General features: G+C 39.7%; 5 protein-coding genes across 6 annotated transcripts; all 5 read right to left on the bottom strand.

Annotated features, from left to right (window-relative positions):
• Window positions 1-7,688: 7,688 nt before the first annotated feature.
• On the bottom strand, window positions 7,689-24,850 carry LOC309687184 (uncharacterized protein). Its single transcript, XM_082501950.1, has 15 exons — window positions 24,783-24,850; window positions 24,640-24,660; window positions 24,314-24,359; window positions 21,823-21,965; window positions 20,879-21,013; window positions 20,536-20,730; window positions 20,140-20,153; window positions 20,013-20,035; window positions 18,774-18,874; window positions 17,106-17,197; window positions 16,288-16,514; window positions 13,241-13,400; window positions 9,527-9,689; window positions 9,349-9,399; window positions 7,689-9,258 (listed from the first exon to the last, which is right to left on the bottom strand). Exons 1-15 carry the CDS (start codon window positions 24,808-24,810, stop codon window positions 8,960-8,962), a joined length of 1,698 nt encoding a protein of 565 aa, XP_082358076.1. The 5' UTR covers window positions 24,811-24,850; the 3' UTR covers window positions 7,689-8,959.
• A 26,093-nt stretch (window positions 24,851-50,943) lies between these two features.
• On the bottom strand, window positions 50,944-56,403 carry mrpl28 (mitochondrial ribosomal protein L28). 2 transcript variants are annotated; one of them, XM_082503146.1, is made up of 6 exons: window positions 56,184-56,403; window positions 55,497-55,802; window positions 54,075-54,227; window positions 53,859-53,993; window positions 53,673-53,759; window positions 50,944-51,374 (listed from the first exon to the last, which is right to left on the bottom strand). In XM_082503146.1, the coding sequence occupies exons 2-6, from the start codon at window positions 55,779-55,781 to the stop codon at window positions 51,279-51,281; spliced, it is 756 nt and encodes a 251-aa protein (XP_082359272.1). In that variant the 5' UTR covers window positions 55,782-55,802; window positions 56,184-56,403; the 3' UTR covers window positions 50,944-51,278. The 2 variants fall into 2 exon arrangements, with proteins under 2 accessions (XP_082359272.1, XP_082359271.1); XM_082503145.1 differs by having other exon boundaries at window positions 56,247-56,399.
• Window positions 56,404-58,196: 1,793 nt separating this feature from the next.
• Window positions 58,197-64,179, bottom strand: LOC309687320 (uncharacterized protein). The gene is made up of 6 exons (XM_082502184.1): window positions 64,030-64,179; window positions 62,010-62,621; window positions 60,858-61,139; window positions 60,471-60,748; window positions 59,107-59,294; window positions 58,197-58,770 (listed from the first exon to the last, which is right to left on the bottom strand). The coding sequence occupies exons 2-6, from the start codon at window positions 62,617-62,619 to the stop codon at window positions 58,467-58,469; spliced, it is 1,662 nt and encodes a 553-aa protein (XP_082358310.1). The 5' UTR covers window positions 62,620-62,621; window positions 64,030-64,179; the 3' UTR covers window positions 58,197-58,466.
• Window positions 64,180-67,093: 2,914 nt separating this feature from the next.
• ppp1r37 (protein phosphatase 1, regulatory subunit 37) lies at window positions 67,094-115,856 on the bottom strand. Its single transcript, XM_082504163.1, has 13 exons — window positions 114,038-115,856; window positions 94,902-94,999; window positions 89,297-89,342; window positions 89,016-89,116; window positions 83,681-83,800; window positions 80,092-80,242; window positions 79,753-79,908; window positions 78,141-78,253; window positions 75,290-75,431; window positions 75,019-75,185; window positions 72,717-74,355; window positions 72,516-72,593; window positions 67,094-71,408 (listed from the first exon to the last, which is right to left on the bottom strand). The coding sequence occupies exons 1-12, from the start codon at window positions 114,771-114,773 to the stop codon at window positions 72,517-72,519; spliced, it is 3,546 nt and encodes a 1,181-aa protein (XP_082360289.1). The 5' UTR covers window positions 114,774-115,856; the 3' UTR covers window positions 67,094-71,408; window position 72,516.
• A 1,110-nt stretch (window positions 115,857-116,966) lies between these two features.
• On the bottom strand, window positions 116,967-117,786 carry LOC309687034 (histone H2A-like). Its single transcript, XM_082501701.1, has 2 exons — window positions 117,690-117,786; window positions 116,967-117,473 (listed from the first exon to the last, which is right to left on the bottom strand). The coding sequence occupies exon 2, from the start codon at window positions 117,441-117,443 to the stop codon at window positions 117,027-117,029; it is 417 nt and encodes a 138-aa protein (XP_082357827.1). The 5' UTR covers window positions 117,444-117,473; window positions 117,690-117,786; the 3' UTR covers window positions 116,967-117,026.
• Between the last annotated feature and the right edge of the window lie 16,547 nt (window positions 117,787-134,333).

The following is a 134,333-nucleotide window of genomic DNA, read 5'->3' as shown; positions in this document are numbered from 1 at the left end:
TAATTTTCATCCGTCAACATTAGTCCTGCAACTGCCTTTGCTGCTTGGCCAGTGAGATAGGTTTTCAAATAGGTAAACTTCTCTCTTTTGCATAGTGCATCATTGTGGTGAATAACAGCTTCATATTGACTCCAAAACTCCTGCCACAAACTGGCATCTCCATCATATTTGTGAATGATCAGCTTAGGAAGCTTTACCGATGCTCTCTGTGCCAATGAATGAGCAGAGTTAGCGTCACTCACCCTTTGATGTGCGGCTCGTTCGCGGCAATCCTCATTTCTCTTAATTATGCGCCGTGCACGGCTCTTGGACAGGATGATGCGCTCCTTATATTCCTCTGTGCTTTCGATCTCCATTTCCAGGTCATCCAGAGCTGTTTTACGTTCTATTTCACTATCTAAGGCATACAAGCTGAGCTCCTTTGCCGACAGCATTTCCAGTAATGCGCTCAGATGGTCAGTGTCCGGATCTGGTTTAGCCATTTCGGAGTCAATTTGATGTACAAGTCGTGTGGTAGCACCTCTTATCGTCCCACGTTTCCGTTTTGTTCTTTCCATTTCTCTCTGATGCTCATCATCTGCCAGTCCCGCAGCTTCGGCGGCCGCGGCTCCACGTAAGTCCTGTTCGCTCATTTCTCCCGGGTTTCGGCACCAAAAAATGTTGTGGCAAATCCACTAGCCCAAAAAAATGGATCGGACATCAATTGGAGAAACGATAGTCTTTATATAAGGCTTCAAAAAGGGGAATGTACAACAAATAAACTGCTCGACATCAGAGCAACATATAATGGCTTCCCAAACTTTCTTTGCTAGCTAAAACCCAGAGTAACTTTCATCTACCACAAAGGATTCTGGGAAACGCAGTTTCTAATGAAAATAACTTAAATGCTCCCTTTTAGCAGAAATTAAATCTATAATTAACAGCCCTCACTAAACATGTGACTAACACTTAAATCACTTACAAAATAATCAAAATGCTGTTATCAAACAAAAACTGCAATAAAGTTACAACATATGGCTATCTTTTGACTTTTAGTGGCACCTTTAATAGTTATCCTTTATAATGTCCTAACTTAATGAGTTTAATGAGTCATATGATATAGCCAATGTCTGGTCTTGGGAAAGGTTAACTTTATCTTCTGTGTCAACTAGTCAAAGTGTGGTTATATCATGAAGTGACTACAGTCAGTAACAAATATAGAAGATAGTGAACACGATAGGAAGTTAATTCATTTATTCTTTGAGCTGAAGCTGGTTTAATTTTCATTTTACAGATATAATTTTCATCTATAAATTCACACAATGAAAGATTGACTCCCCACTGAACTCTGTTGCATCAATATTGCTTCAAATATCTACTTTATGCACCACAGTTATTCTGTGGTGCATACATTAAAGGCTGCTTAAAAAGCAGAATATTAAAAAGAAAGTTCACTGTTTGATAGATTTACATTGAGAGCTTATTAAGGTTCAAAATTGAGGAAGGAGAGTACAAACCACCATGGTCCAGAAGATCTTGGTCAAACAATGATTTTAATGAACACACACGTGTGGGAAGACAACTCTGTACGCAGACAGCAATTGATCTTCGACTTAATCAAAGCATAAACAGATATTTTATAGCATCAGGGTTTGATTTACTGACGCCCCTTCATGCGTCACAGATACATTTTATACATAGATCAGATCAACACCACAATGACTTTTAACCCAGAAGATCATCTTCTATTTTCATGGCCGATTCCTCCGGTCAACCTTTCAATTCCTCTTTCTTGCCGAGAAGACAAGGACGGTTCCTCTTTTACCGAGACATGACTAATCTCTCTCTCCTCTAAATAAATCTAACTCATGTGTGTGTGTGTGTGTGTGTGTCACGACCTCACATGCTCTTTCTCAATTCACCTGTTGCACTTCTGACCTTTCACTAGACCAGAGGCTCACTGAGACTATGTGTATGTCTTCTACTAAATAAATGTTTTAACCAAGAACCTCTACTAAAACCTTAATATGAAATGACCTGATATATAAGTGTTTTGTAAGCATGTATTGCAATTCCTTCTATGTTCTAGTTTTCCCTCAGCATGTATCACCTGAACAGTCACGTCAGTGAAGCTTAAGACCTTTAAAGAACCTGAACATCAACTCAAATAAGCACAGATATGCAATGTGTACAAAATAGCCATAACTGCACCTGGAATACAAAGTTAACATCATCATAAACATCTTAAGGCCATCTTAAAGCTATCTGTTACATTGTTAAAGCAATGATCATACTGCAGATTATATTATTAATGCAATGGTAATAATGATGATTATTTAACAATAGCAGTAAAATAATTTCCCTGCTCCACATTCCCTCTCTCGACCTCTGGAACACCAGAGGTCGCAATACATTGTGTCCTCGCTCAGACAACCTCATGTCATCTAATTGGTCCAGTAATAAACACCCGCTCCCATTCGAGAACACTCCATGTGTAAGCTTAGGTTTTCTCGGTCCCTCTCTGGTGGTCTCGGACCTCCCTGTGGTCGTCGAGATCTTCTGCAAAGGAAACAAAACACCTTTTCCTGCACCTCCCTAACTTATCCTATTTGGGACTCTTTAATCAAAAGCATGATCCTAATTATGCTCTTAACTTATTGACTTGTATTTATATATATATATTCTTCAACGTTCGTCATCACTTTAAAATTCTTTAAGCGCTGGTTTCACGTCCGGTTGCTCGCTCTATTTTTCCCTTATCTGATCATCAACATCCTGTGCACAAATTGTCGCTGCTGCAAGTTCCTCTACTCTAATCTTAAGTCACCTTTTTAACAAGAAAATCATCGTAAGCGCCTATTCTACTAAAAGATCCAAAAGAAAACAACCACTTTAATCAATTAAGTTTAAGCATATAAGCAATTACTCCTGTATACATTTCATCATAGCTAAATGCTGCCTAAAAACAACTCCTATGTGTTAACTTCATTTTAACCTCACATTTCCTATGTTATAACCCGTTTTTGGTATAGCCTTTTTATTTCATTTGCTCCTTTTAATTTAACAATACCTTCTAATTCTAGTTTATCAGACTTAACCAAAATATATGCTTTCCTTCCTCTTTGGTCCTTCTTTAAGTTCAGTTAAAAGCTAAATGAATTTGAGGCCTTTTGCCTGGAATCAATACTGTCATGTGTGTTTCTGTGTAATATCTGTCTGTGTAAGCCTACATTATAACCACTACTTCTAGAAATCAAAAGAAATCAAACCTGTTCTCCTCCTTCAACCCTCACTAATTTTCCCCAAAGGATATCTTTTTGTCAACGTGTCCCACAATTTCCCTCTAAGATTTGTACACAGCTTTAAAACCCTGGTATTGTATCTTCTAAACAGGATTCAGTTCTTTAATCCTTTAACCTTAACATAAAAATAACAGTTTCAGTTTTACCATACCCAAATGACCAAAAACCCCAAAAAGTCCTGAAATAATCCTAAATTATTAAACCCTAAATTCCCCCTTTTATTTTTTGACACATTTCATGTGTCAAAAATACTATACATCCACAATACTATACAAAACTTAAAATGCTCAGTTTTCCCCACTCATGATCCAATCTATGTCATAAAAATAAACTTAACACAGAACAATTATCAGTCATGTGTTTCTACAATTAATGGTAACTGAGTTATATCAGAAAATGCCTCCCCCGTAACATTTGGCCTTCTCCCAACAATATACTATAATCCCATAATCTAACCCCAGTCAACAAAACAAAACAGAAATTTTCTCTGGTAAAAACAAATTGTTTGTCCACATTTATTCATCCTCACATTCACTCACACATTCACTCCATATTTTTGCTAATAGTGGAGCTTCCCGCGTCAGATTCTCCACCCTCAGCAAAATGAGCTCAGTCCTTTTTTATTTTCCATAGGAAAATATTTCTTTATGCTTTTGGACTGGATTGACTCGCATAAAATCCTTTTTACAGGGACTTACGACCTGAATAGTCCCCACAGGTAGCTTTCTCCTCAGCTAATTGTAATCTGGAAAGCCCCCTTATATTTGCTCTCCCCGAGAATTTGTCAGCGCTGTTGCAGGCCTGCTTAAAACAAAAATGAGAACAAATAGAGCTGATTATTAGCTCATGAGAACACAAAACAAAATCACCTGACAGGTTTTCTTTAAGTGCACTGTTACAAAATAATGGGCCCAATTCTAGACATGTCCATGTTTAATCAAACTCCCTTTATTAAAAACAAAAACAACAACAACCCGAACCTAACGGACAACATCAACCCATCACCACAACAACTTCAACAACCTTAAGCACACAAAAGTTTTGCCATCACATAATTTCACCTCCTCAATACACCGAAAGTCTCATTAAAACCACACAATTTGCACACAAAAATCACCCCCTTTAACATACTTAAATTCAGCATAAAACCCCCTTACGACAACATATAATCACTAAACTATAAATTTCCTACCCCAATCTGTACTTCTCTTGTCTGCCATGCTTCCTCTTCTGAAAGTCACTTCCTCAGTCACACACACACACACACACACACACACACAGGAAGTTCCTTCGTCACCACTCACTCCAACTAATTTGCATACTGAGTCATCTCTCAATGAGTTGCTGTAACAACAGAAACATATGTTTAAACATTACCAACTCATTAAATCATTTTATTTCTTTCTACAGTGATCACTACTTGATCACTCAGTACGAGAGAGCACTCCTAAGTCACTCTTTTTAAAACTACTTTAATCACCGTTTGTTTTCATAACTCACTCCCTTCGTCATATAACTTCTTTGAGTTATTCCTCAGCTTCAAACTCAAGTTTATTTCATTAACCATTCACACCATTCTACCACTCATAAAAGTAGCAAGCTGATCTTCATTGCGTATCTTTGTGTTCTAAGCCAGGTTTAATCAGTATCTATACAAATAATCATCATGAGCTTGTCTTGTCTTTATAAGGTTAATGCATTTTCTGTTTGTGTATGTTGCTTTTGCAGTGTGTCAGACTCCTTCATAATTCTCCACCAAATTTACTAACCCTCATTTTGATTTCCCCTTAAATAACAGCATTCCTTGTCCTCAGCCAGAAGTTAGGGCTCCACTTGCCACTTACCCCCTCCGCCTTAGCCCAGCGGCTTTACCCTTGAGGTCCCGTCTTCTTCACTTCATCTCACCAGTGAGTCTGAGCTCACAGGGACTGAGTGAGGCCGAGTAATCGTGACTGTGCCTGCCTTAGGTTGTCCCAGGGTTTCGAGGTGGGATCTTACCCGTCATGGGCTATCCAGCCTTCCATACTCGCCTGATACGGGGCCCAAGTGGGCAGGGGAGGGAACACACTGGCTCTGGAAATTAAAGGAGTGTAAGCTGCTTCCTTCATTGCATCTTATATTAAACTATCTCACTTCTGATTCCTTCCTAGAATAATTTCACATATGGCACTTTGTGTATGTGTGTTTTCTATTCATTAATGTAATTGTCAGTTATTTTCTCTCTTCATTTTACTTTTTTATCTGTTGGTTTGTAACGTTCTACTTTAGTTCTACTAAATCTTGATGTAAAAACAATACACCCTTATTTCACGCACACACACTCTGCAGACTTCCTCTGTTCACACACCGCCTTGCACTCACTCTACTATAATCTTTCATAGTGTTATTATTATTTATTATTTTGTACACATCACACAGAATCATTCAAATCGAGTACTCACAGCATTCACATCACAACCTTCAACGTGCTCACTTTCAATCCTGCAAGACGCAGAGATGGACATCTCCTTCACCTAACATAAACTAAATTACCATATCAACATACAATTACTGAAATTCAGACTCAAATACACCGTCTGTTTTAATAAAGTCAAAGAGTAAACGGGTGTACCAAGTGTATGTACTTATGTGTTTTTAAACTGAAAGAAAAGAAACTCAAACTCTTATAACATCACTCATGCCTCTCTCAAATTAAAAACACTTTCAAACTTTAAAACATCCTACTTTACATCACCAAAGAAATACCTCTCACACCTTTATTCATCATTCAAAACCTTCTAGTCACCGCATTCACACTTAAACTGTGACCAGAGTTGAGGAATATAACTCAAAACACACTTTCCTAAGAGTATTTTAGACATGCTTGTCATAATCAAAAAGAGCAAGTAAAAAACAAACAAACAAAAAATGGAAACCTCCATTACTTCTCACCGCACACACAAGAAATTGAAAAAATAAACCACACCAGCAACTAATGCTGGAGAAAAGTTACTACTGAAAGTAATATGTTAATCTTAAGTATATACAGTGCACTCAATATATTTATATATCTACATCCAAACTCAGTCAATTACTATACATCCACTACGGCAACTCAATACTTTATTTATAGTCCTCTAATAAACATAAATGGCATTTTAAACACACTCAACAATGTTTGCAGCAGTATTTGTAAAACCAACTGTGGTTTAAACAGTTCACTGCTTACTCATTTGCATTTTCACTCACACACACACCGTCTAAAAATAGCTCCAGCATTGCCTCAGACTCCTTTCACACAGAGATCTCTTATTTTATATTACAAAGACATCTTATATTTACAACCACTGTCAGATCTGTCAGCTTTAGCGCCTACACAATTTCGACAAATTTAAAATAACCGCCCAGCGGATAAACTCCCTGAGTTTTTTGCGACCAATTAACCAGTATCAGACTTTAACTGTTTCTGGCCTCATCTCTAAAATCCCTAACTCAATTTAAAAGCGTCAACCAACCCAAACTTTGCCTGAAGCTCTATTTTTGGCATTACACAGCCAAGGCTTACCCCGAAGTTTTAAGTTAAAGTTACACGCCCGAAGTCCAACTTCTTCTGACCAAAAAAGCGCAGGTACCGTTCGAAACGGTAAGGAGACTCTAACTCCTAGCTTAATTCCAGGATGCCCTGTACCCCACAGTTAAGCCAAACTGAACTAACCCTGTTCACCGACAGGTCAATGTCGCGCGTCCACGACAAGGAGGGAGCATAACCTCCGGGCTCTGCGCTTCCTACCAGTCCAACTGGCGTTCTTGAGTAATTTATAATACTTTGAAACAACAGTAAAACACCCAACAAAGTGTATGACTGAGGCAGATCGACCCTGATGGACAATGGGGACTCTAACCCACAAATTGACCAACAAAGGTCTGACCTAATGACCAACCGGGACTTTAACCCACAAAATGACCAAATTCCCTACCAAACTACTTGAGACTCTAACTCAATTTCTTTGGGACTTCAACCCAGTATTTAAACTTTTCCTGGCAGACTCTAACTGCTTTAGCAGACTTTAACTGCTTTCATTTCTTCTTTCTTCTTAGCAGAACTCTAACTGCTTCAACTCATGAGATTTTTCATCAAAATCAAAACAGACATCCACCAGTAATTTCAGTGAGTAGACTTAAATTTTATCATATCCAATTTGGCACACTTTGGAAATAATTCAACAGGTAGTGCCTTACCTTTGGATAAGCCGGCTTATGCCCACTCACTTTGACCACTGGAATTCATGTCTGCCCGTCAGACCACCTGAGACCACGAATTTCACCGTCTACACCTCCAATCCTCCCTCCTCAATTACCGGACGAAGCCCCCAAATATTAAGGTTCAAAATTGAGGAAGGAGAGTACAAACCACCATGGTCCAGAAGATCTTGGTCAAACAATGATTTTAATGAACACACACGTGTGGGAAGACAACTCTGTACGCAGACAGCAATTGATCTTCGACTTAATCAAAGCATAAACAGATATTTTATAGCATCAGGGTTTGATTTACTGACGCCCCTTCATGCGTCACAGATACATTTTATACATAGATCAGATCAACACCACAATGACTTTTAACCCAGAAGATCATCTTCTATTTTCATGGCCGATTCCTCCGGTCAACCTTTCAATTCCTCTTTCTTGCCGAGAAGACAAGGACGGTTCCTCTTTTACCGAGACATGACTAATCTCTCTCTCCTCTAAATAAATCTAACTCATGTGTGTGTGTGTGTGTCACGACCTCACATGCTCTTTCTCAATTCACCTGTTGCACTTCTGACCTTTCACTAGACCAGAGGCTCACTGAGACTATGTGTATGTCTTCTACTAAATAAATGTTTTAACCAAGAACCTCTACTAAAACCTTAATATGAAATGACCTGATATATAAGTGTTTTGTAAGCATGTATTGCAATTCCTTCTATGTTCTAGTTTTCCCTCAGCATGTATCACCTGAACAGTCACGTCAGTGAAGCTTAAGACCTTTAAAGAACCTGAACATCAACTCAAATAAGCACAGATATGCAATGTGTACATAATAGCCATAACTGCACCTGGAATACAAAGTTAACATCATCATAAACATCTTAAGGCCATCTTAAAGCTATCTGTTACATTGTTAAAGCAATGATCATACTGCAGATTATATTATTAATGCAATGGTAATAATGATGATTATTTAACAATAGCAGTAAAATAAGTTCCCTGCTCCACAAGCTCCACTGTAAATCTATCAAAGCCACATTCAACACATAGAATAAACTCAAGATCATTTATCTGCTTTGTTTGCAACAATGAGGAAACAGGCTTCATTTGGCCATAAAGCTGCATGCATATCAATTGTCCAATATACAAGTCCCAAAGAGTTCACACAGTCCTGAAAGGATTGACATTTTAAGGATTCCATAAAGTATTAAAAACAGTCCTTATATTGAAAATTAGATTTGAATCTTAAGCTACAGAGAGCAAAATTAAAAACCAGCTCAAAGACAAAGTAATCCCCACAATATATCTGTTTTAGAAACATGTACATTTAGAAGTGAAGGTTATAATGCTACCAGCCTATCTGTTCATTATTGCCTTTGTTACATTTTGAAGTTCAGGGTCTAGCTGCTGGGCTGGTGTCAGCATACACTCAGCTTTAGTGTGAGTGCTCAGTATGCAAAAGGAATATTGATTAATTTTCGGTGAGTGGTGATCCTAGGTGAACACTTGGAAATAATGAAATGGAGTGGCTGCAGAAAAGAATCATCGATGAAACCAGTGAAAATATTGTCTTTGTTAAAGAAGTAGGTCTTCCCAGGAATCAGTTTAGGATAGCTACAGCGATCATTTGTTTCCAGGACGTAGGGCAAAGGCAGAGCTTTCACTTTGGCCTGCATCCCATAGACCTTCAAAACATTCCTGAACACAACGCTCTGCAGAGAGACACTTTCCACAGCCCCAATGTACACTAAGGAGAAAGATACACAAATATATTACACTACTAATTCATATCAATTCATAAATATCATTTTTTTTTACCAATATGTTTTTATAATACCTCTGCAAAGATTAGCTTTATTCAAATTATTCACAGATAGAACTCTGGATTCTGAAAAACAAAGAACATTATAGACATATTATTGGTAAAGTGAGATCTCTAGGTTGTGCAATCAAGATAAATTGACATAAAATTAAGTCCTACTTTGTAAGAGAGAATGTGTAACATCTAAACAGACCTTTTATCATCTTTCTCTGATCCTGTCCTGCTTCATGGATTGATCTCAGCCTCCCAGCACAGCATGACCACAGGCTGGTGTTATAGTAGAGGTGACCACAGCAGCTAAACCCTGTCTTGGCAGAGTACAGCACCTCTTTGTCCTCACTTGAGCAGCAAATGTCCTGGATTTGAAGATATATCATCAATTATGGTTAATGAAAGCACAACAGTTTGCAGTCATTGTGCTAATTCAGGCAGTCCACAATCTCACATTCATGGTAAAAAAAACTTCCTTGACTTACTTGAGTTATAGTATATACCTGCTTAAAACCTAATAATAATAGTTATGGTGCAACATAAGCTGTATTTAAATTAGAGATCCTTCTTTTCTTTAAAAAAATCACCTGTGTATATCAACGAGCTCGTCAATAGCTTCAATGCTAAAATGTTAAATGTAATGGACACTATTGCTCCCATTAAGGTGAAGGTTATCTCTGGAAGGAAAAAGTCTCCATGGAGAAACTCCACACTGGTGAAAAATGAAAAAAGAGTGTAGGAAAGCTGAGCGCAGATGGAGAAAAACAAAGGTTCATTATGACATCTATAAAGAGAAACTTCACAATTATAATTTACAACTGAGGAGTGCAAGAAGGTCCTACTTCTCTGACATCATCACTAAAAACAGCCATAATGCTCGGGTCTTATTTTCTACAGTTGACAGGCTAACAAACCCTCCTGTGTCAGTGGCAGCTGAACTTCACTCGACCATGGCCTGCAATGACTTTGCCAAATCCTTCACAGAAAAAATCCAAAAGATTAGACAAGCAATTGGTACATCAAGAGCAGATCCAGGATATGTACTGTGTCCACCGAAAAACTGTTTAAACACCATCAAACGGTTTCACCCGATTAACAGCAAAGACCTGGAGGACATCTTAAGTTAACTGAACTCCTCCTCCTGCTGTTTAGATGTCCTGCCAACAAGTTTTTTCAAAAGGTCTCAAAGACTTTAGAGTCAGACCTGTTACAGATCGTCAACTTTTCTTTATTATCAGGTGTGTTTCCAGAACCACTAAAAACTGCTGTAATCAAACCTATACTGAAAAAGGACAATCTTGACAAGACACAAATGAACAACTACAGTCCGATCTCAAATCTCCCATTTTTAAGTAAGATCACTGAAAAAGCAGTTTCTCAACAGCTCAGTTACTTCTTAAAACAGAATAACTGCTATGATGCCTTCCAGTTAGGTTTTAGACAGAACCACAGCACTGAAACCGCTCTGACCAAAGTGTTTAATGACATATGTCTGAATACAGACATTATAAAGAACAACAAAATAAACTATCACAGCTATGCAGATGACACACAAATATATATCACAATGTCACCAGGAGACCAAGGCCCTGTACAGGCTCTTGGTAAATGCTTTGAGGAAATTAATGACTGGTTGTGCCACAATTTTCTCCAGGTAAACAAAAACAAAACTGAAGTAATAGTTTTTGGTGCCAAAGAAAAACGATTACAGGTCACCAGAGAACTCCAATCTATACACCTAAAAACCACAAACCAGGCGAGAAATTTGGGTGTAGTGATGGATGCAGACCTAAACTTAGAAAAACACATTAAGACAATAACAAAATCAGCTTACTATCACCTCAAGAATATTTCAAGGATAAAAGATCTGATGTCTCAACTAGAGATGGCACGATACCACTTTTTTTATGTCCGATACCGATATCATAAATTTGGATATCTGCCGATACCGATATGAATCCGATATAGTGTTTTTTAATCAACAAAACTGTTTTTTATATCTTGCTGCATTTTGTATAAGTTCATACTCAAGTTTAAAACAACAACTACACTAAAGCTATTCGGTTATACCTGTATGCAAAAAAAAAATATTTCATAGTTCAGCAATACTGATCAATCTAATAAACTCAAACCTACACCATCCTCCCTATTCTGGTATTTTAAAGAGTACTTAGCGTAAATATTAAGCAACCTAACTAATAGGGTTCCAACTCCCAGCAACAACAAAAATAAATAAATAAAAAATAGGGAACCACCCCTCACGCTCCACCTCATGATGCTTAATCGACGTAATCAACCTTAATTTGATGCAGTGTGAAAAAAATGCACAGAAATCAATTATTTTTCAAGAAATATTAAATAGATTCAACATCTTTCTTCAACAAAATTGCAGACTGCACAGATGGTACATTCCCAAAGGAAAAAGTACTATAGCTTACTAGAGTATATTAGACTTAATAGTTACTATATACAGTAATTGACTTCTATTCATTTTACATCAAATTAAAACTTTGGGTGTCAGATAATTATTTATTAAAAGCTAGACATTTTAAATGAGAATAAGAAAGAAAAGTATGTCTTTGTGCCCCCTTTTCCCTGTTAATGCCCTATCGGCCCCCCTGGCTAAACTTTGCTAGATCCGCCCCTGCACAGTTACCAGCCATCAGCTACGTAGAAAAAGATCCTGGTGTAGAAAGTAATATTAAATAAATTCTAACAACAGCTGATCAAGCTTAAACGTGCTGCTGTTGTTCAGCCGCTGGTTTCCTCTTTCTGGTACAAAGTGGGCCAAAAGCAAACAAGAGACACGGACTCGCGACAGAAAAGCCGATCAGCTGATCATTAAGCAGTTTCATGATTGAAGTAGCAGCAAGAAGAGGCAGTCGCTTGTTAAGCTTAACGCAGGAATGCTTTACAAACATTCAGAGATGGACTTACACACTTGCTTTACTTCTCTCGGGATAACTTTGTCCGAGATGAAATGCCGGGTTGCTAGCGAAGCTCCAAATGCTATCCAGACCACCGACAGGTCCCGCATGCCACAGCCGCTCTATCACGTGATGCATACTGCTCCGACGTGCTAACGTTCTGAGGTGAGTTACGGCGTGTTGCAAGTTTTGTGAGGTGCTTTCGTGATATTTAATGGATCGGATTACATTTTTTTATTTTTCTCCGATATTTCTGGAACAAACTCCCAGAAAGCCTCAGATCAGCTGAAACACTCAGTTTATTTAAATCCAGGTTGAAGACTCACCTATTCTCAGCTGCATTTGAATAAAGCACCAAATCCACACTTTTAAGCTTAAATTTCAAAACTTACATTTTAACTACTGATTTTATCTACTGTTCTGATTTTATCTACTGTTTTTTCTATCAATTTTAAATCATGCTTTTTATTTGTTTTTGTTTTTTAATGTCTCTGTAAAGCATCACCTTGTTGTTGAATTGTGCTATATAAATAAACTTACCTTGCCTTCCCTATGTCTTTAAGCTCTGCACAATACAGACAGTCGGAGACCAAATGCATTCTAACATGCTGTTAAACAAAGCTTCAAACAAAGCTTCTGTTCAGTAAATAATACTTCAATTGCATAGTGGTGTGGACCTGCTGGTTTCCTCAGGGTTTTTCTCCTGCCCTATCATTTTCTATCAGTTATAAGTTTCCTTTCTTTAAACATTATCCTTCATATTTTTTCACACAAAAAGGCATAAAAATCTGCCAAGGTTTACTAGTCACTGTGATAATCCCTTGTGAATAAGAGAGTAGCCAAAAGTAGCTTTTATAGTAGCTAAATCATGTTTTGTACAACATTTTTAAAATGACCACAAGAGCAAGATGAAGCCTGTCAGAATTGCGCATAACAATAGTAGAAAATACAAAATGATTTGTTGCTGTCATTTGTGTCACTGACTTTACCTGTGGCCTTTGCAGAATGGATCCACAGCATTGTGCATCCCCTCCATGCTTGTCTAACGATGTCAGATTGTACAGTGTTCCTGCACAGCACTTCATCTGTGGGTCTTTAATGTTGTAGGCTTTGACCCCACAGCAGTAAATGTTTTCTGATTTGAGATGCCTGGTTGGGAAACAGAGGGACAAATTAATATCAAATAAGAAGAGTGATAAATATGTTCATAAGAGGGCGAATTACATTAGTCTATATGTGTATTGCTAGATGTTAGCATAAAAGATAATGTCTTCATTTGTGCACTGAAAAAACAGAACATCGTCAGAGTTGCTGGATCTGCGTCTATATGGCTCTGTAGTTTAAGGTTTGTATTCTTAACTAGTGATTATATGATCATGGGTCTAATGCCACGTTAGAAAGTAATGCAAAATATTGATAAGATAATTTTCTCCAGGGATTAAAAAAGGAAAAACAATGCATTATGTTTTAAAAAGCAATGAGCAATGTTCATTAACTTGTTTTTTTTTTTTTGTTATAACATTCCTCTCATTGACATATGACACATAACAAATAAAGAAAGACATAAACATAAATATGATCTTCTTTTGGTATTTAGGTATCGCCACAACTGGCAGCAAAGTTCGTGAAAACAAGCTCTGATAGTTACTGCATCTTACGAGCCACCAAGATTCAGCAAGTTCAGCTGTTACAAAGCCTACCATAAAACAGCAACTGAGACCTGGATATGAATAGCTACTGAGTTGTGTGATAATTCATACATTAACACTGGTTCCAGCCCATATGGCAATACAAAACATTGAATGTTGCAATAAATGCAGTTACTGAATATGAATGTACATTCATTGAACACTGGAGTCATGACAAGCATGCACATGCACAGGTTTTAACAATAAACTTAAACTGAAAAAGCACCAAGCCCAGACAGAGACTCAGAGTGATGAGGCAGAGAAATTCTTTTAGTAACTCAATGCATTGAAAGGAAAAATAGGTGGGAAAGACCTTCGGTATGTCTGGAATTTCTGCCTGTCTCGTACAGTGGGGCAAAAAAGTATTTAGTCAGCCACCGATTGTGCAAGTTCCCCCACTTAAAATGATGACATAGGTCAGTAATTTGCACCAGAGGTACACTTCAACTGTGAGAGACAGAATGTGAAGAAAAAAAATCCATGAATTCACATGGTAGGATTTGTAAAGATTTTATTCGTAAATTAAGGTGGAAAATAAGTATTTGGTCACCTCAAACAAGGAAAATCTCTGGCTCTCACAGACCTGTAACGTCTTCTGTAAGAAGCTTTTCTGTCCCCCACTCGTTACCTGTATGAATGGCACCTGTTTGAACTCATCATCTGTATAAAAGACACCTGTCCACAGCCTCAAACAGTCAGACTCCAAACTCCGCCATGGCCAAGACCAAAGAGCTTTCGAAGGACACCAGGAAAAGTATTGTAGACCTGCACCAGACTGGGAAGAGTGAATCTACAATAGGCAAGCAGCCTGGTGTGAAAAAATCAACTGTGGGAGCAATCATCAGAAAATGGAAGACATACAAGACCACTGATAATCTCCCTCGATCTGGGGCTCCACGCAAGATCTCATCCCGTGGGGTCAAAATGATCATGAGAACGGTGAGCAAAGATCCCAGAACCACACGGGGGGACCTGGTGAATGACCTGCAGAGAGCTGGGACCAAAGTAACAAAGGTCACCATCAGTAACACACTACAACGGCAGGGAATCAAATCCCGCAGTGCCAGACGTGTTCCGCTGCTGAAGCCAGTGCATGTCCAGGCCCGTCTGAAGTTTGCCAGAGAGCACATGGATGATACAGCAGAGGATTGGGAGAATGTCATGTGGTCAGATGAAACCAAAGTAGAACTTTTTGGTATAAACTCAACTCGTCGTGTTTGGAGGAAGAAGAATACTGAGTTGCATCCCAAGAACACCATACCTACTGTGAAGCATGGGGGTGGAAACATCATGCTATGGGGCTGTTTTTCTGCCAAGGGGACAGGACGACTGATCCGTGTTAAGGACAGAATGAATGGGGCCATGTATCGTGAGATTTTGAGCCAAAACCTCCTTCCATCAGTGAGAACTTTGAAGATGAAACGAGGCTGGGTCTTCCAACATGACAATGATCCAAAACACACCGCCCGGGCAACAAAGGAGTGGCTCCGTAAGAAGCATTTGAAAGTCCTGGAGTGGCCTAGCCAGTCTCCAGACCTCAACCCCATAGAAAATCTGTGGCGGGAGTTGAAAGTCCGTGTTGCTCGGCGACAGCCCCAAAACATCACTGCTCTCGAGAAGATCTGCATGGAGGAATGGGCCAAAATACCAGCTACTGTGTGTGCAAACCTGGTAAAGACCTATAGTAAACGTTTGACCTCTGTTATTGCCAACAAAGGTTATGTTACAAAGTATTGAGTTGTATTTTTGTTAATGACCAAATACTTATTTTCCACCCTGATTTACGAATAAATTCTTTACAAATCCTACCATGAGGATTCATGGATTTTTTTTTCACATTCTGTCTCTCACAGTTGAAGTGTACCTCTGGTGCAAATTACTGACCTCTGTCATCATTTTAAGTGGGGGAACTTGCACAATCGGTGGCTGACTAAATACTTTTTTGCCCCACTGTAAATGATTTACTTTATTAATCTCAGAGGAGATTATGTGGGCACAGTTGTTCCATGACAGTAAGAACAGTAACTAACTAACTAAATCAAATAAAACAAAAAAGTGACAGAGTTACAAAAATATAACAAATAGCTCTAATTACAAATATCCCAGTACATTAAACAAAATGAAATATATACAGGTGACATTGAGGTGCTCCTCTTATCATAATGATGTTGTAATTTTGTCTGTAGAGGGTGCGATATTAAGAGTAAACAAAAAAAGCAAATATAATACCAGTGAATATGAATGTGATTTAAAAAAAAATTCAAGTGTTTAAAACCATTAAAAAGAACACACACACACACACACACACACACACACACACACACACACACACACACACACACACACACCTGTGTCCATTGCAGCAGATCTCAGCATGAGGCTGGTAAATTTCTGTCCCACAGCAGTGTTGTCCTGGGCTGCCATGAAAGTGAGAACAACACATGGTCCCTTTAGCCGGGTTGTAAGGAATACCCATCTCTGAACATTCCTCTCCATCGTCTCTGCCCTCGTACAAGCTCTTATTACAACACAGAACTCCACGTTGTGCCGAGCCATACGGCGTCTCTCCACAGCACTTGAAGAATCAGAGGCAATGAATTTAAGTGTGAAGCAATGCAGACAAAACCAGGCTTTTCCTCTACACATTCAAATGCACATAGGTGATATCCTACACACACACACACACACACACACACAATATCCCACACACACACACACAATATCCCACACACACACACAATATCCCACACACACACACAATATCCCACACACACACACACACACACACACACACACACACACACACACACACACACACACACACTTTTGCATTAGTTGTAACTGCTACCTATGCCTTTAGATGACCTTTAGACATCAGATCGTAAATACCCTTGGTTACTGTATAAAAGGAGCAGGGTGGAACTCAGAGCTCTCTGATCAAACTTGCATAGAAAAAGCTCTTTTTTTCTTCTGGGATCATTCTGTACCATTCCTGTCAGTGCTCCAGATTCAAGTGTTCTTTTAGTAGAATTTAATACTGAAATGAATGTGCATACATTAGCTAATTTAAAAAGATAAAAATTGTTAACCTTTGCATTAAAAAGTTAAAATTAAAACTCTTCCAGCTAAGCAGCCAGAATAACAAGTAAAGCAATTAGTCCATTACTTGATCTATCCAAGGCTTCCACGCAGATACACATCCATCACAACAGACTTGTGTGCGTGGGTTATACACAGTTGGTGTTGTCTTGCTTAGACCTAAATAGAGAGATGTGAGGGTCAGAAAGGTGGAAAGAAGAGAGAGGAGTTGCAATAAAAACTTATCAGACTGAACATGTTGAGATAAATGATATGTGGAAAAGATGACTTAGAGAGAGAAGAAAATACACGTTCCCTGTTTCGCACACTTACTACTCGAGTTTCAAATACAATACCCTCTTTAATAGACATAAGTTTATTGTCTCCATCTGCAAAGGGTAAGCGACGCACAGAGGAATTACCTGTCAGAAAAAAGAACCCTGATGGCATGTGAAGCCAAATGTGCAAAAATCAGAGTGAGGTAAAACTGTGGTAAAGTGGAGGGAATAAGTGAAAAAAGAGTTGGGTGACTTTCTGGTTCAACAACATGTCATAAAGATAACAAGTTATAGCGGTACAACAAAGTTAATGAACCCATTCAGATCTCCAGAAATGTTTTTAACAAACGAGCTGCAGTTTGCCATGTGTTGTTGGGCTAACATCCTTTTTGGAGTTTGCAGTTTATGGGAGCTAGTTTTATCCAAAAGATGTTGCTCATCTAATGAGTCATTTCCATAGTTAAGGAAAAAAAAAAAAACACACTTGCTTTTTGTCTCTCTCCCCTCCTGTCTTTTAATTTCACTTGCTCTTTATTCATTAAAAAGCTTTGAGTAGCCAGGCTTTCATGCGTCACCTGCTTTTCCCATGACGTTGATCCTCGCAAGACAGACTTCTTAACCGTCTCAAAGTATGATGACACATGCTTCATTGTCGGTAAGCATAAAGAAATTTAGTTCACTGTCTGGATTTATCTGAGGGCAACCTGAGAAGTAAGTCAGACAGAAACAACTCTTCCCAACATTCTGTTTTTTTAGTCAAATCGTTCAGTCATTTGTCTCTGTGGCTTTATTCACAGCCTTTACTGTCGCTTCCTCCCACATTTTTTTTGCCTTATTTTCAGCAGGGTTTGTTATTGGCTAATTGTCTGCCTATAACAACAAATATTTTACATTTAGTTGAACTCTGTTTGTGGCATGAAATACTGCTCTTTTTTGAGTTAAAGCATCAAACCATTTGTTAGGGTGTGGGGCTTGAGTAACTTGCATCATGAAAGCCTTCTTATTACTGAAAAATAAATCGAGGATTTGGAAGAACTTGCTGGCATGCAGATGTCTTTTTTTCATGTTAGACAATGCCCAGTTATTCTTTATAATAGATTACATGGTAGTAAAAGAGTACAAAGCTGGCTCGAGAACCATCACAGACGGAAAACACGTAGGGCACAGCAAAATCAAAAAAAGGAGTACAAAGGTATATGTGTTCCTGTCCCCGTCTTTTAGAACTGTTTAAGGTTTATGACTTCAAAATGAGCGAAAATTGCACCATTTCTTATTTTAATATCATTTTCGATTTACATTATTAGTTTAGTATTTTGTTGAAGTTCTTTGCTTTCACACTGATACACACAAGATACCAAAAAGCTCTAACTGCTATTGAAGCTGTATAGTTAAGATCACCCTGTGGTGCCAAGTCACATCAACTAGTAACTAACAGATAAAGTGGATAAATGTCAAAACAAACATGGAGACGGTGTTACCTGAGGCACAGAACCAGTGAGGCTTTTGATTTCTCTCACAGCACTGACTTTCCTTTGGATTGTAACATGATGACCCACAGAGGTGTGTGTTTGGTTCAGTGCTGTGGATGTACAAAGACGGGCAAAAATAAACACACAAGCTGTCCACATCACATGAACAAAACCACAAAGTCGAACACAATTAATAGTTTGTTTGTTTTTTTGTTCTTTTGTAAACAGCATAGACTAATGTATGGCACACAAGTGTAAAATATGTATAGAGATTTCATTTAATAAAGTCAAACCGGAATAAATGGAAAGTGGAATGGTCCCTTTACCTATCTTTAGAGGTATGTGATACATCTTATATACCTATATCTGAAACCTATCCCAGCTACCATAGAGGCAAGCTACACCCTGGACAGATCACCAGCCTGACGCAGGGCTAACGCAGAGAGACAGACAACCATTTGCATTTACTCGTACAGGCAATTTGGAATCACCAATCAACCTAACACCACTAACTGCATTTCTTTGGACTGTGGGAGGAAGCCAGAGTACCCGAAGAAAACCAACACAGGCAAGGGGAGAACATGACAGAGAGAGAGAGAACTATATAAACATATAGATATGGATGTAAATTACATGAATTAAAAATTCCCCTCTTCCCCCTGCTTACCCCTTCTTCAAGCTTGGGTCCTCTGCTTGTCTACCACTACTGTGTCCGGTTCATAGCCATCACCAGTTTGTCTGTCTGTATCTGGAAGTCCCACAGGCTCTTAGTTTGGTGATTCACAACCACCCATGTCCTGTTTAGACCTCAGGACTTCCAGGCCATACTCTGCACAGATGTTCCTGTATGCTATGCTGGTGACTTGGTTATGGCGTCCTATGTATGCCCTGCCTGCTAGCATCTTGCACCCTACTGTTATGTGGCGGATTGTCTCAGTGGCATCTTTACACAGCCTGCACCTGGGGTCTTGCTTGGTGTGGTAGACTCCAGCTTCTATGGATCTTTTGCTCAGGGCTTGTTCCTGTACTGCCATGATTAGTGCCTCTGTGTTGTCTTTGAGACTTCCAGATACAGATGGGCAAACTGGTGATAGCTTACCAACCAGACATAACAAAGGTGAAAAAGCAGAGAACAGTGCCGTGGTGATACAATTAGCTATAAGAAGCAAGATTAGAAAGAAGGACGCTTGAGAAATGCCAAGGGCTGACAAAGACCTAGAATAATTGCAAAAAGTTCCTTTAACCTACCAGTTGGGTTGAAGCTCTGTGATCTGTAAAATAAAATGGGATGTAAAATTATTGTTTAAGAAAGGACCAATACGTTTCTTTATTGACCAATCTAAGGCAATTAATACTTTTGTTACAGTGTGCTTACCTGTTTTTCCACACCTGTGGACAAAAAGCATCAAGATTTTTAAATAAGAAGGAAATATGCTTAATTTCAGCTTATATTTCAGTTTACTGAAAAAAACAAAAAACAAAACAATTTCCACTTGAAAGGCCTGTAGAGGGAAAGACAAAGTCAACATACAGGCTTCACTCACAGTAATTAGCATAAGCTTCCTTTAACCATCCAAAGGAAAATGGAAAAAGGGAAATTTGCTACAAGCAAACTAATCGAAAGCTGATTATTTTTTTAAGCAAATGTAACCATGCAGACGCCTCAGTTTGACATACCTAAAGACTGATATGTAAAGTTGGATTCAAACTACAAAAAATGTCATGAAATCCATTCAGCAAAGAATGACATGCTATTATGTACTGAGCTGACCTGGACTGAAATTCTTGACACAGCAGGGTGAATCCTTCGATTGTATCTCCAACTTCTCCTCATTTGAACAGCAGCACTGAGTCTCAGTGTCATACTGGCTGTGACCGCAGCACTCATGGTGACGGGAATTCCTCACCAGAATTGTCTTATTATCAGCTGGACCACAACACAACTGTTTGTCCTTATCAAAAACATCTGTGGAAAAGATCATTGTCTTTTTTTTTTTTTTGACTTCAAATATAACTCAACTGAGAAGCTGCTCCAATATCCTCAAAATGTTTGAATGGAGTACATTTCACAGAAATTTAATTTAGTCTTCTTTTCCAACTGTGTGTCTGCTCACCTTTACCACAGCATTCAGCCATTGGTCCACGTTTTGATATGATGGTTGATTGACAACATATTTCATTGATTGGGTTGTACACCTTTAGGTCACAGCACTTGGACACCTTTTCACTCAGACCCTGAGTAACACTGGCTGTTAAAACAAGACACAATCACTAGAACCACTGTCTAAAATCAGTACCAGAAAGTCCACAAGTTTAAAGAGAACAAAAAAGTTCAGTCTAGTGTGGTATTTTCATTTTTAGTTGAGCAGCACTGAGTCACTGGAAACCTAGAACAAAATATGAGCTGGATGAGCTTTGATGTCCACTCAAAAAAAAACTGGGAAAAATTATAAAAATGGATAGGCATATCCAATTTGACCTCAGGACTTCGAGGCCATAATCAGCACAAATGTTTCTGTATACTATGCCGGCCACTTGGTTATGGCATTCCACGTACGACCTGCCTGCTAGCATCTTGCACCCTGTTGTTATGTGCTGATGGCTCAGAGGCATCTTTGCATAGTCTGCAAGTCTGCACCTGGGGTCTTACCTGGTGTGGTAGATCCCAACCTACCAGGTTGGGGTTCCAAGATGCTAGCAGGAAGGGCTAGCATCTTGGAATGCCATAACCAGCTGACTAGCATAGTATACATATACAGGGACATGCAGAGATAAATGTAGCTATAACAAATGTTGACAACATCAGGAAGAAACATGAGAAACTTGAGAAACACCAAGTGCTGAAAGAGGAGAGAGGACATGGAACCAAAACCCAGTTTATATGTTCTCTGGAGAACATTAAAGTTCCACACAGAAAGGCCCTAGCCAGATGTTGGATGTTGGACCTTCTTACTCCTAGACAACAGTGCTAAACACTGTGCTATTGTGCTTCCTTTCAGTCTAAATCGGTACAATTCAACTCCAGTTTTAGTTATGTAGCTAGTTCATAAATTATTACCTGTGATGTTGTGTTTACAACAAGTGGCTGTTTCAGGATTGTAAGGCTCATTTCCACAACAAGACAAACTTCCACCTGGGTGAAGTCTGTTTCCACAGCAAGTAGCCTCTTGGATGTCATACACTGTTCCATCACAGTCTTTTCTGAAAAGCGAAGATAACCAAACCCAGGATATCAACACTGACAGTCATTTTCACAGACATAAAAGTACACATATATATTAACTATAATCATCACATCATCTGAACAGTCAAATCTGTACAGATTTCCTCATTTTTGCTTTATTATACTGCCCTCTGATGGAAAACATGTTAACGTCTACATACAACTAGACCATCGGTGTGCAAATAGATGCACTGCTTAGCTACAATATGACTGAAGGGATCACGTTTTAACATCTCCCTGTCTGTGATTGGCTGGTTTTGTGGCACAAATATAACGGTGTACAAAAAGAGTTGAAAGCGCACGGGCAGAAATGTTGAGAGCGCAAGCAGCACATTGCGAGCAAGCGCAAATGCAAAAACTCAGCGAGAGGGGCTGCTATTGTGTGTGTGTGTGTGTGTGTGTGTGTATGGATAATATCAGACAGTAAAATACATTTTTTGCACGCAGCAATGAATTTTGTTCACTCAAATTTAGCTTTTCTTGGCTCAAATAAAATTCTTTTTAATTTCTCCTCAAAATGCAAGCTTGCAGAATTTGCAGGTGCAAGTCTAGACTTGCTCTTTACATGCGCTCACTTTTTTTTTTTAACGTGAGCTCAGAATAGTGGCACAAAAATAACGCTAGACAATCTCTCCCTCTCTCTCTCTCTCACACACACACTCACACACACACACTCACACACACACACACACACACTCACTCACAAAGGTTTACCTAGCATTTCATCATGTGTCTGGTGTTTTCGTGTTTGTTGTTGTTTTTGGGTTTTTTTTTAAATTTTGTTTTATTTTGCGAGTTGGTTATCAGATGCTGCTCCAGCCAGCCAGAGAATCCACCGCTGCCCCGTCCTCTCCTCCCTGTGCCGCAAGCAGCGGGCGCACCTCGCCCTTACCCCCAGCAAATGAGCGTCAGAAAGCCGATCGGTGCCTGGCATGATGTCGGGGCAGCTAATTTATTTTATTTTATTTATTTTTTTTGCCGATGCCCGCCCACCCGGCATCGTGGTGGCAACCGCCCGTGTCAAAAACCGCTACTAATTAGACCAGGGGTCGGCAACCTGCGGCTCCGCGTGGTTTGGGAAAATAAATTAGAAGTATTTAGCTGAAGTGTATTTTATTTATATTAGTTCTTTTTTTTAACTTGTAGTTCTAAATTATAAGATTGTGATATTGAAATATAAAAATAAAATTACATTCTATTATTTTTTGATCGCTCAAAATAAGCGTCACACTCGCGGAAGCCGGTATACCCGCCGAAACGCCGTGCATTTATCGGGACTTTCAACCCCAAGTAGGCCAATTATGGGTCTTCGGATCCACATTATGTCAGCAGCTATTCTCCACCGTGAACTATGTTAAAATCAAACACCGCTCACCCCTCACATATAACAGCTTATAGTCCTGCGTAAAGATGAAAGTGACTTCGTACAGCCCCGATTTGCAGACGCTGTGTGCAAAGGTTCAGGAGCAGAAGTCCCATTATAAAGATATCACGGCAGACCAGACGATGTTTCTTTATAGGCCACTTTTCACACACGGTTGCTGTACGTATACAGCCGGCTGTCGCTTTTCTGCTCACAGCCCGACACATAACAACACAACAGCATAGATAGCACAGACTTTAAGGCGACGACGCGTGATTGCGGGTGCCGCTCAGGTGCGTTCGCCTCCCCTGCAGCGGCGCTGCAGACCACGCCCCGCCACACACATTAACCAGGTAAAATACATATTTAGGCAGAATTTTGCAAATATCTATTTTTCATTTTTTTTAGCAGCATAGTGCTTTTTTTCCCCAGTTATTTTTTTAAAAGTCAGGTCAAGGCTCCAAAAGCACAAAGGCGATATGTGTGTGGCGGCTCACAACAGTTTTTGTTTGCTACATGGATCATTTTTGTTCAGCTGGGTGTCTTTCCTTTTGTTATATTTTTTTTAAGAGTTCAAAATACGTTAATTACATAAAGCAACACACCTTAGTTGTTCACACAAAGCATAAAAGTAAAAAACAATATATACAGTGTTATCTTCATTTTAGATGTCAAAAAGTATTTGCGGCTCCCAGTGTTTTCTTTTCCGTGGAAACCGGGTCCAAATGGCTCTTTGGGTGTTAAAGGTTGCTGACCCCTGGACTAGACCATCGGTGTGCGTGTAGATGCACTGCTTAGCTACAATATGACTGAAGGGATCACGTTTTAACATCTCCCTGTACTCAAAAATATCACGATGTCAAGAGTTGACAAGTAGATTCTTAATAAATTATCTGCTTAGATTGGAAAGTGTCCTTTCACTTTGGAGGTCTTCGCACATAAGGTGAGGAAAGTCTGTCTCACCGGTAACAGTCGTTTCTAGAGGCTGCATCAGTATCTCCTGTGGGCTCTGTCAACAAGCACATATTTCAAGTAGTAGTTTAATCAATAAGAACTGAGTCCGTTTAGAAGAGAGAATCAGTCACACTGCCAGATTTTATTTTTCAACAACAAAATTGATGAGTGGACACGCAAGGCATGCAATAAATCTGGGGTCTAGCTGACGACAAAAGTGTTAAATTGTCCACTGAAAAAAATGAATTAATTTTCATCAAAAATAATAACAAATCTGGCAATGTGAAATGTAGCATGCACATCAGCTTTTAGAAGAAAAATTCAACCCTACTTACCGCAAGCGAAAACCACCAAAGCTGAAAAATGAGCGAAAAACATTATTATTCAATTTTCTAAAACTGTGATTTAAATTATTCGAAATATATCCCACAATTGTAATAAAAAAAAATATTTAAAAAAAACCAAAAAAAAACCATACCAAATTGTAGAACCCCAAATAGGAGCATTTTGGACCACTTTAATTGAATCTGATTGCCCTGAAAGTGAAGCAGTGCAGACGGATGAGCCTATATATATCAGCCACACCCACCTGTCCGGTGCCAAGAAGGTGGAGTGCACACACGACTAATGTGCTTGCCTAAAAGTGACAACAACATTGGTTAAGACTTACAAAAAACATTTGTCATGTGGAATGTAGACACCGATTTCCATTCAGATGCAACGTCATTCATTTCATTTTTTCATTTATTTATTCATTTTCAGGCACAACAAATACCTATATTGAACATAAAATACACAAAACAAAAAACAAAACTTGCCTGAAAAAGGAGTGGGACGAAGAAAACTTATTAAATCCCACCCCTATACTCACTCATCAACAAAAAAAAAACAATAAACTTCCCGCAGCTACGCCCATCATTGCATACAGACCCATCAACAGCCCCGGGCAGATACAAGCATCTAAGCGGCAGCTCGCAACCAACAATTAGAGCCTTCATAACTGAATACAGAATATATAAATTATAAATTGCATTACCACAGGTAACAGGCAGTAATAACTACAAGTAACAAACACACATACATATACATACATATATATCTACACACACAAGTACATATATGTACATACATACGCACACTTTATTTTTTATTTTTTATTTTGGAATCCATACCAGCAATGGTAAGAGGACAGACATTACAGAGCACACTAAAACCCATCATTGAGTATACTGTGACCAGACCAACTGTTTGTAGAGAAATTTAAATCTATGAATATTTTTGCATTGTTTCAATTGTAAACTCAGACTGTTCCAGATTTTCACACCACATACAGACACACAAAAGCCTTTACGGGTTGTTCGAGTTCTGGGTAATTTGAATTCTCCAAAGCCTCTCACATTATAAACCTTTTCTCGAATTTCAAATCTAGTTTGTAAATTTGCCGGTAAAAGTTTAGTAAAAGCTTTATACAAAATTATGGATGTATTGTAATTAACCAGATCCTGGAATTTAAGTAACTTTGCCTGAAGAAAGAATTTGTGAGTATGATCTAGATAACCAGCCTTGTGAATAATACGCAGTGCTCGTTTCTGTACTGTGACTAATGGATTAGTTGTATTTTTATATGTATTTCCCCACACTTCCACACAATATGTAAGATATGGAAGAACCAGGGTACAGTACAGAGTACGAAGTGCATCTTTATCAAGGAATTGTTTCACTTTGTTCAAAACTGCGAGGCTTCTGGAAATTTTGGTTTTTATGTGTCTGACGTGGGGTTTCCATGAAATTTTGTTATCAATTATAACTCCCAAAAATTTGTTTTCACTCACATTATCAATTGGTACACCTTCAATGATAATTGGTAATTCTATATTATATTTTAAATTACCAAAAAACATTGCTTTAGTTTTATTTATATTTAATGATAATTTATTTATGTCCATCCATTTTTTTTATTAATTTTAGCTCCCTGTTTACAGTCATTACAAGATCAGTATAATCATCGCTACTGAAAAATATGTTGGTGTCATCTGCGAACAGTATGAGTTTAAGTACTTGAGAAACATCAAAAATATCATTTATGTATACATTGAAAAGTTTTGGTCCCAACACTGACCCTTGGGGAACACCACATGTAATACCAAGTTTCTCTGAATGGTAATGCCCTATGCTAACATATTGTTCCCGACCTGTTAGGTAACTTTTTAACCAGTTACCAGCTTTCCCTCGAATACCATATCTTTCCAATTTATCCAGTAAAATTGAGTAATAGAACTCAAGCTGGATCCGTAAATTCCAGCACTATTTTCATGCCTTGAATCGTTAGCTCCTACCGAGATGAAGATTATGAACAAGATTATGAACCTCGTCTTTCTTTTGTTATTGTTGGATTCAAAAGTAATGTAATTCTTATTTTTGGCGGAACGCTTTTGTATTTGTGAAAAGATCGTTATTCATGCAAGTTGGTACATGTTTTGGTATACTGCAATATTTTTCTTTTTATATCTCAGGTGATACTTTATCTCCTGAGAACTACCCAAAGTCTTGACAAATGATGCAAGAATTGCACCTGACGCCTATACGCAACCGTCTCGACAGAGTTGCTCAAGATAGACATAGATCACATGACGAAGGAGAAATTTGTGTTCCAGTTGCAGTTATGCTGACACACTTGCCTAAGAAGGTGCGTCATACGTCTTTACTCTAATAATGCAATTCATCACGAAACGCATTTAAGACAAAATACATTCAACATCTGTTTGGAGCAGTGAATCGGCTAAAAATAATCAAAACAAAACACCGAAGCAAAAATGCAAATACCAGGTTTACACGTTTGTCCTAAAAACACATTCCTTATTCTTTATTCACCGTTTGCTGTATATCTGTGTGTTTCCGTGTTTAAAACACCCTGGCTGATTGGCGGTTGGTGAGAGAGAACACCTGGATGTGGAAAGAAAGTGAACGTCACAAGCTTCATCTACACTGCCATTATTCCGGGAAATCGCTAGACAAGTCCTGCAGCATTGGAGAACTCTAATTTCTTGTTTGTTTTTTTGTTTTTTTGGGGGGGATAAATAAACATATGACCCCTCTATGAGCAAGCACTTTTAAAGCATGTTGTCTGTGTGACACACTACTAAAAATATAGAAAAAGTACTTTGTTGAGACGTAATAGTTTAACAACAAAAATATAGATATTTTGTCATATGTCCATGTGCCCAAGGTACTAACTAGCTAGCTAACTGGATGCCCATTAACCTTATAACTCCTGGTGTGTGTGTGTGTGTGTGTGTGTGTGTGTGTGTGTGTGTGTGTGTGTGTATATAAGGAAGTATTTTTTTTAAAAAGGAGCCACATTCAGGTGAAAGTGTAAGATCAAATGATCCGTCAATCAAGAATAATGTTGGATCAGTGTTTCAATATTTATAGCTTTTATTAGATATACCTGTGGTTTGGTTACTTGCGTTTTGGTTGAAAGTACACTGAGAGAGGACTTTTTATTAGCGATCTTAATAATATTTTTTTCATATTAATGTAATTTTTTCATCTAATTGAATACAATCTATTTGTGTATGACTGTCAGTCCAAAAAGGGAGAGAGGAAAGAGGGGAACGTGAGAAAGTACAAGGTCAGGAAGAACCAGGTAAGAAAACAGGCAGGAATAGTGACAGGCAAAACAGAAACTAGTCTAAGGCACTTGGAAAGAAAAGCATACAATCTGGAAGTTGTGTTCTCCCTATGTTAAAGCTGCTATACAGAATCTGCAAAACAAACTGGATTGAAACATTTTTTTGACGCTCTTTAATAACATTCCAACATAACATTATCATTGGGGAGAATAAAATTAATGATATATTTTTTGGGGTTCAGCCACAACTCTACTAAAACCTCATTCAATAATAGGTAGGCCAAATTTTGGACCATCTAGTTGTCTGTATGTCTCCTGCAGTACATGCACCACATTTGTGCATTAGAAAGTGCCAAACAGTGCCCTGGTGGAGTGAGAGCTGTAAAGAGAAGCAGATGCTCTGTTTATATTCTACAAATGTTTTAAGCTAGCTTGTTTCAAAGATTCTGTTCCGCTTTAAATGTTTTCCAAAAGCACACATACCCTTACCTTTTCAATGTTTCTCAGAGATTTTACAGTGTGTACCACCTGGGAGAAAGCATGAAAAGTCATACATCTTGGGATACATCTTAGAACACTTACTCATACATCTTACAACACAAAATTCCAATCTGTTTCTAAAATGAAAAGTCACATAGGTTAAAATAAAAGAAAAAATCTGCAGAGCCATAGTAGTATCTGCAGTAAAGATCTTTTCATACATTGTATACACTGAACTATAGACAAAGTTGCCTCAATTTTTATAAAAAAAAAAAAATTATACACACACACACACACACACACACACACACACACACACACATATATATATATATATATATATATATATATATATATAGAAAGGAATTGGCAAGAATACCAGAGGCGCAAAACACCAGCTACTGGTAGACAGAACAATCAGCCGAGACTGCAAGACCAGACTGACCAACCTGTGCACTGCCTGGGTTGATTACAAGAAGGCCTATGACTCAATGCCCCACAGCTGGATACTGGAATGCCTAGAATTGTACAAGATCAATGGGACCCTAAGAGCCTTCATCAGGAACTCAATGAGGATGTGGCGTACAACACTAGAGGCCAACTCCAAGCCCATAGCACAAGTCACCATCAAGTGCGGGATCTACCAAGGAGATGCTCTGTCCCCACTGCTGTTCTGCATAGGCCTGAACCCCCTCAGTGAGATCATTAACAAGACTGGCTACGGATACCGACTACGGAACGGAGCAGTTGTCAGCCACCTCCTGTACATGGATGACATCAAGCTGTATGCCAAGAGTGAACGAGACATCGATTCACTGATCCACACTACCAGGCTATACAGCAATGACATTGGAATGTCATTCGGACTGGAGAAGTGTAGTCGGATGGTATCAAAGAGAGGGAAGGTAGTCAGAACTGACGGGATTGAACTACCAGAAGGCAACATTGCAGACATAGAGGACAGTTACAAGTACCTGGGGATCCCGCAGGCAAATGGGAACCATGAAGAGGCCGCTAGAAAGGCTGCAACCACCAAGTACCTGCAGAGGGTCAGGCAAGTCCTGAGGAGTCAGCTGAATGGTAAGAACAAGATCCGGGCCATCAACACATACGCCCTGCCCGTGTTCAGGTACCCTGCTGGGGTAATAGGCTGGCCAAAGGAGGAGATAGAAGCCACTGACATAAAGACAAGAAAGCTCCTTACCATGCATGGAGGGTTTCACCCCAAGTCCAGCACCCTGAGGCTGTACGCTAAGCGGAAGGAAGGGGGCCGGGGACTGGTGAGTGTCAGCACCACAGTCCAGGATGAGACAAGGAACATCCAAGAATACATTGGGAAGATGGCCCCAACTGACCGAGTGCTCAGTGAATACCTCAGGCAGCAGAAACCCAAGAAAGAGGAGGGAGACGTGGAACCATCATGGAAGGACAGGCCCCTGCACGGTATGTACCACCGGCAGATAGAGGAGGTGGCTGATATCCAGAAATCCTACCAGTGGCTGGACAAAGCTGGGCTGAAAGACAGCACAGAGGCACTAATCATGGCAGCACAAGAACAAGCTCTGAGTACAAGATCCATAGAGGCTGGGGTCTATCACACCAGGCAAGACCCCAGGTGCAGGCTGTGTAAAGATGCCCCAGAGACAATCCAGCACATAACAGCAGGGTGCAAGATGCTAGCAGGCAAGGCATACATGGAACGCCATAACCAAGTGACCGGCATAGTGTACAGGAACATCTGTGCCGAGTATAATCTGGAAGTCCCGAGGTCAAAATGGGAGATGCCCCCAAGGGTGGTGGAGAATGACCGAGCTAAGATCCTGTGGGACTTCCAGATAGAGACGGACAAAATGGTGGTGGCTAACCAACCGGACATAGTGGTGGTAGACAAACAGAAGCAGACGGCCGTAGTGATCGATGTAGCGGTTCCGAATGACAGCAATATCAGGAAGAAGGAACACGAGAAGCTGGAGAAATACCAAGGGCTCAGAGAAGAGCTCGAGAGGATGTGGAGGGTGAAGGTAACGGTGGTCCCCGTGGTAATCGGAGCACTAGGTGCGGTGACTCCCAAGCTAGGCGAGTGGCTCCAGCAGATCCCGGGAATAACATCGGAGATCTCTGTCCAGAAGAGCGCAGTCCTGGGAACAGCTAAGATACTGCGCAGGACCCTCAAGCTCCCAGGCCTCTGGTAGAGGACCCGAGCTTGAAGGATAAACCGCCCGCAGGGGCGTGCTGGGTGTTTTTATATATATATATTGTACATTTGTACCTTTCAAGGACTCTTCTGTTTTTGGAGTGTACTTTTTATGTATCTGTATTATATTATACTCTGGCCAAAAAATGCACTCAGTTTACTTTTTACTCACTATGAGCATCATTCATTATTCTCCGCCAGTAATCAAGGTTAGGATATGTATTTTTTTTATTCCAATCCATTCTTCTTTTGCAGCATTTAAATAACCTTTATCAGATTTGATGGTTTTGTTACAGACTTTTCAAAAAAGTGTTTTACTTTTCTTTCACAAATGTAGGGATTAAATTGTGTTAAAATGTACAAAACAGTGATGTCATGTTTTGTGATGAGAACCCAGGCACAGAGAGACTTGATGAATTTAAGAATCTTATGATTTAATAAAGAAATTTGCAGACTTGCACAGAGATGGTAAAATTATGATGACTGATAACGGAGACGAAGACAACAGACGACGAGGACAGGGAGGAACAGGGGTTTAAAGTCATGCCAAACTTTTACCAGCATGTCTCGTGTCCAACGAGAGGGGATCGGATTTTGGATCACTGCTACACGCCATACAAGCAGGGCTACAAAGCTGTCTCACACCCGGCTTTTGGGAAGTATGACCACAACGCCATCTTCCTCATTCCCCAGTATAAACAAAGCATACGGAGGGAAGACGTGACCAAGAGGGAAGTAAAACGGTGGACTGCCCAATCAGAAGCTACGCTACAGGACGCACTCAACGATGTAGACTGGGACATGTCCAGAGCATGCGCAGTCGACATCAACAGCATGACGTCCGAGCGGCACTGAGGAGAGTGAACACAAGGAAAGCGGCGGGGCCAGACGGCATGACCGGCCGTCTGCTGCGCTGCTGTGCTGACCAGCTAGCAGGTGTGTTCACTTACATCTTCAACGAGTCCCTGGCGAAGTCTGTGGTCCCCACATGCTTCAAAAGATCCACCATCATCCCTGTGCCCAAGAACAGCAAACCCTCATCCCTGAACGATTACCGGCCAGTTGCACTGACCTCGGTAGTAATGAAGGTGTTTGAGAGGCTGCTGAAGAACATCATCTCCTCCTCCATCCCAGACACCACAGATCCGCTGCAGTTCGCCTACAGATCCAACAGATCCACAGAGGATGCCATCGCCCACGTCCTACACACCACTCTCAGCCACGTGGACAAGAAACAGGGTAACTATGTGCGAATGCTGTTTGTTGATTACAGTTCAGCGTTTAACACAATAGTGCCCTGCAGACTGTTCACAAAGCTGAGGGATCTGGGACTTAACAGCCGTCTGTGTGCATGGGTGTTGGACTTCCTCACTGGCAGAACTCAGGTGGTGAGGGTGGGCAGGTGCTTCTCCAACAGCATCACCATCAACACAGGAGCACCTCAGGGATGTGTCCTCTCGCCACTGCTCTACTCCCTCTACACTTCAGACTGTGTGGCCACCCATGGCTCCAACACCATTGTGAAGTTTGCTGACGACACAGTGGTGTTGGGTGCCATCTCCAACAACGATGAGGCAGCCTACATGGACGAAGTGAAGAATCTGGCATCGTGGTGCCAGGACAACCACCTCCAGCTGAACGTCAGCAAGACCAAGGAGCTGGTGGTGGACTTCAGAAGGGGTCAGCACAGAGACTACAAGCCCATTATCATCAATGGAGCTCCAGTGGAGAGGGTGCAGTCCTTCAAGTATCTTGGTGTCCACATCTCCTCAGACCTGACATGGGCTGCCCACATTCAGGTCCAGACCAAAAAGGCTAGGCAGCGCCTGTATCACCTACGACAACTGAGGAAGTTCAGGGTCTCTCCAAAGATCCTCAGGATTTTCTATACAGGCGCTGTGGAGAGCATCCTCACACAGAACATGACATCGTGGTTTGGGAACAGCTGTGTGAAGGACCAAAAAGCTCTCCAGAGAGTGATCCGTACAGCAGAACGCTGCTGCAGGATTGCTCTCCCCCCGCTTCAGGACACCTACACCAGGAGATGCCGGACTAGAGCAGCGCAGATACTGAAGGACCCGTCCCATCCTGGCAACAAACTGTTCCAACTTCTGCAATCTGGTAGAAGGTTCCGCATCTTCCGGGCAAGGACAGAGAGACTCAAGAGGAGCTTCTATCCCCAAGCCATCCGTGCCCTAAACACACACACCCGCCCTCTCACATCATCTATAATTGACTGAGACAGGACTCTCTTCCAGACACTAAACCAAGGCACAATGTACATTTCAATTCCTTTAATTTTAAATATGTTTATATTGTCTATCCTGTAAAATAGTCAGATGTCTATTCATATTAATGTACAGAATTCACCTGCTTGCTGCTACTACTGCACATTCACCCAGTGTATATACTATATGTATCTATATATATATATATAATGTTCTTATATATAGAAAGCGGAACCGGCTGTTCAAACCCCCACAAGGCTGCCCGCTGGATTCGAAGCGACGGGACGAGGTGCGACCTCTCACAACGAACGTAATATGGTCAACACCTTGGAGACGCTTACAGCTGCTGTGAAGGCTCAAAACAACACCATTGAGCGTATGAGGGGAAACATCAGAGAGAGGCCTGCTCAAAATGAGACCCTTGAGCGACAGTTGGAAAACATCGCGGAACGGATCACTGCAGTTGTGAGGTCTCAGAATCAAAAGACTGACAACACCACGGAACAGAAGTTTGATACCATCATGGGGAGGCTCGCAGCTCTTCAATGGGAGATCGAGAGACCAGCCTCGGAGTGCTAGAATTCGAGCTGCTCACAAAGGAGAAATCAACAATATTCAACATTTGGACACCACGGCCCCAGCTGCAGGCCCAAGGCTGGAGCCCACCAAAACAACTCCCTGATAACGACTGTGTGATGACTATTCTTCCCGCCCCATGAAGGACACCTGGATTGGCTGGAGGACTGTTTACTTAGCCTGATAGGCCGAAGGACACTGTCTCAGCTAAACTATGGACACGCACACACACACACTTATACTGATAAGCACTCACTCATCCCCCTCCCTTTCCAACGCCTTCGATGCTTGTGCCCTACCGGGGATGATAGCAGTCAACTGGACCAGCACAGATGCTGCAGGACCGGATACGCTGTCTACGCCGGCTCTCTCTTACCCTTTACCCGCCCCTGTTGCTTGTCTCGTGTTTCTATGGTGTATTGATAGTCATGTGCTTTTGTGCTGAGGTGTTTTTTCTTTTATCAAACTGTTCTCCCACTAGGAGCTCAGTCTGAGTGGAGTTTTTTTTTCTCCTCCTCTTACCTCATGTAGTGTATTTTCGTTGTTTTTTTCCTATCAGCCTACCTTCTGACATGTCTGCCCAATGTGATGTTTGTGTAAAGTTGGTCAGAAGGTTCCTTTGTGAGTGTGCATGCGCCATTAGCGTGCTGCCTGCTGTAACCCCTAATTTCCCTCGGGATGAATAAAGTATTCTGATTCTGATTCTTCCTCTACACCCCCCCCCCCCCCCCCCCCCATTTTTGCACATGTCGAGGAGCGTGTCAGGCTACATTTCACTGTGTGTTACACTTGTATAACTATGCATGTGACAAATAAAGAACCTTGAACCTTGAACCTTAAATGTACCAAGGAGACAGTCAGAGGGAACTCGGGACAACTGGAGGCATTTAGGAATGCAGGGAGTGACAGAGACAGGGAAGAAGTCTCATCTTGACGAGTAAAGTTTCTTGCCTGGCTGGTCAGCTTTCTCGGTGGTCAGCACCCCCAAAGCTCTGATCCTAGAATCGCCCCTGATAACAGATATGATTCAATGCAGAGAGGTCTATTAACACATAGTGAGTCAGAAAGTTGACTGGAATGGAAAATATCAATGCATCATCGGAATCCCCAGCAACCTACGTCTACTGTAGCATAACTAAGAGAGGATTCGGGGTCACCTGGTCCAGTCCTAACTATATGCTTTAGCAAAAAGGAAAGTTTTAAGCCTAATCTTAAAAGTAGAGATAGTGTCTGTTTCCCGAATCCAAACTGGAAGCTGGTTCCACAGAAGAGGGGCCTGAAAACTGAAGGCTCTCCCTCCCATTCTACTTTTAAATACTCTAGGAACAACAAGTAAGCCTGCAGAGCGAGAGCAAAGTGCTCTAATAGGGTGATATGGTACTACAAGGTCATTAAGATAAGATGGGACCTGATTATTTAAGACCTTGTATGTGAGGAGCAGGATTTTGAATTCAATTCTGGATTTAACAGGAAGCCAGTGAAGGGAAGCCAAAACAGGAGAAATATGCTCTCTCTTTCTAGTCCCTGTCAGTCTTGCTGCAGCATTTTGGATTAACTGAAGGATTTTCAGGGGGTTGTTAGGACATCCTGATAATAATGAATTGCAGTTGTCCAGCCTGGAAGTAATAAATGCATGAACTAGTTTTTCAGCGTCACTCTGAGACAGGATATTTCTAATTTTAGAGATGTTGCGTAAATGGAAACAAAATCTATTCGGACCAGCATCTACCACCATCAAGTTGACAAGCTGGTGGAGGGGCTGAATAACACAAGTTCATTCAGGAATGGAATTGGGATCTTCGGTTAGACTGTCTGGGTTTCGCAGTGCAGGAGATGCCCCAGGCCTCCACTTGATTTTCTTCTCTTTGAGTTACTGTTCAACAGCCTTCAGTTTATCCAAAATGCTGCAGCAAGAGTACTGACAGGGACTAGAATGAGCATAACTCTCTTTTATTTTGTTCTCTTCATTAGCTTCCTATTAAATCCAGAATCAAATTTAAAATCCTTCTCATCACATTTTCTCATCAGATTTTTTTTTTTTTTTTTTTTTGTTTGTTTTTTTTTTTTTCTCATCAGATTTAAATAATAAGGCCCTATCTTATCTTGCTGACCTTATAGTATCTTATCATCCCATTAGAGCACTTTACTCTTAGACTGTGAGCTTACTTGTGGTTCCTACAGTATTTAAAAGTAGAATGTGAGGCAGAGCCTCACAGTGGTGTTATACAGTGCTATTGTCCCATCAGCCAGCCACCAAGAAGACCAAAATTACAACATTCAGGAGAAATTACGTAAAAAAAAAAACCCCAAAAAACATGTGTTAAAACAGCGAAGTGTTGAGTCACTGCAGCCCCTATCTGTACTTGAAATACTTTCTTTTTTAATCAGTTATGGTTTTGTTCCTTGTTTTTGTTTTTTTAATGTCCTATTTATGGTAAGTCCTGTTACCATAGGGATGAGAATGCTTTTGTTTGTTTGTTTTTCATTTCAATCATTGCAGTGATTGTGGAAATGTGTCTGTTGTCAGTTCTTTGGGTCTTGGGTTCAGCTTGTGTGAAATTTGTAGGAAGTTGTCAGACCAGTTCCTTTCCTATTATTTAAGCTGCTCAGTGAACTGACTGGATATTGCCATACTTCTGCTTTTTGTTTGTTTGTTTGTTTTTTCTATGGTTACATTTTTTTAAATTTCTATTTCCACTACTGGATGGAGCCACAGAATTCATGGGACAAAAATTGTTCCAGTCAAGACCCGACTTACTGTGAGTAGTCAAAACACGTACATGAACTATTACGTTGGTATTAGTGCTTGTAGAGTAGGTGCGCAATAACCATAACCATTTCGACCAAGAAATTATATTGATCTCTCAGTCCACAAGTGTGTCAGCCCACTGAACTTGTCCAGCCCCTGAATGTAACATTGTCCAACAGAGCTCAAGACACCACCGTGTCTAATTGCTTTGTATTCTTATAAAGATATACTTTTTAGCTTACAAAATACATTAGTCTTATTAATGCCGGACCCTATAATCTGAAAAAAAAGTTTTTCTAGATGATTAGTGATCATTTTTGGAGAAATGGACCGACTTTCTCATTTTATTTGCAGCACCACTGCTGTGTTATGCTGTTTTTTTTTGTATTAATTACATATATTTTATCCTCTGATAATGTCTTTAATACTGTCTCTTAGTGTAGGTGATGCTCAACTGATCCATTTTCTGCAAAAGAAGAGTCATTTGATGAATCAAGTAATCGTTTTGAACATACAAGGAGCCTATAGCAGAATTAACATTAACAAGGCAAGGCAAGTTTATTTATATAGCACAATTCAACAACAAGATGATTCAAAGTGCTTTACAGAGACATTAAAAAACAAAAACAAATAAAAAGCATGATTTAAAATTGATTAAAAAAAAACAAAAAACAAAAAAACAGTAGATAAAATCAGAACAGTAGATAAAATCAGTAGTTAAAATATAAGTTTTGAAATTTAAGCTTAAAAGTGGATTTGGTGCTTTATTCAAATGCAGCTGAGAATAGGTGAGTCTTCAACCTGGATTTAAATAAACTGAGTGTTTCAGCTAATCTGAGGCTTTCTGGGAGTTTGTTCCAGATATATGGACCATAAAAGCTGAATGCAGCTTCTCCGTGTCTGGTTCTGACTCTGGGAACTGATAAAAGACCGGATCCAGATGACCTGAGGGATCTGGAAGGTTCATACCGGGTCAGGAGGTCATTGATGTATTTTGGTCCTAAACCATTCAGAGCTTTATAGACCAGCATCAAAACTTTAAAGTCTATCCTCTGGCGGACAGGCAACCAGTGTAAAGACCTCAGAGCTGGACTGATGTGGTCCACTTTTTTGGTCTTAGTGAGGACTCGAGCAGCAGAGTTCTGAATGAGCTGTAGTTGTCTGACTGACTTTTTAGGTAGACCTGCAAAGATGCTGTTACAGTAATCAAGCCTACTAAAGATGAATGCATGGACTAGTTTTTCCAGGTCCTGTTGAGACATCAGATCTTTTATTCTTGAAATATTCTTGATGTGATAGTAAGCTGCACTGTTCCAAAAAATAGTCATGTCAAATTATTTTACTGTGTATTTTACAGTTGTGTACTCTTTTTCTAGAATATCATTACATTTACATAAGTAACACTGTGATCTGACACGTCAAATGTAAAATAACATAACATCAACTGTAAATGTAATAAAACACAATTTACTTGTTTTTTAAATATATTTTTTGTACATATGCATATTTAGATTGTAAAAATACATCCAGAAATGTCTCCCATCATGCCTTGGGACATGTGCTGCTGTTTAGATGTTCTTGTTCTATTGTTTATGGTTACGTTACTTTTAACTGTTATCTTGAATGTTGTGTTTACGCCGTGGTGCAGAGTCACTGACAGTTGTTGTTTTGTAGAGAGAGTGCTGTACCATGAGTGACTTCTATTGTGCTGTTGTTGAACCTTGAGGCACATTGTAGCACCCGCAAGTGTTTTAATAAAGTGCTCCCCCTACCAGCTTGGGGTTAAATAACAAGCTCAATCTCTCTCTGTGAGCTTCTTTGTTAAGATTTCTCTGCATGCCACAATGTAAGACATTGCACGGACACGCTGTGCTAATTATATATTTTGAAAAAGAAATGAAGAGGTAGGAATTGCAATTAATATAAATAACATGATGCTAAGCATCGGCCAATGAATGTGAACTAACAACAACAAGCTTGCGGGTATGGCTGCGACAGTAGGAAAAACCCTAATATGAAGGTATTTTACTGTGCATTTTACAGTAATGTTCTGTTCTTCTAGAATATCATTAAAGTTACGTAAATAGACTTTGACTTCACATTTTGAATGTAAATTAACGTTAAATCACTGTAATGTAATACAACATAATTTTCATGATTATTAAATGTATCTGTCTGTACATATGCATATTTAGATTGTTAAAATACATTCACAAATATATCATGATTTCACAAATATCTGTCCGTTATTTGAAAGATTGAACTGTTGAATTCAAATGTAATGCTATGGAAAAGTATATAACATGATCCCATTTAAGCTTGTGTTACATCACATAAGTATTATTATCATTGCTATTTAGGGCAATCGTGGCTCAAGAGTTGGCAGTTTGCCTTGTGATCAGAAGATTGCCGGTTCGCGCCCCGGCTCGGACACTCTCCGTCATTGTGTCCGTGGTCAAGACTCTTCACCTACCGCCTACTAGTGATGGCCGATGGTGCGATATGGAAGCCTTGCCTCTGTCAGTCTGTCCCAGGGCATGCAATCAATTATTATTTAAACCAACTGTTAACTGTATATTTCTGTACATTTACGTATTATGATTCATATTTCCACATTCAGTGACCTTGTTTATAGGTAATTTCATTGTTTGATCACGTAAAAATGTTCCTAATTTAATGTCTAAAAGCACTTGGAAAAGGCAGAATCCCATGTCAAATTAGCGCAACAAACTCTATTTTCATTACTGAAAATAACCGTATTTTTATGGGACAGTTATTTTCTGTTATTTTACGGTCGTATTTTGGCGCCCCAGCTGCCGGAATATTACCGTTTTTGTAAGATGTTTTTTTTCCTATTTATAGATGATTTCATTGTTTAATCACATTAACATGTTCCTAATTTAATGTTTAGCGGCACTTGAAAAAGGCGAGATCCCATGTCAAATTAGCCCAACTAATTGTATTTTCATTACTGGAAATAACCATATTTTTATGGGGAGTTATTTTCTGTTATTTTACAGTCGTATTTTGGCGCCCCAGCTGCCGGAATATTACCGTTGTTTTAGGATGTTTTTTTTAACAGTGTGATTTTGTTATTGTCTTAATGTGTTTTTCTAAGTTTAGGTCTGCATCCATCACTACACCCAAATTTCTCGCCTGGTTTGTGGTTTTTAGGTGTATAGATGGAAGTTCTCTGGTGACCTGTAATCGTTTTTCTTTGGCACCAAAGACTATTACTTCAGTTTTGTTTTTGTTTAGCTGGAGAAAATTGTGGCACAACCAGTCATTAATTTCCTCAATGCATTTACCCAGAGCCTGTACAGGGCCTCGGTCTCCTGGTGACATTGTGATATATATTGACGAGCTCATTGACTGAACCTCTGGACAGGTCAGGTGTTAATGGGAAGACCTGGTTAAAGCCTTAGATCATAGGAAACCCCCAGGGCCAGACTTAATAGAGCCCTATTTTCTGAAAATAGCAGCATTACATTGCACAACCTCTTACGATCCTTTTTAATCTTTCAATCCAAAATAAAGAAATACTTGTTTGGAAGTCTGCTTTTGTTACGCCAATATTAAAAGGAGGCGACCCGGCCATTCTGACTAATTACAGGCCAATATCAAACTTGTGTGTCTTGGCAAAAGTCCTTGAGTCTCTCGTCAGTGAGCAATTAAAAGAGTTCTTGTACTCTAATGAAGTTCTCTCAAAAATGCAATCTGGGTTTAGAAAACAGCATAGTGCTGTTACGGCTGCCACAAAAGTGATAAATGACATACTTGTCAAAAGCTTTCAACACTGTGGATCACGCCATTATGAAGCATAGGCTTCTTTCTTTGGGACTGTCTAGACATGCTATCTCCTGGTTCACTAACTATTTGAGTGACAGGACTCAATGCATTAAATGTGAAAAGCTGTGCTCAGAACTTTTGAATATTCACACTGGGGTGCCACAGGGTTCAATTTTAGGACCTCTGTTGTTCATCATGTATATAAATGATTTGGGACAAAATGTGTCAAATGCTAGTATGCATTTTTATGCTGATGACACAGTTATTTATTCCTTTGGCTCAAACCTTGAAAAGGCAATAGAATCTTTGCAGAAAGCTTTTGATGTGGTTCAGCACACACTTCTGGAGCTGAAATTGGTTCTTAATGCTGAAAAGACAAAGCTAATGTTGTTTTCAAACATGAAGAGATTTCCTCAAACTGTCCCTTTGGTGTCCACTCTTGAGGGAAACCTCATAGAAGTGGTGCATACGTATAAATATCTTGGCTTTTTAATTGATGATTCTCTGACCTTTAAATCTCACATAGACAATCTTGTGACAAAACTCAAACTAAAATTAGGATTTTTCTTTCGAAACAAATTTTTCTTTTCTTTTGAGACAAAAAAGCGTCTTGTAAATGCCACATTTTTATCTGTTTTAGATTATGGTGATCTGCTGTACATGAATGCTTCCGCCCAGTGTCTTCATAAGATTGACTCAGTATATCATGCCTCTTTACGGTTTATTACAAACTGTAGGGCTTTGACCCATTGTTGTGATCTGTATGCTCGAGTGGGATGGCCTTCGTTGTCCTCCAGGAGGTCTGATCACTGGTGCATCTTTATTTACAAGGCCCTGCTTGGACAAATGCCCACCTATATTTGCGATCTGCTCACATGGAGGAGTACTGTTTCTTATAGCCTGCGTTCAAGCGATCTTTTTCTGCTCAATGTTCCATTTGCCAGAACTGAACTGGGAAAGAGGGCTTTTACTTATGCTGCCCCTTTTACATGGAACATGATGCAAAAAGACTGGAAGATAGCAGATCTTATTTCATTAAATGCTTTTAAGTCCAAATTGAGAGAGCCAGAGAAAAATGTTTATAAAATGTAATTGTTACTTATAAAATGTATGTAACTTTGTAATTTTAACATGTTGTCGCCTCTTGGCCAGGACTCCCTTGAAAAAGAGGTTTTTAATCTCAATGGGACTTTTCCTGGTAAAATAAAGGTTAATAATAATAAATTTGTTAATTATGTACTTTTATAACAATATGAATTGACTGAAATTACTGACATGACAGAAGCCTGTGTATAAATGACGCCTGCGCTGAAAATGTTAAGCAAGAGGTGCATGGCTGAGAATATACTACATAGAAATAATTTGGAGCATAAAAATAACATAACAGGAGGGAATGTTAGAGTTAAATTGTTAAATGTTTGTCATTTTTATGTTTACCATTTGTACAGTGTTTTAACTCTGATGAAAGAAATTCCACTGTCCTTCCCCCCAGATTCTCGAGGTTCTGGTGGGGGGCTGTAATGTTTTATTGCAGATACATCCTATCTGGAAGATCTGCTTCTTTTGATGTAAGCTTCCTGCGTTTACGACCCTTTGGTCAGCAGGAGGTCTGACAAAATGTTACTAAAATGTGGGTCTATACTCTTAAGTCAACAAGTGCTTACTTGCTCTCGAAGGCATAAACAAGAAAGAGGATTGCAGCGGATAACTACAGGAACACTTCAGCACATGTGAATCTGCTTATCCCAACTAACATGACTGACTTCCTGTTCTGGGTCAAAGTGCATGTCATATTAACAACAATTTACAAGGCCCAGTAGGGGGCACTAAATTCAAGGCAGAACAATAGTTGTATGAAATTTGAAAACCCTGATGTTTAGTACTTATATAAGATTATAAATGGTGACCTTCAGAACATGACTGAGATGTTTTGATTGGTAATATGCCATTTTTGTTGCAGCAGAACTGAACTCCGTGGGAAAAGTAATAAAGACACTCGCTCTTAAATTTCAAAGAATGCAGTTCATTGGGATTATTAAGTTAGAGACTTTAGAGCACTCATTTTTGATTCTGTGCTCTTTAAAATTCCTTTTTATCTTAATTTAAAGTGACTTTGCACATCTGAGACTTATTGATACAAAAAGAAATACATCTGTCAAACAGTTTTTCATATTGTCCGAGTATAAAACTTGATAATTCTGTTAGCTGGGTAACTTTATGTCCCTGCTTGATTTTGCCTGCTGTAATGCATTTGTTAGTAGATTTCAAGAATAACAGCCATTTCTTGTAATGTGTAATGGTTGTTTTACAGGAAATGCCTTTTATCTGTTTATTGAATATTGTTTATTATGTATACTTCTATACATGTATAAAGTGTATTCATTTTCATCAAAACGGTTCCTTTTTCCTATCAGCTTTTTTAAATGTCCAGCTCCACCTACTTATGCCACAACCCTTGGTCTTGCTGATAACAGGTTTAACTTTAACATGTGAGTCACAGCATATTTCACTGAGTCGACTGTAGGCCTCCTTTCCACAGCAAGCCAGCACATGTTGTTATTGAGTAACCAAAGCAAAGGGACCCTTGAACACCTTGATATGAATGCTATTGCTTGTTACCTCAGAAACACAACACTGACAGAGACTGTATAAACACTGAAACACTGAGTAAAGAAATTTTAAGCAAGCCACATGACTCTCATTTGTGGTTTTAATATCTTAAGGAATTAGCAAACGATAGAGAAGCAACATGGAATATGGAAGCCTGTTTCAGCCACTAAAAAATAAATAGATAAATAAATAAATTATTAAACAAATAAATTATATATATACATACAGTACACAAATACATATATATACATATATATATATATATATATATATATATATACATATATATATACATATATACATATATATATATACATATATATATACATATATATACATATATATATATATATATATATATATATATATATATATATATATGTATATATATATATATATATATATATATATATACATATATATATATACACATATATATATACACATATATATACACATATATATATATACATATATATATATACACATATATATATACACATATATATATATATATATATATATACATATATATGTGTAAAGTTATTTTTACTTCCAGTAGTGTTAACATACTACACAGGTCATGAACAAGATAAATGTAAATGCTGTAATTTGATTATTTTGATTAACCATGTAACTTGGATGGATTCAGTGCTGGCGTGACCACAGTGCACACGTCTACTGTTGCTCACAGTGGTCCAAGGGTCCGCTCAGGGAGTTTGCGTGTTCGCTCAGACACATGAAACATTAGAGGGAACATTGATTGTACCATGCATAGGTGAATTGCAAGTTGTCAGAATTTGTGGACTGAACCTTGTCTGACAGATCCAATCATTGTGAACTCTGCAAGCTGTCAGATGGTTTTAAGTGCAAAATCAGTGGTCCAGTGGCTCTCGTTTCGCAGTGTATCATTTTAGTGCATTTTAATGGGACTCAGACTTAGTGGTTCTTTTACTACACGTTGGAGCCCTAATCTGAAAAAAAGAGTCAGTTCTCAGGTATTCTGAATACTACTGAATCGTAATATTTTGCTTTACAACAGTAAACAGTTGCACAAGCATATGAACTTGTCCTTCGAGCTGTAGTATCTCTACATACACCTGAGGCCCTTTGGAAACACCTCAGCACTTCTCACCTGCCTTGAGGGATTGTTACCCTGGCAACTACAACTGCTCCAAGCTGCATTACAACATCTCTTCCAGCGTTGTAACACTATGGACCAACTGTGAGAGTTCTTTAAGTTGTTAGATTTTAATCTGTTGGTTAATGTTTCTCCTATTCTCTCCCTCTTCCTCCCCCTCAGGGTGCCTCAGCTCTCTTTGACATGATAGAGTACTATGAGTCGGCCACACATCTCAACATCTCCTTCAACAAGCACATTGGCACACGAGGATGGCAGGCCGCAGCTCACATGATGCGAAAGGTGAGAGATCATCCTCCCATACACCAACAACTACAGTGTGCAAAGGTCATGGTGTTGAGCAGAGTTGAACTCTTAACCCTTGAAAGACCAGGAGGGTTGTTTCTGCCCATACAGCTACCCTTCAGGAAAAAGTGGTCATCAGGCTCTTAGTAATGCAAACTGCAATAGTAGGAGCTAACCTGGCACCAAGGCTGGACTGGGACAAAAAATCGGCCCGGGCATTTTGACTAGAGACCGGCCCACCAGGATAAAGATTGAAAATGTGACGTCATTCAGGGGTAAAACCGCAAAGGATTCTGGGAACTTGTGGCAAGAGGTACTAGCGCACGCAGGCTTTCAATTGAACTCAGTTACACAGCGATAAAAAGAAACACAAAAAATGGCAAGAAGCTGTTGTATTATTAACTGCAATGGCCGGTCGCATGACAGCCATGATAAGCCGGTAAAGAGATCGTTTTTTTGTTTTTTTTTATCAGATTACGTTGTTGAAGAGAAATTTTTTAAGCCATGTTTCCGAAGTAAGAGCCGACGGATGGTCTGGATATACCAAATATAACGTCTCAGAACACTCCAGCTCACAGGTTAGTCTGCTCCAAGCATTCCCACAAAGGTCAGAGTTTTGTAGTAGTTAATACGTCATTTTTCATAACATAATTGATGATATAGGTTACAAGCAAGTCTGGCGCTGAACAGAAATTGTCGTGCTATGCTCCTTTATTTATTGTGCATAAATAGTAAATTGTCCTGACACAATATTGCGTTTCGCTTCTGTTATTACCATGGTACATTGACAAAAACATATACTTTTATTCACAGGATAAAACAGTTGTTTTGTATCACTAATTGTCCAGTGCGATTACAGCATACAGTATTATTGTCACTGCTACATTTCTGTAATGCTACCAGAAATTATTTCCACTACTAATTAATTACCGTTGAGCTCAAAGGTTATATTAATAAACTGTTAAAGAATGTGTATTTATGACGACGATTTGTGAGACTGGTAAACTTACCTTTGTTCGTACGATGGTCTTTCGTTCTACACGGTGGTTTCAAGGTCCTGTACCCATCCGTCAACTGTACCTGGGCTTGTTGCAGTGACCTGAAGTTACTAAACTTCATGAGTGTATCTTCATGAGTGTATGCACTCACTCCAAGAACCATATAATTATAAATATGAGCGTGGTGAAAGTTGGGCAGCACGCTAACGTCTTTTGTCTACTCTGTGTGCTCGTAAGGGTCTGACCCTTTCACTCCTTTGATTTTTTCCTCGTATCTTTTCTTTGTCTTTTCGTCGAGTCTGTCTTTGTACGGACCGGCATTGTTTTTCCTTTTGTTTTGTACATTCCTTTTTTGTGCGGCAAAGAAAAAACAAGAAGGTATTGGAACCGGAGAATGAACGTTTTGCGGTGCTGCAAATGCTTGCATTTGATGCGGTACTTGGATTGTTTTGCCACTAATTCCCGGCATGCAATGCGCGAAAATCACGTGATTGCTAAACAAGGGAGCGGGTGCATTCGGCCTCCTCGGCTGTAATTGGTCCAGCCCAGAGTCGATCATGACCAATTGGCCAATCCAACACCTTTCATTATATATACCCTTCCTAAAAAAAAATAAAAAAAATAAAAAATCCATCGGCCCATAAAAACAAAAAATCGCCAGCGGCCCACCGGGCAAATACCCGGTATGCCCGATGGCCAGTCCAGCTATGCCTGGCACAATAACAACTAGTAAACAAATTAATTAAATAAATGAAAACGACTGTCACTAAATAAAAAAAAAAGAAAGTCAGTTAAACATTCATCATTCTAAACTAACACATGATTTAAAAAAGAGAGATTATAAAAGTAAGCACACTAAATGAAGTGCATTGGGACATAGTGTCAAAGCAGTGTGTGAAAAATGAAGGACATTCTTGGTATTTAGTAAAAAAAATTGGGGTAAGTATCAGTTAGGGTCTGCAAAGCGAGGCTTGTTTTGCGGCCACATGACCTGGGAATCTTGCAGTTATTGAGTTGTTTGTCAACTCGTCTTTATGTACCAAGGAGTCAAATGTGAGGCCATCTGTCTGACAGCTGAAGCGTGTCTGATATTGTGTCATGCAACAGGATCTCAAGCACAGCAGCAGGTCTACAACAGAAATGCTGAAAAAGAAAAGAATCAAGGTGAATGTCAACCCTGAATGAAACGCTGTCACTGGTCCTTAAAAGAGCTGTACATGAATAAATCCTTGCAAATCTCAATGAACTGAATAGAACAGAGTGTGCCAGAATTTCTTCAAAATGATGTGAGCAACTCCTTAGCGTGATGCTAAAGAGGCTTTTGCAAGCTATTGAATCATTGTTTCTCTCCTTCTATATTTTTTTTGGGTTTTTTTCTTAAATAAATAATGACATTGTATATGTCATCTTTTTTTATACATCTGAGTATATATATATATATATATATATATATATATTTTTTTTTTTTTTTTTTTTTTTTTTTTTTTAATAGTCCCACTAGGACCAGTTTTCTGTTATGTGCTGATTTAGAAAACCTTAAAATCAAGAGGATGTGCTTTTGTTTTGCACATGAAAAAAAACAAGTAGTAAAACAATAGTTGAACTGTGACAGAAGATGATGGAATGACTGAAAGAAAGAAGATCACTGAGGACAATATACACAAGTGATTGAAAAATGTAAAAAGGCTTTGTTTTTAGTGAGAAAGTTCTTCAGGCTGAAGCTCAAACTGTTGCTTACTTGTGTTGTGTTAGTCATTGCTTTGTGTCTAGGGGGAAAAGACCAAGATTCTGTATTGTTTCTTATCTCTGACCTTTCATCGTCAGTGCTGCTGCAAACACATTTTTCTGCTCTTGCTCTTGACGAAGGCGGTCGCACTTTTCTCCTCTCCTCCTCCTCCTCTCCCTTAGCTTCCCTGCTTAGCCTCTTATGTCCCTGTCTAGTCTCGTGTTTTTTGTATTACTTTTCCCTGGAACATTCTCTCACAGTCTGTTCTCTAAAACCTAAAAGAGGAATTATGGATTGGATCAACTGGTCCCTAAATGCAATTGACACCCCTTTCTCAACGAGAAGTTTGGGCTTGGGTGAGCCTGAGTGCTGAAGATATCTACCTATTCGGAACCATGGTAACAGGGTTCTGGCTGATCGGAGCTGGCTTGGCCCTGACTTATCAGAGAATTAAGAAAGCGGAACCGGCTGTTCAAACCCCCACAAGGCTGCCCGCTGGGATTGGAACGATGGGAGAGGCGTGAGTTTCTCAAAATGGGCTCATTGAAAGCAGCATGGTTAAGACCTTGGAGACGCTTACAGCTGCCGTGAATACTCAGAATAACACCTCTGTACGTATATTGGTTTACATCAAGGAGAGGCCTGCTCAAAATAACACCTTTGAGTGAAAGTTGGATTACATCGTAGAACAGCTCACTGCAGTCGTGAGTTCTCAGAATCGGCTATCTGAGCAAAAGAATGACAACACCACAGAAGTTTGATACCATCATGGGGAAGCTCGTGGTTCTCCAAGGGGAGATTGAGAGACCAGTGTCGGAGTGTTAAAGAACAGCTTTGAAATTCTCATGAGTTGTTGCAAAAGAAAAATTACCATGGCACAACACAGAAGTGCTACCTCGTCAGGCCAGGACTCTGCAGTCTATTTACACCTACAGGCCAGTGGACACTCTCTCAATGATGAGGATGTACACATCCTGGACAGGGAAGAACGCTGGTTTGAACGCGGAGTCAAGGAGGCCATTTACATAAAAAGCGAAAGACCATCTCTGAATCGAGGAGGGGGCCTAAGGGTACATCTTTTGCCATCTTACAATGCTGTGATTGCAGCCATTCCCCAACTCTCTGTGAATGGTACTCATGGCCATTGATCAGTGGTTGTTGATCCATAGTCATGAGAATCTGCATAATTAAGATTAAGGAACTGACCTCCCAGCCCATTGTTCCTTCAGTGTGCTGGTTTCAGTCATTATGCAAATGTACTTTTTATAAGATCGGGGAAACCTGCAGTCAGCTGAGGCTGAAGAAGTCACTTGGATGAGTGACGAAACGTTTCTCCTACTGAAAACGCTACAACCAGATGAACAGAATCAACTTTTGGAGTTAGTAACATAAATACAAATTACAGCATGTTTTTTTTCTCCATTTGTGGGAGCATTACCTTAATTTGTGTTATGCTTATATAATAACAACAGTCTTGAATTTTGAAATCAACACACAAACTGATTTTTTTTGTCAGCTGGAAGAGTTGGGATTAAATCATTTTCAGTGCCTCAATTATGCTTTGCTTTTTATTAATAACAACAACAACAACAACAATCTTTATTTATAGAGCACATTAAAAGCCAGGGGCATGCCAAAGTGCTTTACATGAAACAATAAAACAATAAAATGATTTACACTAAAACATCAGAATCATATAGGTGTGGGATTATGTTCACAGGTAAAAACCACTAATAGGAACAGTCAATAGCACACAGCTGTAGCAAAGAGAACTGTACCATCATACACAGTGATAGAGGACATAGGCAACGCAACAATAAAATAATAAAATAATTAAGACTATAACGTCAGAGTCATATAAGTGTGAGATTATGTTCACAGGTAAAAAAAACCACTAATAAGAATAAACTATAGCACAGAGCTATAGCAGAGTAAAGCTGTAAAGCTGAACCATCAAACACAGTGATGGAAAACATTGACAGCACAGAACAACGCAAAACAACCAGACACATTAGAACATTAGAACAACACACTAGAAGCAAGGCGAGAATTTAACTGGTAGAAAAAGCAAGTTCAAACAGATATGTTTTAAGCCGTGATTTAAAAGATTGAATAGAATCAGACGCCCGGATGCCAATCGGGAGACTGTTCCACAGCTCAGGTGCAGCTAGAGCGAACGCTCGATCACCTCTAGACTTCAAGCGAGATCTGGGCTGAACCAACAATGACTGTGAGGAAGATCTTAAGGCCCTCGTAGGAAGATATGAATTTAAGAGTTCCTTAAGATAACTTGGCCCTGTGTTATTAGTAATTTTAAAAGTAAACAACAGAATTTTAAATTGAATACGAAATTTCACAGGCAACCAGTGCAGATCAGCAAGGACGGGAGTGATGTGAGCAAACTTCCTAGTTTTAGTTAGAATGCGTGCAGCGGCATTCTGGACTGTCTGTAATCTATGTAAAAGGGTAGAGTGGAGACCATAATAAAGTGAATTACAGTAATCTAGTCGTGACGTAACAAAGGCATGGATAAGCTTTTCCAAGTCATTGTGCGGGATGTAATGTTTGGCCCTGGAAATAAGGCGAAGTTGGTAGAAACTAGATCTGACGACAGCAGATACTTGTTTGTCAAGTTTAAATGAGCTGTCAAGTAGCACACCCAGATTCCTAACAGTGTCAGGGAAGGAACTAGTGAGAAAACCAAAAGCATCATGAAGTTTGGCACGAAGAGCGTCACTGCCAAAGATCATAATTTCAGTTTTCTTATCGTTAAGGATAAGAAAATTTGCCAGAAGCCATTGCTTGACCTCACACATGCACTCTCGAAAGTTACTCACGGACATAGCTAGATCATCATTCAGCTCAAAATAGATCTGGATGTCATCGGCATAATAGTGAAAGGCAATGTGGTATTTCTCCAAAATGACACTTAAAGGAAGCATATACAGTGAGAACAGGGTAGGGCCTAGCACAGATCCCTGGGGAACACCACAGCAAACAGGTACAGCGGAGGAGGAGGAGGTAGCCAAGTGAACCGAAGAGAGCCGATCGGAGAGGTAAGATTTAAACCAATCCAAGGCAGTGCCCTTGATGCCTACAGTGTGCTCTAGTCTCGCCAATAGTATGTTATGGTCAACCATGTCAAATGCCGATGAAAGATCCAATAGCACTAGGACAGAGGGGCGTCCATTGTCAGCCATTAGTAAAAGGTCGTTAAAAACTCGAAGCAGTGCTGATTCAGTGCTATGGTGTTGTTTAAAGGCCGATTGATATTTATCATTAATGTTATTCTCATCCAGGTAGGTCTGAAGTTGAAGCAGAACTACCTTCTCAAGAATTTTAGCCACAAAGGGAAGTTTGGAAATCGGCCTATAATTGGCATAATCATGCCAATTAAGTGCTATAAAGTTATATAGTGTAGCATTAAGTGGACACAGCCCTGAAAATAAAGACATGAGACTATGCTTGCCTGGGAAAATATAGATAAGAGGGAACCATTTTCTGTGGAGTTACTGGAATGCTGTTGTTTAGACTATAATGAGAGATCTTCTGTAATAAAACTGTCAGGGGTTCGTCACCATTTTGAGATCCGCGGCAACGTGTCTTGCAGGACGCATCTCCCTTCTAGAAGTATTGTAAAAGAGAAATAAAGTGTTAAATGGTCTACTGAGCAGTGTTTTGTCTTCCATCGGATGCTTCTGAGGAATCAAAAGAACTCAGTAAAGTGATGATATTAACTCATTCACTGCCATTGACGTCTATAGCCGTCAATTGCAGTGAATGAGTCAATGGGTTTAACTCATTCACTGCCAATGGCTGGCAGTGAATGAGTTAACAAACGGGGAAAAAAATCGGTAAATTTCTCGATATCTTTGCATGCACGGTAATATTAATTAGCAGATAATTTTTTCACTCTGGGTTTTGCTACCAGTCTATGTGCTTCACTGCTGTAACACCTCTGCTGCGACACTGGTGGATATTGTTCTTTCGATAATATTCCGACTTACTCAAGACCCACTGTCACAGCCATGTCGATATCAGCACAGGTGGATGTATTTCAGTGTGGACAATGTACAGTGACATCTGTGGATAAGTAACACCTTAACACCATGTTAACTGAAGGAAAAGGTACATATAAACATATATTATATGGTTTGATAATTGTGTTTTCAAATTGAAGTTATTTAAAAAAGAAACTCATTAAATATTCTTTACAAAACAAACAAACAGAATCAAGTTTTAAGAGAAAAGGAATCTTTTATTTTCTATACATGTGCCTCATGTCAGAGCTGCTCAGGGAATATTTACACCATTGGAGGTTTTTCCCTTAATTCCTGAACTTCCTTATGCAAGGCTGTTAAATGCAAAGAGGAATAATCCATAAGTGAAATAGGATAAATAAGTATTAAACCAACATGGCTTAGTTTCTTCTGTCACTTTCACCTTTGCGCTCTTCTCGGTTGCATTCAGAAACAAGGATGTGGGGATTCAAACTCTCCACCAGATCCAGAGAAGCTTCACAGTTCAACCTAATAATTTTTTCCAGTTACACAAATGGTTCAAGATATCACTTCTTCTCTATGACGTGTGGCTCCAACAGTTTCTTCATGTGCAGCTCCTCCACCAGCTTATCCACACAGACCTTAAACAGAGGTTCAGGTTCCTGAAGGACAAGAATATAAAGACAACTAAACATGTTGGTCTCATGTGTAGGCCTTTCTTTTAATTTATTACTGCAACATAGATGAATAACTTAAAAATGTCAAAAAATGCTTCAAATGTAGCTTAAGAGAGATTTATCAAAAGATGTATCTCATGACCTTTAAATGTTGCAGCTCATTTTAATATAAAACAAAGAATAACATTGTCAGCTTTCATCTCACATGGTCCTGGAAGCAACACTGTGGTTTTAATAGGAAAAACTAAGGGTTCAAATCCATCAGTAAAGAGGCCTGTGGATAAATAGGAAACAGTCTTCCTCCTGCAGGGTTTCCCTTTTCTCACAACCTTTTTCTGTAAAAGGTTCCCCCCCTTCGCTTCCCCCCCTTCCTGACACCATGACACCCCCCTCCTCCAATCCCTCTCTCAGCAGCAAGACATCTCCCCCCCTCCCAAACATCTCCCAGTGTCACAGTGGATCAGGTCAGGAGGCAACTGAGGAAGCTTCGCCCCAGAAAGGCAGCAGGCCCAGACAAGGTGTGTCCTAGGATGCTAAAGGCGTGTGCTGCTGAACTTGGGGAGCCGCTACAACGAGTCTTCAACCTCAGTCTGCGACTGGGGAGAGTGCCCGCCCTATGGAAGACATCCTGCATCGTCCCGGTCCCCAAAAAGAACCGGCCCAATGAGCTGAATGACTTCCGACCGGTGGCACTGACGTCACATCTTATGAAGACTCTAGAGCGGCTCTTCCTCAACCTCCTCCGACCACAGGTACAACATGCCCAGGACCCACTACAGTTTGCATACAAGGCGGGTGTCGGAGTGGAGGATGCCATCCTGTACCTCCTACACAGAGCCCACTCACACCTGGATGGGGGAAAAGGCACGGTCAGGATCCTGTTTCTTGACTTTTCCAGTGCCTTTAATACCATCCGGCCCTGTATGCTTCAGGAAAAACTGAACAGGATGGAGGTGGACCCCTGCCTGGTGGCTTGGATCTCCGACTACCTCACCGACAGACCACAGTACGTCAGGCTGAAGGACATCACGTCTGACACAGTGGTCAGCAGCACAGGAGCACCACAGGGAACTGTGCTGTCCCCTCTTCTCTTCACCCTGTACACCTCTGACTTCTGCTACAACTCTGAATTATGCCATATTCAGAAGTTTGCAGATGACACGGCCATCATGGGGTGTATCTGGGATGATCAGGAAGAGGAGTACAGAAGTCTGGTGAAGAACTTTGTCGCATGGAGTCACACAAACCACCTGCAACTCAACACCTCAAAGACTAAGGAACTGGTTGTGGACTTCGGGAGGTCCAGAGAAGGTCCACTGCCGGTTCAGATAGAGGGGGAGGAGGTGGAGGTGGTCAACAAGTACAAGTACCTCGGGCTGTGGGTGGACAATAAACTGGACTGGTCATGCAACACAGAGCACCTGTATAAAAAAGCCCAAAGCCGACTGTACTTCCTCAGGAGGCTGAGGTCTTTTAACATCTGCAGGAAGCTCCTGAGGATGTTTTACCAGTCGGTGGTTGCTGGAGTACTTTTCTATGCTGTGGTGTGCTGGGGGAGCAGCACAGCAAAGAAGGACTCATCCAGGCTGGAGAAACTGATCAGGAAGGCTAGCTCTGTGGTCGGCATGAAGCTGGACACTCTGGTGACAGTGGCAGAGAAAAGGACATTAAAGAAACTGATGGACATTATGAACAATGCTGGGCATCCTCTGCACACGGCCATAAACAATCAGAAGAGTCTGTTCAGTGACAGGTTGCTTCTCCCCAAGACAAGAACTAACAGACTTAAAAACTCCTTTGTCCCACACGCCATCAGACTGTTTAACTCCTCTCTGGAGGGGAGAGGGAGGGGAAACAGGAGGACAAAGGAGGGGGGAACAACTAAGCTGTAGTGCCTCTTCACCTCACTGTACAATACCTTGTGCAATACTTTTTGTAAATAGTCAACAGTGCAATAGACTCAATACTTGAAATGTGCAATTCACTTGTATTTTTATTTTTTATTCCTATTTATTCTATTTATCCCCTTTGTATATTTTATTTATATTTGTCTCTGTATTTATATATGTGTGTGTGTGTGTGTGTGTGTATATATATATATATATAACAATTCTGTAACTGTAACTTCGGTCGTTGCTGTGCTTTTTGGAAGTCGAATTTCCCAGAGGAACCCACCTGAGGGATTAATACAGTTCTATCTTATCTTATCTTATCTCTTAATGTCACATACCGACACATAACTCACTCTAGACACACCAACTTAAAATTTAAATGACTCATTACTTTGTGCTCCAGCTGCCGCTGTTTCTCCACAGCCTCCTCCAGACTTAGACCAGCCCACTCTACCACTTCTTCTGGGATCTCAAACTGCTGCTCACAGAGAAAAAAGTGGGAGTATTATTTATTTATTTTTTCCTTTGATGACTTTACTCACCGGGTCCTCGGTTGACTCAGACATATTGGACATACCTTGTATTTCTCGTAAACTTTTTCTCGTTTAATGGGGTCATTAGGGTAAAGCTCTGTGTTTTTGCGTGCTAAACGAAGCAGCATTGCCCTCTTCAGGTCCATCCCCAGTTTGGAGTTGAGGTCCTCCTTTGGTGTCTACAACCAGTCATTAGTTAGAGACACATGGAAAACACAATAAGAAAAAGTTCGTGTTGAACCGGAGTAGTTTTCTCTTACTTTGAGGATATAATAGTCGAAGCCGTAAGCAGCATCGATGAGGTCCAGAGTGCGAGCTGTGACTGGGATGGTGAACATGTGGTCAAGGATCTCGCTGTAAAGTTCTCTCTTGAACACTTGTGGTTTCCAAGTTTTCCTCAGACGAGTGGACATCTAAACAAAGACAGTTTAGACAACTTTTAAACTATTTCAAAACACACACACGAAAAAATACATTTGAGTAAGTAAAACGAGCACTTTTTAAATTTTCTCAAGTTAAATAATAAATATATCACATAATATCACATGAGGTGGTGGTTCACCACAAGTATTCTCATTGGCAATAGTCAAATATATCACTGAAAATAATCAGCTGCTTCTCCAATGAGTCTGTCATTATCAAATGACCTGTAGCTCCACTCTATTAAACTACTACTGCAAGACAGCAGCAGTCAGAGTTCATCCCACAGCTCGTGGAGAAAAACAAACTCCTCACAGACTTGCTCTTAAAGAAGAAATAGTGGTTCTGATCAAGACAAAAGCCTCGTGTGACCTGAAAGAGGAGCTGGCACATAAATCTGTCTCGGTATGATTCAAATAAGGAATTATTATCGTCATTATTATTATCATTATTTGTAAGGAGATGTTTCCTCTTTTGGTTCAGGTGGCGTTCTACTACAGAACTATGGTGAAGAGGCGCCTCACCTATTTTTCACATCATCTCTCACCTGTCAAACAGAGATATATGTGCAGGTGGAGGAGGTGGTTTGTAGGCTCACACGGGCCTGTGAGCGATTTAGTGATTTCCTTTTGAGGCAGAATTTTGAACTTTTTTCAGTTGTTTACACTTTCCCCAACCTTGCTTGGATCTGCTGGTTGTTGTATTTGTGGTGCTCCAAACCCATGTTGCCAACAAGGAAGCTGCAGAGTGTCCTCTATTGGACAAACTACAAAACATCAGCACTCATAATATAGCTGAAGGACATTTCTCCCATCATCTTTACTTTTCTGACTTTCATTTATCAGCTGTTATAAATCCTGATACTGATCATGTAGAATTTTTCTCTCAGATTAATAGATATAAACGCTGAACTTTCACAGCCAATAATACAGCAGGTGATGTTCTTCTTTAGCAATACAGCGCTTTGCCATTTTTACTAAGCAGCAGTAAAGCTTTTCATTTTCACCCAATTCATATTTTCAAGATCACTTTACTTTTGTGAATGGTTCTCTGTAAAGACACAATGGCTTGATGCAAATCAAATGGAGCAAACTCAGGAATACAACTTCTAATGCTGTGTTCTTCAGAAGCTGCCCCCTGCTTTCATACAAGCATTTTATATAATATAATATTCTTATAGGAAATTATCAAAAGAGGAAATCAAAAGAACACAACAGCAGCACGAAAAAGACAAAAAAAACCCTATTCTTCTACAGACTAACTTTGTCATTGTTGGCATATCTGTAGCCCGATATCCAGCCCTCTCCTCCCCACAGGCCGTCCTGGGACTCTGGAGGGTAGTAGATTGGGACTGGGACATCCTGCACCCGTTCCTTCAGCCCCGTGTTGGGGTTGGCTCGGTACTGGACTCCTAGAGGCCTCCAGTGGACAGGTGTGGGTTCCTTCTGTTCAAGTGACTTGAGGTAGTGCTTCGGGAGACGAGCATAGATGCCCTGTTTCATTTTAAGGGCCTCCCACACTTTAGGGGAGTACTTCAGAAGAGGCATTTTTGCTTTTGACAGTCAAATCTGCAACACAGAGGGATGAAAGAACAAAACTTAGTGTTGCTTGTATTGACCAATCAAAAAAAATCAACAGTGTTCCAGTGTTTGCAGGTGTTACAGCTTTAATACATACAGAAAATATTCTGGTGCAGAAATAAAAGAGGAAAAACTTCCTGATTTTTCTGTGACAGGTTGCATTCTTAAAACAATGAAGCGAGAACTGCGATGAAGACTCAGAAAGTATTTTTTTTCAGTTCCCAGAAATGCCTTATGTAATTACAAGCTGAACATTTTTCTGAATCGTTTATTTCTTTTGATAAATAACTACTGGGATACAGAAACAGAATAAGTTTGATGATATTAGCTGATCGTTAACCAATGCAGGCCAACAACACAGGTACACACCGGCTTATTTAATGAAACAAGCCCTCCATAAGTGTCTGTACCAGCACCATTAAAAGGTCTCACCGCGTAATTAGAAAAAGCAACGCCGTCAAACAACAATGGAGATTTTAATCCACGTTTTCTCAACATCAAGCCAGCAAGGGCATCGTGAATCCTCCGCTACTGGCCGCAACTTCCGCGAAGAGCAAACAGCGTCACATATGATTGGCCGAGAGAAGACGTCACTCTGTCGCTTTTTCCGGGCAAACCGGATGTGCACCCACGGGCAGAAAATAAAAATGTACTTTAGACCAGAACAAACGAAAGACGCGTTCTTGTAAAATACTCAACATATATATAAACGTGTTATGTTTGTGTTTCTTTCATCTTTTTGCATCAAAAGCTTCCTTTAAGAATCTAAGCGCTGTGTTTTGTTCATTATTCGGTAGAAGTATTCTTAAAATCCTTCATTACTTATAAGCAGCATTACACTTAATAAATGTACAAGAAATCTGTTTTTTAAACCCTAACGTCAAGGTGTTTTTGTCTTTTAGTCAGTTAATCAGACTTCATTGCACACTTAGCGTGCAGATAAATAGAATGAATTACTGGAGGGAGAAGCTTAAAGAAGAAAAGAAATCCTTAAAGAGAACCTAAATCAGTAGTAGAAGAGATTCAACAAGAGACGATAATCTCTCCATAGCAGGGATTGTAGTTCATTGAACTCTGCAGGAAGTTTACTTAAAAAGAAATAAAAATATATAAACAATCTTTTTTTTTTTTACATATATGTGTTTTAACAGTTGCAGATGTGTCTATCTGTCACAAGACGGAGTGGAGACGGTGTACAGGTAGGGCTTTGTTTGTGAAACCCTTCTGTTTAAAGTGCTCATGGTTTGGAGGACCATTACCATCTCCTGCATTGAAGAGTTCAGATATTATTTTGATACTGATATATAAGAGTCCGTAAACGTGAACTTTTATTTTGGAGAGCAATGACGAAGGTTGACAGGAAGTGGCACAATGCGTTTTTAAGTGTTTATACAACACAAATCATTAATCGCTCAATTAATCATCATTTCAAAACTGATCTTCGCCGTTACGCCCGAAAGGTGGAATTGAACCACTCTGCCGCTAAGCAGCTACAGGTTTGAAGCCTGCACCCCGGACCACCGAGGCTCATCCGGGCACTTACTAACATCCTCTTTACGCGTATAAATACCCCATACCTTTAATACTCATCTGACTCACGGTGCTACATACAGTGACTGTTTTAAGCGTGCTTTAATCAAAGATAGGTCACAAAAACGACCGTCTACTGTAAGACAGATAATCTAATCTTTCTTGTGCGAATAAATCACTGAAGAAAAGACATGTAATCAAGTCTGCGCTGTTATGCAAAGCAGACGTGCTTTGATTGGCTGTCTGAAAATATAAAGGAGGAGACACACGGATTTCTCAAAGGTAAGCTGCATCATCACCGCTACAACAGAATCCAAACAGCCGACCGCTGATTATGGCTGTATTGCCTTTGGGTGTGTTGTGCTGAATAGAAATATTATTATATAGCATTCAAATTATAAATAAAAGACTAAAAATGAGAAATGCATAAAGCCTATTGATCAGATGATGTAAAGCGGTTTTAACAGCTGTAAACGGTTTCTAGAGGCATCTCAGGCACATCTCACACATAGCTGAACTCACCTCCTGCTCTTCTCTTCTTGCTTCATGGGACTTTGACTTAAACACAAGATATTTTTCAAGATCACAAAGATGTTTAGCAGGGATAAGAAGGACTCACATGGTTTACACTTACAGGAAATTTACCCATAAATGTTTGTTATTGTATTTTAGATTAACTCCAACTTTTCCACACAGTATCAAACTCGTGTAATGTTGCAAATATAGCATTTCACGATGAGTTATAGCTGTAGCCAAATTTTAATCGTAGAATGATATTTGGAGTGAACAATCTGGAGCAGTGAATCATTTTTATTACTTCTTACTCCTGTTTTAAAAAAAAAACAGAACATATTAGAATGAAGATTTGTTTTATTGTACAACTTGGAAACACTAACAGAGTTTTCAGGCACAAGTATGGCGACATAGGGGATTACAAAAAAAATCGAAACCATTTTACTACACACTGCATAAAATTTCTTGGAGTAGCACCACAAAACTCGAGACTGATATTGAGCTTATTCGGGTCATTTTATTTCCTCACATTTCACCATCTTCCCCTCTCCGTCATGAAATGAATGTGATGATTAATTTCTTTCCTCCGTGGTTATTCTTTGGTTATTGTCAGAGAAAAGTGTTCTCAATGATCAAAGTCTGAGGCTCTTCCTTTGTTTCTCCACTCGGTGGCGCCAGGAGGCTCTGGATCGCCTCCTCTGGAGGAGAACAGCACATACTCCTGGCACAGGCCTTTCCGCAGGAAAGACTGCACGCCAGGGGAGGTGGTGGTGAGGGGTCCTCTCTGTGGATAACAGGAGAAGCTCCGTCCTCGCTGCCTAACGAGGTGGAATCAAACTCTGGTTGAACAGTGCAGCAGCTCACACCTGCACTTCGCAGCACTTTAGTGACTCCAGACATCATTTCAGCACACCTGCATACATGTGAAATGAACCTGCATCAATAAAATGTCGCATTTTGAATTTAGACAGATCATATTTATGATAGCCACTCAGCAGTGACAGTTAAAGTGAGACTGGTGGTCACATTTTGACCACCATGTTATTATTCTTTGACTCTATTAGAGTAACCTTGCATTATGCAAAGTTAGAAAAGGATCCTTATTTAACATAGAATGGAAATAGAATGCTAGAATAAAAACGTTTAGTTAGATATGTGCACAACAGCTCCTCTTTAAGTACATTCCCAACTAAATACTCAGTGCTGACTGTCAGAACACCACCGAAGAACAGAAACCTATTCGTCTCACCTGTGTGCTGGAAATCCCGTGTAGCAGTGCAGATGAACAGAGGCCACAATGAGGGATTCAGTTAACTGCCAGACGTGGAGGTCGTGCACAGCCTGCACTCCAGGCAAGCATGCAATCCTCCGCCCAAGATCAGTAACGCAAATATGTGGTGGTGTGGCCTGTTGTAGCAGCAGCCCATACCTGTACAACTACAGAGGGAAGCAAGAGTGAAAACAGAGGCCTGTACTACGAAACACACTTTGGAAGTGCCAGAAAGTGATTGGCAGCATTTGAAGTGTTGTCAGAGAATATGGAAAAGGGAAATAGCTGCAAACCTATAATATTATTATATATATCATATATAACCTTATTGTAAATCCTGTGGACTGCCCTCTATCAAAATATATATACATACATGTATATATATTCATATGTCAAATGGACAAACATCTTGAGAAAGTTGAGGGTAAACAGGAATATTTATGTGCCATGGATATGGCACATAAAGAAAATGGATACAAATGTCAATAATAGACATTCAGTCAGACTTTTGCACAGAGAACCAGGATGGTCTAAAGTTTGTTTTTGTTTATTTGTGTTTGTTTTTTCACAAAAAAAGCACCTAAAGTGGAGTTTTTTCTGATGAAAAGCAGTAAAGAAAAATCAGTAAAAATGAAAATCAATAAAGACTCTTAGATACAAATGTAGTTTTTTTCCCCTGTTGGCTGCAACCAATTTTATTGTTCTATAAACCAGAATATCTGACTCTCAAACAGAGCAACTATTTGCGTCTGCTGACCTTATATCGAATTTATTAAGCCTACATTTGAATTATGTTTTTATATCTATTCCTGACTTGCTTGCAGACATTTAAACCACCAATTTAATGTGAAAAACTGTATTTTACACATTAATTTATTCAAATACTTGATTTTAATCCACCAGAATCTCTTGTCCATAACTGCATTATTTCCTTCCTGACTTCAAATTGGCTAAAACTTACTAATGCACTAAGTCTATACCTGTCTTACTTACCAAAGTGCTTAAAGCACAAGCATATTCTAACTGTACTTTTAATAATAAACTACTGTACACTGCTTTTCCTCTCACACACTCTCATAGTGTGGATTTACAGTTGTGTTGTTTTCAGTCCGCATTACGTGTTTAACCTCTTCATAGTTTTCCTGCAATATAATTTTATTTGTAAAATCAGTTGCTCTGCTGCCAGTTAACTAAGTAGATTATAGAAAGATACTCTGCTTGAGATGAACTCATTCTGTCATGCATCTATTCTGGATGCAGACTAGAGGCCTGTCTCCAGACCTTTCAAATGATTACAACTTTAAGTGTGTAGTTTAGCATGACATAAACACACAGAGCGTGACCTGCGGTGCAGAGGTGGCAATCAGCGTAATGACAGCCAGCAGAGAGAGGCCAGGATCCAGGTAAACTAGGAGGCAGCAGGCACCAGAGCTGTCGATGACCTCCGGGAGGATCAGTAGCATCACCAGACTGTTGATCAGGCCCAGAAGAGACGTAAAAACTCCCTGAGTGACAAAGATCAATGACAGGAGTCTGATGGGCCAGCGGTTGGTTGGAACCGGATTCTCAGTATGAGGTAATGACTTGCAGACGTCAGAGGTTTTAGACGCATTTTGACTCTCTGAAATAAGAGAAAAGAGCAAAACACATGCTTTGAAACTGTTGTTTGGGCTAAAACACAGGAACCTGAACAGAAAAAAAGTGGACAGTCTACAGAGCTGAAGTGTTACCATGATGTCCCGTGCAGGTGTTGTGTTCAGGATTCTCTGTGAAATCACTCTGACCCTTACAAGCCTTCGAATCTTCAGCACTGCTTGCTACTTTAAATCCAGGCGGGTGAACTTCTGGCTGTTGTTGCTGACTTTGGGCGTCAGTGTCAGGGATGCTGGAGGTTACCGGATTGCAGAGGACGAGCGCCTTGCTGTGGAGCATATCGTGCATAGCAGACTCAACTTTTGATACACTCGTGTCTTCGAATTCCTCTTGGCCCATGGATTGCTCCTCAGCCAAGACTGTGGGAGTGGAACACAGGAATGAAAAGCAAACATGGACACCATTTGATCTTCCTTACAGCTGAATATACACTGCATAGCTACATTAGAGTACATAGCTAATAATCCATTCCCAACGTCTACATGCACTTGGCCTAATCTAGCCATTAAAAAAAAGCTTTCTACTCTTCTATAAATTGATAATTATTTTTGAAAATCAACTATTGTGGCAGCCTTACCAAGATGTTACAAATACAACTAATTCTAGCAACCAAGGGTGCACCAATATATCTCTTTATCTGCTGAAGTAAAGTGAAATGTGTTGTAATCTACTGTGTCATTTGTAAGCAGCCACATTTAGTGTGAATGGGAACTTAGCCATGTCCAACCCCTTATTTCTTCATCATTTTAAGCCAATACATGCTGGCTGTAGCTTTATGTTTATTATACCGTCTAATCATTTCATTCCTCTTGTGTGATTCTCATTCTAGAAGTCTACTGAAGTATCTTTGCATGATTCACAGATCAAAATAATCTTTATTCCTCTTATATTGAAACTTGGCAGCAGCTCAGTTCATCTTCTGCATGAAACAAGCTGTTTTAGCTCTTTAATGCTTTAATACCTTTAAATCAGCAGCAAGTGGGCAGGGCGTCTGTGCTTGCAGCAGAGTACAGATATTAATATGTATGTGAGTGTAAAATATATAAGAAAAGAATATAAGAAAAAACAAGAGTGACTAAAAAAACAGATCTCAGGTCTGCGGTTTGAAGCTGTAAATCTGCAGGATTGGATCAATGCTTACCATCCCTGATGGTACAATGAGCCGAAGAGTTGTGTGCAGGTAAATAAATTAGCCCTTTACCTTCTTTCATTATTTTTTTGTGTGTTACCTTTTTGGTTAACTAGTAGGTGAGATCCAGTCTCTTCCTCGCCCACCCCGGTCTTCTTATGTCGCAGAAGATCACAGCTCAGCCCGAACACAAGCATCTTATAGAGCGTGCTGACTACTCCAACCACCACAAGCAGCTGGGGTTGATGCACTGGGTGTGGCTTCAGGAAAAAGTGGATAATTTCCATGGAGTATGAAATACATAAGGAGACCAGTAGGAGGGTAGAAATGAAAACCCTCACAACCTGAACCCTGCTGTTGTGGTAAGACAGACCGCAGTTTAGAGCTGCAGGGGAAATCTTTGGGGAGAAGGGCTGATGAGGGTTGACCACTGATGGTGTCTCATGGTTAGGCTGAGCAGTGACTGTCTGGCTACCAGCTGGAGGTTCAATGGAGGAAGCATGTGGAGAAGTAGAGGGCTCCAAAGCGGAGAGCGATGTTTTAATTGTGCTTGCAGTCTGAGGAAGAGGAAGAGCCAGGTGCATGAGGATGAAGAGCGTGTGGAAACCATCCACCAGGGTGATGAGAGACTTACACAGCTGACTGATGGCGATCTCGCACATCAGCAGCAGAATGGTCACTCCCAGCATGGACCAGTGTAACACCCGCATTCCTGCAATTAAGAGTACAGAAACATTCAAAACACTCAGAATCTGAGACCCCACTGTTTGCACTGAGGTCTAACATGAAGGGCGACAGTCACATAACACATGAACAGGTGACTATAACCACATGTTCTGGCATAATAATAAATAATAAGTGATGACCATTTATAGCTCAATTTAAGTGGAGATGTTTGTTGAAAAAACAGCATGTTAGCACTAACACCTGATACCAGCTACCAAGCACGGTGGTGGGAGTGTAAGGATTTGGATTTGTTTTGCAGCCACAGGGCCTGTGCACCTTGCAGCCATGCAACATGAACTCTTCTGTATGCAAAAATATCTTACAGTCAAATCTGAGGCCATCTGTCCGACAGCTAAAGCTCGGCTGAAATGGGATCATGCAACGGGACAGTGATCCTAAGCTAAGCAGGAGATCTACAACAGAATGCCAAAAGAGCCAAGGTGTTGTAATGGCCAGGTCAAAGTCAGAACCTCATCTGACTGAAAGGCTGTGGTAAGACTTTCAAGGGAGCCCACAAATCTCAGCGAACTGAAGCAAATAATGTGAGAGGATAAAGTCACAGGGATGAGATGTATGTACTTTCTCACAGGCCTAGATAGAGTCTTTTGAAAAACTTCTTTCTTAACAACATGTATGCAAACCATTTATGCATCCAATGGTTGAATGTGTTATTATTTTAAAGTCAAGAAAAAAAGGAGTGAGAGAGTGAAATTCATAAAAAAAATAATAACTTCAATAACTATTGAAATCCATCCATTCACTGATTTTCTCAACTGCTGATCCAGTTGAGGGCCATGGGAGAGCTGGAGCATATTTTTCAGCTATCATAGAGCAACAGGCAGGTTACACCCTGGAGAGTTCATCATCCACCGCAGGAGCTACAAACGGGTCAAATGTTTCACAAAAATGAACATTTCAGAGTTAAGAGCTGAATTCTATCCCTGAAGTCAGATTAAGTTTTGTCCTTGCCTGAAGAAACAAACTCAAAGAGCTACACTTTGTGTTGTGATGTTGCAAAAGCATCTGTTACACTCAAGGTCAGGATGTCAGCTGCATGAGCCCATACAATTCACACAATTCACCACATGCCTCTGTGCCGTCTGGTGCACTCATGACTTCTCAGCATACGCGCACTGATGATTGAATAAGTAGAACTCTTATACATGAAATGAAGCATTGCACCTTTTGAGGGCTTTTTGTTTGGTACTTTAAAAGTCATTTAAAGCCTTTTATTACTCTCGCGATTAAAATCTTGAGCTAAAGACGACTTTTTTTTTTTATAATTGCAGCAGTCTTGGTTTCAGAGAAACAACTTTTCAAACAAGAACATGTTTCAATCATGAAACCTACGACCAACTTTCCACAGCATGTCATATATTCTTAAGTTCATTTACCCCAGAAAAGTGGATGTCCCTCAGCCGGCACTAAAAGGTAAGTTGGACTCCTGGATGTGATCCGTGCAGCTGAAGCTGAAAAGTGTCATTCATGGTGCTCACCATCTCTCACTCTCTCTGTCCCACCACACTCCTCCTCTGCTGTAATCACAGTCATGTGAGCAGGGGAGGGTGTGGGTGGGATCATCCCTCGTTGGTGGGAGAAAATACGTTGAAAATACGTTCACACGGCCCACCCACTCTTCAGATACCCTCCAAGCAGATCAAGTGAAGCTTATTTGCACTAATTAAACCCTGATTGTGTTGTCAGGATTATATAATGCCATCATGAGGTGAGACCTTCTCAGCTCTGCCTTAAACTATTTAGGATACTGGCATCCAGTCAATATTATAGCTCCATTACCAATGGACTTGCTGCCTTCAGCTGGCCTGTCTAATTATAGTGGGAATCAGGGTATAACACTCTATTATAATTTGGAATAAACTAAATACTAAACACTCTCTAAGCCCCCTACTGGTAATAAAATGTTCATTCAGATATTCATTCAAGTATTTGCAGTATATGTACTGATTATTTCATCGTCTATTTCTTGAAATATTTATCAAAGGAGGCAGAAATATCATATTTACTGGGATTCGCATATTCTTATATTTATTCTATATATTCATACATACGATCTACAGCACATTTGTGGGGAGAAACGTTCATGCTTCGATGTCAAATCTAAGCTCATGTGAGGCTGTATGTTTGCCAGCTCAGTTTGTGTCAATGGGCCAAAATTTGATGAGTGAATTCCTAATGCTTTGTTCCACAGGCAGAAGGGTCAACAAAAAGTCAATGTTCAGATCACACATAAGAGTTTTCTCCATAAGAAGGCGAGTACTTTAGTGTATTTGCAGTAATTTAAGTTTAATCAAGAATCGTTTTAAAATCTTTCCTTTTTAAAAAAAAAAATTCCTTAGCCCCTGTGAGCTCGGTGGATGTGCTGCACCCTCTCTGTCCCCCTCTCATGATCCTACTATGACGCTGCAGTCCCATCGGCCCCTGCTCCTTAGTGTCAGCGTGAGGGGGGTTGTTTCAGTCCACTGGACTGTGGATCAACAGGCCAGATAGGGGCTGACACCACAGATAAATCCCTACTGTTTCACCAGCATGCCAGCACATTCCTGAGGCACAGCTAAACCCAAGGAAAGACCCAGCGAGGAAGCATTTGATCACTTGTCGCTGTCCCGAAACAGAAAGAGGGAGCCATAAAGTTTGAAATATGGCCTGTTATACCAATTTCCCCCACCTCTGTTTTTTTTTTATTCTGGGACTGTGAATCAGTGAATCAAAGCTTAAAATCTTTACACTGACCCTGCAGCCCCTCTAGAGGTTTTATCTCTTCCAGCAATCTAAAAATAAAACTCTGACACATATTTGTATATAATTGCTTAAACATCAAAGAGTCATCAAGCAACCCCAAAGGACATGCCGTTCTTTAAAACACCTGTGCCTGTCTGGGTCTAAATGATTAATTATTCATTTCTGGTTGAGTTCATGTTAGTGGTGGGGAAACATGGTTAGGTTGTATTTTTTCTTCTTCACAGAGGGTTGGCATCCTACTTAAGAAAGGATAAGGCACCCTTGTTAACTATCTCACATTAACAGTTAATCGAGATCACATTAGTCATTTTAAATATGCTCAATAGCATTTCTGCACTCTGTGACTTTCTTTTGGCCCTCCTTCTCGGGCCTGTTGCCTGAGAAAATCCAAGGCTGTCCCATAAGTCTTTTGATTTTTCGAGATAGTTGTACATAACTAAATGTGATGGCTAAAAAGACAACAACAAAAAAAGCCACCTTTAGCCTATGTGCAGCAATTACATGCTCACTAAATAAAATAGTCTGGATGGCAACTAAAATGCTTCAGTTGGGAATGTTAAAGGAAATGTTTTAGTATTAGATCCAGTTCAGCTAGTTTTTGGTTTAGCTTTAGCTCAAAGCTCACAACAAACTCCATAGATGCCAGCTAAAACAATAAGCTTGTTCAAACATACAGATTCAAGAATTAATACATTTCAGTGGTGAACTTGGTATAATTATCAGATCAAACTGCATCTTATTTATTGATGAAAAATAAATATTTAGGTATCATTGGTATCATAGCCAGTACAATATGTTGTTTTTAGAGGTGTTTAGGTGATATCTGAGAGTTCATTGGATATAATACAAATACTGTGCTAGTATAAACATATATCCATGAAAACTACATCCAGCTTTTTCTGAGGTGGTCTTGACCAAAGAAATTCCTCTCATCTGCCAACTTAGACTAAATAAACAAATCAAATCCTGGATGGATGCCAACAGGAGGAAACCAAAAACGGAGATGCACTCTTGAAATCACACTTCATTTTAATATTGATTAAGAGAACACTGAAAGAAAGGGGAAGCTCACTGATCTGGCCCACTTAATATTAAAGTGAGCCATATGAGGCCCTCGATGTAAAAAGAATTTGACAACAAGACTAAGCACAGTAAGAATCCAAATAACACAGATGAGCTCTGTGTGATAGACAAATTTTGATCAAAGAATTACATAAAGAATTTTAACATCACGACCCTACGATATATAGCTGACACTCAGAAAATTATTCATGCTTTTATTTCCTCTTAGTTCGATTTCGGTAAAGGCCTTGTATGTCAGAAAAAAAGTCATAGCTTCCAAGTGAGCAGCTGCTGTCTCAAGAATTTAGCTCTGTTTAATCCAGCGTCCCTGTGTGCACATGAAAAGCAATTTCCTTTGAATCGTTCTTCACTAGAAGAAAATCTGTGTCCAGTTAATATTTATTAAACCACATACCTGGTCCTGCTCCTTGCTGTGGGCAGTTATCAGCTTTTTCTACTTGAGGAAATTAAACGTCAGTGGAGAGATTCAAGAAAACTTCACACTGATGAACTTTTCAGCCATCTGCCCCGAGGTCCACAATCACATGCCTCGTACCAGCGTGGAGATAAACAAGCCTCAGGTGCTTTTCGAGCCATATGATAAGTCACAAAAGAAGAAAACGCAGGAGGCCAACAGAACATTAGGAATGTTTTATTTCAACGAGAATTTCCCCACGGATGCAACAAAACCAAAACTCTGTGCAGCAACAGTGTCACACAGTTTGTGTCCCGAGATGTAAGAGTCCAGACTGAGAAGAAAATCCTCCAAATCTACACCGAACGTGATTACACTACACTGACTGCAGGGCAGGTTTGGGTGGGTGATTACAGGCACTGATGACAGGAAGGACGTTTTGTGGCATCACAGATAACTGTTGCAATCGGTGAACACAGAAGAAAACTGAAGATTGAATGAATGTAGGCCTGTGGTTCCAAACTTGAGGGCTAACATTAAAATATATTTCTTTTCTTCTTAAATAATCAAGTAGTTTGGTGTCTGGCCTCTGGAAAATGACATAATTAAAAATGAATTAATAATAACAAACCAGCTGAGTGGTCAGAGCATCGCCCCTTACAGCAGTTGAAGTAAAGGAAAGATCACAGTTTCTGTTTACAACTGTAAAAGTTTACAAACATGAAAAACAAAAAAATAGTGATTCAAAATGCAAAGATGAGCCATTTCTGGTACTTTCTTCAGCATTTCAGGATTCATAATGTAACTTTGAAAACAAAAAACAAAGAAACTCTGTGACATTTACTTGAAACTTGCACCACTTTGGGGCCTCTTCTCAATTTTCTCTCATTCTTATATAATTGGGCGGGGTGGATTTGTGTGGTCAAGAATTTGTATAGTAAAACATACAGAGCAGAGCTCCCATCGTTCTCCACACCTTCACTCCAGGACAGCCTACTACACCCTAGAGGGATGAGTCGGTTCACACTGGGGAATAGTTTCAGGAGAGGGAAGTGTTTCTCCTGGAATCTCTGTGGTGTTCTAATAATAACGCCATGACTTCTTTTTGTTTTATACTTAATTTCAAAGGCATGAAATAGAAATGACCATAGGACAGGAGGGAGAGAGAAACAAGGATCTTAAGGAACAAAAGAAGGTAGCTAAAACATGCTTTTCTCCTTTTTCTGAAGCCAACTTTAAATTTAAAGGCTGTGAAACCCTGGTGCAGAGAAATGGGACACTTGTTTATTTTCCATCAGCCTGCTATGAAATTTGACTGACGATAAATCCAAACGAGTCCCCTGGTGCCAGTTGGTAAATGCTAGGAAACAGCCTCATTATTCACAAAATGAAACATGCAAATATTTAGCAAAGAATAAAAATAAATGAATAAATGTTGAACAGGTGGACAGAGTATAAAGATTTTCACACTTATTGATGTCTTCATGGAGTTTTTGTAATGCTACTTTTAGCAACTTCCTTATTGACAATCGGTCACCACAGCAGGCAGCACGTTTGATTTGATAGATTTATTTATGTAGGTGCCAGGTGCACTTCTTGACATCACCACAGAGGGATTTGTATCTCCTCCTCAGGATCCTTCTCCATTGTGAAGCGAATGAATAAACCACTGCAGTATTGAGCCACCAGAAATACAACGATAAAGTCAGCTTTCAAAAAACACCTTAATTTCAAATCTTTTCTTACGATTGAGATAATATGTGAAGACCTGAAACTAACAGTATACTCTCATTACATCAGCCAAACATGTCCTATAAAGAGTAAAATGCATGGATGTGTCAGTGCGTTTGGTCACACAGTATTTTAGTCCTGGTCAAGTTCTTAACATGGGGATCTTTGCTCAATAAGTTGCTATGGTCTACTGTAAAATTGTCTTATCTGAAAACAAATAAATTAAGCATCCAAAGCAAAAAGCAGAGGACTGTCTTAAGATCTTTCATTTTTGGAGCGTCTTCAGGTTGGGTATCACTGGTCTAAAGTGACTCAAATGTAGAGATGTCTCATGTATAAGTCCGATTTCTGTTAGTTGGAGCAAAAGGTGTGTGTGTGTGTGTGTGTGTGTGTGTGTGTGTGTGTGTGTGTGTGTGTTTGTTGGTGGTTGTTAATCAGAATTTGAGAACAGCCTGACAAGCTTGAAAAGTGTGCATGCAACTTGAAACTATGTGTAAAAAACAAAAACAAAAACCACATTAATGACACAGCATCCGACGTTCAAGTAACATCGTTATCAGTGACAGGCTTTGGTTTAACGTGCCTGCGAGGAGCCGCTCAGCAGTGCAGAAAACAAGCCAAAAAGAACAAAAGAGCAACAGCACATTTCTTTCCTTTCAGAGGAGCCGTAATCATGTCAGTGCTGCTTGCTGCACTTCTTAACACCATTTTAAATTGCCGTTACTGCAACATATTGAGCCTGGTCTGTTATTACATTATTTGTAACCCAAAACTTCATCCAAATCATTCTTGCTGTCATTCATGCATTCGTGTGCAGCTCCAAGTGGAGTATTTTCCATTGAAACATACATTCAGTCATATTATTAGTTATTACATGCATTTATTTGAGGAACAAATTTTGCCATACATAACTTTGTGATTACCAGCACAGTTTAATTAAGTTAACAAATTGTTCTTTAAAAAAAAGAAAAATCTAAAATTAAAGCATTACAAACAGTGGGAGCAAACTATCGTTTGGGTGTAGAAGAGCAGGAAGGTTGAATGCTGCTCCGTCGGCAGGAAAAGAAATCCAACCTGCCGGTATCTGCTTCAGGGAGGAATTATCAAAGTAGAGATACCGTCTAACTGCCCTGCTCTGAAAAACTATGGTCAGGAGTTGGATTTTTACAGACATCAGCACGTGATTCTGCTCAGACTGTGATCTCCTTTGGGCCTGTGGGGAAACAGCCATCACTGCCCCCTTGTGGCCACAGATTCACACAGCAGCGCAGCTTTAAAATATGTTGCCTCTTATGCCCACCGCTTCTTTGTTTTGCTGTTACCGTTTCTAATCATTCAATCTTATTTACCCTTCCTCTCATTTTTATTAGAGCCCCTCCCCCCTCAAAAAACAAAAGAAAAACTAAATATTTCCCCTAGTGTGATATGATATATACATCAAAAACTTTAAAGCAAACCCCTAATCAGAAGAAAGGAAAGGAAAATGGGGGGGGGGGTGGGGGTCAAATAAATCAGAGGGCTCATAAAATAAATATAAAGTAATTGATTTCTCAAAACAGCCAAACAAAAAACCTGGACACCTGCCCCCTTAGGAAAAAAATCAAAACAACACTGAATCTGAAGTGGTGAGACTGAAGGCAACATGATGAGGAGCGAGAACATAGGGGAGAGATGGCACGAAGTGCCAGTGGAAGACTGAGGGACCGGAGGAAAAGAGCGGGGAGATGACGACTGAGACCAGGCTGTTTTTCCTTACACTTTCACACAACAAAGATCAATCGAATAAAGCAATCACTGAGCTGCAGAGAATCAAAGGAAAAACTGATTTTTGCCCCATATCGCCCAGAAATAAATCAACCAAAATCAGACGTATACATTTCTGATATTCACTAAAGTTTTCTTTTCTTTTCAGCGGGGAACAAATCACCGACTCGGTGAACTCTAAAAAGCATTTTTATTGTAGCAGAAGCGAGCGGGAGACGGTTGCAGCTCCTCCGCGTCAGATCTGAAAGGTCTGAGCGGTGGTGGGAACGCCGATTCCTGAGGGGCCAAAGTGAGTACAGGAGGAGAAAACAAACAGGAGAGGTCACTTTGGCAGAAGTCCCTTAGAGTTTAAAGGAGGGAGTGGGAGACACGCACACAGAAAATGTTGACACTTAAACAGACACGTTAACAACTTCAGCTTCTGTGGATATAAAAGCCTTAAAGAGCGACCTACTCCAACCTCAAGTGTTTAAGCCAGCAGGTCTGATGGGCAGGGTCTACCACTGTTCTTTTGTCTTCTGTCACTTCACATCATCTGTTATTGTCTTTGTGTATGTATGTTACAAAAAATCCTTTTAATTACTATTTTTTTTTTTTTTAATCATTGTGGAGACCTACAGAAGAGCGCAAGGAGCTGTGAGGAAGGTCCGTCTTTGGTTAGTGTTTCATCCTCTCTCTTTTGTCCCCACACTTCTCTTCATGTAAAGATTGCGGCTGACAAAATGTAGTGACAACAGGTTGAACTTTATTTCTCTCCCCCTCATTTCGCATATTCAATGTGCATGTGTGTTTCAGTGGTTGGGTGTAGTGTGGATGTGGAGGGTCTCCTTATGTCACAACTGAGCTCCACAGGCAAATCTTGCCCTTCAAGTCTTTTCCATTATTTGTTTGTATCTTCCTGTACAGAGCTGCGAGTTTAACACTGGGTCTTCTGTCCTTTATGAGAATGCTGTGTTGGAGGTTATGACAAAAACTTGAAGGGCAACCAGTCACGTAGCAAAGCCAGACAACTTATGCTGTTTTCACCTGTCCCGACAGTCCCTGTGGAAGCAGGAGAGAGGAGATAAACGTTTTAGAAACTGAACTTTGATCCGAACCACGTTTAAATATTTCATTAACCACACCATGAAGCTGTATTCATGTACACACCAGAAAATGGTCCATTTCACAATCATTTGCACTACAGAATATACTCTTTGTGGTTCAGTGGAGGAAATGTGAGCAAGATATACTTGTATATAAATCCACTTGGCCTTCACATATCAGCACAATCCAGCACCCCACACACACACACACTCTTATTACCAGTGAGCTGGCAGGCTAATGTCCGACTACAGAGCTGCCCCTCTGTTACACAAGTGTTTGAAAAGCTGCAGAGCATGTATGAAAACATCTTAACACTTCTCTTTGATACAAGCATTGCAACTAGTATGTATCATTTGTTTCTAGGCTACATGGATGATGACATTTAACACCTATTGTTTGCCCTATATAAGATCTGATTTATGACTGGATGTTATTGGTCATATGAGATTTAAGATTGTGCTGTTTCATTGTCTGATGAAGAGCAGACACTTGTGTTTTGCATCATTAATGTCATTATCTGCACATTTGGTCATTTTATTGCGTTTTAAGTTGTGAGAAATAAACTGTAAACTGAAATATTAAAAGAGCAGAAGCAGAAAACACAAAGTGCCTTTTCTGTCATTTTCGTGCTGTTTTTCTACCAGAAGGAGAATGTGCATAGAACGTGCTACATATTAGCACCAGCTTAACACTTTCCAGAAGCAGGTTCTGTAGCATTTTCTGCAAAGGGTTCTCACGTTATGGTTGGTCTTCATCAGTTGCATACTTTAGAGAATAAGGCTCGAACAAGTACACAAATATTTGTTTTCTAGCCACTAGAGCCGGATGAAGTCTCATGAAGGGCAGCTTTGAAATCCGGCCAATCAGAACTGACTGGGCTCTTTAGGTTTAAAGTAACTGAGGCTGACATGAGGGGCTGTTAGAGGGCAGGCAGAGACTCGTGTTTATTTGCTGATTAGCACAAACAGGAATTATGTTTTTTTTATAAGTTATAATGCAACAAAGTAGTATTGCTTCAAGCACACTCTGCAGCAGATTAATAGTGTGATAAATGCTCTATACCTCACGGTGCATCTCTCCCAGTCTCCAAACTGGCTTCCAGCAGCAGTTCCTCCAGGTCCTGTCCACAGCTGACACTCACTACACGAGTGACACATAAGAGACTTTAAAACAACCTTTCCACAACAACAACAACAAAAAAAAAAAATCTACTGAATGCGACCTGATTTAAAAAACATGACATCAGTGTTCACACATTCTCACCGTGCTCCATCACACAGCTGCCAGGCTTGGGGCTTTCAGTGTCGAGAAGATGGAGGGAGAACTCAGGTTTCAGGCCATTGGGCAGAGCAGCACCGAGCACCTCCCCTTCTAGAGCCTCAGCAAAACTCTCTCCCTCGTCTGCAGAGCTCTCGTCAGCCGATTCCTCCCTTTCAACCGGTGGATTTATTTGAGTGATGGCTTCAGGCCAAGATGAGGTGGGGTTAGGACTTTGTGTTGCATCTCCTGTTTGAGGATTTGACTCCTGTGCTCCACCCTGAGTGACAGCTGGTGCCTGCAGATCAGTGTGGACAGAGGGGAAAGACTCTGCTTCCTGTTCATGTGCCTCTGGTTGTTGCTTTGGCCTTGGCTCCTCTTGGTTTGGCTGTTCTGTCTCTGCTAAACTGAGTTTTTCATTTTCTGGTAAGCTGACTAATATTTCCTGCTTCTCTTTCTGTAGAAGCGTCTCCTGTGTTTGGTGTGGTAAGCAGGCCTCCTCTGCCGCAGTTACTACATCATTTGGTAGCTGTTGCAGTCCAGATGTTAACAGTTCCTGCTGTGTAGGTAAACTAGTCTGGGGTGGATTCAGTTCCTCTGACTGTTCACGCTCTCGGGGTATCACCTGCCAATCATTTCCTACAGGACCTTTCGCCTCCTCTTCCTTTTTGTTTCCTTCTACACAAAGAGGCTCAGGTTGGGGGCTTTTAGGGCTCTCTGTTACCTGGTCTGATGAGGAATTTAAAGGCGGAGCTGGTGACTGTAGACTTGGATCTGTGTTTTCAGTTGTAGACTGTGGCTCTAGTTTGCAGGTCTGTGGAGTATTTAGTGCTAAAGGACTCTGCTCTGTCATTTTAGAGTCTGTCAAAAGAGCAGGTGAGTTCTCCTTCATTTCCTCCTGTGTCAGTTGGGTTTGTGTAGGTGTCTGAATTGTACACAGGGGTTGTGTCTGCTGTGTTGTGTCTGCAGGAGTCTTTGAGGGCTCTTTAGACTGGCTGGGAACAGCAGGCACACTTAACTGGAGCTGATGCTGTTCAGGGGGGCTCTCCACCCGGGTCACCATGAAAATCTTATGACCCCTCCCAGGGCTTGAGACGGATATGCAACGTCCAGGAGATGGAGGTGTGCCCGGAGGAGCTGTAGATTCTGTGACGGTGACAGAAATTACGCTTGACCCTTTGGACGGTGAGGCTGAGGATGTATGTGAGGCACTGAGTTGAGACTGTGCAACCCCTGGATGGGTATGAGTAGCAGTCTGGTTTGAGAGAGTGGAGGAGTTTGAAGTGGAAGATTTTGTTACCACCTCGCTTTCCTCCTCGTCCTCAGTGTCAGAGTCAGACTCCAGATGAGTCTGGGGAACATCTGAGTCAGAGCTCGCTCCTGACTGCCTGCTTGTCTGCGTTTCATTTCCTGCCGTTTCATCGTCTTTATCCTCTACGTCACCTCTCTCCTCTGATGCTGATTCATGCTCCTCCTCTTCCTCCTCCTCTTCTTGCTCTTGCTCTGTGGCAATTTCAGCCATAGAGGCAGACTGCTTCATCTTCTGCTCATTATCCTCTTTTTCTTTAGCAAGGATGAAATTCCTCTTACAACCATTCTGGATCTCAGCCAGCAGGGCACGCTGTGTCTCAATAAAGCTCTTTACCTAAGAGACAAAAAAATAAAAAAATACAAAAAACACATTTCTAATATGCAAAACAGTCACTGTAACAGGGCCTTACTTCTTTCATTTGTTTTAGCAAGAAGTATGTTCTTTCACAACACAATCTTTTTTCTTTTTTTTTTTAAAGGATGGCATCGTGCTGGCATAACAGATGGAGAAGATCATAAGTACCTCTCCCCAGAAAAAAGACGATTGTACTTTTGTTGGGGATTAACTAACAACTGAGATCTGTTGCCTATTGGGTATTTATCAGAGCAGTGCACATATCATATCATAATATCAGCATGGCTCATCAATTTCTTTTACAGTTTTTGGACAGGAGAAGTATTTGGCACCGTCCAACAAGCCACACTAAGCTATACCTAAACTGTAAATACCTGTATTAGGTTTTGGTCTTCTCACTGGAATTGCTGAAAATGAGTCATTTTATATACACTGAAAACATCACCTCCTCTCCTTATGAAGTTAAGGGGGCTTCGAAATCCAGGGAAAATATTGGCAAAGTACAAAGGCACCTAATTTCAACCCAACAAACACATTTGTACACAGCTGAAATGGGATAATGCTGCAGAAATATTTGGACTATGTTCAACCATCTCCTTCCTGTCCTCTCTACCCTTTACCATTTCTTATTCACATACTCACAGTTTCTTTCTTGGGCTCCCGGTCAAGGTCGAGACGCAGCAGAGAGGTGTTAACCTTCAGGGCAAGAGACAGGGCCATGAGGCCACCTGTTTTAATCTCATTCTCTCGAAGGTCCAGGCGCAGCAGTCTGGGGCTCTCAGCAATGAATTCGGCCACAGCCACAGCTCCTAGAGCACACAACAACAGGAGGCCAGTCAAAAATGCCAAAATCCAACACACACGCACACACCAGAAAAAACTACAGCTGAGGAACAAATACATCATTTCCTACCTTCACAGGACAGCTTGGTGGAAGCAAGGCCCAGCCTGAGCACAGAGCGGTTGGCGATCAGCCCGTCTTTCAGCTTGTGGACTCCTTCGTTACCCACCGAATTATGGCCGAGGTTCAGAGTCTCCAGACTCTGTGTGCATGGCTGAGAGGAACAATATTTAAATTACAAGTGGAAATAATAATGAATAACATAATCACAGTGTTTTGCTGTGTTTTTTAACAGTACAGGAATAAGTACAGAAGTACAGTACAGAATGTCTATTCTTATTTAATACACTTAATGTACAGAATTCACCTGCTTGCTGCATACATGCTACATACATGCACATTCACATAATGTACATAATATATAATGTTCTTCCTCTCTCCCCCCTTTTGCACAAGTTTAGGAGCGTGTCAGGTTACATTTCACAGTGTGTTATACTTGTATAACTACGCATGTGATGAATAAAGAACCTTGAACTTGAATAAGCTTTGTACATCTAGTGTAATTTTAGAAATGTCAAAAAATAAGCAACGTTGTACTTTATGCAGGATTCAATGCCTACATGAAGTGTTTACAGAAAGTCATTCTCTTTAAGTATCATTGAGATTTGTTTTAAAGGTCTCATCCCCAAGTAGGCAGTTTTGATATTACTTACTATTTACTCATCCATTAAGAGTATTTATTAAGATCATTCCTGTTAGCTAGTGCTAAAACGTCAAATGCCCATTTAAATGAGTGAGCACCAAGCCGTGCTGCTTTTACATTTTTGGGCAACATTATCATTTCATAACATTTTAGCAGCCAAGTAAACTGTGGTCAAATCCAGGGCTGTGAATGATTAGCCAAAACAATCAAAGGTTCTTTTTTATCTGTGAGAATTGAAATTTTAGGACATTTTGTTTGAACAAAACAAACAAACAAAAACAAAAACCAACAGACACATTTATTGGAAAAATCTCAGAAATACTGGTTTAAGTAATCGAAAGGCAAAGACCACCACAGGTTATAAAAATAAGTGAATCCCTCTTATAATTATTAACATGTGTGGTTTAAGCATAGTTATCTGCCACATTAGGTTTGATGATAAATTTTTAACCCATTTTACATTATTGCATTTCCTTTTCATGTAGCTTAAAGTAAATCCTGTTTTTATCTAAAAAAGTTTGCTTACAATAACAATTTGTTGAAAAGTTGTCTCACAATGCAATCACACTGAACCTAAGAATCAAATAAAACCGATGGCTTTATGTACAAGATACAGGTATGGGTCTATGTAACAAATACAGTAACTGTGATATATACAAATCAGGGCCATTGCACCTCCTGTGGGCCCAAGTTCCAAAATTCCAGGCTTCAGAAAATGTAGCCAGTTGGCCAATGACACCACTGGTGCAAGAAGCTTTAAACAGAGCTGCACACTCTACTGTATGCAATGGAAAACAGCACTTGTCTCCAATAAGATATCCTTATTTTGGACTTATCAAACAGTGTCATGTAATGCAAGTTGCCTTTTTGTCCACATAACAAACACGTCCACTTTAAAGACCATTAACATTGAACCTCAGTTTGATAAAGCATGAAACCTGGATGTTGTCATTCTGATGCTGCCAGTTACATGGGTCCAGAAGGAAGCGTCTCTATGGCTACGGTAGCTTTTATGTATCACATGATGAGAGCTGGCTATTAAAATGAAATTCAAAAACTACATTATAGGTTAAAAATGACAAACAGTGAAGCGTAACTGCAGCCCTGCCCATAATGAACATAACTACACCAAGTCAACAAAATTAACCAAATCTCATTAATCACCATCAATAAACTGGAAGTAATGAGATCAACAAATGTACTGCAGTGGATTCATGCAGTCATTTATGTTATGTTAGTTTTTTCTTTTTTAATATACCCAATGGTTTGCAACAAGACCTCTGACCACTACATACAAACAGAAAAAAGGCAGTTATCTGTCCTTGACAAGGCTGAAGATGGAATGACTCATCAGAGTCTGTAATACTAACACAATAAAAAGATGGAAGGAAAGGACACTGAGAGGAACAGATAATGACATTCAATCCCTCAATGACAGATGTGCGACTTCAGCAATGGATTATCTGTAACTAACCACTATGAATTTATTCCAGGTTGAACTGGAAATGGCACGACCAGGACATGAGATCACATTATTCACTTAGTGAAATACGTCAACACAAAATGTCAGGTGTATTAATGACAAGTTTATGCGGAAATGTCCAGTCAAATCAGACGTCATAGCACCTGTTTGCACAGCACACTAACACACCAGCTACACACCTGTCTAAAGTAATTGAACAGCAGTTTCCAAAAGGATATGCAAGTATGAATGCCCATGAGGAAAATAAACAGAGTTCTAAGTCTTATTTGTCCAGACATTAAGGAGTGTGAAACATAGCCTGTGCAACCTGAGGAGAAATTGGAAACCCCCAACCTTGCTACGTCTGCTTCAAGCAGGGTCCTGGATGTGACTCACCATTATTCCAGTAAAGATGACATGCTTTATGGGTAAAATGTATTACAATAATTAAATTACAGTCATAAACATTGACTGAGGTAGAATTAAAATGTGCACATGTGCAGGAAAGTGAGCCCTAGCTGGGGGTGGAATATCCTAGCAGGATATTAAGAAACGAAGAAATAAATAGCAGACTTCTATTCGGATCACTTATCTGACAGAGTTTAAAAAAAAAAAAAAAAAAAAAAAAAAAATTGCCTTCCAGGTGCTTTTTTCTTTTCTTCTTTTTCTAAGTTTACACACATAGGCTGTTAAAACCTTCAATCAATGTGCCTGACTTCACTGTGACCAAGTGTGTGTATCTGTTTGTGTGTGTATACCAGTGCAGCAGCAAGGTAGCCCATGCCATTATGCGTGAGCTGGTTGTTCCATAGCACCAACGTGACGAGGCCTTTCCTCTGTTCTTTTAGTCCCTCACACACATAGGCCAGACCTGCACAGAAACACACACAGACCGAGTTCTGATGAGCATCTAGAAGATTACTGTAATGTTGATGAAGTGCAGTGGAAAAAACTTTAGCAACTGTAAACTGTAAAGCCCATATTTATATCCCTATGCATTGTCACAACTTCTATTGATATAAAGAAGACACATTTGAGGATTTTTAGGACCCCTTTAATGTCACTTTAAATGAAATCTAAAAGTGAACATGCAACAGAAATACAAAATATATTTCTTCTGCATAAATACATTTGCTTTAGCTTAAAACGAACAGTAAGGAAAATGGTTAAGTAAAAAACAAGCCAAAAAAAAAAAACCCCACACCATTTAGCCAGAAAATGAAATCGGCAGCATCAACATGGTATGATTTTTAATTTGAGAAGTAGATAAAAATGAAATGGTTGTGAAAAATAATATTCCAGTGTTTCCTCAATCTGTGGGCCAGTGCCAGGACAAAGTAACAGGAATTATTATTAACAGTAAACAGTAATAACAACATATTATTATTATTATCACTACTACTACTATTGTTGTTCCTATTGTTAATATTATAATTCCTTTTTTTTTCTAAAGACAGAAGTGACAACATATCTAATTAGCCTATTGTTACCATTAACCACTAAGATACATGTAATTATTGCCTTGAAGGCCTGAAGTGTTAGTCAGACTACAAGGGAAAAATAGAGTTCATTATGTTATGACTAACGAGTGGTTCAGCTAATATCTGCCCCCTAAAGTTATTATTATAGTAGACTTAATCATCAATCGCTGTATGTACACCAACTGCAACAACAGTGATTCAGTGCTCCCCAAAATACTGCAGTCTTAAAGTATGCAGTAGCATTATGGTGCCTAAATGTGTAGCAGGAGTAAAAATAACATTTTTGCACAGTGCTGTAACTAAAACATTTCAAGTAACTGAAGATCCTTAGGCCACCCTGTGTGTGAGACCATGTACTTCTTATAGCTTTCATGGCAAGGTTTTTCCTTAATAAAATCAATCTCGCCAGCCACTAAAGCCATTTTGTCTTATCCGAAAGGACACTCACCAGGATTGTTTCTTTAAGTGGAGTTTCATTTAATTTTCATTTAATCAGGCTAAAATCAGTATATGTATGTTAAAGCTCGCAGCTGCCTTAATATGAAGATACTTCTGTTCAATACTTAATGTTATTTTACTGGTTTGTGTATTAGCTTTCACTTGTTTGCACTGCTTTAATTTTGTATTATTTAGCATTTTGTGTTTGCCTGCTTTTGGTTTTACTGCTCGTTATACAAATTTTTAATATCTGAATATGATCTACTTCTTTTATGTTGCCCCTTTGCTGAGACTGAAGGATTTTTAAAAAAGTTTCAGTGAAACAATATTATGGTACATAGAGCAAACAAATCTAACAACAAATACCACCCCGATGAAACAAAACTGTAAATAAATAAATAAATAATGATGGTACTTGTTACTGTGTCAGAGCACTATTACTGCTTCTTACCAGAGTCCAGGATGTGATTATTACGTAGGTCCAGGATCTGAATGTTGTAGTTAAACTTGAGCAAATTGCCAAGTTGGGCTGAGTCCTGCAGGCCATTGAGCTTGTTGTCAGCAAGGTACAACTCCCGGAGGTTCATATTCATCTTCAGAGCTGTAGCTGTATCAGTGAGATGAAAAACAAAAGAAAAGTGAGGGAAGAAAAGGTGAAGAGGTTAAAGAAAACGGTAAAAGGAATAATAATTTTATGTTTAATCAGATAAAAAGCTTCTCTGAAGGTGAAATAAAGCTCCACTTGCTATTGTACATCCTCTGTCACGCCCTAGTACTTTGGCTGACTTACCCAATAACATGAGTGGTCTGCCAGAGAGGCCAGCGTTCTCCAGATGGAGGACTGCCAGGCTGCCACTGATCCTGAGCGCTCGTGCTACAAAGGGAGCCGAGTGGTCCAGTAGGGGAGTGTTACGGGCATCAAGATACTGCAGAGAGCTCGTCTGAGGGGGAAACACCAACAGAGGTGCAAATTATTGGCTATACAACATAAACATCCCCAAGCCCAAAACAATCCACATTACTGTGATGAAAACAATCACAGCATGCCTCTTGGAATGAAATAAAATCCTAGTGCAAAGGCCAAGCAGGATAAATATGTAAGTGACTGAGTAAAATAGCCAAAACACACAGAAACATGCAAACTTTTAGTGGAACTGCTTTGATTTTAATTGAAGCCAACATAAAGGCAATGAGAAGTAGTGTTGTTATTTATGTAACCCGAGGCAGATCTCAGGGATTGAAGGACATGCACTTGCCGAAGCATTTGTTAATTCGATTCCACTTACTTCATTGAAATGAGTTATGAGTTTTCATTGATAATGTTCAAGCTGTGCAGCATTGCTTCATAAATCAGACGGTCATTGCTCGGAGACAGGGAATGCCTTTTGGTCCAAGCACTGATCAAATGCCAAAGAAGTTTCCCACACATAGTTTTGATTACAGTAAGACCGTTGTACACAGTTACCACATAATCACTGACTGTGATTAAGAATGTGGTGTTTTTCCCTCTAGGATTAAATTAATGACCCAAATGGAAAATAAAAACAAATGAGTAGGCCACAATAATAATAAAGAGTGCAAAGTAATTTGTTACTCTGCAGACAGTTTGCATACAGAACAGATCCACAGAAGATAGCCCTCCACTCTGTGATGAGCCACCTGGAGCAGCAGCAACGCTACATCCGAATGCTCTTAGTGGATTACAGCTCAGCTTTTAATACAATCATTCTGGATATTCTCATCACAAAACTGGTCACTCTTGGCCTCCTCCCTCTCACGTGTGCCTGGATAAAGGACTTTCTCACTAACTGGCCCCAGACTGTAAGACTCGGCCCTCATCTCTCCTCCACTCGCATGCTGGGCACTGGCTCCCACAGGGCTGTGTGCTGAGCCCCCTCCTGTATTGCCTCTGGACCCAGGACTGCAGTTCGACCCACAACAGAAACCTCATCATCAAGTTTGTTGATGACACCACGGCAGTTGGACTCATCTCAAAGGGAGACGAGGCAGCCTACAGAGAGGAAGTCCTGAAGTTGGCAGCATGGTGTTCAGAGAACAACCTGGCAGTGATCACCAAGAAAACCAAAGAGGTCACTGTCGACTTCAGGAGGCACAGCACTGACTTAGCTCCCCTATACATCAAAGGTGAGTGTGGGGGGGGTCCACACCTTACGGTTTTCAGAGTCCTCATCTCCACTGACATCTCCTGAACAGACAACATCACAGCGGCTGTCAAGAAGGCATCAGCTGCACTTCCTGATGGTCCTCGGGAAGTACAAACTGGACTCCAACCTGCTGCTGACCTACCGCTCGTCCATTGAGAGTCTGCTGACATACTGCATCACAGTATGATACGGTAGCTGCACTAAGGTGAATAGAGTGAGGTTTCAGAGTGTAGTCAAGGCAGCACAGAAGATCACAGGATGCCCTCTCCCCTCCCTGATGGACATTTATTTCTCACGCTTCCTCAGCAGAGCAACAAACATCATCAAGGGCAGTTCCCACCCTGGTTTTGACCTGTTCAACCTGGTTCCCTCAGGGAAGCGCTACAGGTGCATAAGCACAAAGACTATCAGACTCAAGAATACTTTCTTCCCAAAACTCCTTCAACTCACACATGCACTGACAACACAGTTCCACCACCCAATCCAAGGACTTCCCTCTATACACAGACTACATAACTACCATTACCAATACTTAATTTTTGTGCAATACCCCGGACTGTAAATATATCACACTATTTTTCCCCCCGATTCGTATATTTTATATTTTTGAATACTGCTCATATGTATACAGTGCTGCAGAACCCCCCTTTCTTTTCCCACATGTCTGCACTGAGTGGGAGATGCTCAGTATCTTATTGTACATGTGCACAGTGACAATAAATTGCATTCTATTCTATCCTATTAGTGCTGTTCACCGCAGTACACCGAGCCAACCTAACACACAAAAATCTCTGCTTTTTCATAAAAGTTTGAATAGTTTGGGAGGTTTTTTTGGGTTATGAGTCACACTTACGACAAAAAACAAACCAACAAACAAACGAAAGAACAGTAACCAGTAACTCCACATAGTTTGCTTTGATTAAACAACAGCTGTTCACATCAATGTGTTTTCTCTCATGTGCTGCTGTCGTCCTTATATATCAGTGTGTTTAGCCGTTAGTGATTTGAATTCTTAATAGTAATAAGTGATGACTGACGTCAAAGGGTGACTTATGTTTGCAGCAGCACTGACGATGAAAGGTCAGAGATAAGAAACAATACAGAATCTTGGTCTTTTCCCCCTAGACACAAAGCAATGACTAACACAACACAAGTAAGCAACAGTTTGAGCTTCAGCCTGAAGAGCTTTCTCACTAAAAACAAAGCCTTTTTACATTTTTCAATCACTTGTGTAAATTGTCTTCAGTGACTTTTCTGAGGACAGATCTTATTTCTTTCAGTCATTCCATCATCTTCTGTCACAGTTCAACTATTGTTTTACTACTTGTTTTTTTCATGTGCAAAACAAAAGCACATCCTCTTGATTTTAAGGTTTTCTAAATCAGCACATAACAGAAAACTGGTCCTAGTGGGACTATTAGAAGGAAAAAAAAACGCTAAGGAGTTGCTCACATCATTGTAAAGAAATTCTGGCACACTCTGTTCTATTCAGTTCATTGAGATTTGCAAGGATTTATTCATGTACAGCTCTTTTAAGGACCAGTGACAGCGTTTCATTCAGGGTTGACATTCACCTTGATTCTTTTCTTTTTCAGCATTTCTGTTTTAGACCTGCTGCTGTGCTTGAGATCCTGTTGCATGACACAATATCAGACACGCTTCAGCTGTCAGACAGATGGCCTCACATTTGACTCCTTGGTACTTTGGTATAAAGACGAGTTGACAAACAACTCAATAACTGCAAGATTCCCAGGTCATGTGGCCGCAAAACAAGCCTCGCTTTGCAGACCCTAACTGATACTTACCCCAATTTCTTTTACTAAATACCAAGAATGTCCTTCATTTTTCACACACTGCTTTGACACTATGTCCCAATGCACTTCATTTAGTGTGCTTACTTTTATAATCTCTCTTTTTTAAATCATGTGTTATTTTAGAATGATGAATGTTTAACTGACTTTCTTTTTTTAAATTTAGTGACAGTCGTTTTCATTTATTTAACTTTAAATTTGTTTACTAGTTGTTATTGTGCCAGGTTAGCTCCTACTATTGCAGTTTGCATTACTAAGAGCCTGATGACCACTTTTTCCTGAAGGGTAGCTGTATGGGCAGAAACAACCCTCCTGGTCTTTCAAGGGTTAAGAGTTCAACTCTGCTCAACACCATGACCTTTGCACACTGTAGTTGTTGGTGTATGGGAGGATGATCTCTCACCTTTCGCATCATGTGAGCTGCGGCCTGCCATCCTCGTGTGCCAATGTGCTTGTTGAAGGAGATGTTGAGATGTGTGGCCGACTCATAGTACTCTATCATGTCAAAGAGAGCTGAGGCACCCTGAGGGGGAGGAAGAGGGAGAGAATAGGAGAAACATTAACCAACAGATTAAAATCTAACAACTTAAAGAACTCTCACAGTTGGTCCATAGTGTTACAACGCTGGAAGAGATGTTGTAATGCAGCTTGGAGCAGTTGTAGTTGCCAGGGTAACAATCCCTCAAGGCAGGTGAGAAGTGCTGAGGTTCAGACAAGGTTCAGTCCACAAATTCTGACAACTTGCAATTCACCTATGCATGGTACAATCAATGTTCCCTCTAATGTTTCATGTGTCTGAGCGAACACGCAAACTCCCTGAGCGGACCCTTGGAGCACTGTGAGCAACAGTAGACGTGTGCACTGTGGTCACGCCAGCACTGAATCCATCCAAGTTACATGGTTTATTGAAATAATCAAATTACAGCATTTACATTTATGTTAGACTACTTACAATGAAAATTTAAAAAAAGAAATCTTGTTCATGACCTGTGTAGTATGTTAACACTACTGGAAGTAAAAATAACTTAAACTCCAATTTTGAAAACACAAGAATATATATATAAAGCTCTGACTTGCATTATGAGTATGAGCCTGTGGTCTGGGAGAGAGTCCTGTAACTCTGTCTGCAAAATACAGTATATAATGATTGTTGGGCAATTAAATATATAGTTACTCCTTCAAAAAAGTAACTGAGTTATGCAAACAACAAAGTTTTTTGCAGCTGTTTACCTAAAAATGCAGCCAAGGCGTTTTTTTTAAATAAACAGTTAAAACTATTTTAAGAATAATCAGCTGTTCTGCATCAAATCTGATGCCACACAAATCATTTGTGCCACTCCAAAAAATAATTTCTGTCCACTATGAGATAAAGGAGAACAACAGCCTGATACCTGCAGGCCTGACGACAGGAGATGTATCACTCCTGTAACACCTGTAACATTCAGTAGTCGCATCATTGTTCTGGCAGACGCAACAAAACTATTGACAACACTACACACTAACTACGCAAGATTTGCGCTAAATGTGGCAAATCTCTCACATCTCAAAACACCGCCACAACTCCTAAAACTTCCCCCCTTCCTAAACAACTAAATGCCATGTTACCATATAATTTTTTGATTGGTCGACATGATACATTTTTCCACCAATAGGAAAGGGCAGGCTTTTTTGGTCTTGTCTTTGCTCACAGGCAGAGAGTGTTTTCGAGCGCTTTCCTTATAAAACGCCGTTTTTACTGTTTCTTCCCGCAGTAAATATAAACAACGATAGCATTCAGGAAGAAAACCAAACATTGCATATATTTTATCATAACTCCGGTTTTACGTGGCCTATCAACACAATTTAAAAACAGGTATAAAGTCCACACTTTTCCCGTCAATTGTTCCGTCTGTCCTGCTCACATCTCCAATGGTTGTACACGTTGTCCTTAACGTGGCTTCACTCCACATCAGCCACGCCGCTTTGCTAGCTAAAACAATTTAATTTCAATTCAGGTTAGATTTTTTTTTTGTGCGCAACGCAGATTTTCTGTGCACGGAGACCGTGCCAGCAGTGCGCAATTGCGCACGCGAGCAGCTTAGAGAGAACATTGGGTACAATCATCACCTTCACAGGCTTCCTAAATAAAACCAGCCTCACCAACAGCTGTCATCACTGGTGACATGGTCATGCACTGTGAAATCATCCCTAACAGTGAGACTGTGAATAATGAGCTCGATTTTAACTCCCTGAGCTGTCAGAGTTTGTGTTTGGGGTGAGTACCTGAACTGTGGTTAAACTACTGTTCTTCTACACCCAGCACACTTAAACACTGAGGATTTTGGCACTGACCTCTCATTCTACTTAGCGGATTTGGCTTCCTGCAACTTTATCCTTTTAAACAACACGAAGTTCATGTAGAAGAGTCACTGTTTTGACACATTGGAGGAGGTCTGGTGCACTTTGTGATCACACATGAAACTGTGAAAAAGAAGCTGAAAAGGTTCACGCTTTGAATGGAACTGTGTAAAGGCTCTTTTGGTTGAAAAGTAAAGTACAAAATGCTTGATTAACTTGACGTCCATCAAGCAACATCATCATGTTGTTTCTGAAATATTCCAGAGTACTGCAAAAACCAAAGTGCTGTGTGATTGTAAGACTCCAAATGTGCGTGGTAAGAATCAGAGGCAGGACTAAAATTAAATATCAGGTGATCAAGGATGACATAAGTGCACTCATGATCAGTGTTTTAATCTGGCTTTAATAATGATGTCAGAGGGGCAACTCAGTATATCAGTAATTCCTGAAAAACTACATAAAGATGATGGCACCGTAGTGAGGATGGATGTCTGGTTCTTTTGCTTTTCCTATTTTCCAAATATAACTCATAGCTGAGCATATCAGCTTGCTGCTGCAACACTAGATCTCATGACTGGATTCTGAGTTTCTCATCTGTTTCAATGGAAAAAATAAATAAATAAACATACAATAATATTGAAATAAATAAATAAACTGACCCCACAACTGATCAACCAACTGCAGGAGGTGATCCAGATTAAATGTGAGATTATCCTTTTCTGATGCTGATAAAAACTAACAAAGTCAGACAGGCTATGCTACTGCATAGTATCTCCTAACCTTTCCACTTTGCATTCGTTTATACTGGAAGACATTACCGAGTATACAGCAATGTGTGTTTATCTACAGGGTGGAGGAAGATGAGTCATTCAGTCCAATAAAAGCCATCCTGTAACTCTGCTTCCCGTGCTTGCGCCTTCACAGGCTTCTTAAAACATCTCTTTCTAACCATTTTTCTCCTTTCATCTTCCCATTTCATTCCCAACAAGACGCCACTGCTGCACAGTCGAGTCAAGTACGAGCCAAATCAAGCCATCTACTGTATACCTCTCACACCCACTCAAAAATGAACCCATCCTCTTCCCGAGTCGATTTATTTTCTATGCCAGCTTCCTCTAATCCCAGCTCATCCGGCAACACTACTTCAGTATTTTCTCCTTTCAGAGCTTCATTTCATCTCAGCCCAAGGCGAGACACTTGCCTGAGACTGAAAAACTGCTCTCTGGTGACTCAGTCGATGACTCATTCTGCCACTTTATTCACATTTCTGGGGTAATGTTGCATGTTGGGTGAAATTAAAAAAAAGAAACAAAAAACAACAACAACAAAAACCATCACTCTACACTGTTACTTAATTATATATATTTTTTAGATTTTATTTCAGTCCAAAAAACCATACAATGACACATAATGTCTCTCCAATTTAATTAGTAGAAGAACTTGTGAGATGGAATGCGGTGATACAATTTTTGCGGTATCGATGCTCCGGAGCTGATAATGCACTCTTTAAGCCCTACACAAAACATCTGCCAATATTTGCGCAGAAGCCCTTCAGCACTGGTAGAAAAATGTTATCCATTTGGTTGTCTGGATATGTTTATCTAGTGCATGAAAACTGATCCATGGCTCACTGCATTTACACCTGGTATTAAAATGTATTTTTTCCATCTGGACTGTGCGAACATTGTGACTGGATCACAATAGGCAAATTAGTTAGAGCCGGCAGACTTGTTACTGGTTAACTGAAGCAGGTCCGTAAATGGATGTATAAACTTTTGTTAGGTTTGAAACTGTGACACAAGACCCACTGGTGGGGTCAGTGCCATTACAGGTAGGGCATGGATGACCAGGGGAAACTATGAAGTGAAACTACTTTGAATGAATGGGATTTTTGTTGGAGACTTCCCCAACAAAAATCCCATTCATTCAAACAAGAATTTGCTGGTGCTTTTATGGTGACCTCTATTTATCTAAAAATAACTTTTGTTATCTGTGGTCTATAAATATTCTGGCATGTATGTTTTTTTACTCTGAAGAGGTTCTTTTACAAACACCAGGAAAGAACCACTGTTTACATCTGCTGAGATCACTACTCATCTGTCCTTCACATGCATAGTCTCTAAATCAGGGGTCAACGGCAACGAAATGCAGTTTTTATCCATCCAGAAGTGCTTTAGCAATTATATTAATATTATGTTAATTGTATACTGATTGAAGAAATCTAATGCAATTTGGTCCTCGAAATTACTTTTTTTTCTTAGAGAGATTTTGTTTGTTGTTGAGTGCAATGTTAAAATAAGTTCTTTAAAACCAAAAAATTATTTAATATGAAGGTAATATGAGCAGAGAGTACAAATATGTTGAGCTATTGGCTGTGTTAGTTCAGTGAGAGAGTTCTTCATAAAGAAAACATTTTTCACTAGAAGTCAAAAACTAATGGGTACACTTATGTCTGCATTTTTATTTTGTGCACAAAATTATAGCAGAAGTCCTGCCACGTGTCTGGCCAGAAATAAAGTTTGTTTGTTTATTTGGTAGTTCAATGAAAGGCTTCAGTTAGTTAAGAGTGAGAAAAAAATGCATTCACATTTGCAGTTTGGTTTTCACATACAATATTTGAAATAAAAACAAACAAACAAACAAACAAACAAAACACTACATTTTAGGAAATACTGGTAGGTTTTTTTCTTGTTTGTTTGTACTACTTGAACACTGAAGTCGCCTTCCAATCAGATAACAGTGCCTGCAGGGGCTCACAGCTCACTTAGGTTTGAGACCCTTGCTCTAAATAATAACATAAAACACTGATGCATATTTTAATATTTAAAGACATCGAGTTACTTTGTCTTTAAGGTCACTGAAGAAAATATTTCGGCATTATTAACTAACCATGATTAAATAAAGTGAAAGCTGCCCAGAACCATCAGGTTTCCAAGACCTCAAGGACTGCAAGTTAACAGACTCTGCAAACGTGCCGTTAACAGCAGGTGACAGGGAGCTAAATTAATTCTGCAGTTAAAGAGTGGAAGTACTGACACAGTTTTGACAGACAGGAATTACGTAATGAGCAGTAATTAAACTTTCTGGTCCAAAGCAAACTTCTTCCTGTATGACTCTGGCAACAGAGTATGTGTGTTCTGGAGGGTGTGTGACAGGAAGTGGTCAGTGTCCATGTGTTCCACACTACGACACTGTCTATCTGTGCATGTCTGCAGCCCAAACATTTTAATGGTGTTTACACAAGTAGACATCTGGGGTAATCAGAAAACTCGTGACCACATACTTCATGTCCTGCTAGTCCTGTAATCGTGGAAAAGTTAATGAGAGTGTAACTGAAAGCATGAATCAAACATGAAAGAAGATGAGAAAAGGGGGAGAAGCAGATATTTAAAGCATCTTACATCTTCATCCAGGTTGGTTTGCTCCAGGTCCACCAATTTAAACTGGACCCTCTTCAAAATCTCTTCCAGAGACTCGCATGCCTTGTAGTCCAGCTTTTCACCTAAAATATATCCACATACACTTGATCAATTAACCATTCAGCCATGCAGTATTAGATGCTGTTTATAAATTAAAGTTAGAAAAACTGCAATTACTATTTTCCACATGTTACACTGTTAATTGTACTGTATCGTTTGTGACTGTTGTAGTGGGGGTTTTGTTTTTTTGGTCTGGTACTTACCTTTTAAATCTAAGCACTCATTTCGTTGTGTCAGGTCTTTCAGTTCCTACAGAAACAAAAACAAGTAGTGTCAGGAAGGGTTTCCCCATTGAAGCAATCTTTTCTTTTCACATGTTCAAGCCTTCACGTGATTCAGCAGGCAGTTCACGAAATGGTAGATATCACATAAATCAAGACAAACAATTGCTGCTAAAAAAAAAACATTAGCTCCAGGCTCCCTTAGAGTATTTATCTTCTGGTTTTGTTTTAGGATGCACTGAAAGGGAATGCTCAGTCACCCCCAATGATGACAATTTTGGCTGTATGGGATAGTGTGTTACAGAAAGTGTTACAGTTAATACAAAGTCTTGCAACATGGATGGGAACTGAGTCCCAAAGTAAAAACCTAAAGGCATGTAAAAGTGAAACTAAACTCTAAACCCAAATGCTTCATTTGGAAACTACAAATCACTGAGAAACTGACACATACACCCACAAAATGTAGAAACAAGCAATATTTCCTGTATCAGTGCCAGTTAGCGGCCTGTTTGAGGGCACAAGACGATCATGAGTTTGTCTGTGTGAGTTGGTAGAAACGTTTGTATTCACAGTTAACCGGCCCCAGCATCAAATGATCTTTTAAAACCAAACATGCTAGTGACTTAACGGTGAAAACTTTTACCTCTTGTGCCAGTAGAAGACCTAACCACCCACAGAAACATTAAAAACATACAGGGTGCTGCCCTCAACACTATGTACAGGTAAATCCCCCCTCTCCGGTTGACTGCCCAACCAATTCAGCATGAACTTCATAACCCCGGCCCTCCTGTCTCACTGTCATTACTAATGTGTATTGCTGAAGGTGATCACACTGGTTTATTTGTATACGGAATTCATTGCCTAACATATAAATTATGAGTTCCCTAACACACACACACAAATATCACATGACAATTGCTCAAAATATTGCACTATTAATACAAGCAGCAGGAAATGCAGTGAAATTAAATAATGCTGGAGAGCTGAGAGTCACTGAGCTGTGACATAAAAGTAAATGTACTGATAAACGTCACATTATCATTAGTTTTAATATCTTTTAGCACCCATAAGATGTTGACTATATAAACACAGACAGGCAAACATTTCTGGCAGTTTAACAGCAAGCACATTTTCACTAACAATTAACATGAGAACCTGTCAGAGAGTGTGATTTCAGCAGTGCAAATTCCTTTCAGGCAGAATTGCCAGAACCAAAAATAGTGCATGACGCAGAGTGTGCCTCTGCGCGAGTGGTTGCATGGGTGTGCATCTTTGTGTCGTGGGAAGACTATATCACGCCATGTTTCAGTTTAACATCTTGTTCGTTAAATGCTTTTACTCTTGCTTTACAGTCCCCACAAGTAATCTATTCCGTAGTTCACACAGTCATCTAGTATAAGGATTTTCTGCCCAATATCAAGACAGATATATAGCATCCAAGTACTCATAGCCAAAAGACCGAGGTGATGTATGACAAAATCCTCCACTTTTTTCTATTAAATGTGACTGTTACAAGGTCCTTTTTTGTGTAGTACACACTGGCAACATCATTCCACAAAAACAATCAAATAAACAGTAATACGTGTCAGTCAAGTTTTGCCAATTAAAGTAAGGACAAACAATTAAACTGAACATTTAGCATGTAGTCTAACAGTGAAGAATTGATTTTAATGACTAATCTTAACACAATTTCTCTTCACTGAGGTTAAATGTATGTTTAAAGATATACTAACATTTTATTAGTTTATGTAAGGTGTCCATTATTTGCACCTTGCAACTATTTTAATTAACCACAGAGAGTAGTCTATAAACTTATTAAATTATAAAAGAAATTACCCATATATGCCCCATCATGTGATATTTTCAGAGTTTATATCACTCCAGTTTACAGTTATATGGTCAGAAAGATGATGTGATACCAAAGTGGCCGGATCCATTCCCTGATTTGGGATAAAGCTGCTTCCACAGCGCATGCAGATGTACAAGCGGTGCAGAACATTTTGCAAAGAATTTCCTGGAGTTCTTGTGGATTGTGAGATCCTCATTTCAGACACCTATGCATACATAAGAAGCAAGCGTGCATGCTGGCTACATGTAAGACACTGTGCTCTTCAAGGAACTGCAGCAGCAGAAATGTGACACAAGGCTACCAAGTATCCAGGTTTCAACACTGTGGTCAGAGTTAATGCAGTAACAGGCATTCAGCATATAGCTGCTTAATGGTAAACCCCCCCCCAAAAAAAAGAAACCCCTCAAATCTACACAAACAACTAGCCAGAAAAGTGCCACGTGTACTTAAACTTAATAAAGAAAGCCTTAAGAGTGAATGAGGAAAAACAGTAAACGGTTATTCATCTCTTGCTAACTCCCTCCTCTTACTGGCCAAACATCTGGTATGTTTATGGGCGGCTAAGGGTGACTAAGCAGAAATGAGAAGGGTAGAAGTGGACTAACAGCAGTGGAGAAGTACAGTGGGAGGGCAGACATGAGCAATCAAAATACGAGTGAGGGAAGGAGGGAGATGAGGCACTTCTGTGATGACGAGACATCCCCGTACTGTCAACCAGTCAGCCAGTGGAAATGTACCCAGACTAAAAGACTAAGTGGAGCTGACAGAGGCAGCTTAGCACATTGACGTGCAGTTCCACAAGTAACTGTAATGTTAGCCTGGCCTCTTTCAGCTGACCAGACATGTGATGAGCCCCTTGAATCACAAATGTGTTTCCATCTTGAGACCAACTTTCCTTCAACTTCATCACTCTCACAAACCAGCAGGTACAAATGTGCAAATAGTTGAGAGGCCCACTGAAGGGTTTACAGTTTATGTTCTACAGTAACTGAACAAACAGAAGTAAGTGCTAATTCACTGCTGCTGCCAACTCCCATCTCCTGTTAGCCTGATAATAAAGGAGTTGGCTTGGTGATGAGATGCTCCTACAGAAATAAAAACCGGGAGACAGCTACTCACATGTTAATAATATAAACACAGTTCTAAAGTATTACAATTATCAGACCAACTATTAAACTATTCCACTGATGACTGGGGCATTTATCTAAACAGAAGAAAGTCAATATAAGAGACAGGCCATTACTTGTACAAACAATTATCCCTTCTGACGCATTTGCATGAGAAATACTGAACTGTCACTTATTGGTAGAAAACATTTTAGAACAGTAGTATAAGTTTTCCTCCTGTAATACAATAGAAACAATTAAATGCACGGCTTTCTCTCTTGATGCAGGACAATTCAACCTCACCTCATTACTCATTAAATTACATCAAAATAATATATACTTAAAGTGTAAAGATCCTTAAGTATAACAAATATGTGTCCTTTTTTCAATATCAGGTTTCCAGCATAATCATCATTAATACTGATTTACCAACGTAAAGCTATGAGTTTCTTCTTAACAAAGAGGTTTGTAAAAAATGTATTTTCTTTTTGATTTTCTCTGCATGCGTGTGTACTAACTCACATACAAAGGCACAAGGTTGGCAAACTATAAAAACTAACAGCCTCGAGGCTTCCCCACTGGATCTGAAGAACTGCTTATATTAGAGGGATTATGAGACACATGACTGAGCAGGCTAACCCACAGGAGAAGGCCAAAAAACACCCGCGTGCCTGACGGGAGTAACAACCACTCTTACGGAAAAACCCTGTATCTACAGGATACCATCACAGCGCTTGTCCAAAGTCATGCAATGAAGGATCACACCATGCCCTCAAACCACATTAACAGGCCTTTGAAGTGTTTTCATGACAAAAACAAAAACCTTCAGGATGTAATTTTTGGAAAAAAAATTTGTTTGACCTCACAAAAGGATTTTTGGGTGCCGTCCAAATGTTTAACTGTTGGATGTTTGTCCACCTCTTGGTTGTTGAGTGGAGCCCAGAGCTGCCATAATTTGAACAGTTTCAGTTGTTGTATAGTATACATGTCCTGTATCCTTCGTATTGAACAATCATTTGGCTAATGGTTTCACAGTGTTTCTCAAAGAATTAGTTCCAAGGGAAACCTGAGCTGGGTCAGCAACTGACCTTTCCAAATAAGAGTACTGGGATTGTTCATTATATCTGGATGGTTTGGTTCGCTTTCATAAACAATGAAAAGAAAAATCAACACTGCAGCTTGACAAGGCAAAATGCATAAAAAAATTAATATTGTATACCAAGGCAATAGCTAAAAATAATAGTGATTAAAAGTTTCATAAATCTGTGAATAAAAATATCATACATTAAACTAAAGTTCTCGACATCTAAGCTTTAAATAAGACAAAATACCTGAGCAGCTTGAATTAAAGATGATATGAAAAACAAGGATAACAGAAGTAAGGAAAAAATGTATACAAACCCCCCAAAATTCACATTATCAGTATTAAAAATAAACAAACAATAAAAACAACAATTCTGATTGAATCTATGCTTTGTTGTACATGACACCAACAGGATTTTGTATTTTTGGGTGGGTTTCTTTTAGGTGGCAACAACTTTTTTTTCTCCACATATTTATGCAGAGACCTTTCATGGTTAGCACTAACATTGAACCATTGGTCATAAAGCAATTACCATCTAAAAGCAGCAATATCTACAGTAACAGTGAGAGGGAGGATTGGCCACATTAAACTGAGCTTAAAAAGGACGGAGAAAGCAGCGGGTCTGTGGTTGCAATGGTTTTGTTGCGTGCCAAGACATTTAGGACCAAGGTCCACAGGAGGCCAATATGGTTGTTATTAACAATAAATAAATAAATAAATAAATAAATAAATAAATAAAACAAAATAAAACATTCATTATGTTATTATGTGCAGTTGAAAACTGGAAGAATTATTAAGTGTTTTTCCTCCTCTAGGTAAATTAACATTTGTGGGAAGCTCATCCTGTTTTTTGCCCACAACACATTATATGGATCAAAATAATGAGCCAAGACAATTTGTTGCTGCTTAAAATGAGACACCAGTTCATACCCACAGTGTTTGTATTTAACGTTTCAGTTAAAAATATTGCTCTTGTTTCTTCATACTAAACTGGATTGTTAGCTAGTAATATTAAGTATTAAAACCACCTCTATGAAAAATGAATAGATACACAGCTAAATAAGCAGAGAGCTTGAAAGTTCCTAATGTTGCATAGACAGTAGACCGCATCTGGTTAGCTGATACACTGCAACTATATCTTTATGTAGAGACACCATAGTAAACAAAGGACCTGCGTCACACACAGGTTAGTCACATTGCCGTTATCCCTATGGGCATAGGCTCAGTCGGTTACAACACTCTCAGTCGATCTACTGAAATCGACTGAGACTGAAATGGGGATGTTCAACCTCTAAGCCCTAAAAGTCTCAAGGTGGACAGGGCTTTGTAATTTATCACCCTTCCTGTGGCATTATTTTTATAACTTTGTCACTAAAAAATAACTTTTTTTCCCCCAACAACAGACAAAAATCCAAAGCTTGTGCAATACAGTCTTTAAAACAAACAAACAAACAAAAAAAAGACTTTATCACTAGTGGGCTGGCAACATCACTGACTTAATCTGTCAGTTGTGTGTCAACTGTGTGCTTGTATTATGTTGAGCCTTACCTGTATCTGTTTCAGCACTTTGGGTATAGGTTTACAGTTGAGTTTTTGACAGGCTTGTTTATAGGATGAGAGGATCTCCTCCACCGTCACATTCTGAGCTGCAAAACAGAATACAGTCAAAAAGGTTAGGGTCGCTTTTATTGGTATGTTTCTTCATACATAGTTCTTGAAAATGAAAACTCACTGCACTGAATGTGGCTCATGTTTGTGGGGCGAAAAAAAAAAAAAAAAAAAGATTCTCCAGACATAGTGTCAGCATTTATATTAGAAGGCTTAAAAAAAAGTCCAACATTGAATTTCATGCACACAGCTTTCTGGGCAAAAATGCCATTTTGATGTCATAGGAGATTGGCCAGACTGCTTTGTTGAGTTGAGAGGAATGTCACAGTGACTCAAATAACAACTTGTTACAAGCACGGTATGCAGAAAAGTATCTCTGAATGCACAACATATCAAAGAAAAACTGCGCTACAGCTGCAGAAGACCTCACTGGCGACCTAGTTAAGATTCTGCTTTGTATTAATTAACAATTCAGGCTGCTGCTGGTGGCAGTAGCAAAGGAACATTGTTTAAATTCAACAGTCTGAGTTAGAGCAGGGCGATATGGCCAAAAATATTTATCACGATATATATTTGAAAATTTGCGATAACGATATAACTGACAATATAATTGATGCGAGACAAAATACAACTCCACAACATTACTAGCGCAAAAAGACAACCTTCCATTTATTTTCACTTAAACAAGAAGCTGGTTTTTATGTACATTAAAGCTTTATAAAAATTTAACAGTGCAAATGCAAATTCCTTGCTAAAAGTTTAACCAAAAGGCATTTCCAGTAGAAATGGGCTGACATATCCTGAGCATAACCATGTATAATATCCACTGAAGTTAAAAAGAGGTGCTTTGCAACATTAAACTGCAGTGTGCAGTACGTATTTTTCAGACCATAAGGTGCACAGGATTATAAGGCACATTAAGCGAAACAAAGCAGTCAGATAAATCAAACTTTATTAAACTCATTCTTCTTGCTTCCTCCACTTCTGTACCATTGATTCATTAATGTTGAATTCTCTGGCAGCTGCTCTATTCCCATGTTGTTGCAGTATATTAATGACTAACCTCGTATTGTGGATGGATTATCTCAGTTGTTCTCCTGACTGAAGTTTGGTCCGTTTACAGCATCCTGCCATGCAATTGCATTTGTCTCTAACCATGAGGAACCTTAGCGTTAACTTTTATAAGTGGAAAAGTGTTAGTGTTCGTCCTCCAGCTTCACTGTTTATGTTATGCTAACATAGCTGTGTAGCTAGCGATCACGTAGCACATAATTATATACCAGCTAGCCCAACTTCAGTAACCCTACAAACGTCACTGCTGTTTAGTTTCCTGTCTTCATTTATGTTGGAAGTGATAGCAGAGCTGTACGTTTGAATTTTTTCAGAAATCTCTCAGTCAGAACATGCTATATCATGCTTAGGTAACTAGTGAAACTAGCGAGCTAACTTCCGCTAGCTTCTTGCTAACTTCTAACTCCGTTAAATGTAATACATTTTGTTTTCATGGATGCCTGGAAGTTAAACTTCATAGTTACACCTGGTAAGGCAGCAATGCTGATCGTTTTATTAAAGATGAAAGAATTTAGACAGTTTTTAACTCTCAGTGATGCTGCAGTGTTCGTTTGACCTGAAGTATACGGAGTTTAGGACCCAGATTACTCCCAGATTTAAGAGCATCTTAGTCCGACAAATACGACAATAACGACGGCCGCTTGCATGTTCTGCAAAAAAATGTGCTTTGTCGTGTATCTGACGGACAAACACCAAACCAGTTCCACATCACTGAAGTTGCACCATTTTTACAAACCAATTCTGGTTCATTTGTTTCACTCAACAATCGGCCATGTGCGTATGAAAACAAAGGCACTGCGCATGCGCGTTTTACTCATATTCTATCGCGATATTTCATTTTCCTATCGTTGCCTAACATTATGGCCCAGCCCTAGTCTTTTTTCTTTTTTTTTCTTCTTTTTTTTTTTTCTCTCACCTTGAGCCAAAAAGGGTGTAGTTTGTGGGTGTGATCACCCGTGTGTACACCTGTGAGCATGGACGCGTCTGTTTTTTGTTTTTTAAAAGGTTCCTTCATGTAATGATCTGCTAGAGGGTGTGGGGGGGCCACAGCCCCGTCCTCCAGGGCATGAAGCAGGTATGGAGGGCCCAGCCCTAGTCTGAGTTTTGTTGCTGACCATGTCATTCATTTCTAATCACAGTGTACCCATCTTCTAATATTTGCTTTCACCAGGATAATGCACCATGTTACAAAGTTCAAACCATCTCAAACTCTTGTCTTGAAAATGGCAACGTTGTGCTCAAATGACCTCTGCAGACCCCATTTCTCAGTCCAATAGAGCACCTTTGAAATGTGGTTGAATGGGAGATTCACATCATGGATTTGCAGATGACAAATTTGCAGCAAGTGTAATGCTTTCATGTCAATCTGGAACAAAATCTTTGTGGAATGTTTTTAGCCTCCTTTTGATCTATGCCACAAGAATTAACCCAGTACTAGCAAGCTGTAACTACTGGTCAGTAAGTGCAAAACACTAACAAATGGCTGAATCTGCTTTGATCCATCAGAACAACTCAAGACTTTCCATGACTCAAAAAAAATGAACATAATAAAGTCTAAGACACGGAGACTTAGAAAATATTCTTTTTTCATGTGAGCTGTTAGTGTTTCTGCCTTAGGGAGCACTCTCTTGAAAGAGAGAATCAGAGATTGCAACCCCTTTAAGTACTCCCCTACTTAAGTCAGCAAAAAGGAGGTATTGTTCTTGGTCTGCGTGTGGGTCAGCCACCGTTGCCATCCTAGACGGTTGTGGGGGCTAACTCCAGTCAGATGACTGGGCAGCATTCAAACCCGCTGTTCCGCCTGAGAGACTCAGCAGAGAAATGAAGTGAAGCACTTATTCGCCCAAAAAAAAAAAAAAAAAAAAAAAGACAGAAGAATACAGAAAATTACTAATAGAACGTGAGATGAAAAACAGAGTGTATAGAAGGAGGTTTGAAAGATCACAACAGTAAATTACATTGGCAGAAAAACAATGACATCCATTCTCTTTCCAACCAGTGTATCTACCCTGCAGAAAGCAAAGCTGTAACACACTGGCTGTTCTGTCTGTCTCTGTGTGTGTTATTGACTTTTGCTGCCGTCAGCATTTTGATTTGTCTTGCCAAGGTGAGAACTTGTCCACTTCACTGTTGGCTCCATTTCTAATCTCCTTCATCTCACACAATGTCCCCCATCACTTTAACTTACACCCTCTCAAATGTGTTAATCACACCTGACGGAAAGGCTTCAAGCACCAGGAGTATTTAACAATAGAAACCTATTAGCTACAGTCCCACACGCCAACACAAATCCCTAGCCTAATGAGGACACACACATGATCTTTCTCTTCATATTTAGCTAAAACACAAAGCCAAAAACACAAAGCAAAGATGAAATCCAGCACAAAGAGTCTTCAGCCATCGCCACAGTGATTTGACTTTAGAAACATGAAGCAGTAGAAACGAACTGCTCATCACTCTCTTTGTTACCTGTTAAAGATCAGAGTCCGGATGCTGCGCTGAGGTTGGCATTCATTCAGCTTTAACATCACTCTGGGTTCTTGGCTAGCTTAGTGTTAACATGCTGTCTATGTAGGTGTAAGTATAAACTGGTTGTTTCTGTCCTCAATATAGTTTGCACTTTATCACTGTGCCCTTTTGTGTAAAAAAAATAAAACTAATGTCCATATGGACGATGTGGGCTGTGCCACTATTTACCTTCTCCAACACATACAGAAATCAGCTGATTGTCATGTAAGTGGAACCGATAAACAGGATTGATAGGCAAGCAGACTAACAATTCCAAGGAATTGAACTACTGGGAACTGTGAAAGGCCAGTGACAGGTGTCGTGAGATTTGTGTAATTTTAATGCAGAATTACTTGCACAACATTTCCAATAGGACACATTAATCAGTTTGTTTGTCATCCAAGAGCTATTATAATTTTCAGACTACTTAGTATTTATATTTTTAGATATTATTTTACACATCTCATAATTATATTTACTGGGTATATGAACTGTCTTTTCAGCAGTATTTCAGCATCCATTCTATATACTTTTAGCACCTGCAACTTGAATGCAAAAGCAGACATACAATCCAATCCAAATGACAGAAGTTGAATTGTCAGTGCGTTATTATTTTTAGTAATTCCTAAGTAAATCAAATGGCGTAATTATAAATAATTTGCATCAAAGATGCAATGAAAGTAGTGTAAGTAGTTAAATGATTCTTGGTCCACTAAAGCACAAATCTGCTCAAGTACTCTGTGTCAGACGATAAAATAAAAAAAAAAAAAAAACAAACAAAAAAAACATAAATCACGTAAATTGTTAACATTATTTTGTTTTATAATCATCGGCCACTGGCAAACGGTTGAACGATTAACCATAAAGGTCAAAAACTAGCAATTTGTTTGACTATGTAGTCTCTTCAGTCACGTTAAAAGAAAACAAACAAAAAAAAAAAGAAGTAAACAACAAAAAGCTGAACTGCCAGTGTTCACCAGCATTATCACAAGTCATGTAGCTATGGATGCACATGATTCGCCGACTAAACAATTGAAGCTTATTAAGTTATCCTGGTTATCCTAGCTGGTTACAATAAACATTATTTTACTCCGATTTACAACAGCTGTTAACTCTGGAGTTATGTGGGAACCTTCATTAGCTTTGGTTCCAGCCTGGACAGCTCATGAAGAACTGCAGCCCCAACAGACAATAGCCCCTTCTTTGTTGGACTCTCAGGGGTCCAACAAATATGAATCACTGTTGAAGCAGCAAGGAAAAGAGCCCTCATCTGGCTTCAGAAGTGCAAGTTTGTTGACAAGTTGGCCGTCTTAAATGTTGGCCTTTAAGATGGGGGTGGGAGCTTCAGTCCTGCTGAAGTCATGTGCCCTCAAAAAAAGAATTAATTCTAATTACTGCTGTAAAATATAGCCACCAACCACACTCTCCACTAGACTGCTGTTAAAAACTGACTAGAGCCCATGACTGGATGAGGATGCCCTTTCATTACAGTCCTGTCTTCACTTCAGTCATAATAGTACTCCATCTAAATTTTGATACTTCTGTAAAGCTGTATCTGGATATTCGACGAATCTATTTTTCATCTCATTCAACATTTTTTACTTAAATTTAGCAATTATTTTATTTCAGCTCAAAACATTCAGTTATCAGCATTCACACTGCAGTTTCTTCAGAAAATGCATTTTCTAGTTTACATTTGTGCTTCACCTACGGAAAGTATCTGGATCTGAATTTGTTAAGTCCTCCTGGATGTCACTTCCACCACTGTGTAAGAAAGCAGTCTTGTAAAGTTCTACAGTACATTATGTGCACTCCAATGAACACTGTGTCCTTGGAAAAGAGTTATTGTGCAGAGTCGCAGTGGAGCAAGTGTGTGTAAACATTTCCTGAGGGAAGGTGGGGTCTGAGGGTAGAGAGGGTCTCATGCTCACTACATAGTATTTTTACACATTCATTAGAGACAGAGAAGGGATGAGAGAGATTGAGATATTTTAGCACTAGTGTACAAAATAAAAAAGAAAGTTGTGCAAGGAGATTTACATCAAACACCTCAAAAACAAGCAAACAGACAAGAAAAGTACACAAAAACTTAAAAGGAAATACATAAGCAATAACACAAAGAGACAAATGCAGAAGAGACATCAGTATCAGAGCTACAGCTGTTGCCTGTGTTTCTGCATGCCTTGGTCTTTTCTTCTATTTTATAGCACTCCCTCCAGTGCTGCTGGTACTTGTATGGAGGGAGTGGTGATGAGGAGGTGCACAGGAATAAGAAGTAGGGAGGGGAAGGACTGCTCCAAACAACATAGTCAGAAACCAAATTAAAAGTTACTGGTATGCAGAAGTTAATGGTGGGCAAAGAACAAAACACACACACGAGAGGAAAAGCACACAAACAATGAGAGAAATGCTCTCCGTGTCTAGAAACACAGCAAAAACAAAAATGCAGACAAATAAGGAAAAACATGTGAAAACAAGTGCTCCCCGATACTGTGTGGGAGCAATGGACTTCATTAGATAAGCAAGAACATTACAGATAGACAAGCACAAACTTGTTTTGACCCTTAAAAAAAACATTTTGTTAAATGTGCATACTGTATCAAGTATGCGCAGTCGTGTGTTGATTTCCCAGTTCAACGCCCGACTGGCTGGACCTTTGCTGCATGTCATTGCTCCGTTTCCTAATATTTCCAATCCATTTCCACCTTGAACACAAATTAAAAAATTACTATGCAGCATTTATCTAGATCCTGGGAATTCTAATATTCTGTTTAAACCCTTGCTGAAATGGTGGTTATCTCAGCAGCTAACAGCTCCAAAGATGATAGATGAGGGGCAAAGACATTTAGCTACCTTGATATTTCAGGTTTCAAGACAAGACAGAGAAATGATCTCTGCTCTGACTTAGCAAATCTGCTCAACCAAGCAATCAAGCAGCACGTCCCTCACACTTAATCACTGATTGCTGCCATAGATAAGGTTGTGAGCAAAATCAAAGGGAAAAAAAGCACCCAGGTTACTAACTAATATCAACAGAGGTGAATTAAAAGCTGCAGGATTTATGATTAAAAAGATGTTGTGCTATAAAAGACAAGACTGTGGGTAGAGATTTACTCCTTATTAAACATGGTGAACACCATCATCAACATCAAGTGGGAGCAAAGAAAAGCCAAATATATCCTCTACAGAATTTGGTCACTTATGTTTACAAGATGACATGTAAGCCATCACTCTCAAATTATTTTCTTTATTTCTAATCGTCACACGGATGCTTATCCCAAGACCTTTTTTGTTAAATAAGTTCATGATAATGTGGCTTCTTAAGGCACACCACTGTTAATAATAATAATAATAATAATGGATTGGATTTATATAGCGCTTTTCAAGGCACCCAAAGCGCTTTACAATGCCACTATTCATTCACTCTCGCATTCATACACTGGTGGAGGCAAGCTACAGTTGTAGCCACAACTGCCCTGGGGCAGACTGACAGAAGCGAGGCTGCCATTTCGCGCCATCGGCCCCTCTGGCCAACACCAGTTAAAGCCAAGTGCAACACCAGTATGCCAAAAATATACAGGGAATTCAGCTTTATCTTTACCAAGTCTTTCAATAAACTGTCTGTTTTGACAAAGCAATACAGCTGAATGCTTAAGCTAGTGTGGAAGAGCAGAGTACAACATCCCTATCCCCCCACTCGCCTAACCAATAAGTCATTATAGTCTCAATCACTAAATTCAGGCCCTCTGTTAAGTGTCATGGTTGGCATTTTGGAGATTAGGACACTGTCAACAAGAACTGAAGGCTTAAAAAAAAAAGCTTTTTGCTGCTAATTGACAGCTGAGGTTGACAGTTTAGTCTGCTCCTGCTTTCTCTTGGTGCTAGACTTGCCCTGTCTCAGGCTTCCAACACATTTGTTTGAGTAAACAGGGATTTCTGTGATCCAGACAAGCCGTTCTACTGTGCTTGTCAGTAATTAAAAAAAAAAAAAAAAACTGACAGGAAAATGTCACAGTATTTAGGTAAGGTTAATGTTTGCATTTGATTACAACAACTGCCTTTTTTTAGTACAAAGTAACCAGAATAAGTTCTGCTCTGTTACTTCTATTCTACAGTGCACAGCCAGCAGGGTATCTTGGAATAAGAAAAACTGCAGGAAATTATAAATCAATTGCTTAACCTGAACAACTGGAAGAATTGCAACAGGTACAGGCACAGAACTCTCTAGAGGGAGAGTTCACCACTTAGAAGAATTCAAAGCCTTCTTCACTCAGGCACTGAATGTGAGGACTATTCAATAACAAAAACCTGCTACTTCACTTCCACACCTCAACTGTCTTGGAGCTACAAAGAACAAAGGAAGAGCAGACAATTTCCAGAGCCGGCACTTCAAATAACATACTTGAGGCACAAGGAATTATTTTGCCCTCAGTATACTGCAATTTAATGCAACTACAAAAACATCCATTACTTTTAAACTCAGTTTAAAAAAAATCTAGCAACTTTCGATTCAAGCTTCAGGCAACTGAAACCTCAACCAGCATGTGATTGGAAGGGTTTCCTTGGTACAGGTTATCAGTCAATATGCTAGTACATTCAAAGCACAAAGTTTAGCTGCCTTTGAACTGATGAGAGAGACTCACAAGCCCTTTTCACAAGTCTTGGCAATATCTTTTTTGTATTTTTTTTTAAACTACATGTGCAACACCATGAAAGTCTCCCAGAAATAAAGAGAATTTTATTGATACTACCCCAGTACTCTTTTTGTGATTGCTTATAAAGGTTTTTAGCATGAAGTCAAACATTTTCCTAATTTCTAAGTCTGAAAACATTTCTTTACAATCTAGACTTGCACAACTCCAAAACTTGCAAAACTTATTAATTACTTTAACTGATTTCCATGAGAGTTATGAAGTGGAAAATATGAGTGTCTCGACAAAATGTTTACATAATCTGCCTTTTTCTCTGCTGGCTTCAATCTAAACTATAATTTATTCTTTTGTATATTTACCCAAGTTTCAAAGTAGCAAAGCATTAAACTACTTTGATATTGTCTGGGTAGGTATTCAGCTTTTAATTTTAGCTTTCTGATATGTCTGCTTTTCTTCTTTATTTTTAATGTGGAAATGTGTAGTAACTGTTAATGTCACTCACTATACTAATCAGCTCATTTCAGCTCATGTTATTGTTGCTAACTTAGTGTATTTTTGTGGCCCTTAAGCAACTTTTTTTCTGAAAACAAAGAACCTACTGACTACTGTTTTTGAGACGTGTGTACAAGATGGCCTTCGGTGTCTGAAAAGTTAAGTCAAGGCAAAAGTGCCTTAAGCTTGAATTTTTGTCTAATGGCCAGCAAGGCATGACTGAACTGGTTGCAAAAGGAAGTCCAGTTGTATGTAGGCCTACCGGAAAATGACCTCCCTTCTTCTGGAAACTTAAAACTCAGGAATCAAGGACAACCCAGGTTAATCTTTAAGGCAGGCCTACATATGAATGGTTTTACTATATTTAAACTCAAATGAGGGCCTGAAGAACAGGTACACATAACAGACCCTGTATAAAAGAGCACGACCAAAAAAAAAAAAAAGAGCTGTTTGCACAAGCGCAGTTTGGTGGTTTGTTACCGACCACACTGTGCAACATGTGAAACAAAAAATAAAGGCATCCTGCTGCTTCGGTTTCCCGCCAGTCTCCTTAACTTGTACAACTCAAACCAGACACATTTTTCTTCACCAAGTCACATCTAGTGCACATCCAATTTCTGTTACTTGTCAGTTTCCTGCAACTTAAGTATGAAAACAGAAATTACATCATTATTAATAAATGCAGCATCTAAAAATACAGGAGATCTATTCTCATTTGTAGCTGCACAACATAACATTGCTGCAGTCAAAGCCTCTACCACCACCCACAAAAGGTCAGAACGGATCGACCCACAGAGAGCCCACAATATGAGCGTGGGCTTTAGTACCAGACTTAGTTTGAGCTACTCTTACTGGGACAAATGAACAACCTGAATAACTATCATGAACATGGCATGCTATTATATAAGACGTAAAGCAAGAATTTTTAATTTAGCTGTGTTTCTAAGGCAAGGTGAGAAGCTATTTGTTACACCAGATAAAGGAATAGTTCACTTATTTAAGGAACATCCAATACAATAAATGATGTTATCAATTACAGCTACCTCTGGTCGAGAGAGAAATCAGCCAGATTTAAGAGCTCTCATTTTTTTGCAGTTTATTTTCTGTCTGATCAACAAATCTCTGATAAATTGTTCATGTTTCTTACTGGCCATCTCGCAATTACAAGAAGAGTCTACTTCACTCTTACAGCTGTATGCATCTCGTCTGCTGCATAGGACTGTGATGAGTGTGAGACTTAGAGCTCTGATAATTTCTTTCCCATGTATTCACACCTGGACAGCCACTGTACAAGCCCTACAGACATTTGGTGTTGTAAAATGAGCTGGGTAATTAATGGCCGTCCCATTCTTCAAGCTTTTGGACAGACCTTACTAATTTCATGCGAAGCTGTGTAAAATCACTTGATGTTGAAGCCAAGCCTCGAGTGCCTGCACACACATGTAATTATCATCTTTTAATACAATTAAAAGGCTTTCTCACCTACTTAGAAGCAGCTGTCGTATGAAAGTCCTGACTAACATAATGCAACAATCATACAAAGTAATCCAATTATTGACTTTACTGCACATTCTTTAACAAAATGTTGGTTCAGAGCCAATGCAACATGCACATAATCTGTAACTTTTGAGTAGGCCTGCAAATTTTTTAGAAGATACTTAAGTCCAGCCCAATATCATACACATCAAAATCCATCAATTCTCAGCCTTCCCAACAATCTGACGTAAAACAAAGTACAAACAAATTGGCTACAGACACTGTGCTTTCTCGCCTAACTCCAGCAGCAAAGAGGAAACAGGAAAAGACAATTGTTTGCATGTGTGCAGAAGAAGAAACAACACTGTTTGCAGAGACAGAGACACAGCAGATTTGGCACACAGAGAGGATTCCACTGAAACTCCTTTGACCCACATAGTGTGTTGAATTTCACCTGTCTAACTTGTTTACACATACTGGCTTTGCTTGCAAAGACTGACACAGCAACTTCAGCACAACAGCAGCATAAAGAAATGCTTTAGGTTTGATATGGAAAAAAGCAAAAACTGTATAAGACAAGCTACTGAAGATAAACCTACCACCTATATGCATATCTGGTTTCTACAGAGAATGTTTGTAACAAAGAAAATATGACTAATCAAAAAACAAAGGTTATTCTGTTTTTTGCTGACTTGTTGTTATATTGTGGACATTGCTACCCTACAACAACCTAGAACTACCTCTCTTGGTGGAAGGCTAAATAAAAAATCTTTGGAAAAGATCTAGAGTTGATTACTTAGCCAGCATTTATTAAGCTAAATTCGAAAGGTAAAAACCGGGAAACCAGTGTTGACAGGTTACATGCGTTAGAGGAAATTATTCCCAGCTAGCAGCTAAAAATAAAGCTGTGCCAGTAAAGAAGATTGGACAGAGAGTGGAACACATGGAAGCCAGATGTCCTACAGGCGGTGCAGAGAATTAAATCCATATTATTTCAGGTGTAAGCCCAACACCTTCACTAGTCTTTGGATAATTTATTTTCTGATTGGCCAAATCAATTCAAGCCTGAGAGTTCTTTATAGTTAGTCAGTTATGTTGCTGTTTGCATATTTCTGCACCACATAAAAATGGATAGGTGCAAATGTTAAGGAACACAGACATACTGCCAGTTCCTACTTAACGTCCAAGTGCCAATGTTCAAAATAGCACCCCCAAATTCTCCAGGTCCATTGGTTGCAATTTCACAGTGCTGTGTTGTAGACAGTGGTAGTAGCGTCATTCACACATGACAACTGGCTGCCTTGTACGTCAGAGGTGCGGCAAAAAGGCACGGCCTGAGGCACTCCTCCAGTTTGCTTGCACAAGTCTGCATGACGAGACCGTGATCATGCATGCACAAAAGAGATACAAGTCTGACACTCACACCTGAGCCTGTGTCTTAAATTACAAAAAAACCCCACAAAAAACAAACAAACAGACAAGCCCAAAGGTTTAAAATTCCACCCAAACCCTTTTTAGGCAAACTAAAGGTCCAGTACAAGATCAGATAGAAAAAGTGAGTGAGTTATAATCTGTGTACTCACTTTGGAACTGAGATTAGTATGCAATACAAGCATACCTGGTCTTAGCCCACAACTGATGTGCCATCATATACATACGGTGCAATGAAAGTGGACATAGTTGAAAGTGGCCACTGCAACAAGGCCTGAGCAAGTAATCCAAGATAACCAAAACCAATCAGGACCTATAATCTGTCGATTATTCTTTTTTTGTCGTTGTTGGTTTGCTTTTTCTGTTAATACTTCCTTTAGTCTGTGTTCATGTACTATCCCCATAAAAAAAAAAAAAAAAAAAAAAAAACATAGTAAGTGTGTAATGCGACTGCCCTGTCCAGCCTGCAACATAGAAGCATTACAGAAGACAACCCAGACACCAAGAAGACTGCACAAATGCTGTACCAAAGAAAAATACTGTGCTGTTTGTCACAATCATCACAATCTGATACCCTACAACTTCTTCTTCTTGCCCAAATAAATGTTTATTTCATAGGCTGCTGTTTTGACATAGTCAAGGAGACTCACCATGCATTGCAAATGTGCATCAGCAGGAATGGTCAGAACAGCCCTTTAGGGAGTGACCTAAAAACTGCAGGAATGTTGTGCACGGTTTGTTTTTTAAGTAAGTATGTGTTCTTACTTTTTGATTGTGCCACATACTTGAATCTCTAGAGGCCTGATATACATGTTCACCTATTCTGGAAATTATCACATTATATAACCGTTTCTTTACCAGCTCTCTCTGTGAACTTGTCATTTGGAGTTCTGCTCTGTCCCAGGTTCTAACTTCACCTGGCCAAAGACTTTTCTGTGGAAAATCTGCAATGGATTCCTAAAACGAAAAACACAAATAACCCACACAATACCTGAGCTCACATTTCACATCACTGCAGAACAAAGACATTGAGTGTGTTAGGATTTCTTGAACATTACTACAGACTATGCAACTCTGTAACTGCTGCTAGAATACAGCAGAATATAAAAAAATCTTATAGAATTATATTGTTCAACACTGAGATCCAAATGGAAAAATTAAAAAATTAAAAAAACGTATATTAAACTAAATCTGCCAGACTTTTTTGGAGAGAGCAGCATGTGCTGAAAGGCAAAACAAAGGGATTAGAATGAAACACAATGATCATTTTATGTTTGTTATCCTCTTTTAATACTAGACAACAAATTTGGAATTCATTTTTGACCTTTCACTACATGCAGATTCCATGCCTTTAGCAATACATGCCCATCAACAGCCCTTCTCTTAATCTTTTCGGTATGACACCAGAAAAACAAAACAACAACAAAACAGTGAAGCCATTCTAAACTCACACCCAGATGACAAAGGATTGAGCCTGCCAGAGAGAAAGCTGCTGAACCAGATGGACAGTTATGAGGGAATGACAGTTGTATGATCCAGTTTTCTATGAGGCAGCATTTTGTGCATTTGCGTACAGACAGAGAAAGCAATACTTCAATTCCAGCCTCCTCGTGTGTTAAGAGAAACGACATTAGGGAGGGAAGGGCAAGGAATTCCTGTTTGATGAGGACGGAAAGTGAGGATCAGAAAACAACAGCATTCGAACCAGTATGCCATTTCTGCCATTTATAAGCGTTCATCTGTTGTTTTTTTCTTTAAGACAGTGCAGATTGGCAGAGTTTCAAAGGCCAGGATTTAGCACAAAACAAACACAGACAAGCACACTTACATAGCATAGACAGAGTAAATGCATAATAGATGAATGTACAAACTAAAGACAGCCTAAAGGGCTGACTTTATCAGGTGTTGTCTTATCACATCACACATAAAGATCTGTGTAATGGGAGCTGAAAAAAAAAAACCACTGCAGAAAAAAAGCATTAATTTTGAACCAATGTGGTTGTTACATAGATTTATTAAGGTGTCCGTTCTGCTGATATGTAAACGTACCAAATTCTTCTGTGAATAGCAAATTCTGCATCCATGTTGTCATTCTAACATCGCAAATGTCCAAGATGTGCATTCACATGCACAAGCTTCAAGGATAGAATTGGTAGAATTTGATAGAATTTAAATGGTTTCAAACAATTTATGCAATGATGCTGTTCATTTTTCATTTATTGAATTTGCATCTTAAAATAACTGCAATGACTTTTCATGCATGCTAAAAAGCTAAACCAGTATTTTCAGCTTTAAATCTGTTCCTTGTTGTTTTTTTAATTAATATTTATTCTTTCTCCAAATAATAGTCCTGAATTCACTATGTATCTTACGATTTTATGAGAAACTGGATGTTAATGACACCTAATAAACCAGATTTAATGATGTCAACTCGACTGATTTAACACCTAAATTTTCACAGCTATTTGCTTCCAACAGAATGAAAAAGTACATCTGCACACCTAACTAAACAAATTTGGCACATCACAAGATATAAAAACACTGTTATCACACAGTCCAATTATTACAAAGTGTTACGTTTGGATCAGAAAAAGAATTTAGTTGTTAAAACTTCAGCTCTGCTGCTCATGTAAACTGAACTAACTTGCAGGTTTCCAGAGCCTTTGTTCATGCTCTACACTGAAAGCTCTGCTTATTAGTTTGTAACTTGGTCTAGAGCCACAACAAATAACATTTCATGGGTCACAGAGCCTCTAATAATATGGTGCCAAGTGGGCCTTAGGTCTGACACCGAACAACACGTAGGCTAAAGAGTTTAATTGCTTCCAGGATAATCAATTGTATATTACCTGCATTGTTTATTGACTGTATTGCAATTAGCAAACTTTAACTTAATTTCACAGCTGAATTATAATAAGGCTGTTACAAATTTCCCTTGTGGTAGCCAGTCTAGAACTGTACCTCTACAGTTGTGCTGTAATAGTAAGAGTTAAAATTTAGAACTTGTTTAGTAATATCGCAAGTCACAGCGACTGAACCATCTTAGACCATATGCTTCCAATGTGACCTAGTGCTTTGTGTTCACAATGCATTCCTGAAAAGGCCGCCTGCACTTAAGCTAATCTAGCTAGTCAAAAAAGAGAATAGAGAATAGACAGGCAGAAATGGAGGAAGGTGGGGAAGCTATGCATCATGCTGGGAAGTTCAGAAATCTCAAGATATGATGTAGTATTTGCTCAGGCCTTAATGGAGAGTACAAACATCCCTCGGGTCTTAACTGAGCAAGACAAAAAGGGGGGGGGAAAAAAACAGTTCTAGGAATATTACTCAACTCAGAACAAAATGATAATTATATATTTTACAACTTCCTTTATTTTGTTTCAGACACTGTCAACAAAATGAAGTTTCTGAGTAGACATGTTTACATTAAAACTCATAATGACTATATTTTACTTTTAAAACATCACGGCTTTGCTGTCCCTCAGCAAACTCCTTGAAATCAAAGTGTTTCCAAGAAGCTCATTTAGTTTTATTCTCCTGTCTTGGCTTGAAATAGACCAGTCACAGCCTGGCGGGAAGTGACTTTGGGCTTTGAGGGAAGGATGGAGGTGTGTCGCCATAATGGAAAGAGGTGGCAAAATAAGAGAATCATCGCACACACAAAAATAAAAAATAAAATAAAAAAATACTGAAGACATGGAAGCCTTCATTGAAAATATGAGTCACACACAGCCCTATTTTAGCACTCTATCACAGCATTAGCTCTAAATGGTGAATGTCAATACTTTTGGGTTAATTCTTTTTTTTTTTTTCCTTATTTTTCTCCTTTTGGGTTAATTCTAAAAGCTGAAGTGCCACAAGAAAGTGAAAAGTGACATCAGCCCCTGAGAACCCCAAGAGCACATTTCACATTGACTGCATGATGTTCACTCCTTTCACAAGTTTACTTTCTGGCAGTAGTAAACCAGATATCAGTTCCTTTTGTAATATTCAACACCAACCTCAAATGTCCTTCCCTCTGCTTTTACAGCTGTAACTCTCACTGCTTACAGATGAAGCTCCAGGCTCTGTGAGCTCATTTCACTTTTATCTTTATGACAGATGAAATAAGACAGGAACCCAGTGAACCTGACACTAGATCTGTAGAAGGGTCCGGGCGGACAGTGGCTCTATTGTGACACTGTGCACGCTACTAACAGTGCCTGAGGAGCCTTTGTTGACATTCAGATAAGATACCTCAGGAAGATATGAGAAGCAGGACTAACGCTTAAAAAAATATTAATTAAACTGAATACTGGCAGGCTTTTTGGCAATAACGAAGAAAAATAGTGTGAAAATATTTAAAGAGGGTGCCTTTCTGGTAATTTACTTGTATTTGCTCCCAGCTTCAGTTCAATGAGTAAAAGGAGATCATTTAGTCTGGCTGGGCATATTTCACTACCTGCCTTTTCTGAAACAACGATACATTTCAAAGTCTATCTTTTAGTTTTTATGTCCTTCATGCACTTTATGTTATTACATTCTGCAAATTTTTTCCTTTAGAATTTGCTTTCCTAACTCTTGTTATTTCCTGCTGTCACACAGTAAGAGCTCCATACGTATACACTGTTGTGTAAATAAAATTAGGGGGGTTGTCAGGTTACTTGTAGTGTGGGAACACCACAAGTATGTAGACCATTCAGCAGTAAACCACAAGTCGCTCCTGCTGCTGCCTCATACACATAATCTCAGCCTTTACATGTGGGGAGTAGCTAGGAGGTTATTACATGGTCAATTCTCATTAGTTTTGGAAGAATGAACAGAAATCTCCTCCATGAAATCAGAGTGTGTTACAGCACCCTCTTCATAACACTAAAATACAGAAGGCCAACGGTTACACAAATTATTGCCAAAAGGCAATAATTTGATGAATATATTTCTGGGGTGCACTAACACCATATGGCAGATAAATGAAAAAGCACATAAGTGCAACCAATGTAAAAGTTAGTCCAGCACCCTTCTGAGTGCTCATCACGGTAACTCTTCAAAATCACCAGGTGTTCACTATCACTACCAGCATCAACATTACTATGCAGTAGTGTCTGTCACGTCAACCAAAGAAAATGGGCAGATCTAAAAGCTTGTCATCTTGTGAGTTGACTTACAACCACAATCCTCAAAGTGTGCCCTGTGGGTCTTGAGCAGGATAATGCATCCACAGTTCATATCACACTGGGACAGCAGAACGTGTCTAAGGGAGCATTTTCATAAATTTAAACTGCTCTTTATATTAACTAAACTACTGCAACATTGACAAATTTATGTGCTGGCATGAAATAATACCCCCTATGGCTAAAACAACAGGACAAAATTAACAAAAACAAACCATTTCTGTACAGAAACTTCACAAAAACTAAAAGCACAAAAATGTGGTTTATATCTACGAAAGCCACTGAGAATTGATTCATTTTTAATTATTTTTTTGCTGAGTGCTTTCTCAATCCTGCTCAAATGTCCTTCAAATGTCATAAAACGTGACACTAAAATTTAAACTTCCCAAAAGTGCGGGTTGATGCGTGCTGTTGTATATGGCATGTATGAAAAATGAAAATAATAAAATCCACATGTGACAGTCTTAAACAATTTTTCAGTCTTTTTCAACAGTAATTATATACAAGATAATTATCATTATCACTGATTATCACATTTTGTTTAAGAGTCCACTGCTCCAACTCTTCAGTCCAATCACTTCCAACAGGTCTTCACTAACCTCGAGTGCTTGTCCATGTCTAAATCAAAAGCACAATCAGCTGGACCTTTGGAACCTACCTAAAGTACATGATAACTGTCTTTGATAAAAAGTCAACCCCACACTAGAGTGATCTAGATACTTTACTGTGCATTGTATCTTTCATCAAGGTACAAAAAACTTGGCTAACTGGGTGAGACTTTGCCCTGATGGAGTCCAGCATAAGATATCCATGACCAGTTAACAATCAGCACGATTGCCTGGCAAAAAGGAGGAAAAAGAAAGAAATTATCTTAAAAAAAATATCAACACATCTAAATTAAACCTGTCATGGAAATGGGTGCAAGAAATCTGCAAATTGTTTTAAACTGATCAAATCAATGGTAACACTGGGACATGAATGTTGTGATAGAAAACTGACTTTCTGGGTGGCTTCCTGATAAATTGCAACCGGGGTGTTAATAAAACAATTAAAATACAGCTGAATACGAGACAGTAATGTTTGTGCTCAGTAAGCTTCCTGTTTTTCTGCTTTTGTTACTACCCCCCCTTCTCGGATCACCAACCGTTGCTTGGTCTGGCCAACATTTTTGCAGGGAAAAATAAATAGGATAGTCACCAGCTTAGCCTTTAAGTGTATGTGAATATGGCACAAACAAACTGAGATCGTAAGGCTAGTAGTAAGCTTAACACAATTTGTCATCTTCTCAGGAGGCAGTCACCTGTGTAACTATGCCAAATGCCATCAGTGCTGGGAGCAAACACCAGCTTGTAGGTCTGTTTATTAAACGGCATCCTTTGTCCACAGCAGATGAAAAAGTGTGTGAGTCATGGTTAGTTCATGATAGAATTTTTTTTAAATGAAAAGAGGAAAAAAAAAACCCTGCACTGTACAAATATATATAAAAAGAACTAGACTGCAAATTAGACCTGGTAATACTGGAATAGTTAACAGCAATAAATTGAAACGAGTACTTCAGTTAAAATAAATGAGCATAACATTACATTTATTGTATATTACATTGTATATCCATATCACATATGGACAATAAAAAGCGAAAACATATTTCCTTGTAACTTTCAACACTAAAATATTTAAAGGTGGTGCAATAGGTGGCGTCGTGTCCTTCATTAGCTTCCCTAAACATGTTTTCACTGGGTAAACAGGAACCTGCTGTGGTAAAAATGGCACACCTCAAGGTGTGGTGGGACTCCGTCACAATAGTGCATACAGTACATACCCTTGTCTATACTGTATATGGTACGCCTCTGTGGGGGTAAAGCCAGATAAAGCCGTTTAGTTATACAAGTAATTAAAGTACTGATCTTCTAGTTTGAAAATGGGGCGGGATTGCAGGTGTTGCCTAAGCATTAAACAGACAGCAGTGTGAACCTGCAAGAGTTGTCAGGCTTTGAAGAAAGGAACAAAACAAACATTCCTCTCTAAGACCGGTGCTCTGGCACGCCTTCCATACATCAGTGTCAACATCTACTCGATAATGTTGAAGAATATGTGGGAAATTTAGCAGCATGACAGGACATGTGGACAGAGTCAACTGCTCCATATGGAGCTGAGGGACAAATTCTGTTAAAAAGCCTTCTAAGAATAAATTCCAGCAAACCACAGTATGCTGACATGTTCATGCAGGCGCAACAGACACGCAGAACTAACTCAATCACACATTCAAACATGTAGAAAAAAAATAAACAAAAATTACCATGTCTCCAGGGGTCCTTTGGCTCCACTGCTCCAGAGATGATATCCTCATCAGAGGGAAATGTCACCCTTTTGCCACTTTTGTGTTTAGTGTCCCCCTCTTGCACTGAGGGATACAATCCAGCTGGATCTGTGGCAGAAGCTTCTATGCTGCATGTCTGGCTTGCATCAGCCTGGCTTTCTGTCGTGCTGCCAGCTGGGACATCCTGAGGAGTGGACACTGAGTCTAAATTACTGTCTGACAGTGATCTAACATTTACAGATTCAGCCTCCAGCACCCCACTCTCATCGAGACTCAGATCCACACCTATGTCCATGTCCCCACCATAATCCCCTTCTTCAAGAACAAGCTTTGCAGGATTATTGTCCTTATCTTCCTTCATTTTCTCCTCGTGCTGCTCACTAGTAGAAAAGATAAAATCAGTCGGGTTCACGACCGCTGGTGGGTCCTGGGCACTATTCTTTCCATTTCCATTGACCTCATCAATTTCCACTGTGTTTTGTGCCTGCTGGTTGTTCTCCTCTGCTGTCTGAAGGTTGTCAGTGAGCTGAGGCATCAGGTAAGTTTCAGAGGCCTCCGTAGGAACAATGCTTTGTTTTTCTGTGTTGCTGTCAGTCATCAATTCGGAGATCCGAGGGATAACCCCTTCTGTATTGTTAGTAGTGTTGTGATCATCGTCCACGTTGTTTTTCATCTTGACATTGCACAAATCTAGACACTGCTCTTCGATATTCATGCTTTCATTTCCAGTAAAACTCAGCCTTTAACTGTGCCGAACAGCTGGGATCTCGGGTTAAACAGTGACTAGGAACCAAATGACATGGATAAGGCTGCCTTTGCCCTGGCTCATAACAATACACGCAGATAAATACCTATCTTGACGTTTTATTTACCAACTTCTATACAAGTGCTGATTTTTTTTACATCAGGGGGTGATTGAATAGATGTCGATAAACCCCAATTCAAAGGTGGCTGCAGTGCATACTTAAAAATCGGCCAAATAAAGTGCAATTTCACACAACTATCAATAATAGAAATATGCTATACCTGCGTGAAATAGATACTGTTACAGTAATAATTCATAGTCGTAGAGAACTTCGCTCAACTATGACTCGGGCAGGTATACAATTCAATAATTCTTACCAACCGTGTCCTATTATTCGACGAAAGGCTGCCCGGTCTTCAACACATTGCCAGTAGTATTTAAGAAGAGCAGGACAATCAATTGAAACAAACAAGTCACTCAGGGTGCCTCCATTACGCTAGCAAAGTGAGATTACTGCCCGACAACAAACCCAATTCATCTGCATGAATTAAAGCAAGCTAACGTTCGCTAGCGGGCTAAAGTTGTTGACCAACAATGACATCCAGGCCCGTGTGCGGTCGCATGCCCGCTTTTTTGCGTGACCCCGTCTGTTTCTCCCCGAGAAAGTCCATTTTCCGTGTCAAGACGAATATAATCCGACTGTAGCTCCGTCTCACCCTCTGCCGTGCAGCAACTCTGCTCGCATCACAGCCCTCGACCAGCGGCAGCCAGGAAAAAAACAGGCGTCACACTCCGAGCAGCAATGAGCGTGTTTGTGTTGCTAACATTAGCACGAGGGAACTGTGCCGGGTTACACGTGCCGGTACCTACGCTGTTAGTTATTAGGAGTTAATGTATAAAATATTCCGACCGCCCGGATTTCGTAAGCGCCTCTCTCTCCGTGAAAAGGCAGGCTCAACCTGTTCTCCTCTAGCGTTATCCTTCGCTAGCTTGTTGAAGTCCAACAACTGTTTGTTGTTCACACGTCTTACGTCAGCACGTCGTTAGGGTACGTCCAACAGACGCAACGTTACAAGAGCAGCACGTGTATAACGTCTGTGTCTATAGAGGGCTGCAAAACGACAATATTTTAAAGTTTGAGTGGAAAATCCTCACGTCTTGTTAACGAGTGTTTTGCTTAAAAATTCCCATCCAAATAGAATGTTTGATTTTTTTTAATAGTGCATATATTGTTTTCCCTTCCATTTCAAACTATACAAATGCAAGGATTCCTTGAAGTTAGTAGACAGGAAAAACTCAAGGATACTGAGAATCTTGATTCAAGGGAACGTGGGAGTACTTTGTTTTATGTCAGCCAGCCCAACATACTATCTGCAATCAACAGGGATGTCGACAGGCAGTCAGTTTTTTGTATTTTTTAAGGAGAGTTTAGTTTCTGGGGCAAGAATTTAGCCCACAACATGTACAGCACAAACACACCAAACTACACCAGGAAACAGTCATTTAGGAATACCATCGTTCAGCAGATGCACTAATGACTTAGTCTAATCACCATTCTGGTTATTTCTAGGTTAACTATAATGAACTGTGAAGTGAACGGTGAGTGAGCCTCGAACCCCAGATCTTAGCAGGAAGCAATTATGAAATAATTCATCCACACTCACTTCATGTGTAGTCATCAAGGCTAATTTTACACACCAGGTTTCTAATTTAGATGATTTATTCCAACCTTCACCTGGACTTGTAAACTAGGTAGGTGTCCCTTTTGACATACCCCACCATGAAAAGATGCTGGGTAAAACTGTCACGGTTGTCTGAGTATTTCACAAAACCTGAGTAGTGTTAAGCTAAAAGACATCCAAGAATGTAGTGTTGAAACTTATTTTGCAAGACTTCCAGAGGTCCTGTGGAGGAGCTAAATCAGTACGCTGTACACGGCAGAGTACAAGTAAGGTCCCTTTTGTTCAGAGGATGAACCCTTCTTGGCTACGGGAAGTAGGAAATGAAGCACACTTCCTTAGCATTCAGAGAAATTTGCACTACTCTATCCAGCTGCCATCAAGACATCTGGTTCCCTGGCTGTCAAGGTTTTAACAAACAAAAACACCCCACACAATCAGTACTACTTCCAGTTGGATAGCTCAAAAAGTTTGAAGACAAGCATAATTTAGAAACTCACTTTATTATCATTAAAACCCTTTCTGAAAGTGGTACCATTTATAATTAAAACTCTTGTGACTGGACATCTTTAGCAGATTTGTCATCCTTTGGTGTTTTTGTCTTCTTCGGCAGGAGGCTTGCCTGGATATTTGGGATCACACCACCATCTGAGATTGTGACCCCTGCCAGCAGCTTGTTGATTTCGTCATCATTTTTCACTGCCAGCAAGATGTGCCGGGGAGCAATGCGTGACTTCTTGTTGTCACGGCTGGCGTTTCCCGCCAGCTCCAGGAGTTCAGCACAGAGATACTCCAGGACAGAACACATGTACACAGAGGCGCCAACTCCAATCCGCTGAGCGTAGTTCCCTTTCCTGAGCAACCTGTGAATGCGGCCCACTGGGAAACTAGTTCCAGCTCTGGAAGACCGGGAAACTGCAGATTTTGGTTTGGGTGCAGCCTTCTTTCCCCGGCCAGACATCTTGAACCCAAGTTTGAAGAAGACCAGTAACTAAAATGACCAAGAAGAGAATTCAGTGAGTTTTAAGTCAAATTAATATTCAGCAGTGGTGCATGAGATGCTGTTTGAAACAAAGGTAGCAACATGTGTGGACACTAGAGTTACTATAATCTTCAAATGCACAGTTTATCAAATTAGATTATGCCACTTGAGAGGGGGCGAGGAGGAGCCCAAACACCAACATTTAATTCACAGCTAAACACTCACCAGTACTTGTAAAACAGCAGCTGTCCACTGAATAGACAGGATACTCCTTTTATAGGAGCAGGGAAGGGCTTGTTGATTAATGGCACCTGGGTACTCTTTTTCACCTGTGTGAGCTGATTGTTAGGGTCAAATGATGGCAACATAAAAATACTGCTTAATCTACAGTTAAGGCATAGGACTGGTGGTGAAGTTAGCAGAACATGTTGATATATAACATTTAAATTGGTAGTAGTGAGTGAGTGGGGGAAAGAGGCCTTGCAAAAAAAAAAAAAAAATTAAGTTAAGCTTCAGGTGCAATGAATGAGCATACCTCCAACCAAAAGTTGTATAAAACAGGCAGTGCTGGTGTGCTGGTAAAACAACAACAACAAAACATTATGCAGTTTCACCAAACAGACCATGAGCTTGAAGTATTTAGATATTTACGAAACTTGTGTGATTGCTACATTATAATTCATCCAGTATTTCAGTACTGAGGACTATTAATCATGAACAGAAGTATTCAATATGCCTAACATTTTCTGACTTACTAATGCACAAAACTATTCCCTGAACAAAATGCTCATGAACCACTCTCACTCTTGCTGATTTTATTTATTCATTTTTGTAGAGCACTTACATTTTGCACAGTAAGGTGCTTGTGCTTGATGCACAATGGAAGTCACATGTGCCAGAAGTTAAAAACAGTTACAGTATACTGTATACACACCCACTGGTCACTTTGTTAGGTACAGTTGGCTAATACTGGTTTAGACTCCCTTTTTCCTTTAGATATGCCTTAATTCTTCATGGCATAGTTTATCAGTGTGCTGCAAACATGATAGCATTGCACAGTTGCTCAAGAATGTTTAGCTGTGAATATTCCATTCCTTCACATCCCAAAGGTGCTAAACTGGACTGGGATCTGATGACTGTGGAGGTTATTTGAGTGCAGTAAACTCATTATCATGTTCACAAAACCAGTTTAAGATGATGTGACACGGTGGACAAAGCCAGCAAAAGATACACCTTCATCACAAAACCATGGACCTGGTACTAAGGGGCCCCAAGTGTAACAAGAAAATATCCCCAACACCATTAACATACAGTGGGGCAAAAAAGTATTTAGTCAGCCACCGATTGTGCAAGTTCCCCCACCTAAAATGATGACAGAGGTCAGTAATTTGCACCAGAGGTACACTTCAACTGTGAGAGACAGAATGTGAAAAAAAAAAAAATCCATGAATCCTCATGGTAGGATTTGTAAAGAATTTATTCGTAAATCAGGGTGGAAAATAAGTATTTGGTCAATAACAAAAATACAACTCAATACTTTGTAACATAACCTTTGTTGGCAATAACAGAGGTCAAACGTTTACTATAGGTCTTTACCAGGTTTGCACACACAGTAGCTGGTATTTTGGCCCATTCCTCCATGCAGATCTTCTCGAGAGCAGTGATGTTTTGGGGCTGTTGCCGAGCAACACGGACTTTCAACTCCCGCCACAGATTTTCTATGGGGTTGAGGTCTGGAGACTGGCTAGGCCACTCCAGGACTTTCAAATGCTTCTTACGGAGCCACTCCTTTGTTGCCCGGGCGGTGTGTTTTGGATCATTGTCATGTTGGAAGACCCAGCCTCGTTTCATCTTCAAAGTTCTCACTGATGGAAGGAGGTTTTGGCTCAAAATCTCACGATACATGGCCCCATTCATTCTGTCCTTAACACGGATCAGTCGTCCTGTCCCCTTGGCAGAAAAACAGCCCCATAGCATGATGTTTCCACCCACATGCTTCACAGTAGGTATGGTGTTCTTGGGATGCAACTCAGTATTCTTCTTCCTCCAAACACGACGAGTTGAGTTTATACCAAAAAGTTCTACTTTGGTTTCATCTGACCACATGACATTCTCCCAATCCTCTGCTGTATCATCCATGTGCTCTCTGGCAAACTTCAGACGGGCCTGGACATGCACTGGCTTCAGCAGCGGAACACGTCTGGCACTGCGGGATTTGATTCCCTGCCGTTGTAGTGTGTTACTGATGGTGACCTTTGTTACTTTGGTCCCAGCTCTCTGCAGGTCATTCACCAGGTCCCCCCGTGTGGTTCTGGGATCTTTGCTCACCGTTCTCATGATCATTTTGACCCCACGGGATGAGATCTTGCGTGGAGCCCCAGATCGTGGGATATTATCAGTGGTCTTGTATGTCTTCCATTTTCTGATGATTGCTCCCACAGTTGATTTTTTCACACCAGGCTGCTTGCCTATTGTAGATTCACTCTTCCCAGTCTGGTGCAGGTCTACAATACTTTTCCTGGTGTCCTCCAGACCTCAACCCCATAGAAAATCTGTGGCGGGAGTTGAAAGTCCGTGTTGCTCGGCGACAGCCCCAAAACATCACTGCTTTGGTCTTGGCCATGGCGGAGTTTGGAGTGTGACTGTTTGAGGCTGTGGACAGGTGTCTTTTATACAGATGATGAGTTCAAACAGGTGCCATTCATACAGGTAACGAGTGGGGGACAGAAAAGCTTCTTACAGAAGACGTTACAGGTCTGTGAGAGCCAGAGATTTTCCTTGTTTGAGGTGACCAAATACTTATTTTCCACCCTGATTTACGAATAAATTCTTTACAAATCCTACCATGTGGATTCATGGATTTTTTTTTTCACATTCTGTCTCTCACATTTGAAGTGTACCTCTGGTGCAAATTACTGACCTATGTCATCATTTTAAGTGGGGGAACTTGCACAATCGGTGGCTGACTAAATACTTTTTTGCCCCACTGTATACCTACCACTTTAAACTATTAATACAGGTTATGATGAATCCATGCTTTCACATTTTTTATGCCATATTCTGACCCTACCATACAAAGTTTGCAGCAGAAAAGATTGAGACCAGGCAATGTTTTTCCAACTTCCTATTTTCCAATCTTGGTGAGCCTTTGTGAACTGCAACCTCAGTTTCCTGTTTTAAGGAGTGACATCCAGTGTGGTCCTCAAGGTGCTGTGTGTTCAGAGACGATCTTCTCCATACCTTGGTTGTAGCAAATAATTATTTGAGCTACTGGCATTCTGGCCATTCTCATCTGACCTCTGACATCAGCAAGGCATGTTCCCAGAGAACTTCTGTTCACTGGATATTTTCTCTTTTTTGGACCAGTCTCTGTAAACCCTAGAGATGGCTGTATGGGAAAATCCCAGCAGAATGTGAGTTTCTGAAGTACTCAGACCTATCTGGCATCAGCAAACATATCAAAGTGACTTAAATCATCTTTAGTCCCTATTATGATGCTCAGTTGGAATTTCATCAGGTTGAGTTGCTGACAAGTGACTAGTTGACTAGATATTTGTGCTAACAAGCAGTTAAACAGGTGTACCTTCCAAAGTGGTCAGTAAACGCAGGTCATATTCATTTTGTAACCCCTGAGTTTTTGTAGACTTGCCAGAAATGGTGACATGAGGGTGGCAGGACTGATTTTGTTTGCTTTGAATTTCTGGAGTTAAATGTCCTGAACGTTGTTTTATGTTGCTCAATATGCTGTTAAATTCATTGGCTGTGTGTTTGAACAGGAAAGGTTTGATTCTAATCGTTTGGTGCTTCAGGAGAATCCGTTTTTTTAGAATGTGGTGTGAAAATTAAGTTTTGCGGTTCCATTTTTCAGCTGTAATTAATAAACTGACTGACTTGAGAAAAAGATTATTCTGCATGTGTCATCAATAGGACTCAAGAGCTTAGGAAGAAATCAACAGCAGATGGCAGCACAGACTTCATTTAACTTGGAGCCTCTGATAGAACACCGTGAGGCTTTGTCAGTGAGGGAACACTTATAAATTCACACTTATTGGTGTCATGAGCCTCCACTTTATGATTAGGTGCTTGGTGTATCTGATTCCCAGAGTGCCTGATGTACTTATTAACTGCTTGTGAAGCAGCGATGACTCATCTTGTATCTAAAATACAAGGATTTCATTACAGCGTTCTCGGAAACCAAGATAAAGTTTAAGGTTTGAAGAATCCAACTCATTGCTGGTCACTCAGCTTTAAAGGCCAATGTTTTATATCAGTATTTATGATGACATCTCGTTTTGTAGTTGGAAGAAACATATGATTCATTCCTTTTATAAGATTTTCCAACAATATTCCACGGTCCTGTAGCTTCTTACATTACATTATAGTTTTTTTTTTTAGCATATCAATTCTTTATAGCTATTCAGATGCATTTAAGGCGATCACTTTTTATGTTTTAGTTTTTATGGCTGCAAAGTTTCGTTTGTAAAAGAGAGTTTGAGCTCAGTTTTACTTCAGAGAAAAATAAAGTGCAAACTGAAAAACATATATACATAAACTGTTTCATCAGAATGGAAGAGTTCTTCATCTGTGATATGGCCAAAAGCTCAAGAAAATTCATACACACTTTGTTAATGTGACTGTGATGCTAATTTATTGTTTTCTTTTTTCTTATCTGATAAAGAACTACAGATCAGTTGTTAAAATGATTGTTTACCTCACCAAATAAGCTTTTTATTTGCCTGCTGCACACATTTAGCAAAATGGAAAAAGCAAACTTTGTCATGTTAATTAAAAGTATTTAAATGCATGAGAAATTTCCTTTGATTGAATAATGGGCTGCTTTGTCATTGTCAGCATTTTCACTGCCAAATTGGAAGGCAACACACTTCATCCTTTCTACTGTTTACCTTCTACTCAGTGTAGAAGGAGTGAGGGTGAAAGAGAGAGAGACATTTTGACTGTTAGAATTAACTTTAAAGTATGGCAAAGGGCCAATCAGCAGAGCAGTGGAAAGACAAATTAAGCAGGGACCTTCCCAGCAGGTCGTCCTTGGACAGATTGGATGCGATTCTGTTTAACCTCTCAACATCCTCCCGACACGAGGAGGACAGAACACAACTCACAGGCCGTCACAGAGCAGTTCACAATACATACCTCTGCAGCCCGACTTTCAAGTGAAGTATGTTGACAGCACACACATTGAGCTGTTTCTTACCACAATTCATTTGCGTTCAGTCGAGACCTAAGCACTGTATAAGACTGTAAACTTTAGTGTTTTATCATGCGAGTTGTCATCATTGAGAGTAGCCATTTGTTTTTGTGAGGTTCTCCTGAGGATCTTTGTCTGGATGAAGGCTACAGGCCCTCTGTATTTATTAGCAACAGTAGCTACTAACACTGAAGTTTGCAGTCTGCTGCCGGGAGAAGAGGAGAGATGAAAAAAAGAGCAGAGGGAGCCGAGAAATGATCCAAACATACCATTAAACTCAGAGATTGACGGCAAAACCAGACACCAAAGCTCCTAACAAGATTCCTTTTGTGTTTGCTAACTGCCAGTAATTTAAATAACACAGCTTATCATTCCCTTGTATGCCATTTTTCAAAAACCTTATTTTACCGTTATGTCTTAGCCTCTCCCTTTGCACAAGGGGCAGGTGGATAGGTAAATAGTTAAGACAGCCTAACTCTTTTTAGCTGACACACAGAAGCCTGTTTCTCTTTTCCTGGAGCTGCAATAACTCTGTAGATGTGGCTTTTAGGAGGATTGTGCTGTTACCCCTACTTTTTCCTCAGCTTTATGGAGATGTCAGTGGAGCCTGTGCCTCATCTCTGTACAGCAATCAATCTTCTACAACAAACTCAAAGGGTCAGTGACTTCTTTTGTACGTGCAGACACGCTCATATGATTATACCCACGAATGAGTGGTGTGATGTCTGAATCACTGCCGATTTTGAAAGGGCAATAACCCACAGAAAATGACCAAATGCTGGAAATTTTTCATTGTGACTGCTCACCTCTTTCAGCAGATAATAGCCTATTTATCATTAACTACTTTTCTCTGATTTATATAGTCCCACATGACAGCGACATTAGCAACGTACTCTGTCTTGACAGCAGAAAAAAAGGTGGTGGATCCATCTGGCCCTTCCAGTAATTTGAAGTTAATAATGGGACAATTAATGTGAGGTTTCCACAGTAACCGGACAGTGAGTCACCCTCTGGATCCACGTTAATTATGAAACCTTTTGAACACACACAGTGCAGCCGGGTGCTCAGAGGTCCCAGGATCCTCGGGCTCTTAAAGTCTGTCGCTTCTTGAAAAAAAAACTTGCCTACAAGGCTTTGATCGTTTTTCCATAACTGTTTCAGCAACAGTCTGGGCTCACTCCTGTTAAATAAAAGAGAAACCGCTGCAGGAGACAGTTATTTCCTGAGTTAAATCCTGGCATTCTGTGTTCATGTGTTTTATGTGTATTATTTATGTGATGATTATTACCCATACTGTTTCGAAGTGCAAGTGGGGGGGCGTAGTTTATTGTACAAGAATGACGAGAAACTGGGGGCAAGAGGCTTATCTGAACATGCATAAATGAGCAGGTATGAGTGGGGGACCACAGGCTTGCTGTTTCCTGCTATTTTCAGTTTTTATATACAGCTAAGATCTTAATATTTACATCACAATTGAGAGCAGTTTTGATCTTCTCATGTAAATCTCACAAGAAAATCATTATTTGTCGTTTACTTATTTTAAATATAATAGAAGTAGAGTGATGCAGCAGTAAATGCTGTTTAAGAAACAGGAGAAGACATGCTGGAGCTGACCTTTATATACATGATGTAATATAAACAGCTGTGAACAAGAAAAGACCACAAAGTTATGTTCACACTGTCCACTGAAACAACAGCCTGGTTTAAAGCTTTTAAGAATTCTTACATTATTAAGGCACACTATGAATCTGTAGGGTTTCGTAGATGAAGCATTACAGTAATGCTAAATGTGTTTAATTGTGTTTAATTTGCAAGATTCTGCATTTTCCTATTAATGTCTAATCAATACATCAGTGTTTATTCATTTGTTTATTTGTTTGCGATCAGGTTAATCTGTAGTCTGTGTGTGTTCTTAATATAAAGCATGATAAAGCAAGTGTGTGTGTGTGTGTGTGTGTGTGCACGCGGGCATATATGTCTTACTGAATTTTCTGTATAACCTTTTAACAAATATATTTGCTATGATAATAACCACTAATAGTCACTAATTGAACAACGTCTTTGTTTCATTTGGCAGGTAGAAAAAACAAGATCTGTAAAAAGGTTAAAATAAACAAAAATCTTCCTGTATTTTTGCTCTTAATGAGCAAATTTGATGTTTAATGACGAGGTCTGATATCCTTTAGTAAATGCATACACATGCTGACTAACCTTGACTTTCTTGTAGTGGGATAAGCTGTTCTAGCTTTTTTTTTTCACATGCAAAACAAATGTTGAACTTCCACTTCACTGCATACAGTTTTTTGGGGGGTGATTTCAGACAAAAATAATAAACAAAAAAGTTGACTGTAGAACATTAATTTGTTCATCTCCATACATGAGCAACAGCAGTTGTGTGTGAAATCAAAGCCATCAGCTTTGGAATAAAAAAGACTTCATGTGTTACTGGCCCTGCAGTAGTAGCAGAGCCAACAAGAAGCCCTCCTGTACCATCCTCTCCTCTGCCCTCCACCTTCTCATTGCTTGCATAATTTTACATCCTCCTCATGCTGTGATGGCTACCATATGTCCACACTGGTTTCCCAATAAAAAAAAAAACATTTCCCTTTTTAAACATTATAAAAACACAGGATGGACCTCGGGAGATATAAAATCGGGGTAGGATTTGGCACTGAACACCCATGTGTGGGGACTGACCAGCAGAAGACAGGCAGCGCAAATCCACTGCCACGTCATTAGAAGATGGGGGAAGAACGAAGGACAAAGAGATTTTTCATCATCTACCCAACCACCCATCCATCCATCCCACCTGTGCAAAACTCCCATTCCTCCCCACTTTAATTCCTCCATCTGTTTTCTCTCTTTCCTTTCTGCCTTTTTTTCTTTTCAGCCATAACTTGTTTTGGCTCTCTGTCGCAATATTCTCCACAGTATTGCTATTTTTTTAATGCAGTTCTCTTCCTGTTCTCTCTCTCTCTCCTCCATACACCCTTGGTACCTCATCATCCAACACACACACACACACACACACACACACACACACACACACACACACACACACACACACACACACACACACACACACACACAGGCATTCACACACTTCATTTCTTTAAATATTCATTTCCGTCTGTCTGTGATGTGTTTAATGGAGTTTCCTGTTCCCAGCCCTCCCACTTCCCTGAGAACCGCCATGTAGGAAGTGGCAGTCCTGGCAATGGTTCCTCCTGCCCCCTCTGACTGGTCACATTCCCACCTTATAGAAACAGACATCGATGGGGAAGAGAGATGGACCTATGCCATAAAGGTTACTGTCCATTTAATATTAGTGCTTTCTGGATTCCATCACAAAAAACAATGTTTGCAATAGCATTTTCCCACACAATATACAATCTTTTCTGGACAACCTGCATAACTCTGGTCTCTAATAAACTTAGCATATTACTCTGTTTCACAGCTGGTGGTTTCCCAGAATTTCTCTAATTCTTTTGACAGAAACAATTCCCAGGTTGTCACTGAGGAAGTTATGGCATGTTTTTCCTGAACATAAACACATGAACTTGAATCTGTAAAGTTTGTTTCACACTGTAAAGTATGATCCTTCATCTGGCAAGGAAAAGAATAATTACCTGTGACAGATGAGTAACATTTCCAGAGTCCCTTCGGGTGGTCTGGAGTAATGTGCTACTGAGAGGTGAAAGGGAAAAATGATTAGTGTTATAAGGTTTGGTTACACTGAAAAGTCACAAGCTAAATTAATTTTTATCTTTGGGAAAAATCTGGGGAAATGTTCTGGGAAATGGGCACTAGTTAGGGACTGGTTTTGTCTGTCACAGTTGCTGTGAGCCAATGGCTGTGATGGGGTTGGATTAATTGGCAGGTGTATTTGATTGCAATGAGACTCAGGTCTATTTAAAGCCCACGCTACAAACAGGCCTGGGCTTACTATATGCCGCAGCACAAAGGCAGAGTTGGTTTGCTGAGATCGGGGTGACTGCCGGCCTTCTATTTACAGCGTGATGCTTCTTGGAGGACAATTGCTGTTCCCTGTTGAAGCTGTCAGCATGTAAAGTGTAACAGACTCACAGTATAGCTGGCTCTGGCCTTGGACTGTGTGTTTTATCCACTTTTACAAGTGGGACACTAGACTGTTTTAACCCTTCATTTTTATGGTCATTGCACTAATTACCTTTTAGAATTTTATTGGTTGTCATCTTTTGCCCATGGCTGAGACAGCTGCTCAGACCTAGAATCTGTGTGTTGCATTGCTTCCATACAGTATAAAAGACATGAATGTAAGAGTGGAGTGCTCATTTATCATTTAAAACTTGGAGTGGAACCCATGGACTTGTATAAGAGCTACATAGTCTTAAGTAATGGAGTCACAAAGTGGACACTTGAGGCTTCAAGTGACAGCTGTGGTCGCTGGCATAACATAGCTTCTTGTTCAGAACAATAAAGGGATGTGGAAGTCCCTTAAACTTGCATTTTATCTGAAGGCTTTCCTGATGAGTTTATGGGCTCAGTCGCTCATTTTGGGTCATACTAAATCTTGGTCATAATAGGTTTCACAATGGATGATTGTCTTCGTTCATGTATGTGACCCCATGCTCACTGTCCCTAGCCAATCAGCATGGGTTTTACAGTCAGATCTGGCCAACCTCATCAGATCTGGCGACAGAAGAAGTGCTCATGTCAGGTTTCAAAGCGGGGCTTCAGAAACCAGTGAAAGATGCATCCATTATTATTGTTATACTACCTGTGCTCTGGAGCTTGTCATTGGGCTGTTCTCTGTTGCTACCACAGCATTGTGCAGTGCCATGCAGTTCCCACTGGTATACGTCTAGTTGGTCAGGGGTTCATCCTACAGCGAGATAATGACCCAAAACATAAGTCCAAGCTATGCTAGAACTACCTCAGGAAAAAAACACACGAGATGGTAAGCTTGAAAACATGGAGTAGCCAGCACAGGCTCCAGACTTAAAGCTCGTGTAGCTATTTTGGGATGACCTGGACCGAAGAGTGAAAGAAAAGCAACCTACAAGTGCCACAAATTTATGGGTTATATCTGTTATATCTGCTAAAGGTGGCTACTTTGATGAGTCAAAAGTTTAGTTTAGTCTATAAATTGATTCCATGATTTCTTTTTTTCACTCCAATGGCTTATTTGTAATATGCTTTCATTTCATAGTGCAATGAGACATCAAACTGCATAACTTTCAGTAAAAAATTGAAAATTGGTTTGTTCTAAAACTTTTGACTGGTATTGTATATGGGAGCTATCACCAAGGTTAAAAGAAACAAGAAAAATCTTGTATTTTTGATCTAAATAAGCAAATTCTGTAGATTCTGACATTTTATATGGTGTATGTCTGTGATATGGTTAACTCTGCTACACGATTATGCAAGAAGCTGTATTTTGGAATGTTTTTTATTAATTTTTTGTGTGTGTGTGTTTTTCTATCTTTCCTGTTCTTGGTCAGATTTGGTTCTGTCTTTTACTGCTTTACCACAATCTCATTCTTTCCTCCCATCTGAACCACGCAACGCCTCAGGGTCCCTCCCTGTCTGATACAAAAATAATCTGCTGTATGTTTCAAGTCTCTGTGATGACAGCTCAAGGACGTTCTCACATTTGTGTTTATTTGTGTACATGTCTGTGTATGTTTGTGTGTTTTTGAGGGAAGACGCAATGCTCTTGTACAGCTCCAGGCTTGGTTTTCTCATTCTGGCTCCAAACAGACCTGTTATTCAGGATATGGTGTAAGACTGGAAGAGGGTTAGGGAGACGGATCCCAATATCAAGACCCCAGGACAGAAGAAAGCGATTGCTTAATTGTGGCTTGTCATGAACTTGATGTTGATCTTTGGTTTACACTTGATCATTGCTGATCAATAAGCCAATATAAATCTAGTATTAGAGTACAGTATATTTATGTTTATTAATAAATGCACAATGCTTTCAGTTCAGCCAGATTTAAGAGTTTTCAAGCATGAATCATGCTAACGAGTGTGGTCTAGGGCACTCCAAAAGCTTTATTTTGTCTTATTTAGGCATTCAGAGATGGACTTGCTGTTTTGTTTTGGATCATTATCATGCTGCATAATTCAAGTATGCTTCAGCATCAGACCAAAAACTGATGGCCGGACAGTTTGGTAGAGAGCAGAATTCATTGTTCCATCAATTATGGCAAGTCATCCATCACACTACTACTGCCATATTTGATTGATTGTATGATGTTCTTTTTTATGAAACGCTGTTAGTTTTACACCAGATCTAGCGACACTCAGACCTTCCAAAAAGTTCAGCTTTTGTCTAGTCAGTCCACAGAATATTTTCCCCAAATTCTCACATCTAGGGGTACATCTAGTTGTTTTTTGCTAAATGTTAGATGAGTCTTTTTGCTTGTTTTGGTCAGCAATAGTTTTCTCCTGGGAACTCTCTAATTTTTTCCCAGTCTCTTTCTTATTGATGAATCATGAACTCTGACTTAACTCAGCCAAACGAGGCCCGCAGTTCTTTAGATGGGTTCCTCTGTGACCTGCTGGATGAGTCATCGACATGCACATTTTGGTAGGCTGGCCACTCCCGGGAAGCTTCACCACTGTTTTAAGTCTCCAGGGTCTCGGGTGTCTATCCCAGCTGTTTCAGGCAGGTGGGAGACAGTTCACACCTGGGACATATCACTAGTAGATGACACATATTTATGTTGGTGAAAGATAACTGCAGTGTATTAGTTATTTAAAACTAAATGCAAGCAAAGATATGCTCCAGTAAGAGCAAAAGATTTACGACTTACTCTGTAAGGCCCTCATTAATAAGGTACCAGTGGCACAGACATCCGAGGCATGTATATGCATGAGAACATCTACCAAGCAGCAAACAGAAAGGATTCAGGAATCACTGTGAATCAGATCTATACTGATTTAGAAAATGAAATAGCCACCAAGATGCTGCTGTTATGAAATATATAGTTATTTAAAATAATATGCCCAGGTTGGGCGGTAATGACTGAACGTATGGGTTTACTGACCTTGAAGTTATACTCATAGCAGTAAAACTCGGATTTCTCCTGAGGAATGAGGAGCATTAAATGATGATTTTAATTATTTATTGTACCCTACAGACTCTGGCTGTTTCAAACATTTTATTTGCTTTAAATTGTCTTATTTTCAAAATCGTAACATTGATCTTTTGCAGCTGAACAGCAGTTTTGTCAGGTTGTGAGTGATGCATGGTTTTCTTAACATTCTTGCTTTTTTGCCTATATGTTGATATAATGGATATACTCACACTTCCTCCAGCTTTTGTTACCATTGTGGGTGATGTTATAGAGTCAGCCCTCCCAGCCTTCAGTTCCTGAACAGCTTCCTAAATAAATGAATTCAAATGGAGTGTGAAGGATGTTTATAAGATGTGTTTTTAGCGTTTCCATTCCATGACCACACCACAATCAGGATGTCTCTTTCTCTTCCTCCAAATGAAACCTAATACCATTTCATATTAGCTAAAAATTTTGAAGTGATTTTCACTCAGTTCTATTGTCGGTGATCTTCAGAATAATATGGACACCTGTTATAGTGCTCACTGGTATTACAACAGGCTTTGTTGATGTCCCGTAAGCACTCAGATGGAGCTGCTCCATGGCCTCTTGGCTGGCTTCTCCTTTCTTCCTTCCTACTAGCTTTTGTTGCAATCTGCCAAGCACACACATGCACACATACACACACCTGATCTTGACTCAGACCAGGTTTTTCGGAATCTGCAGGACCATGTGGCGGCTTGTTTTTATTTAAAGAGGGTACATGTTTCCAGTAATCTCAGCTGGACATCTGGTCAATGGTGAAAAGCTGGATTTTAAATTAAAATAAAGTTTGTGTTTTACTAGAGCCAGAAAAAGATAAAAACAGAGAAGGGGACATGCAACTGCTAAATAAATAAGAGGAGCTTATAGCAGGCCATGAAGAATATTGTGTTTCAGTGAAAACATTATTTTTAGAGTATCCAGCCACAAACAGCTGGTCATACCTGGCAAATGTAGATATAATAAGTAGGGCAGGATTCCACATGTAAATATGCTCACTTTGACACATAAGCCTAGCTTTGGAGAGCCTGTTCACATCCCCCCAAATTTAAATATATACAGAATTCTGTTAATGAACCTTGATTGGTCAGTCCAGGATTCACAACAGGACCGGTCCGTGGCGGAAAAAAGGTTGGGGACTGCTGATCTACTGTACCACTGTAGCACTGTGCTTCCTGATTTGTGTTACATGTTACATTCAGGTCCGTCAGAAACATTAACAAATGTTTTAACAATGTAACTACAGCTATTGCCTTGACCACTTTTACAAAAAACATATCTTCTTGCTGTGAAAATGATCAGGAAACCCATGGATGTTACTTTTTTGAAGCACACAGCCATCCAGCCATCCGTGTCAGTTTCTAACACAAACAACTGATTTGTGCTTTGTCAGTTACACAGATGTTCTTGTTTTCCACAGATGACAGGATAATAACAACTCAAATGTCCTATGTCTTTAAAAAATACTCCAAATTGACTATGGGATCTGGTCAGATCTGTAATGGATATATTCTTTTCGTAGATACTTATGTTCAAAGGGCTGGGCATTGCTTGTTATTTAGTGGCAGATTAGACTTTTCAAAGTTGTTGGGTGTGTCAGTGAGCTTTTCTAGAGATATCATGCAGTTTATTTAAGAGTACATGAAATCCAAATATGTGGTTTTGGATTAGCATTCCTGTGGTCCCTCAAGAGTCTCGGCTCATCTCTTCATTATCTGACAAAATAATTGAGTCTCCACCAGCCCACCAATGAAGATTAGAGGATATCAGTCTTTCCATCGCTTTGCCTTGATACTGTTCCCACCCTTCCTCCCTTTGGAGTTGCAGCTTATGCAGCTGGAAGCAAACTCTCAGCTACAGGGGAAAGGAATGGAGGAAACCCTTTTCCTCCATACCCGGCCAATGCTTTCTTCCCAAAGGGTACATAATGGCGATGTGAACAGTGGAGGCATGCTGTCCCTGGCCTTCACTTGCAGGGCTGGACGAGGGTGTTTAATGTAACACACATTATCAAGCCTTAAAACCTCAATCCTCTGGGTAGGTGGAAATGTTGACGCTAAATTGGTCATATAGCAAATTTCTATATTATGTATACTAAGTGTAACATAGTTAAATTGCAAAAACTGGAGCTTTAATGAAGCAGTCACATCACTCTGGATTTACTACCATAATTGGCTTTTGCACTTCCTACATTGTAACAAAGAGAAGAAAGAAAGAATACAGACGCTCCAGTGCTATAGGTGGGGAAGCCAGCCGCCCACTGATGAAGCACTGGGAGTAGTCTGTGAAAAGTATTATAAAATGTTAATAACACTACTAAAATAAAACACCGCTGTAGAAAATGTGGAAACAGAAACTATGTGACCATCCAAAGTGAGTGAACTCCCTGCACCAAACCTGCAAGTGTAGGCTGACACCAGCCACTGGGACAGGATTAAACCCTTAGACCAAAACAACTCCAGTTTGATACCAAAGTAAAATCTGACTAAAATAAAGTGCAGTCAGTGCTCTTCCTCAGTGTAGCAAACTGTTACAAGTCAGCTTCGAGGTAACATAATTTTTAGTGTCTATAACACCTTAAAATGAACACATCACAAACAGTTATTGAGTTCTTTGTTTTCCATTTAAAGAAAAAGTTATGAGGAACCCACAAATGATTTTAGTAGCACCGTATTCAAATATGAAGACACAATAAATGATGAAGAATTTAGGTTTTGCTACATATTCATTCTTTACGAAGCATTATTTCATGTCTCATTCCACACTCAAAAGAGAAATTCTAAATACGTCAGTAGGGTGCCAGGACATGATCTGTTAGAGATGCAGCAAACCGCATGATTACTAAACTTGCCACTCTATAACGTCAATTCAAGGAGGATTTACTTGCTTTTCCTTTTCATCATATCGCAAAACAGAATGTCAAATTTCCATGATTCTGAAGACCTTTAAGATTTTCTCTTCAGGTTTGGGTTAAAAGCTTAGCTTTACAGGTTCATTCTTGACTTATTATTTATTAATTGTTTATGCTCATAGATCATGGAAAGGTCAATCTAAAAACAACCAAAGAATAAAAAAGCACCCAGTATTGATGGAGTGAAGAGGAAGGGGACCAGGTATAGGACCAAAAAGTGTGTTAATGCAAAGCCCACAATATGTGGGCACAGACAGTTTTTTGTAGGTTAAGCATGACCATGCCATGACAACAAAAGACATTTAAATCTTAATTTTAAAAAAAGTACCATGGAAGTCTTTGATTTTAACCTTACACCTCTGGTAACCACTGGTCATGAGGGAAAAATGTAAATAAAGTTTAACACATGGGCCCTTGGTTGTACTGTTTTAAATGGTATTACCTCATTTATAAGCCATAAATTAAACTGCTGTTATCGTTATAATGGATTAGTGACAGACAAAAAGATTGTGTGAAGAGTAATGAGAAGTGGAGAGCAAGGGTGGGAAGGTGGAGGGAAAGAAAATGTGAAATCTGGCTCCTATATGTGGGGGAGCGGTAGCTAGAGCCGGACGAGTTAACAGATGTTTTAAAGTGCTAATCTAATCTTTATGCCAGGCCTCCCCCCTCCTCTCTCTCTCTTTTTTTTCTCTTTCCCCTCTCGCGTCTCATTTTTTTCTTCTTTACTCCTTCTACTTATTCTAGAGGGATGCTGGAAAGACTCCAGTCTGTGTTAATGCATCTCAGGAGCATCATGTACTGCCGCTGTGCTGAGCCATGGTTATTCATGCATCTGTTATCAACCCTGATTTCAGACTAAGACACATGTGCAATAGCAATCCGCAGTAGAGAAAAAGTACGCTGAAAAATAAACTTGCTTTGTGAAGATGCCTAAGAGTGAAAGGAAGGATTAAAGCAAGGTAAAGATGAGGGTATGTCTTTACAAGTCTCACTCTGGCACCTTTTTGTTTTGTTGACTTTGCCGTTTATTTACGCGCCACCAAAAAGTGTGTTGCGATGGTATTATATGGCTCTGATGCAGGATGAAGGGGGAATACACTGACCTTTTATGTTAGTGGACCTAATAAATTTAAGGCTTAGTCTGAGTTTTAACTCATTTCCTCCTCTTGTCACTCTGTTCCTTGAATTTCTCTGTTGCTTTTCCTGCCTTCCTCCCCCTTGCTGCCTGATAGGAGGGAGGCTTTGTGTCAGACAGTACCTGCATTGAAATATACTGACAGCTCCCTCAGATTTAGCGGATGTACTTGCACAGGAGTTAATGTGACTCCACACAATTTAGCAGCTAACCCAAATCCACGCTAGACAAGAAACAAAGAGGCATTGCCAGCAAAATCCACAGGTCACAAAACCTGGAAACCAAGCCAGAGATTAGAGGTACATGCTGAAGCCTGGGAAGAAATAAAGCCCTAATATTTATGGTGACATAAGCTGTTAATCACTTATAGGTCCACAGATCATTTCAACGGTTTGATTTTCACATTATTTATTTTGCCTTCATGGTTTTTGTCATTATATATTTTCTTGCATCTCAGGTAAATTTAAGGGAATCAGTGAATGTGGTTTAATGCTGGTTGTTTCTTTTCCTATGACATGTCCTAATGCCGATT

This window comes from Aulonocara stuartgranti, assembly GCF_965226115.1.
Source record: "Aulonocara stuartgranti genome assembly, chromosome: 14".
Lineage (NCBI taxonomy): Eukaryota > Metazoa > Chordata > Actinopteri > Cichliformes > Cichlidae > Aulonocara > Aulonocara stuartgranti.
The sequence above is the reverse complement of the archived record's forward strand: the minus strand, read 5'-3'. Positions and strand labels throughout refer to the sequence as shown.

What these genes read in the sequence shown, in the direction of transcription:
- LOC309687184 (XM_082501950.1), bottom strand. Translation starts at nt 24,810, where the DNA reads ATGCTCCTATTTGGGGTTCTACAATTTG. An exon ending in TTTGGTGGTTTTCGCTTGCG is followed by an intron (nt 24,360 to 24,639) that starts GTAAGTAGGGTT and finishes GCTTGTTGACAG; the next exon opens with AGCCCACAGGAGATACTGAT. An exon ending in TCAGAGAAAGATGATAAAAG is followed by an intron (nt 9,400 to 9,526) that starts GTCTGTTTAGAT and finishes TTTGTTTTTCAG; the next exon opens with AATCCAGAGTTCTATCTGTG.
- mrpl28 (XM_082503146.1), bottom strand. Translation starts at nt 55,781, where the DNA reads ATGCCTCTTCTGAAGTACTCCCCTAAAGTGTGGGAGGCCCTTAAAATG. An exon ending in GATATGCCAACAATGACAAA is followed by an intron (nt 54,228 to 55,496) that starts GTTAGTCTGTAG and finishes GTCTTTGTTTAG; the next exon opens with ATGTCCACTCGTCTGAGGAA. An exon ending in TCGACTATTATATCCTCAAA is followed by an intron (nt 53,994 to 54,074) that starts GTAAGAGAAAAC and finishes GACTGGTTGTAG; the next exon opens with ACACCAAAGGAGGACCTCAA.
- LOC309687320 (XM_082502184.1), bottom strand. Translation starts at nt 62,619, where the DNA reads ATGCGGGTGTTACACTGGTCCATGCTGGGAGTGACCATTCTGCTGCTG. An exon ending in CCTACTAGTTAACCAAAAAG is followed by an intron (nt 61,140 to 62,009) that starts GTAACACACAAA and finishes CCACTCCCACAG; the next exon opens with TCTTGGCTGAGGAGCAATCC. An exon ending in ACGGGATTTCCAGCACACAG is followed by an intron (nt 58,771 to 59,106) that starts GTGAGACGAATA and finishes ACATGTATGCAG; the next exon opens with GTGTGCTGAAATGATGTCTG.
- ppp1r37 (XM_082504163.1), bottom strand. Translation starts at nt 114,773, where the DNA reads ATGAATATCGAAGAGCAGTGTCTAGATTTGTGCAATGTCAAGATGAAA. An exon ending in GCTACCTTGCTGCTGCACTG is followed by an intron (nt 75,432 to 78,140) that starts GTATACACACAC and finishes TGTTCCTCTCAG; the next exon opens with CCATGCACACAGAGTCTGGA. An exon ending in GGGAGCCCAAGAAAGAAACT is followed by an intron (nt 74,356 to 75,018) that starts GTGAGTATGTGA and finishes TTTGTCTCTTAG; the next exon opens with GTAAAGAGCTTTATTGAGAC.
- LOC309687034 (XM_082501701.1), bottom strand. Translation starts at nt 117,443, where the DNA reads ATGTCTGGCCGGGGAAAGAAGGCTGCACCCAAACCAAAATCTGCAGTT.